The sequence below is a fragment of the Grus americana genome, chromosome 16, assembly GCF_028858705.1.
Source record: "Grus americana isolate bGruAme1 chromosome 16, bGruAme1.mat, whole genome shotgun sequence".
NCBI lineage: Eukaryota > Metazoa > Chordata > Aves > Gruiformes > Gruidae > Grus > Grus americana.
The window spans coordinates 6,751,093-6,866,832 of NC_072867.1; the positions used below are offsets into that span (position 1 = coordinate 6,751,093).

At 41.7% G+C, this 115,740-nt stretch overlaps 4 protein-coding genes and 1 long non-coding RNA gene across 11 annotated transcripts; 3 read left to right on the top strand and 2 right to left on the bottom strand.

The window, feature by feature from the left end:
• The first annotated feature begins 6,018 nt into the window (after window positions 1–6,018).
• On the top strand, window positions 6,019–23,498 carry SMPD4 (sphingomyelin phosphodiesterase 4). Of its 2 annotated transcripts, XM_054844407.1 has the most exons (19): window positions 6,019–6,179; window positions 6,488–6,574; window positions 7,039–7,181; window positions 7,332–7,407; window positions 8,262–8,370; window positions 8,978–9,030; window positions 9,601–9,752; window positions 10,531–10,663; window positions 11,323–11,394; window positions 14,820–14,909; window positions 17,432–17,577; window positions 18,038–18,128; window positions 19,167–19,267; window positions 19,564–19,727; window positions 20,431–20,636; window positions 21,229–21,462; window positions 22,176–22,307; window positions 22,472–22,600; window positions 23,033–23,498. In XM_054844407.1, exons 1-19 carry the CDS (start codon window positions 6,141–6,143, stop codon window positions 23,357–23,359), a joined length of 2,484 nt encoding a protein of 827 aa, XP_054700382.1. In that variant the 5' UTR covers window positions 6,019–6,140; the 3' UTR covers window positions 23,360–23,498. The 2 variants fall into 2 exon arrangements, with proteins under 2 accessions (XP_054700382.1, XP_054700383.1); XM_054844408.1 differs by lacking the exon at window positions 14,820–14,909.
• Window positions 23,499–28,757: 5,259 nt separating this feature from the next.
• On the bottom strand, window positions 28,758–61,695 carry MED15 (mediator complex subunit 15). 5 transcript variants are annotated; one of them, XM_054844410.1, is made up of 18 exons: window positions 61,554–61,695; window positions 54,976–55,063; window positions 53,747–53,798; window positions 53,247–53,276; window positions 51,785–52,000; window positions 50,953–51,215; window positions 46,984–47,367; window positions 45,713–45,802; window positions 40,650–40,769; window positions 34,625–34,767; window positions 34,175–34,302; window positions 33,157–33,291; window positions 32,692–32,755; window positions 32,457–32,523; window positions 31,846–32,006; window positions 31,474–31,640; window positions 30,495–30,593; window positions 28,758–30,333 (listed from the first exon to the last, which is right to left on the bottom strand). In XM_054844410.1, exons 1-18 carry the CDS (start codon window positions 61,619–61,621, stop codon window positions 30,200–30,202), a joined length of 2,409 nt encoding a protein of 802 aa, XP_054700385.1. In that variant the 5' UTR covers window positions 61,622–61,695; the 3' UTR covers window positions 28,758–30,199. The 5 variants fall into 5 exon arrangements, with proteins under 5 accessions (XP_054700385.1, XP_054700384.1, XP_054700386.1 ...); XM_054844409.1 differs by having other exon boundaries at window positions 28,758–30,336; XM_054844411.1 differs by lacking the exon at window positions 61,554–61,695 and adding an exon at window positions 60,516–60,565 and having other exon boundaries at window positions 28,758–30,336.
• A 165-nt stretch (window positions 61,696–61,860) lies between these two features.
• On the top strand, window positions 61,861–80,601 carry KLHL22 (kelch like family member 22). 2 transcript variants are annotated; one of them, XM_054844414.1, is made up of 7 exons: window positions 61,861–62,121; window positions 72,186–72,455; window positions 73,364–73,529; window positions 74,704–75,422; window positions 76,540–76,732; window positions 78,170–78,403; window positions 79,449–80,601. In XM_054844414.1, exons 2-7 carry the CDS (start codon window positions 72,229–72,231, stop codon window positions 79,824–79,826), a joined length of 1,917 nt encoding a protein of 638 aa, XP_054700389.1. In that variant the 5' UTR covers window positions 61,861–62,121; window positions 72,186–72,228; the 3' UTR covers window positions 79,827–80,601. The 2 variants fall into 2 exon arrangements, with proteins under 2 accessions (XP_054700389.1, XP_054700390.1); XM_054844415.1 differs by having other exon boundaries at window positions 62,005–62,121; window positions 72,203–72,455.
• Window positions 73,736–86,290, bottom strand: LOC129213769 (uncharacterized). Its single transcript, XR_008579527.1, has 3 exons — window positions 85,681–86,290; window positions 78,842–78,901; window positions 73,736–75,514 (listed from the first exon to the last, which is right to left on the bottom strand). It is a non-coding gene; the product is annotated as an uncharacterized LOC129213769 (long non-coding RNA).
• Window positions 86,291–86,388: 98 nt separating this feature from the next.
• Window positions 86,389–104,621, top strand: CRKL (CRK like proto-oncogene, adaptor protein). The gene is made up of 3 exons (XM_054844596.1): window positions 86,389–87,255; window positions 90,789–91,248; window positions 99,792–104,621. Exons 1-3 carry the CDS (start codon window positions 86,942–86,944, stop codon window positions 99,924–99,926), a joined length of 909 nt encoding a protein of 302 aa, XP_054700571.1. The 5' UTR covers window positions 86,389–86,941; the 3' UTR covers window positions 99,927–104,621.
• Window positions 104,622–115,740: the final 11,119 nt, after the last annotated feature.

Sequence of the window (115,740 nt, forward strand, 5' to 3'; positions counted from 1 at the left end):
AATTGCACAAGTGCAATAGTCTCGTATTTCTTAAGGATTCACTTTTATAATCCAAAGAGGAATCTATAGAAAGTCCTATCCTTTGAGAATCTGTAGTTTTCTGTACAATCCTACTACTAGATATACATTTATTTACTCTGAGAGAGAAGTTTAATATTTAAAAATTTTGTCCTGGCTAAATAAATTAAATGTACAATAGTCCGCTCAAAGAGCCATACACTAAAAGTAGGCAGACGTGCAGAAACATTGCCCTGCAATGGTTAAATGTATCCTGAGAGCCTGCTGACCTTTCATTCAGAAGACAAGCAGTTACATACGTGGGTTAATGTTTTCTCAGACTACAAAGGAAGTCTCATCTTCATCCATGTGAAACTTTGACTTACAGCCTTAGCAGGTCTGTGCATGTTAGGGACAGTATCATGTTGATGTCTGAATGAGCTGAACAGCTTTGGAAAGAGAAATTGCTTCAGCTGGACCAGAAACATTATCGCAGCTCTGAAAATTCCCCTTTTCTCCTCCCCTATATGACTCCAGGCTCTGTTCCAGCTGAATTCTCATTAACTGGTAGTCTAGTTTTGCTCCCATCACTGCTGAACATACTATATGTTTTCAAGTCATTTCATCCATCCCTGACATATCAACACCCAAACAATTCTCCAGCCAAAAGAACACATTTGACAGAGTTTCTCACTGTTATCACGCTCTAACGTGTCCTTACAGGAAGAGATTAAATTAATCTTGCACAAGCAACAAGGTCTGTCTAATTTATCAGAAACCTATGCTGTTTCTTTAGATTAGATTATTTCTAAATTATCTTTTTCTCTCTGATTCATTGATTAACATAATCAGGTTAAAGTTACAGTAACTTGTTCTGAGCTTGGACTTGTTTGCTGCATCCAAGTCAGACTTCAAGAGAGGCTAGAGTGCCCAAAAGCTTGTCTTGTTTCTCCCTCTGATACATCGGCTTTACAAAAGATGGCACCTTTCACTTCAAACACTGCTTCATTTTGAAGTGGGTAACCACTTACTAAAGCATTAACGTAACACTCCTTCTGTACCCAAACTTCCCACTGAAGTCTGTAAAATGCAGTGGAGGGCCCATACGATTTAATTTGAAGGTTTTTTAGTACTGCTTTCAGAAAAGAAGGCTGTGTGAGCTCCAGAGACAGTATTGCAAGCACAAGAACCACACAAGTCTGGTTTCTGACATACCCCAAACATTTAACCTGAGCATCAGTAACGGTGCAAGCTGCCATCAGAGGATTTAGAGAGTCTCTTGTCCTAGTGAATTTTCTGGTACTGAGTATTGTATTAGCTCACTCTACTATGGACAAATTGCTTGTGCTGTACTGAGTCATTCATCTTTATGGCAATTGTATGAACTTAATTACCTCTGTAGAGTTTGTTTGAAGCTGTAATGCTGTAGTGATTACACCAAGGTGACAAAATGCTGGCTTACCTTTGAAGCTACCTAGGAGAAGTGTTAGTATGGCTGAAGTTAGTCACTTCATCTGAGTACTTCTTTGCCTAACCGAAACCTCTCGCACAGTGAATGATAAAAACATAGAGCAAGCACCAAAGCAGATTACTGAATGGAATTCATACTTTTAGAAAACAGCTCAACCTCCAACAATCTCAGGAATATTCCTCTCAGGAAAAACATACCCCCAAAACAAAAAAGCCCTTCTTGTTGCCGTGGCTTAGACAGCTATAATTTGGGAGAAAGGGAAAAAGGAAACCTAGGTAAGTGGCATATCAGCAGGTGACATAACTTTGCTGGGCCTCTGTCTTGCCATCTGCAAAATGAGAAAAAATACATATACACACTTAAAAATGCTGTAGATGAGTGATAATGAACCTATACCATTGATTTCGGTAGGCTCCAGACCAGACCGATAAATATGAATAGACTGTCATTCCACAGTTCTCAGCAGTTCCCTTAATTCTTAAAATAATTCGATAAATCTCTCCCACGCAGCTATTTTATTAACTTGCACAAGTGTCACTGAGCCACCCCTACCAAGCACCTCCATTTTCTGTTTCCACTTATTCACATGATCGTTTATTTCTTCTTGTTTTCTTTCTCCAAATCTACCACCCACTGAAAATACATCAGGTCTACTGTTTCCTTAACTTCTGGCAATCATACCCATAACTTTTATAGCTAAATAAACACATTGCAGAAGCTTTGCCATGAAGTCCCAATAGCTTTTTCTGGAGCTAAAATAGCTCTTTATCCCCACCTGGAGGAGGGACCGACCCTTCACTCACAGCCAGAGACAGTCTCCATCTGCAAATGCAGTTAAAACATGGGCAGCATCCCACCCAGGACATGCATACGTGTATGCGTCACAGCAAATATAGCTCCAACACTTCTATTCAATCACACTTTTGTACGTGTCAAAGAACTCCTCTGTCATCTATTACCAGATTGCTACATTCAAAATGCTGGACATTTGTTTAAAAAGAAAAATAAAAATATACATAATATAAACAAAGGAAAGGAATAAGCAAATTAATGCCTGGCAGAATTTCAAATGGGGCTGTCTGAAAAGCTGTTAATTTGTCTTTTCAGCAGTCAGGAACTGGATTGCTCTACTGCCACTGGAGCTGCTGCCTTCTCTCTTCTTACCGCCAAGATCAAAAAGCAGCTTTGAGATCCAGTTTGGGAAAAGCAGACTGGAGTGGAAACACATGCCAATACCAAGAAATAATGTACCATTTTTAATTCTGATCCTGTAAACATTTATGTAAATATTGAATCATTTTACACTGGTAAATAATCCTGTTAAACTGGATGACACATTGCAGGGTCAGACTGATGTTACAAAAGGAATTCCTCTGTTGTTCTCTTGAACACAATTTTTTTATGCTTTGTTTCAATGTTAAGGAGAGCAGTGGAGTATGAGGCCGTATCATTTTGTTTGACTTCCTACATAACCTAAACAAGAGGATGAGGGAGAATGTGGGTCCCCTCCGGAATGAAACAGGCAACCTGATTACCCAGGATATGGAGAAGGCTGAGGTACTCAACGACTTCTTTGCCTCAGTCTTCACTGGCAAGTGCTTGAGCCACACTGCCCAGGCCACAGAAGGCAGGGACTGGGAGAATGCAGAACCACCCACTGTAGGAGAAGATCAGGTTTGAGAATACCTAAGGAACCTGAAGGTGCACAAATTCACGGGACCTGATGAGATGCATCCACGGGTCTTGAGGGAACTGGTGGATGAAGCGGCCAGGCCACTCTCCATCATATTTGAGAAGTCCTGGCAGTCCGGCGAAGTTCCCACTGACTCGAAAAGGAGAAACATAACCCCCATTTTTAAGAAGGGAAAAAAGGAAGACCCAGGGAACTACAGGCCGGTCAGTCTCACCTCCGTGCCTGGCAAGATTATGGAGCAGACCCTCCTGCAGACTATGCTCAGGCACATGGAAAACAAGGAGGTGATTGGTGACAGCCAACACGGCTTCACTAGGGGCAAATTGTGCCTAACCAATTTGGTGGCCTTCTATGATGGGGTTACAGCATCAGTGGACAAGGGAAGAGCGACAGACTTCATCTACCTGGACTTGTGCAAAGCATTTCATACTGTCCCGCACGACATCCTTGCCTCTAAATGGGAGAGACATGGATTCGATGGATGGACCACTCGGTGGATAAGGAATTGGCTGGATGGTTGCACTCAAAGAGCTGTGGTCAACGGCTCAATGTCCAAGTGGAGAACGGTGATGAGTGGTGTTCCTCAGGGGTCGGTACTGGGACCGGCACTGTTCAACATCTTTGTTGGCGACATGGACAGTGGGATCAAGTGCACCCTCAGCAAGTTTGCCGATAACACCAAGCTGTGTGGTGTGGTCAATACGCTGGAGGGAAGGGATGCTGTCCAGAGGGACCTTGACAGGCTGGAGAGGTGGGCCCGTGTGAACCGCATGAAGTTCAACAAGGCCAAGTGCAAGGTCCTGCACGTGGGTCGGCGCAATCCCAAGCACAAATACAGGCTGGGCAGGGAATGGATTGAAAGCAGCCCTGAGGAGAAGGACTTGAGGGTTATTGATTGATGAGAAGCTCAACATGAGCCGGCAGTGTGCGCTTGCAGCCCAGAAAGCCAACCGTGTCCTGGGCTGCATCAAAAGAGGTGTGACCAGCAGGTCGAGGGAGGTGATCCTGCCCCTCTACTCGGCTCTTGTGAGACCCCACCTGGAGTACTGCGTCCAGCTCTGGGGGCCCCAGTACAAGACAAACATGGAGCTGCTGGAGCGAGTCCAGAGGAGGCCACAAAGTTGATCAGAGGGATGGAGCACCTCTCCTATGAGGACAGGCTGAGAGAGTTGGGATAGTTCAGCCTGGAGAAAAGATGGCTCTGGGGAGATCTAATTGCAGCCTTCCTATACCTGAAGGGGCCTACAGGAAAGCTGGTGAGGGACTGTTTATCAGGGAGTGCAGTGACAGGACAAGGGGTAATGGGTTTAAGCTGAAGGAGGGTCGATTTAGATTAGATGTTAGAAAGACATTCTTTACTGTTAGAGTGGTGAGGTACTGGCACAGGTTGCCCAGAGAAGCTGTGGATGCCCCATCCCTGGAAGTGTTCAAGGCCAGGCTGGATGAGGCTTTGGGCAACGTGGTCTAGTGGAGGGTGTCCCTGCCCATGGCAGGGGGTTGGAACTAGATGATCTTTAAGGTTGCTTCCAACCCAAACCATTCTATGATTCTATGATTTCACTCAACTGTTCCTGCACCTCCTTGCATAAAACAATCAAAATTACCAAGAAAATCTACGTTTTATCTACATGGATCTTCTCTGACCAAACCTGTAAATCTTGTAGCAAACAAAACCAAACTTCCCAGAGCAGGAATGTTTGCTGCAACTGTCTTTACTGGTGTTAATTATATAGCTGTCTTTCGTATTTTAAAAAATTAATTATTCTTTTCTAGACCTCTGACTGGAATTCCATCTCTGAATACTGGCACAACATGAGCATTCCTCTGGTTTTATGGACTTTCCCCAGATTTCCCAATTTTTAAAAAAATGAGCACTAGATAGTTTTTCTGCCTGCCTTTTTTTTTTTTTTTTGCACACAAATTACTCGGGCTTTGCAATTAAATGTATCATCTTGCTTCCTTCTAAATATGAATCATAAGCATGTACCAAACACTCTTCTGCATTATTAGCAATTGTAATTTTATATCGTCTACTACTGGGATATTACCATGACAAGGACTTCTTTCAGCTCTGTATGCACTGAGAAGTGATTAGCCTTACCTCTACAACCACGTATTTTTCCTGGTGACTTCAGTTTCCCTTATGAATTCTCTTAACTTGAAACGTGTAACTGCTGTTTCCTATAGCTCAACTGATGTACGCAGCTCTCATTTCTAACAGTCTCGTGTCATAGCTGCCTCATCTTCTGACATAGTTTTCTGGCCATTTAATACACTTCTATTTCAAAACTCCTACTTTTCCCCCACAGTATTGAGATGTTCTTCTAATAGACCATTTTTTAATTCATCCATAGTTTGGACGAAAACCGTCCTTCTGACCAGTGAGGAAGTATGAGTTATCAATGAGGTCTGTCTTTGTCCACACTGCTTTTACTTTGCTCACAAGATGCTCTCCCCAAACACCGACATCTGAGCACATGATGGCTTCAGCTTCGCTGCCACCAAAGCCCAAGCTGCTGGGGCCTTGTCTGACCGCGCGGTCCCTTTTGCCTTACGATACCGTTCGTTTTTAACAGCTCTCCAGATATGGCCGCAAAGGGAACCTCCAGAGCAGCCCGCGGCCCCGCACCTGGATTCTCGGGAGGGGGCTGAAGGCCAGTCAGGCCCCGGCCACCCCGCAGGTCGGGCAGGGCCCTCTCTCGGCGCGGCCATTTTTTGGGGGGGGTGTTACCCGCTCCAGGCCCATCACCATGGCAACAGCGGCACGCTCCCCTCAGCGAGGCGCGGTGGCCACAGGAGGTGTCGTCAGCGCGGTGCGCCGGGCGAGCGTGCTGACGCAGGCAATCTGCGCCGGCGCGGAGCGCGGGAGGCGGCGGCGGCCGGGAAGGAGCCGGCCAGTGGGGTCCTGCCGGGAAGCGTTAACGGCCGTTCCCGCTCCTCTTCCTGCAGCGCGGCCCGCCGGTCGGGGGGAGAGGCGGCATGGCCGGCCCGCATCTGCAGCAGCCCAGCTTCCTGCTGGTGGGTGGGCAGCGGCGGCGGCCACCGGGAGGTGCCGCACCGAGCCCGGGGGGCCGCGCCGTGCCGAGCGGGGCGGGCGGGGAGCGGCGCGGGTCGTCCCGTTTCGGTTGGACTTGCGGTTTGTGGTTAACTCTCAGCTTTGTTCTGTAGCTGTGAAGTTGTAGGGTCGGTCAGTGTACCTTCAGCCGTATCGATAGAAATGCTGTACCGGAGGACCGGCGCGATTAGGCGATTCTTACGTCGTGGTCGTGATAAGTATTGTCCTTTCTGGCAACGGTGAGCTGATTTTCCCTTGTGATTTGTAACAGGCCACTTTGAAGGCAGATTGTGTGAACAAACCGTTTGTTCAGAGGTGCCATGACCTGGAGACGGTCATTGAGGAGCTCCCCGCCAAGGTGAGCTGTCGCTGCCTTTTCAGAAACTCATCTTTCAGTGGCGTTTGCTTTTTTTTTTTCCATATTACTATTTGCTTTGTTGCTGTTTCTCTTATCAAAAGTTAAGAACCTCCTACAGTCATTAGAAGATTGTTTCAGTTGACTGCATTTATAGCTTCCAGCCTCAATTTACGAGGAAACCCAGTTTTTAAAACGTGACAAATAATTGCATGCAATGCTGATTGGTATCCTTGCAACTTTAGTGGGATCAGAAATCAGGACAGATTTCCTGCAATTGCCATATTATAATACATTCTTTTGAATGGAAGCTCTGCCCAGACAGCAATAATCTGGAAACAGTCATAACTAGTCCTGTGCTGTTAATAGCTGGCAGACAATGTCTTTGTGTGTTCTAGTACCTGCAATAAAGATTGTTGAAATGAGGAGTTGTATGTGTTAACTGTTTGTGTCTGCTTTCCCTAAAGGAACTACATGGCATCTTCCCGTGGCTGGTGGAGAGCATTTTTGGTAGCCTGGATGGCATCATTGTAGGCTGGAATCTTCGTTGTTTGCAAGGAAGAACAAATCCTACTGAATATTCTGTGGCTTTGGATTTCCTGGATCCCAGGTAAGCTCATTCATTTCAGCACAGGTTAAAAAATGTACAGGGAACAAAGTACCAGCGTTTGACCTTTTTCCATTGCACAAACGTACATTCACAAAAGTGAGACAGGAGAATGTACTTACCATGGATTTTCGTTCTGATGCTTGTTTGCAGTGGCCCAATGATGAAGCTGGTTTACAAACTCCAAGCAGAAGAGTACAGATATGACTTCCCAGTCTCATATCTTCCAGTGAGTAACTGCAAAATTTATAAGAAGAGAAGGTAGTTGTTGCAGCTATTGGAACTTTGCAACACTTCATATGTACAGATCAATATTGGCCAAGGTATATTCTCAGTGCTCCAGGTTTAGAGCATACTTGTTTCTTTAAATGGTTGCTAGAGGAGAAGAGTTCCCAGCCATAAACTTTGTAGGCGATGGTGGTTGTTATAACTAGGTATTTGTGCTGTTCAGCCAAGAAAGCTGCATTGTAATTCTTATCCTGTTCCCAGAGAAAGTCATCTGCTTTATCTTGGTTACCACTAGTTGCAGGATTGAAAATAGTTTTCCAAGCTTGTCCCAGAGCAGTGCCTTCCCTGGCAGTGCTTTGTGCTGATGTGTTTGAAGACTAACTGCTATCCTGGGTATGAAGTATGACATTTGAAACAAAAATGTTTATCTGCAGAGTTGTTTCACTATGTTTCTTTCATTGCTGCCAGCTACCTAGAAATTGATTCAGATAGTTCTACAGTCTTTAACAGAAGGAAACATTATTTAAATATCTAGTAATTGTTGATTCACAGCTCAGTTTCCCTAACAAAACCATCAGGCAAACACCAGTCTACTGCTGCTCCCACTCCAACTGGAAAAGTCTTGATGAAGGCTCTTTTTTCTTACACTGAATACTCCTTTTCAGTGAGAAAGTTGGCAGTTACCTCAAGAGCATGCATTTGCAAAAGGAACTACTGCAATGCAGTAAAATCCCACTGAGCTGAATGTAGATGTGATCCCAGAATTCTGGAATGCAGCAGAACTTCACTATCTGAAAGCATACTCCGCAAGTATACTGAGTAGCCAGGTTAATATTTCATTACTCTGTCTTTCAGGGCCCTGTGAAGGCTTCAATACACGAGCAAGTCCTACCAGAATGCTCTTTATACCACAACAAAGTCCAGTTTCCTTCATCTGGTGGTTTAGGTTTGAATTTGGCTCTTAGTATCCTTTTAACAGTTAGATATTTAATTCTTTTTAAATATCTAAAACTGAGAGATTACGAGCATTTCTATTGTATATTTATTACATGTCTATGGTAAATCATGGTTGTGCTAAAGAGTTTGGGCTGATTAGAAATGTTTAGATTCCAATGAAAAATAAATTTGTCCTCTTATAAACCCTTGTGGGGGGATTTTTGGCCTTATTCAAGTCAACAACAAAATTCCCAATGATTTCAGTAGAGCCTGTATTTCACAATTTTTGTTTTCGTAACTACTCATAGTTTATGTAATGTGACAGAAAAAGGGCATATTAACTTTGCAGCTAGTGTACTTGTTGGAAGCAGTCCAGCTGCAGCTGCACTGGCTTCAGTTTGAGATCGTCAAATGTGCTAAGAAGAGTGATGCAAACACACCTTGCCACATAGAGAAAACCTGAATTACCAATGTTTGAGTTAAGTGGGAAGCAAGAAAGCAAAGCTGAATTTGCTGCTAAGCTCTAGCAAGTTAATTTAGCACTGACAGAATAAAAACGTCTAGTCAGCGTTAACGTCCAGATATTCAACAGATCTACCTGGTTTTTATTATCTGATCCTTGACTCTTCTTCCAGATCCATTTGAATATTACATGTTTTACTTTGCAATTAGTTTGATTACACAGAAGGTAAGTACCTTTTGCAATTTTCCCCTTAAAATAGTATTAGCCTTTCTTCACAAATGCTTTCAGAGCCTCCTGAGATGCTGTCCAGCTAAATTAACAGCAGTGTTATCTGTACTTTTGCAATTTCTTAATGCTTTGGTTCAGTTGATGGTGTAAGACTGGATAATAAACAAAATACTCTCCTTAGTTATATCAGTAATCACTCTGTCCAACAAGATGCCACCATGGAGCAGGCAATGGATTCCAAATGGGTTTCCTCCCCCTCTCTCCAATAACACCGCTTATACAGTCATAACCATGCCTTTGTACTAGGGTTATTTGGCTCCTTTTCCTGTTGTTACCTGCGCTATATAAGACTGCATTCTCCTCCTATTTGGTTACGTTCAGTACTACAGCAACAGTCCTCTTACCGGTAGTTAATTTACCTTTGCTCTAAAGCATCTTTGTTGTCAATTCACCCTTCGTAACCACTGGGCTTATGCTAAATGGGTCTGGCTGTGTAGCAGACACTCCCTAGCAGTGGCTTAAAGTAACGGTCTGTAACTCCAGGTATATCCTGTGTGTCTGTTCCAGAACTCACCTGCCACCCATCATGTCAGCCCTTCCAACAGTGCTTATTTCATCTTGGTGGACACGTACCTGAAGTGTTTCCTACCCACAGAGGGAAGTGTCCTTCCTCCACCTTCTTCAAACCCTGGGGGAGCCATCCCTTCCCCGACTCCCAGGTAATGACCACAGTGCCAGAGGCATGTTGTTATTGTTACTAGAGCAGAAAAGGCATGTACAAGCAACAAAAATGCATCAGTTCAGTGACTCCAGTTGTGTTTTGTGCCCTGCAACTGGAGTAGGCCAGATCTGACTGTACTTGACAGTAGCTTTTACTATCTTCAGATACATACGGTGTGTGGTAAAGCTGGCACTGGTGATAACTGCTGTTACAAGTAAATGTGTGTCTCTCATTAGTGTTGCTATAAAACCAGACAACCTGGCAGTTGTAGGTGTGTGAAAGTCCATATTTTCAAAATTGGTTTGGCTACTCAAATTTATAAAATGCTATCAATATTAGCAATTTAGTACAAATATAAAAATAAATAGCCATTATATTTTATATAACCGCATTTTAAATACATTTCAAATATCAATTTCCATGGTCTGTTGAGCCTTAGCATATACCTAGGAAAATATAGATCAGGTAAATTATGAATATAGGAGGCAGAGTGAAAGAAAGCAAACTGAATAGGAGAAAGTAAAAAACCCGTATGTTGTTGAACATAGCATCAGGTCCGTGTAAAGCTGGTTCAGTGCAATATGAATAGTGATGTCGTGTTTTTTTATAATTAAGTGACTAGTAAGCATAACACATAGCAGAGGTTTGAAATGTGTAATCAACTATGCAGTTTTACTTCTGTTTTCCAGTTTATAAACAGGTGATTAAAAACAATGATATATTTCCCTGTACTGAGGCTTACTGACTTCAGTATTTTCTTCCGTTCGTCTTTAAAGGTCTCCAGCGGTGCCTTTCACTTCCTATGGCATGCATCACACCAGCCTGCTGAAACGGCACATTGCCCATCAGCCTTCTGTGAATGCCGACCCAGCTTCCCAGGAGATCTGGAGATCAGAAACACTGCTTCAGGTAACTTGGATTTAAGGAAGGGAAAAAACCCCACAAACCCACAACATTTCTTGCTGCTAACTGAGGAGTCTCTTCTTTTTAAATCAAAGGCAGTTGTGCCATTTTGCTTTAGTTTGGTTTTGGAGTTGAGCAGGGCAGCTGTTGTTTTCTGTTAGTGAAACAAAGAAGCACTGTGAAACAATTCAGTTGTAACTTAGAAAGGCACTTAATATCTTTTTTTTTTTTTTGACTGAATATCTAGAACTGATCTCAAGTGTTTGAGTATTTTTTCCAGAAAACTTTCTAAACCTCATTTTCCTTTTTATTTTTTTTATAATCTTACATCAGTTCTATGCCCTAAGCAAAGGTTGAGCATAGAGAAGTTGCTTCTGTTCACCATCAAGGGAAGGAAAAGGATAATCTGGACTTAACAGTTGTTCTGAAACAAGTTCCTACTGTGTTGCTGAACTGAATTATTGATGCTTAGCCAGTGCTAACAGTAGGGCAACTCAGTCATTTGCATTGACACAACGAAAACCTGAATCATTGCTGAATAGGTGCCTGTCTATTTACAAGTACAACTTAGCTTTTAAATTATGGCCTTCCCTTATATCTAACTTGTGACTGACAAGTCCTGGATTATTTCTTTTTCCCTAGCTGAGAAAATATTTGTTTTGCAGATCTTTGTTGAAATGTGGCTTCATCATTATTCACTGGAAATGTATCAGAAAATGCAGTCCCCTCATGTCAAGGTAATAGTTTGTACTTCATTCATGAGCATCATCTGATGGTTGACCTCTTGTCTTGGGGTAAATCTCCTATTCTGTGGAGAATTTTTTTGGTATATTGGTGCAAAGGAAAGAAATAACACATCAGAGTATCTACGTGAGTGTGTCAAAATTGCTAATCCAGTTATGAAGAATGTTGTGAATAAGTGTGTCATCCAGATTTGCCTTCATTGCACAAGCTGTGTTGTTCTTGTTTTGGTTTTTTGTAAAAGATGAGTTTGTGGGATGGTCACAACAATCTGAACACCAGTAATCACAGTACTAATGATGGGGAAGATGCCACTGTAAAACCCTAGTGTTAAATCCCACTGGGGCAATATGGCTGCTAAAAATTATCTAAATTGATTTCCAGCAGTGATAGCAACTGTTACTGAAATACCAATTAATAATTTCTAAGATTAGTAACCATTTTAAAATAAATCCAGATTTAAAAAGGAAATCTTACTAAACTGTCCTTCAGTTTTAAGTGAATAAATCATTTTTGTTGTTTCATATTCCAAAATATGCTTTTCACCATAATGGTGTCAGAAGCAGCTCTGTAGCGACAGAGTTCAGAATATCTTACAAGCTCTTGCTCAGATAATACATTGTTTTAAGCAGTTTGTGGTGGCCTGTTAAGTAACAAACTACTGCATGTAAAAACTAAGTAAGTGTTGGGGAAGCTAAGATCAAAGGCACTATGAATGTAAAGGGAATTTGAAGGAGAAAAATGTTGATCCTCTGAATTCCCTCTGGGTCACAGTGGGACTTTTGTAGGAGGGGAGAGCAATATAAAAGCTACTCAGGATTTATTCCTGCGTGAAAGAGCAATATGAGAGTTGATTGAGAAATTCTGATCCTTCACAGGCTATACAATGACATATTTATATTTTGCTAAGGAAGAACACTGGAGGGCTGGAGTGCAATGGGTTTTGTCTTTTATTCTGAAAGTCAAAATGCAAACTCACTAATGTTGCAAAGTCTCCACTTGGGACTCCCAGCAGCATGGCTGTGCACCTGTGATGGAAAGGCTTTGCTTGAAGTACCTTTGGTCTGTCTGTCTGTCCAGTCTCTGTGCATCAAGCGCTGTGCTTAGGCCAAAAATAATGAGTGCTTTAAACTTCTCTCCTCTGTTCACCCTCTGTATTTCAGATGCTTTCTTCTAACACTAGGGAGCAGCAGTTATAGACAGTGACTATCAATGGTATGGTGGAATAGAACCTAGGTAGAGCTTAAAGTTCTCTGAAATCATCACTTCAGGATCTGCCACAAGGTGTGTTGAGCCACAACTTGAGGTCATAACTCCCTGATAGTATTTTAGTTTCATCTTTGATGGGAAGTAATTGTGAGCATGTAAAAAAGGAAGTCTTCAGCTGGGGGTTAGAACACCTGAACAGGGGACTGGAAATCCCCGTGACATCCATAAACGGACAAAGGCTCCTTCCTGCAGGACTGAGGAAAGGTGCCAGATTAGACAGGACTTTTCATAAGCCTGTGATGCTCAAACTCAGCTTTGTAGGCTGGTCTCAGGGTGGACTGAAAGAGAATAGTCTGCTTCATAGTTCCTCAAATGAGGAAGTAGAATATGCAGAAATACAAGTTTTGTTTTAACATAAAGGTTAAAGGGCTTGACTGGAAACCCAAGATCACCCTAAACCTTATTCTTAAAATTATTAATAATTATGCAGGTTCACTTGATTCCTTTTAGCTTTCTGTGTGTTTGGAAGGAAGGATAGTTAGTGACCATTCATCCCTGGATTTTAGCTCTGTTTGACCATTAGTGACTTGAAATGGTTACATACCTGTACAGGAAGGTGGGATGAGGTTCCACAGAATGTACTCTTTCTTTGTCCAGCAGCCAGACTTGTTTGCTTTAATGGGCCGAGCCAGATCCCAGATATGTAACTTTCCTGTGAAGTCCCTCAAGGAATGTCAGGTTTTCCCTTTAATCTTGCTAATGTCACCACAGACTTTTCTTTACAAGTAGAAGGCAGTGCAATGGGAATGAATAATAAATAATTTCTTTTGAGAAGATGTACTACTTTTCTACTTTACTGCTTTGAATTCTTTCTGGGTCTGGTATGAGCGTGAGGTTGACACTATTTGCTATGCTGAGTTTCACTCTTCTCCCCATCAATTCAACTATTTTCCCATTCTTTTACGTTGTCTATTTGCTTTTTCTTTCTCAGATGATCCAGAGCCCAAGTGTGCAACATCGCTTTTCCTATTCCCTTCTGCTGTAATCACAATGAACCCTTAAAAAGAAATTGATAAAGCTTTATGTAATGCTTCCTGACCTTCCACTGCCAGGTGTCACAGACCCCAGCACTGCATGCGGAACACGCATTAGACTACAGGTTCTTACTGATTCCTGTGGCAGGGGAGTTGATTGTGAAGCAGATGATATGTTTGAGCTGCTGGGGAGCTTGCAGTAACAATCCTACCCCTCTAAGAGTGTAAAACCAAAAGATAACCAAACTGGCACTAGAGGAGGTGGGGTAGGGGCTGTTCAAAGACAGCAGAGGTGTGATCTGGAGAGTTAGTTTAGACGCCTGACAGTAGTCATTGGGATCTGTGTGGTGTACATTTTTTGGTTTATGTTTTTTCATTAATTTCATACATGTGTGTCACTGTCACTACAGTATCCTCTTCACCATCACATTGTCAAAAAATACTCTGCCTTACTCATCCAAGAAGGGAGCTGGCTGAGGCTTGCAGAGATTTCAGTGTTAAGACAAGATGCCTTTTGCATCAGCATATAACACTGTATGTTAAGTAGGTCTTTTGCTTTTTTATACATATGATGTTTCCCTAAAAGTAATTTCCTTTTTGAGGAAATTCACAAGACCCACAGCCTTCCCAAATGGGCTTTAAGTAGAAAGAGAAGACAAGATTTCTCTGAACTGGAAATTTACTGGACAGACTCATGGTGATGGTAAAAAGCCAAATGGTTTTTTTTTTCCTGTTCCTTGGGAAGAAGAAAGCTTTTACTCCATTATTTAATCAAACACCGTAACAGCATGTAAATCCTTGCCGCTGCAGTTCAGTTAACTTCTGAAATGGGGAGTTTATTTGGCAAAAGCTCCATATCCCCTACCAGTACTTGCTGTGAGGGTAGCAAAGAGAACAGCCGCAGCTACTTACAGCTATACTTTTTTGACACCTGCTCCCAGGTGTACTTCCAAGTTGATAAAGGGTATGAAATACTGTGGAATCAATCTACTGAACATCAGAAAGAAGAGGATACTGTGGCTGCAGTTGTTATTGTGATATGTTGTCCCTGACTGTATTTGTGATGTTCATTTTTCCCCCCCACCCTTCTTCCTTGGGCTCATTCTCACTTTTTTTTTCTCTTGCTCTCTTCTCTCCTTTTTTCCCTCTCCCCTTCCTTTTTGTTTCTGTTGTCTCAGCTGGAGGTTCTCCACTACCGACTCAGTATCTCCAGTAAACACCACGGTAGTCCTGCCCAATCCAGCTACCAGGCCCTCCACGCATACCAAGTATTATCATCTTTTCATTTTGTTTCCTTTTTAAAAATCTTGTTCCATCATATAATCTGCAGAGTGTATCGGTGCTAGCTGTACAGCAACTTTTTCTGCTAAGGTCTGGTTTTACAACTTGATTGAGATTTCATAAATTTTCAGTGAAAACAGATACTGAGGGCTATTAGCAAAAGTCATGGAAAAAACAGTTTAAAAACTAGCATATTATGAGAACTAATTGGGAACTCCAGTTTTAGAGATGCATTCGTGTAGTGCATTGTAGAAAGAGGCTTATCAGCTATGCTGACATTTTTGACACCAAAACTGGCCTCACTGATGGCAGGATTCTGTCCCTCACACACCAGTCATTTAAGCAAACCTTGCATGGCAGAGAAGATCAGAATTTGCGTGGCTGTCACCTAAAATTAAGGTAGGTAACATCTAGGAGGTTTTAGCCAGTGAAATGTCAGTGGATAGTACTAAATTTGTAGTGGCAATGTGAACTTGACTGTCCAGTTTTATAAAAGCACATGAGCAGTACATTTGCAGATTGTTCAGGAAATGTGCATGCAAAACCATTCCTGCTGGAACAGATTGCTGATTCCTCTTTCCCTACTTCAGCCCTTTATTCATTGGGTCTTCATTTTGGGAAAGGGGAGGGCTGAGCATATGTACTATAAAGCTCTTAGTATCCTATAAAGCTCTTTAGCACCACATGGAATTGTCCTGCTGTTTAATCCTTTATTAAAAAATAAAGTGCTATGATATCTTAAGGTACTACTTAGAAGGGAAAACAGGAACTACGACTTGTCTTTAAATCTTTACTATTATGTTTATCTAATTACTGTGTTAAAAGAATGGCATACATCCATCCTGTAGCTGAGCTTTGACAACAAAAACACTTGTGAGGAAAAGTACTTTTTAAACCAGTAATGTTCATAATGGTGCTGATCCAGGCTAAGAGGAAATTATAAGAATTGCTAAGTGGAAAAACTGCTAGCATCACCTGAAACGATGTATTAAAATAGTGGTAGTGGTGGGTCTCTAAGTTCAAAAGGTACCTTCAAGGAGAGCCTTCTATTTTTTTTAAATTAGACCCTTTCAAGGCCTTTAGCAGAATACTCAAGCTCTCTAATTGTTTTTGGAGATCCTGATCTAAACTCCTGGGACCAAGTAACCTCTCAGAGTTCTATTCTCTTACAACTTTAAACTCTCCTCAGGACTGTAGAAAACATGCTGACTTAGTGGGAGCTGTCAATAACACAACCTTCATTAGAACTGGTAACAGGTTATCCTCTCTCTTCTAAGAGTCTCAGATCTTTCTGTACTACTTGACTATATCTATCATCAAGCCTTGAATCTTTTCCTGGAGGCAACTTTACAGTGTATTAAAAAATCTTAAGAGACTGTAAAAACAGCTTTGGCTCAGGCATTGCAGAGACAGGACATGCAAAGTCACACACAGACCACCCCCCCTTCCCGTTCCCAGCACTGGACATACTGTTGAATGGATTTAAGAAGTGAAAATTTTGGAATAAAAATGCCTGCCAGTCCCTTAGAGTCATATTCAGCATCTTACCTCCGCAAGGCTGCATTTGGCATCCTGGAAACATCTTGCAGCTATAGTCTAATACACTCTTCCAGTGTCTTTGATTATACTTGCAACTGTAACTTTTGTTTCATGTACATTCTTCTCAACTTTTGAGGAACATGAGAGCTGTGAAACTTAGAGTACAAATGGTATCTTAAAATCTGCTTTCAGTAGTGGCTTGAGATTAGTTGACTACTCTTAAAGTAGATTACAGTAGCAAAGGAATTATTACATTGTCCCCAGATTCTGCAGCAGACCTGCTCTGGTGCTGGGCACCCAGGAGAACAACCTCTTTTTTTACCTCATTCATCTCCCCGCTATATCTTATGCTCACTTGTTTATTAGTAACATCACTGTGGCTCACCATTGTTCCTTGTGCTATGCCCACCCAGGCTACTTCTACCCATAATGATGTGAGAAGCAACAGGATCATGCAGGACTTGAAGCGGTTCTTATTCTTACCATAACTCTTTTCTAGAATTATTCTTTCTTATAAGGCAGATGAGTACCAGCATAGGAAGGAGAACTCAGTAAAGCCAGTCAAGAGCATAAACAAAGGATCTGTTGTGCTGTCTACAGCAGTGAAGTTATAACCATAATGAAAGGCTGAATATTCTTTTTTCAGAAAGGAGTAAGTTGAAATCTACAAGTTATTCTGTTCTTTAACGCTAGCCTGAAATTCAGTGCATTGAAGTACTGTAGATACTTTCTTACAATCACATTATCAAAAATATGCTACTGCTTCTTAATGAACTGGTAACAGAAGATTGATGCAGCTTGTCCTGGGGAGCAAGTCTGTCTAAAATCAGGTGGCAGTAAACTAGAGTGAAGAACCTAAAAGGAAGAGAGTATTTCAATTTCTGATCTGAGAATATAGTTTTCCTGAATTACCTCCTGGACATTTAGCATATGATACTCATTATCTTCCTGTCTTTTGCTTTGAATCTAGGAGTCATTTAAGCCCACTGAAGAGCATGTGCTAGTGGTCAGACTGCTTGTGAAACATCTGCATGCTTTCAGCAACAGCCTGAAACCAGAGCCTCTCTCCCCTTCAGCCCACTCCCACACAGCCAGCCCACTAGAGGAGTTTAAAAGGTAGGTAGGTACCTGAGCAGCCTGTCTCTGAAACACACAGAGCTTCTCCCTGAAAAGTTCTGCTCTCACCGAGAGGTTGAATTAGGTTGTTTTGATGGCTAAATACAGAAGTATGTTATTAAAAGTGCGTGAGAGCTAATGGATTATGTTTCTCTCATCCACTGGGGGGGGGCAGCTTCAGGAGAGGGGATGTCTGGCTATTCCACTGGTCTGTAGCTTGGCACAAGTCAGAAAAAAGAAAATGCTACTAGAGGATTCTGGCTAAAGTTGGTGAAAGAAATTATATTTATGCATTTGAGTTGAAGTTCAATAGCCAGAAGTAGATTCAGTTAAGAAATAACAAGTTTGGGTCAGTCCTTCCTGTATTTGCATTTGTGGAAGTGTGTTGGGTTCTTGGGTGTTTTGGTTTTAAAATTTGCTGCTGGTTTATACACGTGACTGTCTTTGAATCTGTTTGCAGGGTTGTAATTCCTCGGTTTGTCCAGGAGAAACTTTATATCTTTCTGCAACACTGTTTTGGCCACTGGCCTCTGGATGCCTCTTTCAGAGCAGTACGTAAACTGCTTGTTTTTCTACGTTTGTACTCAACACAGCTAGTAATTAGTTATTGCTGTTTAGCAGCTATTTCTTAGTCTTCGAAATTTTTTTTCCTAGAGCAGTGAAAGGTCTTTAAATCTTTTTTTTTTTCTAGAGCAGTGAAGTTCTTTATATAACATGTACATTTAGTGTTAGAGAAAGAATGCCAATTAGACATAAGAAAGAAGTTGAATAGATCTTGATGAGAATTACTACAGGTTGTTGGCCGATTCTTTTGATGGTGAAAATGGCTGTTGATTGAAACAAAGTAGCAGTTACTCTTAAAGCAGATACATTCTTATAGGTCCTAATTTCTTAATATCTAATGCAGTAGGTCATAAAAGTAATACAATAATAATTTGCAATAGATACCACAAATATTACTTCCTGCAAGCAGGGAAAGAAGTATATCAGACCATGACTCAAGGTAATCAATGTTGGAGTTTAAAAGTGCAGAATGTAACAGGGCTAGGTCTTGCTCACTAGACCTATAGTTAGCTGTATTGCAGTAGTTGAGGTACACATGTAAGGCAAAATGTCAGAAGAAGTGTTTACAGAGGCCATGGGAAACCTATTCTTGGCTTAGTGCAATCAGGACTCCACTGGGTTTCTTCAGGGTGATGGGTACGTCTATGCAGAAGACAAGAGCTGAAACTATATTAATGTAGCATCTTGTTTACTTCAATAGTGTTCACTGAATCTCTATCAGAGCTGTTAAATGCACCTTAAATGTAGCCACCAATTAAGTTTTCTTTTTTTGCAGTAGCTCTTTGAGTGCTATCTCATTTGGGTATTAGAGAAAATCCAGATTGGTCTTAATGAACATGCACTTAGTTTTTTCAGGTCTTTTTCAAAGATGCTCAGATTAATAGAGCTGTATTCCTAAAAAACATTTAGGTGTCATTAAGATAATATTAACTATGTTTAAAAGAAAACAAAAAAAAACCCCTCTTTCTGTCTTCCTTTCCAAAAAGTACTGATACTCACGTGGTTTTATGTGTGATTTTGCTTAGGTTCTTGAGATGTGGTTAAGTTACTTGCAGCCTTGGAGGTATGCTCCAGAAAAGCCACCACAAAGTGCAGAGCCCTTGCCTCGAAGCGTGTCAGAGAAATGGTAAGGAGGAAAGCAGCTGTGAGTAATCTGAACCAAACCCCAAGTTTATGCAGATCCCAAGTAAAGCAGTAGGATTTCAAGAACCATCCACCAACCTGAATTAGCTTCGTGTACAATATTAGAGATGATTTCTTAGAACCCAAGCTTTTGTTTTGAGAGGAATATTCTTTTGTCTCAGCACAAATAGACCATCTTTCCAGAGACAGTATAAAACTCCTTAATGACTCATTTGGCAGATGACAAAATAACAATTCTTTAAATAGCTGTACTCATATATCCTGCACTCACTTTGACAGGGCTGCCTTCATTCAAGAAAACCTACTCATGTATACTAAGCTGTTTGTAGGATTTCTGAACAGAGCTCTTCGAACAGACTTGGTCAGTCCAAAAAATGCTCTCATGGTGTTCCGAGTAGCCAAGGTCTTTGCTCAGCCCAATCTAGCTGAAATGATCCTGAAAGGTAAATGGGTATTTTGTCATCTTATGCTGTCCTGTCTCAATCTTTCTTCACAATGGCTTCATCTTACCTCAGAAGCACTGAGGTGAATAGACTTATTCTCCCATTTTGCATGCTGTTTTGCCATTTGAAAGTCTGTGTGTCTTCTCTAATGTTTGTTATATTGGTTTAATATGTCTATAATTCTTTTCTAACCACCATCATTTAGATTTGATTCCAGAATTTTTCTTTAAAGAACACAATATTAAGCATTTACAGTAAAGTCACTTTTTCTTATACTTGTCTTGATTATTTACCTCAGGATTAAAACTTCTTATATTTCTAAATGTATCTATACTCAGCAAAATAGCTATTCAGCTAGTCATGTAAGCACTTCAGGATAATTAGGATACAGTAAATTTGGGAGAGGCAGGATTTGACAAGTATCAGTGTCTGAAGTGTCATGATTCTCCACTGCCTTTGTTCAAAAAAAGTTACAGGCTTAACATGCTGTCTGTATGGTCTGCATTTAAATGCACTCTGACATTTTCTGTTGTGGGCGGAGAGAATTAAATGAAAAAGGTAATTAAGGCCTCTCTCTCCCTAGAACTACCTGCATATCTAAAAGCAAGTTATCCAGCAGCCTTAAGATGCTTTATAACTAGACCTTCCCCAGGCAAAACCAGGAGTGTTATGTACCCATCTTCACTACTTTCTCAAATTCTAGGAGAACAGTTATTCCTGGAGCCAGAACTTGTTATTCCCCATCGTCAACACCGACTCTTTATGACCCCCACACTTGGTGGAAGCTTCTTCTCATCGTGGCCTTCAACTATTACAGATGCCTCATTTAAGGTGAAGAGTCATGTTTACAGCCTGGAAGGACAGGACTTCCAGTATAAACAGATGTTTGGCACCGAAGTCAGGAATTTGGTAAGCAACAAGTTTCTTCTCACCTGTCTTTCTGCTTTGACAGGTGTTTTCTCAGTGCTGAGCATCCATATTATGAGAAGAGTGGAAAACTTCACACCCTGCAATACTGTATAATTGAGTTTGCTGATGGTGACTTTTGGAACCTGAGGGGTCTCAGTCCAACACAGTTGTAAAAATCTGCTGGCTTTTTGCTAAATAAGAAGTTAATGTAACGGCTTGCTGCCTTAGAGTAGTATATACTATAATATAGAGTAGTATATATTGTGAGTATTTCCTCTTAAACACGGTTACTGTGAACTTCTGATTCAGTGTATGGATTAGTACCTATCAGCAAGTCAGACAAAAATAGCAGGAGGGGAAAAACAGCTGAAAAACCTAAGCACTCCAGTTTCTTAAATGCTTCAACAGCAAAGAACTACCTTTGCCCTATTGGAAATGCAATTAACAGCCTTAGCACGAGTCTGTATGAGCCGAGAGTGAGTTTGCTGGGTTTGCTCTCACTGCCAGTTATCAAGGCACAGTTTTATCCATGTATTGATGCTTAGTGGTCCTTTATGTTTGTCCCACACTATTTATTTTTTTTTTGTTTTAGGTGTTAAAACTGGCTCAGTTAATTTGTCAGGCACAGCAGACAGCAAAATCCATATCAGACCATTCTGCAGAGACACTGGCTAGCCAGTCCTTCTTTTCATGGTTTAGATTTACACCATCTGAGATGAATGGTTCCTACACAGGCAATGACCTTGACGAAACTGGGCAAGACAGCATCAAAAAAACAGATGAATATTTAGAGAAGGCACTGGAATACTTGTGCCAAATCTTTAAGGTACGTAACATCTTTCTAAGAACTTTCCCTGTGTGGCAGTGTGAAGAAGAGTCAGGATTCCTCAAATGTACTTCTATCACTCTTGTACTCTGTGGGGTCACAAAGCCATCCAGAGACCCTGATAGCAAATTTTGTTGTAAACGTCTTTTAGGCTTGACTTCACCTGACCACTTCAAAACCACTTTCAATATAGATAGAACTAGATGCTTTTAATTTCTAAATATTAAGCTGACTTTGTTTCAAGTGACCACTCTTTTGTACTGCAATTTATACCAAACCTGTCTCTTGTGCCTGTTCTCATGTTTACAACCAGGCAAGACATGGCTTAAACTTTAAAAATAGTCCCGTATCTTCTAAATGTAAAGAACTATAAAAATACAAGATATAACTGCAGCTATAGATGAATGGATGAACTAGAATTAGAATTTTATGTCAGCCACCCTCTCTTATACAGAATTGACCTAGGAGAAGACAGCTATTTGACAGCTCTCAAGGAGTAAGAGACATATAAAACAGAACACCTCTCTTGGATTTGAAGAGCACAGTCAAGAAATCTGGAGACTTTTATCTCCTTTTAATGTCTAACCAAGTTCTTGGTATCTGTGCTGGCTGTCAAAGGCTTCCACTACTAAGGAGTTTGTGAAGGGAGAAAGAAATGAAATAGAAGGGGGTAGATCAAACACATGCTTCAGAACTCTGTTATTCCTGAATAGCTGAATGAAGCCCAGCTGACCCAGGTGATGATGAAGTGTGGGACAGCTCCAGATGAGAATGGAAAAAAACAGCTTCCAGACTGCATTGAAAGTGAGGATGGCCTCATTCTTACACCCCTTGGCCGGTACCAGGTGAGAGACAAAAGATTCCATGTAGCTACCCTAGATTGTTCTTGAAAAAACAGGTTGTCCTTCTAGATCCACAGAAATGCAATTTATCTGGGGCTAAGAGGTGCCTGTGTAAAGGTGTTTCAGATGGAAGCTACAACATAAGGGATTTATTTTCCTGTTCCTAGATCATAAATGGCTTACGTAGATTTGAGGTGCAGTATCAAGGAGATACTGAGCTGCAGCCCATCCGAAGCTACGAAAACGCCACGCTTGTCCGCCTTCTATTTCGTTTATCCTCAGCACTTAACGAAAGGGTAAGTACAGCATTGCCTCCTTCTGTATTTTCCATTGCAAATTCCTGTTCTTCACCGCACCTGCACATATGACACTTGGTTTGTTCTTGCTGTCTCCTTTAGTATTTCCTAATAGTTATCAGGCCTGCTTCTCTACCTGTAGTTGTGCTTTTCCTACACAAACCATTAATAAATAACATTTTAAATGTATTCTTTGTTCATCAAGTATAAAGAGAATATCATTCAGAATGAATGTTTCTAAAACATGGAAATCGAATCCTTTTCTTCCTTATACGTGTGACAGATAAAAGGCAAGCCTGCACTAAAGCAATTCTGCTATTTAAAGTGCTTTTTTTCCCTCTGTTTCCTATAATCCTCATCCTATAAGTGAAGAAAATTGTAAAATAAGGAGGTTGCAGTAGAATACTAATGTTTACATTTTTCTTACCTCAGTTTGCTGATCAGATGGATGTGCTTTGCTCCAGGGAAGATTTTGTTGGCAGACTTTGTCGCTATCATCTTACCAACCCCCACCTCGTACAGAAAATCAGGTATAGTCCCATGGCGAAGGACAGAACAAACCAGAACTGGGGACCAAGAATCAGTCTGAGGTTTCTGGCTAGCTACAGGACTCTCATTTCTTTGCTGATGATCTACTTCATTGCATCCTGGTTTCACGTTGGGCCAGTGGGCTGCACATTTATTATCCTGATTGGATATTTTCTTTATGCCGTAATAATGACTTTTTTCTCTGAAGGATGGAAACCACATGAACACTAATTTCCTTCTCTCAGCTTACACTTGTAAAAATAAATGTTTTAAGGAAGAGCCTGGGATTCAATTACTAAAATGTTTGAATTATCACATCAGATCTTCCTAAAGTATATTTTTAATATTAAAGTTAAGTGAGTTTTATAAACAATGGTGTGGTCTTCTGGAGTAGAGACGATCAATGTAAATTTTATTTTCATAAAAGCATTCCTATAGAATCTCGAGAATGACTTTTTTTTGAGGGCGGGGGGAAACAAGCCATCAGCATTTGTAATACCAAAATGAACCATGCCATATGTAGAAATATTTTTGATTCAGCAATAACTGCATTGAAGCCTCCTCCACTGGTCTAAAGCAAGAATTAGCTGTAGGACTTACATGCAGAGCAGTTACAAAGGCAACAGAAATAGCAGCGCTCCAAATTTATAGGAGGTTGCACTGACAGAAAAAACAGAAGATGGGACAAGGCAGCAGGAGTGGCATCTCATAGCCCAGCACTAGGCTTAAAACTCCACTTCCCTGCCTGAGGCCTCCCTGACCCAGGCAGGTTTATGCCTTCTACCTCCATAAACCACTTCTCCATGTGTCTGCACCTCTTCTGGAGTCACTGTGCTCAGTGGGTATTAGCACTTCCTTGTAAAAACAGAAGTTAACTGCTTTGCTTCCCCTAGCAACTTCCATGATACTACTATATAAAAGGTCAGCATCTCCATGTTAGATACCTTCATGGTATATCCCCAGCTTATCATCACACTATTTAACCCCCATGATGACACAGGAGTCAAACATATGACTAAAAAGAGAGTTCCTCAGTAAAAGGTATGTCAGCTTTCTGGAGGGAACACATTCAGCAGTTGAAAAAAAATCCATCCCTCAAAAACCTCTCTAATCAAGGGTGGGGATCTCAGTCAAGTGTCTTATTAACAAAATGCCACAACCTAGGGTACTAAACAATAAAAAGCAGGGTTTCACAGTCTATTTTGGGATTCCAAAACATCCTTTTTTCCCTGGGACTAAGGGACTCCATTTCCCCACCAGCCTGTTTCTGCCCTCAGTATGGCAAACAGGACACACAGCTGCATGTACAGTTCTGTCCCTGCGTTCACTCTCACCCCTTCCTGCAATTCCCATTCTCCGAGCTACTTTTTTTTTTTAATTAACACCAAATGTTCTTTGGTGCAATATACCAAGAGAGGCCACAAAGAGGAATCCAGATCAGATCAGCTTCCAAAGGCAACTCAGTCAGGAAAGTTACTACCATTTCTATTAGTTTATCATGCACATTTTACTAATCATACCGACATCAAATTGAACCATTTTGTGCTCACCAGAAGTATGCCATGGTAGTGCACGTGGGAGAGAGAACTAACCAAAGTGAAACAAGGCTCAGTAAGAAAACACCTATAAGTTAAATGTAAACAAACAGCCAAAACTATGCTGTAGGAACCAAAGCATTCGGTATCATGAAAGTAAGGCTGCATTAACCAGTTTTTGCTAACAAATCCACCACTTTGCCTGAGCCTTAGAGCTGCAAAGAGTTGCAATCTCACTATGTTCCACACAAGTGTAAGAGAAGATATTTCCTACTTACTAGTCGTTGTCCTGGTGTGATGCTGTAGATAATTCTGCTGCAAGATTGATTTCACCAATTTAATACTTGAAGGCCTTGGCTTTGCAGACGTTTCCTTAAACTGCCACTCCAGACTACTTCCGTAGTCAGCTTTGCAGTCATAAGACTCAGGTCATCGTTTCCTTTCTCTTTTTTCTGCAGGTAACAAAATTTCTACCTCATCTTCTGCAATGCTCAGTTCAAATTACTGTTCAGCATGTAAGACTGCTAAAAAAGGCACAACTTACCTTTGGGGTAGCAGAAATGGGTCATCAGACACCACATTTTACCATTTTGTTCTGGGCCTTATTACCATTTCTGTTAGTTTTATCATGTACATTTTACTAATCATACTGACATCAAAGAAGTGAACCATTTAGAAACACATACAAAGCTAAATTTGGACTGCTACTAATTCATGGAGCCTACAAAACCCGTATTGTTTATGGTGAAGAGTAAGTTTTCCAGGAAAACAGCAGAAAGGTAAGTTCTCTCTCTCCCTCAGTGCATCTGAAATGATGTTTGAAAGACATCCACAAGAACAAAAACACTCCAGGAGACTACTAACCAGTCACATCAGGTAAGGAAATGCCTCTAGAAATCTTACATTCTTAAACCAACTTAGTATAGCTTATGTAGTACTCTGAAAATCTTCCTTTTTAAAAGATATTTTTAATTAGTTTTTCTCCCAATAAGTTCGCAGGATGTTAAGTGGAAGCCAGAGATACAAGTTCTGTAGGTAAAGGCCATCTGGAACTTCTGAATCTGGAAAACACCTCTGTAAAGAATGGTGTTTGGGGGTGGGGGGGCAGGACCACGACACAATGCAAAAACTATGGCCTGAGTATCCTGTCAGTCCCACTTACCAGCAAGCAACAGTATTACTGCCACCTCAGGTTTCAAGGATTTTTATATCTTAATTTTATGTATATTATATACCTATGCACACACAGAGCAACTTGTAAACACAAACCATTCTTTCGTGTTTTAAGACTGCTCCTCATATTTTTTAATAGCCCTAAACGAATGAAGGATAGACATTTCGCTTCAGATAAAGATTAACATACATAGGTATCACTTGTCCTGTTACATAATTTAAATTTTAAGGGTACTGCAGTTAGAAAACAATGCATTGAGGAATAAAAGTCTAAAAGATTCATCAGGTTCAAGTTGGAGGTCAGTCCCCTCAACTGGAAAGCAGAAAGTTGCTTATTTTAGTATATTCTTTAGTATGACACAGCCCCTATCCAAGCACTGATACAACAATCTGCAAGATACGTAATCGCTGCCTAAACAGACATGACAGTAAATAACAGAGAACAAAAGAAAATGGCCAAGAACAATTAGATAGGGCCCTTCACTCTTACTAGCACTCTCCTCCAGCCAGAATGAACTTGCTCGTCTTTACACAACCAGTTTTAGCAATAGATCTGCAGTTCTCTTAAAGACGCAGTTAGAGTAAGGAACATGTTCTACCATTTCTTTAAGGGGATTGATCCAAAGATTAAATCACTCTGTGAAGACACTGGCCATTTAAAGTTTGACTGACTTTCTGAAATCTGTCTTCAGAATACTCAAATGATAGGAACAGCACTGTTCCCTGTAGCCCCTCTCAAATATTTGGTGCTTTAAGGTGCTGTCCATGTGAGATGCTATTCCCAAAAAGCTCAGGTGAGAAACAGAGAAAGGAGACAGGGTAATACAAACCTCTCTAGAAAGTAGCACTTATCAGAATGGAATCAAAGAATTCTTTTAATTTAGTCCACTGATACACAAATCAGTTACATTAGCTCATATTGTAATAGCTGTATGGGCTCTCTAGTTCATTTCATACATTTGGCCTGTAAAAAGTGATCTACAAGTGAATATCCCCTTTCCTTTGCGCAGAATGAACCAGATCAGAGCAATTTTAACACTACATTCTAGTGGGAGTCAGTAGTTTTGGAAGATGGAGAAAAATATACTTTCCTAAATTTAAGCATCATCATATCCTGTAAGATAACTGTAGTACATGAATAGTAAAGCATATTTTCAGCAGCGTACTGAGAAATGGATGAGTCCAGAAACCAAAGGCATGGTGCTTGAAAACAGGAAGATGTATTCATTAGTACAGTAATTCCCAAAAAGGGTGCCTGCAAGAGCAGATTCCCCATGTTCTGCCCTGAGGCATGCAGTGTTGAGAGCCTGGCAAGAGCGGGCAGCCCTGGGGAGCTCAAAGGCAGGACGCCTTGTGCCAGGTTTGGCAGCCACCAATGTGCCTGCTGCCTGGCCACGCTAGGCAATGTCAGGGTAGCTCATGTAGCAAAAATAAAAAGCTAGACTTTAACACAGAAAAGGTATGCCTCAGATAAGGTTTGAAAAACAGAAGAACAGCCAGTCTCACACTATCATCATTCCATGAAGAAAAACAGTAAGTCATTCAAAATACCAAAACTTTGGGGAAAAAAAATTCTCACTGAAGTTTAGTCTCATCGGCCAGACAGGACAGCCCATCACACAATCACCAAGCTCACCAGCAGGGCAGTAATCCTAACCCAATATCTTTCCTAATGGAAAAAGAAAGTTTCAGGGAATCACAGTATCACTGATTTGCTGCATTCTCTCTGCAGTCTGATTGCCACAGCAGTGCCCCTTATAAATTATAAGGCAGTTTTGCCACCACTGAAACACACGCTAGTGAATAGCTTTGTTGAGAGAGAGAACTCAGGCTATTCAAAGAAGCCATCTTCATTGAACTGCGCTTAATGCAACACTCTTACTCTTCATTCTCATTTCCTTATTACTGCTTCAAACATTTACACTGAAGTTTCATGATAGATTCTTCAGCTGCTATTGTCACCTCATTTTAAATACAAGCTGATTATGAATTAACTTTGTATGCCATGTGTTCAAGAAAGGAAAGGATCAGACATGCATATTTCTGATTTCATAACAGGATTTGTGCATTTCCGAGACACAAAGCCCTGAATTTTTCAGAACAGAGGCATTTTCTGAATTCAATTTCAATGCCTCAACAGCTGATAAAGTACCCAAACATTAATACTAATTTACTCCTACTTTGGTGCATCTTTCCAAGGACTTGGGAATAAACTTGTATTATTCTAGCAGTACCTATAAGCAGCTTATGAATTTGCCCATCAACAGAAAAGGCAGGCAGCTATTAATCTGACGTTGTGGTTCATGACCCACTTCCAGTTTACACAATTTATTTCCCAACTGAGAAGTTGCTGTATGTCAGGATGCTCACCCCACCCTCTTAGTGTAACATCTCGTTGCATCTTGTTTGAAGGAAAACGGAAAGGTACTGCAGTGACAGCTCTGAAAACTGCACTAGGAAAAGTATTGTAAACTTGAGGGACATGCATGTTTTGCATCTATTTCCAGATATGCGTTAACCAAATTGTTAAGAAATAAATGCTAGAAATGTCTCAGTGTTAGATCCTGGCAATATCTTTAAGTGCCCCTGTTTATATCCTAATTTCTTGGGTTATGACTTAATTATCTCAAACTGTACTGATGCCACAGGTTCTTTTGCCCTAAGGAAAGAGTCTGCCATGTAACAGTATCGGTGAAAAAAACTACATCTTCTGTTTGTAGATACCATTACTAATCTCTTGACAAGGTCTTCCAATTCACTCGGAGGACAGTAAAGATAATGTTGCATGGGATGAAGAACCATTTATGATTTCCTCCCCTAACCCTCAAAGCATACGAGTTTTCACTTACCACAGAACAAAGTAACCATCATCCAATGGACACAAAAGAACTGGTTTTAGGGATCAACATGGGAAGAGCAGATAATGTTAGCATCCAACACAGGAATAATAATAAATTTATTACAATAGAAACAAACAGATAATGCATTAGTTCATGTACAAAATACTGATAGCATTCTGCTGCCTCAGTCAGTGCTTACTAAGTACCCACATTTAAAAACATCCTAAAACTGATGACACCACACAGATTTATGAAGGTCATAGCAATTTCTTGACACTACTGTAAGAGAGCCCAGCTACTCTTTAAGGTTTGCTGCACAATACAAGGAGATGGAGCGGGATATAATGGGAAAATTTGAAATTCTTATGCACCAGGAAATTAAGAGTGAGCAATTTATAAGCATGGGGAAAATAAAACAATCACACTATGCATGAAATTAGAGTTACTCGTGGCAAATATTTTCATTAGAAGTGCCCAACAATAAAGCAGCTGATGACTGACTTGAGTGCCCATCATTGTTCAAGGCACAAAATATTAGTTGTCAGTTCTACTCCTGAGCTATGTTGGTTTTTTCCTTCTCTTTTTAAACAAACTGATGTAGCATAGAAGCATTTTCACTGAACTGCATCAAGTCCCAAAGGAAGCCAGACGCCTCAGAGAGTCTCTTAGTAAAAAAAGAAATGTAGCTACAAGCCTGCTGGATTGATTTGTGTTACTAGGGCTTTATACTGTTGGGGTTTCCCCCCACACACACACCTTTACGTATACATTTACTGAGTTTATATAGGAAGTCAGTGTGCACATTAATATCTCATCTTTCTCATCACCTCACACTTTTGGAGTGAGAAACATGTGGTCCATGCTAACCAGAAACCATTTATACGAAGTAGTGTTTAAAATAAGCTAGAAAATAACTTTTTTCGCTCTATTTGGTTCCCCACCCCCAAGTATAATTATCCAGATTTATCTCAGATATTTGAGGGATGCCTTAAAAAGCTATAATTTATCCCATCTCTGGGCAAAGCTAACAGGCAAAAAGATTCCTGCAACCACTGAGAAGTTTGCAAGTGCATTCTAGTTGCATTCTAATTTATTTGTGGGGCAGTATCAGGTCACAAAACATTCAGTGTGAAAGGAATACTGACACTGAGCAAACTTTGAAGCAAATTAGGACATTCTCTCCCTACTCCCTCTTATACCAGACTCCCTGATGGAAGTCCACAAATAATTTCTTCTCTAAGAAGACAATAAAAACTCATTCTAATACAGTCTCAAGAACCATATATACACATTTTGTATATTTGAAAATGCTGGCAAAAGTCCACAGAGGGAGAAGATAAAAAGCATGAAAGCTAAGTCTAACATCAGGTTCTCTACTGAACCTGACACCTAGAAACAAAACAACATAAGGCTTCTTTCTTCTGAAGTACCCTCCCCAAAATGCCTGTGATTTTCCAGCAACATGTGGAAGAGGCCAGCTGTCGAGACCTTCTTTCTTGCTTCACAATTTAGAAAGTGAGATGTTATGCAGCAGAGAGGCAGGCCTGACGAATACTTTGTGCCCAAGTGTTTAAGAGTGCCGTGACTGAATGCTTGTCTGGAAGTTGCAATAGTTTTGAAGTCATGTACCGATACACCGACTGCAAAAAGGGATTGGCTGCTGGAAAAAAAAAGGTAACAGAAACAGAGTCATAATAAAAATAAATAACATTTAAATAGTAATAATAATAATTTAAAAAGAGTAATATTAGGTGTTCACATTTCCCCGCTATTACCACATACACACGCCCAACAAATGTCATGCTAGCATCCTCATACCATACTGTCTAGGGTTTTTTATCCACAGAGGGCTCTGATCCGGATAGTCTGCTGGAACGCTGAGCTGTAGTGGTGGGACATTCGGAAGATTCTTGTCATCTAGAATGCAAACACACTTCCCATCAGAACAAAGCATTCCTTGCTGGACGAAGAGGTGTTTTGTGCACAATCCAGCTTGGTTTCTAGCCTCTAAACCCTAAGAAGAAATGAGGCTATACATCTCCATTTTTATTGGAAGGCAATCTTATTGCTCACTTTAATGACACTCTTCAATTCTTGGAAGAAAAGCCAGGCAAACATAGCTCCATCTCTTACACATTTCTGCACCATGCCAATCTCACCATTTCATCACTGAGACACCTCATTTTTGAAAATTAAGTGCTTTATGTACTAATATTCAGGACAAAACCAAATCAGATTTCTCAAATGAAGGGGAGGAGGAAAGAATCTATTTTCCCCATTGGAATCCAAGAGCAAAACAAGATAATAGACTATAACACTTCATGATTATTAAGCTGAGACGAAAAAAATATGCAGTATGAATTTCTTTTGTGAACATACACCATTGTCAGTGATCATTACTACAAACAGAAATAGACCCTCCCAAAAATTAACTCATCTTTCTAGCTCTGTCCTAGTTGTTGGAGGCAGAACAATTCTCTCATATCAGAAGAGGTCAGATCAGGAATCGAGATTGTTGCTAGCAACAAGTAATTTTCTAGACGCTAAATGAAATTACCACTTGCAACTTCAGTGCAAAGAACAGATCAGTTGGTGTGAATGAAACCTCCAGGTGTACCCTGACGCAGACTGTGTAGAATGTCATGATTAAGCAGTGCTATGAATCTGGTAAGTACAGACTTCATGCAGAAGTCACTGGTTGGCAAGATTCAAGACTGTTAGCAAAAAACTCTTCAAATTTCTACAGTTAAGCTCAGCAATTCTTTCTGAATTCAGCCTTTCATTTCTTCTTACTTACCTAGCTTGCATATGAGATGAACTGTGCCATTATTACTGCAGTGAGAAGGGTCCAGGTTCACCAGGAATTTAGGATTTAATCTTGCGACTTCCCCTTGTAACACATTTGGTATGGTCTGTCTTTCATCCTCTTCATATTTCCGTTTTCGAGGGGAAGCAACTGGAGCCCTATATAAAATAGGGTCCACAAAAGGACTAGGTGAAAATGTTATGCCAACACCGCGTTTGTCAAATATTTTACAGGTGTAAAAAGGAAACATAGAACTCACACCCATCCATAAACCCCTCTGTTGTTTTAATAGTTCCTACTTATAAAATATTTTTTCCTTCAATAATGAGCATTTAAGACAGACAGCAGGTCACTGATACATACGTGATCGGTGGTCCGTGAATTGCAGTCATAGCTGGCATAAATGTACGGTAAAGGGAATGGTTGAAGACCGGTGAACGGATGTTGGCCAGAACAGCGTCCAGAAGAGGCTGACACAAGTACTGCTGTTTGGTGGGGGGCACTGGGGGAGGCGGTGGAGTAGGCTAAAACACAATCATCATCTTTTAATCATCACCAGAAATCTCTACTACTGATTCTGCAAAATTTTATAGCAGTAAAATTCCAATGCATGAAATGCAAAGGATTCTCAAAACTGCATACAGTAAGTAACATTAAGAGAAAAAAGAGCCATCTGTAGCTTTCATTTAGGAAGTCAGTCCTGAAATCAGCTGCAAAAGTTCACAGAATTACTCAAGTCTCTGCACTAAGCACAAGAAATTGAAAAAGTTCATGCAAAAGATACATATATTATCTTTTACATGAAGTAAATGCTTGCCCATTTTTTTTCCTGCTTTCTTATTTTGTCCAACCTTACTTGAAGTCTTAACAGCATGAGCAACAAGAAATGCAAAAAACTACCTTGTCAAACCGTAAGACCTTTTGGAATTAATTATGGAATTGCTTATCTCTTGCTAGCGCAAAGCGTTACATACCACAGCCATATCATTTTTCAGCTTCTCCAGAGCAATTTCGCATTTCTGCAGTGTCTTCAGAGGGCACCTGCAGAAAGGGACGCATTTCATCACCACAAAATGGTCACCTCAGCTGAAGTGTTTCTACTATCTCTGCCCCACAGGCAGCTTCAATGCCAACATGGTTGGATGCTAAACAATACATTTGTAGAAGAGCTAGGAAACCTGATGGCCAGCCAAAAGAAAAAAGAATTACCGTTTTGAAGGGTCAGTCAGGATATCTAAGAGACTCTTCATTTTACTCAGGTCCTTCTTCCTATCTGAAATAATACCAGAGACACAAACACTGACTACAAGAATAGCTCCCATATATGCAGACAGAAATACAGTATACAGTTAAAAGTGAAAACAGGAGCCAACATTGCAGAAAATTAGATGAGAGATCTTTGATCCTCTCTACCATATATATATCCATTGTGTAAGCTCTATGTGTCTCAAAAACATCTCAAGTAAAGGAAAACTGATGGGAATTTAAGGATGAGTATTTTACCTACTCTTCACAGTAAAATCTTTACAGTCTCATAGGCACAAAAAGAGCAACTCTCACTGTCATTTTTTAATCCCTGGAATAGAAACCATCACAAAAGGCAAGGTACTGCTTCTTTCATCAGAAGAGATAGTTGACAGAGAGAAATGCATGACTAAATATAGGCAACCTCACCTTCATTTTTATCTATTTTATTGATCATCCTCCGGAGTGGCTCAATGTATTTTGACAGCTGTTTGAGTTTCTCCAGATACTGCTGCTCCTCTGACTGGCTAGAACTGGCTGGACTCATGACAGAATTTGGATTTCCTGGCAAGAAGTAAAGACTGCATGTCACAGAGATGATAAATGATACTGCAGAACAGCATTCTCACATTCCAAAATCTAGATCTGAAATGTGGCACTCTTGAAGTATAGCTCATGTCAAACATCCAAATCCACAACTGGATGCCATTTTAAGTGCTTGTCCAACCCTCTAATCTTTGTGTAGAAATAACGGGTTCTGTGGACAGAACAGCAATTCCAATTTAATACAATTTTTTTCTGAAAAGGTCCAAAGTTTCATATAACCATTTTCTAGGTCCTCATTTGGCCTTCACTCTGGTGCATTAAACACCAAATCAACACACTGAATTTGCTGCAGTTTTCCTTAAGTTGGTGCTTTCCAAACTGCAGAGCACACAACACTGGTATGAGAAGGAGCCAGTACATTACTTTCATTCACTGTATCAGAAACTGCTTATTACATCTGGGAGAGAAGAGCTGAAGTGTCAGAGTACACCTGGGAAGGTGTTTTGGAGCAAAGCAGCCTGCTGCCTCTGAATAAGTAGTTATGTCCTTTACAATTGCATGCTGTTGCTCAGGGGTCCTTCCTGCACGGAACCACGGAATCATTATGCCTCTATAAACTTGCTCCATTAAGTATAGTTCTTTTTTCAAAAGATTGGGAAAGTTAGAAAAACCCATTGCATAGTTCAGTGATGAGACGTTTCAATTGATTTTGATTTGAGACATCCGTGTTGTAGTGTTATGCAGTGCATGTGACATGTTCACTACTTGCAGTGCTGCCTGCTTTGTAGAGCTCTTGAAAGTTTACATCATGCCAAACAGTTCACAGGTTTCCTGGGAACTATTACAGTTACCAAAACATACCCCAACTCACGGTCTGCAGTACAGTTCTCAGATCATTTACCTGGAGTGTTTAAAGGACCTGGGGATGGGACACTAAAGTTCTGAGGCGTTCGTGCAGCTGCTGGGCTCTGGGATGGCTGTGGAGATGGACTGGGGAGAAAGCTGCTGGGTGATGGAGCTGGGCCAGAGCTGAAAAACAAAGATAAAATCAAACCTGCCAGAATCCGACAAGAAAGCACAATCAGCCTGTGAGCAGATACGCTTTCAGTAAGCATCGCTATGGCACTCTGTAGCTCTGCCAGTAGACTCAGTGAGGATTTCTACACAGCTTCTTTATTTAAAAATGGGGGTTTTCAGAGTGTATTTGGCACAATCCCACCTGTACTCTCACTGAAGTTCATGTTAAAATTCATTCACTTCAATGGAAGCAGAGTAAGATATATTGAATCCTTCTGAAAACCTCACCCTCATGGCACTGACAAAGGTCCTTGAAAGTTGCAGTCTAGCTCACCTGACATTTGAATTTGGCTGAGAAGTTGGCTGGCCTGGCTGAGGAGATGGCTGCGGCTGTGGTGGTGGAGGCATTGATTGGGGTGTTTGAGCTTGTTGGACAGGAGATGGGGATGACATCATGGTAATGTTGTTCTGGCTGACCTGAGAGGTGGAAAAAGATAAGATCAATAACAACAAAAGGGAGTACGGGATGGGAACCTAACTAAAAGGCTTTACCTATGGAGAGAAGCGTATCCTCAGGCCTACAAGAAATGAAAGTGTTAGTCTCCTGTTCTCCCCCATAGTGACAGTCCCACCTGTATCACTCTTGAGGCTCCCAGGGCAGTACTTCATATCAACTTTACTAAAAAAAAAACCATTAAAACTGCACGTAATTTGACTAACAGTATAATAACTGTTTTCATTTCTCAAACCATCATGTTGCAATAAAAATATCACAAGTGCCACCTGAGAAACCCATACTTTATTAGAACTAAAGCAGGGCAGGAAGAAAAGACAGTTCTAACTTGAGAATTAACAGCCATAAAAAACCCTCCTTATTTTGACATTTTAATTACAGTCTTCAAAGCTCTGTCAGATTTGATTGTAGCTTTCCACTTGGTTTTCTTTAGGAGGAAGGAAGAGAAAAAAAAAAAAAAAAAGAGTAAGCCAAACCACCACCATCTTGTTTAAATATTCAGCTTTGTCAATCTGGGGGGAGATAGAAACACTCCAAACTGAATGGCTGGGTGGGAAAAAAAAAAAAAAAAAAGTAGCTTTCTGACCTTTGGAGAATGATGAGGTGTGCCTGAAGGACAAAAAGACGAATAAGAGCATTTCTGGAACAGCACCAAACTCTGGGTCACAACTAAGTTTACTCTGTAAAGTGCCAGAGTATGCTCAAATTAGAGCAACTTCTCACATTTGTTCTAATGGACATTTTAACCCTTGACCACTTAAAACCAAACAGAAAGCCTGTATCATGGCCAGAAACATGGTATAGTATTGCAGGCATTAAGTGATCATGTTTAAGGCACACGCAGAATTCTTATGACCTGAGGCTATAAGTACATACAAAGATAAATTGACTTAGCCTGCAGAGGCCACATATTGTGACTCTGTAACCCAGTTGCCCATTCTGTCAGTCATTGATTAACACCTTTATGAATTAACAACTCTGTTTCCCTGACTCTAAACCATTTTTAAGCAAAGGCCCCAGTCAATCCGCAAGTCCCACACACTTCATGGACACTGCAATTTGGTGTTGTCCTTCACTCGCTCGTTAAATATCCATCTAAATCATCCAACTGTTTCCAGAGGACATGATGTTTACCACGTTAAAAAGTAAGTATTGCATGATCTACTTTCACATGTATGCACTGCATAGGACAGGAAATGCTTTGCTTGGAATATTGCATTACAGCTATACAAGAGGTCACACTCCACTACAAAAAAATAAAAATTAAAAAAACGCCGTGAATAAACAATCCCCAGCTAGGTGCAAACTTGAAGATACTAGTTTATCGTCCATTAAGGCATAGTTTAAAAACAAATGCAGCCTGATATACTATGAATTTTTTTTTAGCTTTTCAATAACTGCATTACATTCGCAACCTCTCTTACAAAGATAATATCTAGAACAAGTGAGGCTGAAATTATGTTTTAAATCAGCTATTATATCTTCCTTTCCTTGACAATCAACACATACTGAGACTGTGCTTGCTGTTTTCCACAGGAGGTGGATTCTTTAACAGCATGTGTCTCCTCAACAGTTGGAAAAGCATTTCTGAGATTGAAAAGCATAGTCTGCCTCCCACAGAAACAAAGCATCTCACCACTGTTTGGAAGGACGCTAGGATGAACACTGCAAAAAAGCACACCCTGATATATTTTTTTTACAATTCCATTTAACATTCTATTAAACAGCAAGTGATTTAGAACTTACCCATACAGATGCTGCACCCATTTTTCATCAAGTCAAACTAAGACCACTTTTAAATGGTTCATCGTTTCCTGAAAATCAGGCCCCTTTTAAGTGTCTCTCTTGGTTATATAAAATTACTTCTGAAAACTAAAATCCTTGTATTTTGGGAAGGAAGGAGAAAGATTTCATTAAAGTTTTTTGCGAGATTTAAGCTTCTGTATCTACTTCAACACCAAGATCCCTTCACATTAATTTACAAATGTTGCAAAAAAGCAAAGAAAAGAACATGCAGCATTTACTGTGCACATAAGCATAGAATGAATTAGTTCTGCTAACTTTTTTTGCATTACTCCTTCTCATTTAAGTATGTGCATAGGCAAACAGCTTTCCTCCTTACTACAGGTTTGCTCTCTGCCAGCTTCATTGCAGAGTACCAAAGGCTAATGCCTAATATTAAAGAAAATGGGAACATTTTCAAAAACGTGCACTCAGAAGTATGCAATTACTGCCTTACTTTTCTTTGAAAGCAGTTAATTTGCTACATAATAATTTCAGATGTCTTTCTACAGAACAGATCTAAAGATGCTTTCAGCTTTAGATTTCTATATTGTTTGCAGGATATGAATTAAGATTACAACAATTTAATGAAACTTCAACTTCTAGGGAATGCTCTGACTCCCACTAAAAAGAAGGCTTTGAAAACCAAAAAACCAAAAATACCCAATAAACCCAAAAGACAAAAAAACCCCAACCCTTCCTCTGGAGCTTTAACTCCATTAAACTCATTTAGCTCCTCATTTAACTCCAGCATTAAGCCATGGTTACTGATCATCTGTATACCCTTCATCTTCAACATATATAAGGAAATGCAACAACATATTTTTCACTGCAGGATGAGATTTTCTGCATCTACAGCATATTCATGGACAGTTATTACAGCCCACTGAACATGAATTTCCTCTGCAACTCTACAGTGACCTGATGATGACACCAAGCCCTAATTTTCTGAAGTCTTGCCCAAAAGATATTTAGGCTTGCATGACAAAAGTTCACATGTAATATCCACTAAATCAAAGCTATTCTTAGTCTTTAGAGGACACCATGCTGGAAGATAAACTTAGCCATAAGGCCTACCTCCAGTTTGCTGAGTTTCAGGCAAGGAACAGCACTCAGTAGATAAGGCTAGTGAGAGTTTTTCAGAACCTCTCAGTAGCAAGAGTGTATAATACGTAGAAGCTAACAGCAAGGAAAAGGAGACTGCAACAAGGAAGCGATGGGTAATAGTGAGGAACAGTAGAAACACCTTTAGTTTAAAGGAAAACTCTAGAAAGCATTTACATTACTGTACTTACAGTTTCAATGTTAAGCCAGTAAGCACAACCTTGCCTGTTCTGTTACAAACTGGGTTTAAAGTTCACCATTATGCAGCTTTACCTGACAAAATGGGAACTGCGGAGTTTCAAGTAAGTTCAGATACAGGTTTCCATATTCCCAGTCAGGCCAGTATCCCTTGCTTTATTTTAGTATTAACTCAGTTTTACTTTTTCCCCCTCCCCCTATATTTTCAGTTTGCTGAAGATTTCTGTGCCAACAACAAATTGGAAGTTCATACTATTGCAGACTGCAATAACTTTGTAGACAGAACTTGAAGGTTTTGACACTAGAAATACAGAGGAATGATTGGTATTAGCACATTAGTTACGTAATTGCTAAAGCAAAAGCTTTAGATTAATCTTTTAAAATTTCAAAACCAGCAGGTTTCGTAAGCCAATCCAAACATGGTATATGAAATTTCCATTAACTGTTCAAAAAGTGCCACTAACATTGATTGTAGTTCATGTTTGGTAACTATTTGGGCACAAACTAACTTCAGCTAAGAAAAAAAAAGTTCTAATTCTCTGGCAGTTCAAAGACCAGGAGATTGTTGAATACAATGCCCTATCAGTAAATACATTCTTTTGATTGAAAAGACCATAATAGCAAAAAAACTTCAACCAAACAAAAAAACTCACTGCAGAATGAAGTGAGCCTTGTGATAAAAAAGGACAGATGGACATTTGTGTCATATAAGGTAAAAATAAATAGCCACACACCACATCTGGTCCTTTTGTTGAAAGGGATTCTTCAGTGCAATACCAAGATTCTTTTCTAAAGAGAAAAGATATGCTGAACTACCTATCACCAAGTCTAAAATACTTTTGATACTATAGTCAAGGAGATGACAGACTCTTAAATGAGTAATTAATAACCAGATATATACTACAGCCCTTTACTCCTATTGTGAACAGCTGCAAGGGCTCTGATGACAACATTCCTAATTTCTAATCCACCTAGAACCTGAACAAAATGTTTTGGCTGACAGCACAAGAGATTCATGCTGATCCAGAGCTGTCAAGGATATGGTATGTCAGATTGGCTTTAAAAACATGCTTCCCGCCACCATTAAACTATGACTCACTCATCCTACCACCTGCTTAGGAGCCATTTTCACTCCAATCATTGTTCATAAAGAAGTTTCTTCTTCTGCCTTCTCTAGTTGTTTGGTCTTCTATATAATTTTCACAATCCTTGGCATGCTACTGAGAGCACTCCTTGATGACCAATTCACTTGGTGTCAGAAATCAAAGCTCCTCAAAAACCACAGACATGACAGCAGTACAAGATCAGCCTATGGCACTGAATGCTTAAACTAGAGGTCTTTTATTATGACTCAAATATTAAATATAAGCCAACCTAATACTTAAATATCTATTGGAAGGCCTCACCATCAAACCAAACATTGCGAATACTTCATACGGGAGATGATTGTCTCAGTATATATAAACTGTTACAGCAAATAAAGCTCAAAGTAAATTCTCCTTCGATTCAACAGTTATGCCTGGGTTTTACTTCAGTTAACATCAGACCATCCATCTTAAACCAGAAACAACAACAGACGTGTTTGCCTAGGTCTGCAGAATCTTTCTAGTCACTGTATCTACCTTAGCAAATTCCTGAGAAGAAAAGGCTGTGCCTACTAAACTTGATGCAGCAGCACTAGGAAGCAGAGTTTCAGACATTCCACAGCCCCAGGACAAGCTTGCAAAGGAAACAAAAATGCAAAGATTGAAGAAACTTTCATTAAAACTATGAACAAAATGCAGTGATATTAAGAACTAAAACTGCACCTGGTATTAAATTTGAAAATTAGCATCTAGAAGAACAAGACGTGAGGTTCACAAGTAACAGGTAGAAAGATGCAGATGAATGCTATTCCACCATCACAATATAAGTATTTAAACCAACATCAATCACATAAGGCTCAGCAAACTTCGGCAAATCAGAGCAGTGCCTTGCTTTGTGACTTACTGGTAAGAACTCAGTTCTATTTCCTTCTAGTTCTCCCCATTCCTGCTCCCCTAAAATGACACATTTTGGTTGCAAAAGATGACTACAAGGTTTTTAGCAGATCCCAACCTGCACCAGGAAGATGCAGTACTCTGATCTCACGCATCTTCCAGCAACAGCTGGATAGGTGCTGCCAGCCTGCCTACACAGGTTCTTCTCTGATGTAGGTACAAGTGGAATCCTTCTGGCAGTTCCTCCTACACAACCGTGAAAGAAGAGAACAGCTCCATTTTTCTTCATCCCTGATACCATGCCAAGAAGCTACTCAAATTGAAACGAGCCAAGTTTACTATTAAAGAAAGAAGGACCTGTACAGAGCATGAAAACATGATAAATAAGGTCCTACACACAACTCAGCCAGCACACTGCAGCACTGGCTTGCAACACTCTCATAAATACACACTCGTGGAGCGTGGACAAAAGACTAAACAGAAACCACAAAGTTCTAATTTGAGACTTGAATCAATTACAAACATGGAAACATTTTAAAATTAAATATCTATGCTGCTTTAAAAACGCTTTATTTGATATCCCAAGCTCTCAGAAAATCTATTATTTAAAATGAAAAAGGATTCATAAAAAACCTAAACAGCCCAATACCCTGAGTAACACCAGCAAGTTAGTAGTTTGACGAAAAAGTGAACTTCCCCTTGCTTGAAAGAAAGTGCTATACAATCACTTATCGAATGCTTTGCACAATTCCTGACACAATGTGCTTTGACTCAGTAAATACCTGTGGCATTTGCTGTCCGCCCAAAGGAATGGAGCTTGGCGGCGTAGCAGACACAGCGGTGGTAGGCGGGAACCGTGGTCTTATTTGCATCCCACCTCGGGCCATAGGTGCGGTGATCATCTTTGAGGACAGAGGGACAACAGACAAAAGTAATCGCAAAACAAGAAATGCAGTGCACTGGCAGGATGAGAAGCACATGCAACTTCCAGGAATTAGGGGGAGGGGGAGCATGAAGGGAAGGTTAGTGAGCTTTTCTCTAAAGGTTAACCTAACATGCTACCTTATAGATCAAACTCTTTTTTTATCCCCTTTCTATCCATTTTTAGAAAGCATCTAATGAATTCTAGGTATCTTGAGGGAGCTGATATGTAGATTCAGGTCAAGGGGTGACTATGCTATCATTTGCATGAAGGGCTTTTCCTAAATTTTGGCTGACATCTGAAATTTCTGGAATTCTTGGAAATAAGTACTATAACATTGTTGTGAAGAATGCTCCATATAAGAAGCTGAATAATGCCATAGGTTTCTGATGTGCTATCCCCCATTGTGGACTCAAAGGATTTAGCAGTATTTGCATACGCCAACCTTCATCATAAAAGAATTTGGCAGACAGGCCAACAGCAACTGTCAGTAGGAATGCTCCACTGTAAGCAAAATTTCAGACCAACCTAAACTGTGACAGTATAACAATGCCAAAGACAAGAAAAAGGACTTCTGTGTTTGAAAAAGCTAATTCCTTCCTTTTATAACCCACAGTCTGGTTAAATATATCCTTGTAATTTCCATCATTTTGACGAATACCCATTCGTCTATTACTAAGCTGTGCTAAAATATTCTGAGTCCACAATCTGCCTCAAGCTTATTCATGTGCTATTTGATGCTCCAGATGTATAGACTGAGCACACCCTAAAGTACAATCATTTAGGACAAATGATGAAGGTTAGCATTACAATTTTTATTTTAAAATAGTCTTAGTACTATGCTACTCTACAGTGTCTAGAAGTGCCTTTCAGAACTATCAGCTTCCATGAGCCACACAGATTTAATCAGATATATCTGTATAGCCCTCTTACTCAAAATTTGGTATTACACCATGTATGCTGAGAGTTTACAGCAAGCACAGCATATTTTTGAGGTAGTATTTGGGTAACTTTGGCAGATTCACTTATCAATAAAGAGCTTCTGGTTGGTACTTCAAAGATCTACAGTAAAGTTCTCTGGACTACTTTTTTTACCAGCATACGTATTACCAAGGAACCTATACAGGCCCTAACAAAGCTACGAGTTAATGAAGTCTCCTTTCAGTAAATGGTTTGGGGCATTCTTGCTTAGTGTTCTATGTAAATGGACTGAAGCAGCCAGCAACATGTCTCTAGAAAGTCAGAGAATGCATGTGCTTACAATTGTTAAAAATAAATAAAATTAAATACAACATAGCAAGACTGAAAAAGGAAAGCAATAACTCATAAAGAAAATAGTGTCAAATTCAGCACAACTGTTAGTTCACAACATCAGAGCAATGCAGTCCCTTTCCATCCAGGCAAAGAGGGATGGTCAGAGACAGGATTTCAAAAGAGAAACAAATGAGAGCGCTTCAGACATCATGCACATGTACACACACAGCATGCAACAGCCACCACAAGCAAACACAACAACCCAGCACTGGCACAAAGCACAGGTGGATGCTACAAAGTGCAGTGAAGAGCTACAGTATCAACATGAGAGCTGGTGAAGCAACACAACCCTAACAAAACAAAAACAAAACAAAAAAACCAAACAAAAAAGGGAAATTGCTAGAAAAAAACCAGAACAAAACATATCCTTCCAGGCACAATCACCCCATCTTAGACCCTCGTGAATGCACATGGATCTTTGGAGCGTGTGAAATCCCAGGGATGTTCTGGTGACCCACATGTCCATCTTGGTCCTGTTTCTCATGCCAAACCACCAAAGTGTGAAGATTTAGATTATGCTTCTAATTTCCTTGACCTTGAAGGAAGTATTCACAGTTTAAGTGTCTGGCAAACCACTAAACACCGGCATGACAAACTCCAATTCAAAGGCTTTCAGCTGTTTGTTGTATTGTGGCTGGTCAAACATTTATGCACATGTACACAATTTTGGGTTTGATTTTTTGTATTTTTTGTATTTTTTTTTGAAATGTGTGCTTTGGAAGGCAAGTGTTATATATAAAACAACACCAATTCCACTCTCTTAACAAAAGTAACATATTTTTCCCATTCTCCATCTGATTTACATTTATGAAAATTGTGACCCTTTGACAAAGGAGTCAGGAAAGGGGGTTCCAAAGACTGCATCTGTTTTATGCAAAGCGAGATATCCATGAAGGAGTTGTTCTTGTCAGTCTAAAACCAGAAGACACCGGAAGTGTTCAAGTACTTTTGAAAAAGATTTAAGCTGAAGGCAAATCCTCCTCCACAAGTGAAATTGGTTTATCTCAATTTACAGAACTGAGAATTTTACCCCATAAAAATAGACAACAAGCAGAGGAAGACAGTCTCCCTCCACTGTAAGATATAAACCCCATTATTTGATAAAAATGAGGTGGAATATAACAATTAGAATCCCAAACCTGTAATTTCCTTTCATCTAAAATCCAAAGATTCAGAATTCCGTAAATATGCAGCTTCTGGTGAACATATGTAAGTACCGCGCCACTGTCACTCCACTAAAGGCAGCTCTGATTTTCAAAGAGCAACAGCCAATCTGCATTCTAAGCACCCGAAGGACTTGCACCAGAGCAGTGATTTAAGCTTTATTAATACTTAACTCCAGTTGATTACAGATTTTCTCTTGGTGCTGCAAGCACTTGTGCAGCACGCTGTGGTCACTAGGACACTACTTTGTTTATTTATCAGTTTCACCTCTGAGTTACACGCTCACAAGGACTAGACACCCTAGCAGGGTAACACTGACCTGCATGGTATCTTTACGACTTCAGAGAAGAACTTCAACACTCAGATGGACCCATGTTTAAACCTGGGATTGCTTTTACTTTTATGTAGGAAGGATGAACAGAAACTTTACAGAAAAGGAAAACTGTAACCATATCAACCAAAAATCCCAGTTTGAAAGCCCCTAGAAACTAAGTTTAAATGTAACAAGCAAAGATTAGGATAGGGTTTGTTTATAACAAAAGCTTCCCTGAACCAAATGAAGAAATCAAGGCAGATTTATTAAAAATGCTGGTGCTAGTGAAAAATGTACTAAATACAAAGCAAAAAACACTCAAAAAACTTCCTATAAATTAAAGAAAATCCATATACCCTCTCAAGACCAAAGCTGCATTGTAATATTGTGCACAGTCACAATCTTAAAACTGAATATTATATACAGAAAATATTTACACAAGCACAATAAACCTGTTTAATTATTGGACTTCACATTAAGTGAGTTTTAGTAGAGTCATATTGCAATGACATGCACATAAATGGAGTAAATCTTGTATGTGGGGTATTCTAAACTCCATCTGTGATAGATAATGAGCAATCCCTGAATTTACTACACGTCAGAATAAAGCTGCAATATAAAACCCATTGTCAACCATCTTATCACCCAAAACTTTTCAAATGCACCATGCTGTTAAGCCATTGGCATATGAATTCACTAAACAGGGCAAGAATTAAGTTGACTCTACATAAGCACAATCCCTCTGCTTAGGAGTTGAAAAGAGCACCATTAAGTTAGTAAAATGAAAAAAAGTCAGAGTCTCCTTCCAGTCAGCCTAAGCCCCTGCAGCTCCCACCTGGAAATTATTTAAGAAGCAAACAGAAGTTTTATTTCACATTTCAACTGTAGAAAGAGAATTCTGCATTGCTGCCAGTACTGTACCAACTGTACTTACCACTGCTCAGCTTTTACATCCTGTGTTACGTTGACACAAGCAAAAAGATCAATACAGAAACAGACCTTAGCCACCAACAAGGATGTGGGCCACGAGAGTTATGGTACAAGACAGTACTCCTGATACAAGTCTAGGAGATGTATGTTGAAGAACCAATTGTTATCACAGTCCATGTAAAAAGCTTCCAAATGTCTTATCAAATCTATAATATTACTTGTGTGCTGAAGGGAAAATGGTGCCTGCAGACATGGAATGTCTGAGTATACGAGAAGAACTCTGCCATTAATCCTAGTCAACCTCATTTCATCTGTCTGCCTCAGTCCCTTCATCTACAAAGTGGTGATAGTTGTACTTACCCATGTTTGTAAAATGCCTCAATATGAAACACTACAGAGGTAAGCCACGAAAGACTATTTCATAATCTTGTGGAAAATGGGATGAGAGGTTCAGCTCAAGCCATTCCCAATTTTTTTTTCCCCATGTCTCCTTCATACCAGACACACATCAAGGAACAATCACTTGGGCTACAAGTGTATTGCAGGATAAGAAAACTGTGTTAGACAATAAGCTTTCACCCAGCACTTTTTTTTTAATGTAACTCTGCACTTGTGACACATGCCATTTTTTCTTCACAATTCACATCCAAAACAAGAGCAATCTATATCTACTGCCCATTTCACTCAGAAAAAGAATGAAAGATGAAAGGAATGAAAGGGGAGTGCAGAAAGATTTCATCGTCTATACTATTTTTTATGGTCGATACATAGAAATGGAAGGTAAATCACATGTGAGTAAAGATAGCAGGCAAAGATTCACAGAACAGAAATCAGTTTACACAACAAAGCAAGTCACCTAAGAAAGTTTAACGAAAGAAGAGGTGATACACTTCAGGTACCAACAGTCAGACTTGTAGCGTGACCACAGTAGGCCATCTTATTGATGTGCATTCCTGTGTCAGTACAGGCAACAATCTTACCTACTCGGGACAGAAAGCATGCATAGAGAGGTTGTCAACAAAATCCTGCCTCTGACTCCAGGCAAAGGAGAAACAGCATAAAAGCCCATATCCTCTTCATAAAGGGGATGACTGATGTCAGACCCCTCATCAGAAAGCCACCAGAAACCCATCTCCATGCTCATCTCTAGCATGCACTTGCTACAGGCCTACAACTAGTGATACTGGCTCCTGGGCCCTTACCTGCCCTGAAGCTCCCATCTGAGCAGCTTGGGCCTGAGCTGCTTGCACTGCTGCTGCTGCCTGCTGCTGCTGGACCAGCTGAGCTCTTACCTTGAGTATGAGAAGAAAGAACGAAGTAAACATACGTACCTGATGAGGGGATGACACTTCTGTTTCAACTGAATTGACTGCACTCAAAAAGGGTGTGGAGACAAGATCAGCCTCACATACATACTCTTTCTAAAGACTTTGAGCTTTCTTTATGAAAAGAAGTTCCCATGTTCCTAACATTTGGAACAGTCTTGCTACAGACCATGCACCTAAGATTCTATTTCTTCTTGCAACTTCTTCCCTGTACTATCAGATCTTGCTATGACAATATTGGATATTTGAACTTTCTAGCAGACATAGTTAACCACATACATGTTGATTTCCCTCAAGCACACTGTATTAAGCACTTACTAATGACCAACAGTTCAAATGTTTATACATTCATTATGACTGTCAATGTGATGACAACTAACTACTCCTAGCTTAGCTGGTAGGAGCACAAAGTGGATATATCAACTCGTCCATGTGGGATCAGTAATTTCTTGAGTGTGGCTGACACTCCACTGCTCCCCAGCAAGGCCCAAAGAAAAGCAGGTCTTGGGATTATGTCTGAGCTTCTGCTCAACAGCACATATGGAGCCTAGAAACAACTGAATGTAATGCAACAGTTCAGAAAGCTGCACCATTAACAGGATGACCCAGTAAGAGGTTCAACAGAGTAAAACTACTGTCTTGTCCACATTCTCTTCAAGGCAGGAACTACCGGTATCTTAAACTTTGACCAAAACCTCTAAACATGGCAGCAGAAGCAAAGCCAGCACGCTAGAAAGCCAACACTGGCTCCAGTCACACGAAATAGGCATTTCAAAGCACTTGCTCATGTTCTAGAGCAGCAAACATCATGGAGGTGATTTTTCTTTAACCAGACTTTGTTTCTGGGTTGTTGGGTTTTTTTTAACTTATCCATTCAAGAGTAAGACAAGAAATTATTTTTAAATATTAGCTTCATAAACGGTTTTCATAAATTTCCAGAAGTCCTACTCTTAGACACAAAACCATTCTCTACTGGCAAGCCCAGACATAAACCTTTAAAAACTCTGTACTCATAACATGCTAACTACAGATTTCTTAATAAGCTATGTTTTTTTCCTACTTCATTATTAGCAAAAGTCAAAGAATTTTTTTTTTGTTTCTCTAGAGGATCATAACGAACCAACAATCAGCTGGTCACTAGCCCTTACCTGCATTGCTTTTAATTGCTGGGGCGTAAGAGTAACAGGCATAACCTGACTAGGAATTTGTCCTGAGATCGCCTGTGGCTGAGATACCATGGGCTGGGGTTGAGGCTGGGATTGTGGTGGAAGCTGAGACTGTTGTGCCTGAGCAACCTGTTGTTGTTGTTGCTGCTGCTGCTGTTGCTGCTGCTGTTGCTGCTGCATCTGTTGCATCTGCTGTTGCATTACTTGTTGAGGTGGCTGCTGCTGTATCTGTTGTTGTGGTATTTGTTGCTGCTGTTGCTGCTGCTGCTGTTGCTGCTGCTGCTGTGCCTGCATAGCCTGTGCTGCCTGCAGCTGCTGCATTTGGGCAATTCGCTGTAGTTGCTGCTGCTGCTGTTGCTGCTGCATCTGAAAAGCAGGAAAAGCCAGGATGCTGAAGCTTCCAGCAATGCGATAGCAGCCTTATTTTTATAGCGTAAACCAAGAGCAAACAGAATCTTAATACATCAGGCTGAGCTTTTAAGCCCAAAAGGAGAGCCCAACCTTTTTATCCACTCACTCATCATACATCTCAACTCTATGTAGTTGTCATGATTTAACCCCAGCTGGTAACTATACTCCTCAATACATTCCAATTAATCACCATCACTTTTCCTGTCTTCTGATATGTATACAAAAATATCATTCCTTTAGTCTATGAGCCACCCCTCTAAAATGTCTGTGGAGTTCATTCAGTCCATGACTTTTGTGCTCCTTCTACTGTAACAGTCTCTCAGGGCAGGGCAGATGGTGCATGATGTTGGATTGTTGCATGCTGTGCCCAGAGCTTGTAGCTGATGTATCTGGCACAGTCCATGCAAGTTGAAGATGTCAATCTCGAGGAAGTTGCTGGGTGCCCATTGCTGGAGCCAGTTCTGGTTTCATCACCTCTGCATCTTGCTCAGTTTCATCAAAGTTCATTCTTCATTAATCTGGGTGATTCTTACTGTACCTCATTAATCTGGGTGATGCTTACTGTAATACCGTTGTTACGGCATATAGCAATCATAGCACTGATGACATCTAATATTATGTAGCAATTAGCATACGATTTAAATCATTGGCTATTCTCACCCAAAATCAAATTCCTTTGAGGTACATATTGGAATTCCCCATCCTTCCGCATCACCCACCAAGTGCACCCAGCTCCTTGAGCAAAAGCAATCCCACAGATGGGTTTGCCTTTGCCTGAGGCAGGAGTAACCCAGACTTGTTTTCCCTAACATAATCTTCATGAACGCTAAAGGAATTTTATCCCCTTCTACAGTATGTAAAAGTTTTGATTGGGCAGGGCCAGCTCGACTAGTAGAGCGGCTAGTGTTGACTAACCAGATGGCCTTTGCTAAATGTGTATCCCAATGTTTGAGGGTCCCACCACCCATTGCTCTCCATGTAGTCTTTAACAGTCCATTGTATTGTTCGATTTTCCCAGAGTCTGGTGCATGATAGGAGATGTGATACACTCACTCAACGCCATGCTCTTTGGCCCAGGTTGTTTTGGAAATGAGTCCCATTGTCTGACTCAATTCTTTCGGGGGTGCCGTATCACCACAGAACTTGTTTTTCAAAGCCCAGAATAGTGTTCTGAGTGGTTGCATGGGGCATGGGATGTGTTTCCAGCCATCTGGTGGTTGCTTCCACCATTGTAAGTACATCACGCTTGCCTTGACAGGTTTGTGGGAGTGTGATATAAACAATCTGCCAGGCCTCCCCATATTTATATTTTAGCCATCGTCCTCCATACCACAGAGGCTCCACTCCAATTCATATTGAAGTTCAAGCATGTCCAGCATGGCAGCAGTGGTGTGACTTCATTCGGGCCACGACTGTCTACTATCAGCCTCCACTCAGGCACTGGATACCTCTCTCCATGGTGGTCCACTTGCATGGGTGACATATAACATCTTTGAAGGGATACCTTTCCCTCATGCCTGATGAGTCACCTCCAGAGGCTGAGGGCTTGCGTCCCTTTTCCAATCACCTTGTCAATGACCCCTTCCCTGGACAGGAATCCCAGCTGCTTGGCTTCCCTGTCCTCTAATTCCAAGCTACTAGCCCCACTATCCCAGCATCAGAGCAGCCAGGTGACAAGTTGCTTGCCTAATCAACAACTGAAATCTTTTCACATATCTCGCAGCTCACTCAGGGACATGGATGGGGTAGTTATGTCCGGTTCTGTCCCTTCCTCCTGTTCTTGTGATGGCCCTGTTTCATCATCCTTCACCAAACAAGTTGACCTTCATGCCCATTTCTTCTGATACCAGTATGGATTGGTTTTTTGGTTCAGCTGCGATAAGCATCGCAGAGGTTGGGAGTAGCCACAGTGCTTGTCGCAGGGGTTGATCTCTGGGTGATATTCTTAAATAATTGCTTAACCTTAACCAAAACCTGGTTACCTATTGTAATTAGCCTGGAGGAGAAGGGGAGGATAAAGAAAGGTGTCTCCCCTGCATATTGGCTCTCTGAGGAGAAAAAGTAAAACGTGTAATTACTAATAGTTTCCGACAGATGGCTCCCCAAGTGCAGAGATGAAACCGCCACTGCCGCTCCACTCTGTGTGCCGCCTGCCACTGCTGAGTACAGATACCAGATTGGTCTGATGATCAATGATTTTATCATACCATAAGCCAGTGGTACGCAGTGCAGCAGAGTGATAACCTTAATCCAATGCACAGAGGTGGTAACGCACACATAAACACTGATAAGCAGTATATACGGCAAGTAAGGTGTTACATAACACAACTCTGAGAACAAATAAAACAACATTGTGACCAGCAATGATTAAATTAATATAATGAATGCTTATAACAAATTTGTTTTAACATGCTCTGGGCAGATCTATTGTTATCTCAACCCTCTGTGCCACACATCGGGCACCAAAAAGGACCGTCATGGTTTAACCCTAGCTGGTAACTGAGCACCGCACAGCCTCTTGCTCATCCCTCCCTCCCCAGTGGGATGAGGAGGAGAATGGAAAAAACCTCATAGGTTGAGATAAAGACAGTTTAATAGGATAACGAAGAAAATAATAGTAACTATAAAACAAGTGATGCACAAATGCAACTGCTCACCACCTGCAGGAAAAAAAAATAAATCCAATGCCCAGTCTGTTTCTGAGCAATCCCACCTCCCAGCTTGCTTTCCCAGTTTATATACTGAGCATGACATTCTACAGTCAAGAATATCCCTTTGGCCAGTCTGGGTCAGCCGTCCTGGCTGTGCTCTCCCAGTCCTTGACTTAGTGTAGACACTACAACTACCTAGCAACAACTAAAAACATCAGTGTGTTAACATCATTCTCATACTAAATCCAAAAGATAGCGCTATACCAGCTACTAGAAAGAAAATTAACTCTATCCCAGTTGAAACCAAAACAATGGTATACATCCCATGGTTTCAATAGTGCAAGCTTGTCTCACTACTAAAACAGTTTTCAAAAACCATCAACTTCTCCTGTACAAATGGGCTCAGAAGCAATTCTTCAGACGTGCCAGCCTGCATCAGCACCACTGTTTACCAGAAACTGCACAAGAGCATGACAGTTGAAGTTTCTGCTTTTGTGCCCAAGGATGATACACCTATATATGATGTGCTCAGCACATGTTTTTTAAAGTGGCAACATGTAATTCACACAATGACAAAACAGCCACTATTTCTAGAGTAATAGAAGTGCTTTTAGTTCTTTCCCACATCCCTGACTATCCTGATGTTTATAAAGAGAAAGAGACAAAAGTTTTAATTCTCTATTGCTATGACAGAGGAAAGCCTTTCCTCTGGGATGTAATACATTGTTGCCAATTAACTTGCAAGTCTAAAGTGAAGTCCTACCCCAAAGTGGAAACATGTTAATAACAGGCAGAAATGATATTATTCGGAACTTCCATGCAAGCTAAGCCTCACTTGACAAGTAACTGAACACAGATCACCTCAATTGCCATTGTAGTTTGTCATCACCTGCTGTTGGTTTTGCTGCTGCTGCATCTGCAGTTTCAGCATGTGTTGTTGCTGCTGCTGGACGGCTTGCAACTGCTGTTGCTGCTGCTGCTGCTGCTGGGCTGCTGCAGCTGCTGCTGCCTGCTGCTGCTGCACCTGAAACTGTTGTTGCATGGCTGACTGCTGGGCCTGGAATTGCTGCTGCTGCAAAGCCACCTGCTGCTGCTGGAATTGCTGCTGCTGCTGCTGTTGCTGCTGAGCTATCTGCTGAAGCTGAAGTTGGGCTAAAAAGAAGGTAGACCGTACTTAAAACATGAGACCAAAACAGTGTGAGAGAAAAGTTACCCAGTATAACTCATAATAATTGAGGAGAATCCCTAAAGTACATTAATGTTCTTCCTTAGCAGCATATACTTTTGCTTCCTTAAATAGATGAGGCACATTAACAGAATTAATGACACTTCCCACTACCAACCTCTCATTCTCACTGCCTATATAGAGTCTACAATCTAGGTAAAGAATGTAAAAACATGCAGGAGGAAATATGCACAGAGGTCACCAGCAGGAAGCACTGTACCCATAGAAAACTTAGGTAAGCTCTACAAAAACAAAGTTCTGAAGTTGACATCTTGTAGGACAAAAGAAGCATTTGCTCATACCACAGCTAGACTGTTCCTCACTATATTCAGACATCCCATTAGGTAGCAGTATTTGAAATCTATTCTTCCTGCAGTTTACTTGGCTGAATTAGCCAGAAGTATGAAATCTCTTCAGCACCCTTTCCTGGTGGAGAAGTTACGTACTGAAAGGCTGATGTAACAATTTTAGTGGTTGAAGCAAACAGAACACTTACTTTGCTGAGTAGCTGTAGAGACACCTGGCATACCATGAGGAGCCATTCCTGAGGTTCCAGGAGGCTGCTGCTGCCCTGGGAGACTCATCTGTTGTCCCATTGGGCCAAGGCCACTCATCCCACTCATTGGTGCTCCTTGAGCTCGAGAAGCCATGCCCATTCCAGGTGCTCCTGCTGGGGGACCCCCAGTTAGATTCTGCAGGGCATTCATTGGATCTACAAAGAAAACAGTTACCAATACACAGCCAGTCATGCACTTGCCCCCCCCACCCCTTCCCAAATCCTCTGTTCTCCATCATTCACTTTCTGATCTGTCCGCTTCAGACCATGACTAGATCCAATACCCTGAGAATCTAACATTCGCTGCTCTGCCTGTGAGACCACAAGAGGCTTCTGACATGTTCTTACCTCTCTGTAAATAGAGTGGAAATTATTTAAAGTGCTTCAGATTTGCAAAGTTCCAAATAGATTCTAAACACATTAGAGAAAAAGGAACTTATTAGCCACCTCTGAATTTATATACAAGTCAAAACGAGCTGCCAACAAAACTCCATGAGGATATCCAGCTTGTAACCTCAAAAACCAAGAAGAGAGTCTCACTGTGGATACAATTAGCCTCTTCTTCCTGAGGTCAACACAGAGAAGCAGTGCTCAGACCAGAAGAAGTACTTTGCTATACAGTTCCCCCTGTAAAATCACATTTATTATGCAGTGGATAAATTCTGTGCCTTTCAAGATAATTGTCATAATCTGAATCCTGGGCACACAGAAAAGTGAAGTCAAAGAGGGAATGGCAATTCAAGAGGGCAAAACACCACATGGGGTGCAGAAGCAATATGCAACAGGTACAGAAGGCAACACCCCCCTCTTTCTTAAGAATATTTATAAAATAATTTCCAATGTCTAGGCTGGACATTAATCACCTGCAGACGCTGCATATTTAGCCTACAGGGGGATAAAAATAGACGATCACACTATGTCCCTAACATACACTGCTGTAAGAACTTGCATAGAGGCAGAATATATGATCAGATCTAATCTCACTCAAATGGCAGAGTGTGTACACCCCACAAACACACTTGCCTCTGATGCAACGCCCTGAGGTAACAGGTAGAAGCCTGGACTGCTCAGCAGGAGATTATTTTCAATCACTCTTGATCTTTCAAGAATTTAGGTTGTGAGGTAAAAAAAGTTCAAACAGGGAAACTAACAAGTCTCCTGTGTGACATCCAAATCACTGTCCAAGCCTGTGACCCTCATCACTGAGCAACTCAAAGACTATCATGTCACCTTTCCTCTCCTCCAGCAGCATTTAATGTTCCAGTGAGGGAATCCATAGCCTTCTTATTCTTAGTACACCACAGTCTTGATTTCTAAGCTGTTCTATTTAGAAATGGGGGGTAGGGAGAAGGGAAGAAAAAAAGAAAAGGGTGGGGGAAAGAAAAAAAAAAGCAGCTCTTACCACTAACTGAGGCTTGAGATTTCTTATTGTCTGCAAAGAAAGAACAATTAATCACCTTGTTAATCTTGTCACAGATAAATTTGACCCCTTCAGATATACCCTCTACAAGAAATATCTTCATATAATTGTAAAAAATTAAAAAATCGTTGTCTGCTGTAGTTCTAACAAAATACATTAACCTAAGCCAATTTAGTAACCAGAATGCTACATAAACAATGGAAAGAAAGCAAAAATACAGGAAAAAGTTAGGAAGGCAGAAAAAGTAGTAAATTTAAATCATTTCTCAAAGACTTTTCAATTATAGATGGATGTGTAAAAGAAACAGTATTTAGAAATTAAGCACATATATTACAGGAAAATTTTAAAGCAACTTGTGAAGAGTCACATGCAGAACCACACACACAAACCCTAAGATTTATTTTTTTTGGAATGATGTGATGAGCAATCCTCTTACTGAGAAAGAAAAAAACCACAACAAACAAAACCAAACAATTACTTACGAATATCTCGAAAATGGATAATAAGTCTGGCCACAAGAGAAAGATATTCCTCCTAAACGTGAAAAATGAGTATTTTAGCATAGGAAATAAAAACAGAGCAACCATGACTTTGTTTTTTCAGTATTCTTCCTCAACATAACAGATTTTACTTTACAACGTCTGTGGGCTTTTCAGAGCAGTTCACTTGAAAGGAACAGTCTGTTCAATAACTAAGTGTGAATATTTTTACTAATAGCTTATTGTCGTTGATGGTACAAGAAGGCCAAGAAATCACAAAATCCACTGGCAATAACCTCTATGACAGTTAAACTAATAGCATCACAATACATAAACATAATTATTAACCAATACATCCATTTTCTTATCCACTCTAATTCCTTTTCCTTAAGGACTGAACCTGCTTACTTGGTACACTGACTTACTTTATTCTTTGAACTATGTCACAAGAACTTTTTTTAAGCTGTTAGTATTGTTTAACAACTTTAAAGTTGTTAACTTTTAATTGATAGAAGTGTCAGCAGTGAAAGACAAATATTCTTTGCAGCTTTTTACTAGTGTGCTTCATGACGTGCAAGAGAAACTGCACAGGGCTGAGATAGCCTTCCTGCCCATGAAACTACCAACTCACCATCAGCAGGCATAAAATTGTGACATTAGAATTAGAAAATTTTCACCTAGACAAGTTCTCTCTCAAACATGGCTTGTTTAGAGGCAGCAACAGTATCCAATTTCTCATAACACTGCTCCAGGAAAGAAGTCTGCATTTTGGTAGAGTCTAGAATTGTAGACGATAACCAGACTTTCACAGTGACCACAGCACTTCCCTTGGTCTTACTCTTGACACAGCCTTTTCACTGGTATCTTAATCTGTCCCAACCACCAAACTGGTTGTACGGAATGGTGCTACACTGTAGATAAAGGAAATTCTATGCAATTCACTACACACAAGTCTTTGGATAAGAATTAAGTGCGGTCCCATATATGCATTAAATGCTGCAGCATCAGCAAAGCTGTCTTGGACAAAAATCCAGTTTGATGCGCATATTGGATGCAAAACACCCCACTTCCCCTCAGTGTAAAACCAGCACATATAAATCAAAAATTTTGCATAACTACATACTCTAAGCAGAGACAGTTAACTAAGCACATTGGGTTTGCTATTTCTGCAGGTTGTTCCAAACTTCTTTTGACACATCAGTAACTTCTGGAAAAAAAGAGAGATGCTTTACCCTTGTTTTGGCCTTCATAAACACATGACTTTCCATATCTTTGCTGGATTTATTATGGGCAACACCAGCCTTCCTCATAGCGTCATCACTGAAAAAAAGAGGAAAAAAAGAAAGGCTGAGCATTAATTGAGGGCATCAGAAAATATTTTCTATAGTCAGGAAGGTCTGTAAAACAGCTTTTTATCCCTCTCATTTCTACGTTAAAAAAACCCACACCACCACATACATTACTTAAAATTGCCACCCTTTAGTATTTCTTCAAATAATGAAGAAAAAAGCTAACTAATTTCTAAAAGGCAACACAAATATTCTTCACAGAAATTCAAGAACAACTGCTAAGCAAGTCATTATTTTACCACCTGATGTATTATTTCAACAAAATACCATGACCTGTTCATTTGAGGAAAGCTGAATGACAGGATTAATGTAATGCATGGTTGGGAAACAATGGGCTTGAGCCTGCCTAGCATCAGGCATTTCCAAAAGAATCCACTACACATAAGGTGGAGGAATAAAAAAAAAATAATAAAAAAGATTGCCTAAAGGCATAGGGGTTTGACCAATGAGTGATAATAACGAGTGGGAGCATTGATCAGAGGCGGAGAAGAGCAGAGGTGCAGTGATGTGCAGGGCAGAGAGGGGACAATCAACACGAAAGCAGCAGGTGAAGCAGTAAGATGAAAAGAAGGCCCCACTGATGGAAATTTGAGGGGAAGAAAAAGAACAGGTTTGGTAATAAAAAGCTTTCAATTCCCTTACTGTTCTTTCCTATTTATCAGCCAGAATCACAGGGACTTGCTGTCCTTTCTCCATCATTCCTCTAGTAAACTGGATCTAGAGCTGCCCTCTGGATGGGATATTGAACAGGCAAGATGAAAACCAAAAACAAAACCTACCACCAAACCCACCTCACAAAAAACACACGTTGTTAAGGCCACAGGTGGAAAAAAAAGGGACATTCTCAGTACATCAAAAAGTAGCAAGCAATTCAACTGTGAAACATGCAATGAGATAAAGACATCCTAAAATGAGGAGTTCATTCAGATGAACAGCCCTATTCAAACCCTCCAGGCATTCTCATTCTTGGAAACAATTCACTTCACTGCAAAACCTGTTCTGTTTTAAAGCAGCCTAGCAGCTACAGTCTAAATTCCACAAACAAGTTAGCAGGAAATACTTTCACCTTGTAATTAACAACTTAGTAACTTATTTCTCAGCAACTGCATGACCAACTACCCTACACTAAATGCGTTACTGAAAGTTTCAGCCAGTCTGAATAGGGACTACTGTTTTCTTCCCCTTAAATTTCTACCACCTCACATGCAGCAGGAATGGTGCCTGCATGAGCAGTAAGGTGGTTCAGCTTCCTGAATTAACTCAATAACACAGTCATGGAAGTGAGAAGAGCAGATGCTATAGCCTTAAAATGCAGGAGCTTAGGCTGCCACAACTCACACCCTTACCTTGCACACTAGTAGCATGCATCTAACCTGCTGTAGCCTGCAAACTAGAAGACAGTAGAACATAGCTACCTGCTGTATGGGTCTCTCATGGTAACTCGTTCATGTGGTCTGGCAGACACTAAAAAATTCTGTTTATACATGAAGGTTACTTAAACTGAAGTGGAATCCTACCATAAAGCAGAATAACTATTCCTCCACATGCAAACAAGCATTAAAGTGAGCTGGTCATAAAGAAGCTCTGCTGCAGAGGAAGAGGCAATATCTTTATTGACACCTTTTTTAATGCTTCCCTTTCAGAAAAGCTGCCTTGAAATCCACACTACTCTCTGAATCCTCCTTAACTTCTGAGTCCCATAGTACAATGACAACACCTCTCATTTTGAGAGTACCAAGAACTGAGCAGGCAGAAAGACAAGAAACAGATTATGCAGAGGCAAGTAAAGGAAGTAATATGTAGGGAGTACTAAGTGGCTGTGATACAGACAGTGATCAATGTGGTATCAGGAATTGGAAAAAATCCACAGCAAAGACGTTATCTACTTTTATATGTACCTACAATTTCCTTTTGATGTTACAGAACATGAAAGACATTTTATAATGACTACATCTGCATTGCCAATAATGCCACTCCAACCGCTCCATGTCCTATCTGTTAGCATTCCAATAAAGGTTTGGACTAGGAGGAAGAGAAAAAACACACAACTTGCTCTTTGTTCGCATACTCAACCGCAATCAACATAAAAATATGTATGCTAAAAGACTGGGAACATCATAAAAGTCATAGTTGGCATAGAGTTAAGGATGCCAAATAATGTATCATACCCTTGCAGAACACCAAACAAACTCTGAAAACTAAATGGTACCAGACAATTCAACCTTCATCTTCCTCATAAGCACTTACTAAATGCATCATAAGATGCACACTAAAACTCTGCCTTTTTTCATTTCATGCAGAACACTCAAAGTTGCGGTTTCACAAGATGAGGCATTCAACGCCTACACCAGCTTCAGGAATTCCCCCTCCATTTCCAAGAAGCTTGTTTCCAGCCCAACAATGTGCAACCTCTTACTCAGGCCAGCTGCTCTCATTGAAGAATCTTGCAAAACACGTTCTCCTTCAAAATTATACCAGCTCCCCTATCCAGCTCACACCATGACTGCATGAATCAGTTGTTCCAATGAAACAAGAGGGCAATGAGTTCCAGGGCCGACACCACATTAAGCCATGTAACATCACCAGATGCTGCTTCATGAAATAGACTATTTGATCACTGTAGCATTTAGTTCAACAAACCTTTCTTGCTTAAAACAACAGGAGAAAAAGAAGAACAAAAAAAAAAAGCACGCTGGTAAGCCGTTAGCCATATCTATCCACATTACAAGGTTTAAAAACTTCCAAGTAAACACCAACAAATACATTAAACTTTCATCGTGTGATCTTGTGCCCATGATGCTGCCTGCACAACATTTTGGTTAGTTACAGATCCAACATAACACATTTCATCAATAGCAGCCCTCACTGCAGGAATACCCACATAACAACACAGACCAGCAGAAGACCCAAACCAAGAACCACTCATATTACTCAGTTTGCTGGACAGAACACATAAAGGCCTGAAGGGCCTCAGTCCCCAGAACACTGCCTTCAGCAACACAGGGGAAAGCAAAGGACAATCCAGTCTCCCTAACGCCTTGCTCTAGCATTACCTTTCTTTCCAATTCTGCAGTGATGAAAAAAATCCTTCCCACTACACACAGAATCACCTCTTCATAGCTTCACAAGCATATCTTCCAAAAGTGACTCAGTAAGAAGCTGCCCCTTCCAAGTTATGCCAGTACAACTGTCTGTGCAGCTGTGGCATCAGCAGTACTGAAGAACAATCAGGGTTAAAAAGAATTACTTTTCCTGAGTTATTGTTAACTTTAAGAAATTTCTCTATCAGGTTCAATGCATGGCAACCCAAACACTTGCAATGAAGATGTATTGCAGAGGCAGTAGCTTCTTCAGTTCACAGTTGTGTCAAATAACCATTTATAAAATGCATCCCTCACTTTCTACAGTCCCAGAAAGGGAGAAACATCTGCCACCTTGCCTTTTTTGCCTGAATTCTCATCCAACAACTTAGGCTGAAATATAAAATTCAGGCTGCTTCATGAACTGTTTTTGTGAAGTGTTTCATAGAGAGCAGCAATGCAGATGATCTTCCTTTTCTTTTTTCCCCCTCTGTCACTCAAAAAAACTTTAGCTGATCCACTAATCTCCTGCCTGCTTGTTCCTTAGTCTCCACCTCTAGCTCCTTTCACATGCTCTCCACATTCTCATCCTTATTTCTGTTCACATATGTTCTTTCTTCTCATCTAGCTGCATCTTAAGTGAGAGCATACGCATCAAAACTTCAAGCAAAATACTGAACACAAAACTAATGGACCATCACACAACTTAAGTTACATCCCTTTTCTACGCTCAATGCTATTGCCTTCCAACATAGCCTAGAAGTAGCTCAGGGCAGGAATTGTACATAACTGCGCACTGAGTTTACCACCACAGAACCCAGTTCAGATTTGTCCTTCAGGCAATATCAACATTTAAAAACATATTAAGGAAAGGCCTTTAGAAAGGAGCCTCCCAAGGCACCAGTATGTGCCTGCTCCCTGTAAGGGCCAGAATTAAGGGGTGCCCTACAAGCACAAGTATATATTCACACGCCTACATCATCACTGCCTCCTGGAACAATCTGGGAGAAGCCAAAGCTGATCCCTAGTCTCAGTCCTCTGAGCTCAGGCTTTCCTGGATCTAGCAACAGTATGAAAGTCCTGCTTGGGCCTGCAGTCGTACAAGAACCTAATACTGAAGGGGCTTCTTAGGTTACCAAATGCAGTATTCTCTCAAATGATAACCAAATCATACACATTAACCACGGACACATTGACTAAGATACCTATTTCATACAGCGTCTCTGAAATATTCATCCACGTGTCACTTTAAAAAAAAAAACACCACACAACCAAAAAAACCCCAAAACATAACCCAACAAACCCACCCAAACCAAATTCAGTGTTGTAAAGGAAACCCAAGTGAGAAATAGCAACAAATTAAGACTTCTGTATCCAGAAGCCATAAGAACTCAAAATGAGTTATGTGACTGGTTCCATACATTTAAGTTAACTTTTAAGACCAAGTATTACTATTCGTCTTGACAAATAAATATCACTTGTTATTTGCAGGACGAACTGGAAGATATACATACATACAAGACAGTGTATTTTCCTAACTGTTAGGAACAACCTTCCCACAAATTAAGAAAACTTTCAGATGATTCACCAGATATTTATTTTAATTATTTCTCTCTTCCAACTCCTACATAAGCCTCACTAATGGCAAAATTGAAAGCTTATGGAAAGAAATTGCAACTGCATACAGAGCTCGAGTCTTTTTAGCGAGTATTATTGCTTCTATTTCCCATTCAACAAACCTATCTATTATAAACTCTACTTCTGGCTAGCTTCACTTTATTTCAAGTACCAACATGAATTCAAGCCGAGTTGTTTTCGTATATCTACCACATATTAATCACTTAAAAAAACCACCAAATCCAAAACAAACCAACACTGCAGTCGCTGTATGCTTACCCCAGTAATAAGTTTGGTTTTGCTTTTTAAACAAGACAGTGAATGCAAACTTACGATGTATACTATAAAACTGGATTGGATGGAGCAAAAAGAAGAAATACCACTTACACAATTTTTTTTTTAAAAAAAGACTGTGTCAATACATCTATAACAAAAAGCACATAGATCATGTACATACATCTGCACACTTAGATAAAAGATAATAAACGGAGGGCATTTTTTTCTACTTTTTCACAACAAGAATTAAAAGTTTAATATTACTGTCATCTCTTCATATGGCATTAACCTTAAAGATTTTACTGATCAGTGGCAGTCATTTTTTTTTTATCTCTTGCTGTATGCTTCCATTGTAACATTTATCAGCGTTGTCTACTGCTCAGAGAAAAAACAGTTAGTTTGCAGGGTGAACACAAAAGCTTTATTGCATTAAAGTTTGAATCTGCTTACTCATATTTATTTCCTCAAAGTTACACAGGATTGGAGGGCACTTTTGTTTGCTTGTTTTGATGAAGGAGTAGAAGAGGTGGAGAAGAAAAAGCAAGGGATTAATCTAAAATGTTTAATGGCTTCACAGAAAGTTTAAGAAGTAAAACATCAGTTCTGAGCACCAAGAAAGTTTGCATGGCTTTGACAGACACACATTATCGTATTTCTTTAATGAATACCATAACATTTTAATTCTGAAACAGCCCACAGCTAGGCAGTCAGACCACATGCAGACAAACAGCATACTGTTTACATATCATTAAAAAAAAGACAATCTGTTTCTAAATGTTGATTCTCATAAGCAACAAGTCAAGATCAATCTTTTCAAGTATACATAAATAAGGATTTAAACTTTACTTAAGCATCGAACAGTGCTTTCACTTCTGTAATAACCACCTTTCATAGGGTAGAAGAGCTTTCCATTAAATAGAAAAAGCATGCAGAGCAGCAGTTATTCAACTAAAGTGACTGCTTCACAAAGGACAATTGAAAATGCAACAAGGTGAACTTTTTTTTTTTAATAGCCTTTTAAGCATCAAATAGATACCAAATAACAGAAGTTTTCATAGAACAGAATACATCAAACTTGGCAACGCTATGGATACTGCCAAAGTCGAAGCCCTAAAGCAGATGCTGTCAAGCGAGACAGGAAACTGGTATTCCTGGGGAAGAGGAAAGCAAAAGAGGATCGGAGAAATGAAATCAAAGCACAGGCCCGGCTGCCCCCTCGCACAGGCTCTGAGCAAACCCTGGTAACGAGGCCCCCTCACAGGGGGGCGGCAAAAAGGCCCGCGGGAGAGGAAACACAGGGGACCACGGACGAACCCAGGCAGCAAGGGGAAGACCGAGAAGGGCTCACAGAGAGGTAGAGACGGGTGGGACACAGCCACCCGGACGCGGGCGGCCCCGGGGGCAGCGGGAGCCGCTGAAGCACCTCTGGGGCAGAGGCCGAGGCCCGCCTGCGGCCTACTCAGCGCCGAGGCCGCGGCCCGCACTCACATCTGGCTGACGAGCTTCTGCCGGAAGTTGGTGCTGCGCCAGTCGGTCTCAGGCCCGGTCACGTCCATCCCTGCCGCCACCGCGAGCGCCGCTGCCGCCCGTTGCTACCACCCCTCCGCCGCGCTCCCCGCCGTCGCTCCGCCACACGCCACCACGGAAGTGCCGCGCACCCACTTCCGGCGCGCTGAAGGCTTGAAGGAAATGAAGTCCCGGCACGAGCCCGGCCAACTCTCGCGAGAGCTGCCGGCTCAACGCGGGGCGCACTGGGAAATGTAGTCCCGCCGCAGGCACAACCTGCGGGCGGACTCGGGCACCGAGGGCGTGCGGCTGCCCGCAGCCCCAGGTCCCGCTGCGGGGGTGACAGGCCCAGCGCACGACCGGGCACACCCGCGCCTAGGGACACCGCAACGCAGACGGGGCCCGGGTGCCCAGGTGACGCTGGGGGTCTCTCGCCCCCGCCGCCCGCCCCGGTTCCGGCCGCGGCCGCCCCTCCCTCGCCGGGCGGGCGCGTCACGCGCGGTCGCCGTGGTTTCCGGGTCGCACATGAAGGCGGAAGCCGCCGCTCTCGGTAGGTGGCTGGGGCGGCGGTGGAGGGGGGAGAGGGAGCGCACGCCCCCGACTGGGCCGTCCGGTGCTCCTGGGGAGGCGGCGCCCCCCAGCCGGCCCTGGCGGCGGCCTTACCGGTTCCCTGGGGGGCCGAGCGAGCCCCGGGGCCGCATGCGGGAGCCTGTCCCGGCTCGGCTCCCCGGGAGGAGGCCCGAGCGGGTGAGGTGGTGTCCCGCTCCCCCTGCTCGCCGTAGGGATGTCCGGGGCGGGGGCACGGGCGAGAGGCTGCCAGGTGCGACGGCCAGAGCAGACCTGGGGGGCAGGGCGGCAGGTACCGGAGCGGGGTCTGCCGGCCCCACTGCCCGCTGCGCGGCCGCCCTAGTGCCAGCGAGGCCAAGGCACCCCCTTACCAAGGCCTTGCCGCCCACATGAAGCTGCCGAGGCCGCTCCAGCCAGACCACGGCTGAAGCCAAGGCCCTGCCGCCTGTATGAAGGCCCTGAGGATGCCCGGGGGGGGGGGGGTGTCGAGGCCAAGACCCGCGTCCCTACGCAAAGCTGCCTGGGCTCCAAGCTTCCAAGCTGCCCGCATGGGAGGTGGGATGGGTAAGGGGGGGATGTTGGGTCTCCGGACCCACAAAGGGGTTTTCAACTGGGGAAGAGAAACTAACACCATAAATGTGCTTGAACCGGCTCTCACCTCTTCATCACAGGGTTAGCCTGGAGTCAGGCTGTCTCTTTTAATGATGTGCAACTCCAGGAAGCCTTCCCCTGTAGAGAAATCCGCTCGTTCTGTGTTCCTGATCTGGAAATGTATAAGTTATGGGGCAGGGGGGATGGACCCCAAGGATCCCTGCAGGAATTAAATTAATGTGGTGAATAATATGAATGCATTCATGTTCACTACAGAAATCAGAGCTGAAACATGCTGGAAGAGCCCTTTGCTCTCTTCCAGGTCACTTAATTGTTGTATTTGGCACAAAATTAATTACTTTATAATTTTTTTTCTCCTTGTATTTTAGACTATTAAAAATTCATGATGTGGTTTAAACAGTTCAACAAAGCAGGTTCATGTCTTGCCAACCAGCTGAGTCTCTCAAGTTTCATAGAACATATACCATTGTCTAATTTATAAACTGTCAATTTTGGTGTAGTTATTACTTAGCTTGATACTGTAGAAGCTTCATTAAAAAAAAGTGTTGTTCTTATTATGGAGAATACTTTAGGATTTCTTGGGATAATTAAAACAATTCTGTCAAAAGAACATAATCCTCATAGATTTACCATATCTATCTGGATGTAGAACTGAACACTACCTCCTGATTCTGGAAAAAGCTGGAGCCTTAACGGTAGGCCACTTATTTTTAGGGTAAGCACGTACCCCCTGCCTGAGTATAATTGGTTAACACTCCTTCCTTCAAAAACACAAGCAGCCACTCCATCCAAACCAGAATGAAACTATTGAAAGACTCATGAAAAGCAAATTTTGTTTCAAGATTAGGAACAAGAGAAAAAAAAAAGGTAGTAAGAGATAATCAAACTCTTAAAAGATGATGAAGCCATAAGAAAAAGCATTTTAGCACTGTATTGAATTTTTGCTTTCCTTATTACAGTTTCTTGATAGGATTTGGGGCATAGGCCACCTCCCAAAAATGCACCACACAAAACTTTACAATTCTATGAATTTGGGTAAGGCAAAATATTCAAGTTCAAAAGCTCATACTTTTTAGGTTATGCTACTGTTCATGGGGAAAAAAAATCTTTTTAAAGATTTATGTATTTAAAATAGATACATTTCATGGGAGTTTTGCCATACACATATTAAATGAGAGGTTTTATTTTCAATATGTCTTAGAAATAACTTGTAATAGGATTGAGAAAAAAACAAACCACAGGTGTTTGCTTCTGAAAGGAATGAATGCCAGCATTTGTGAGATGGCATAGTTTGCAAAAGCCATTTCCCAAACCATGCCGTTTGATTTCCACCCACGCTTCAAGTATACTACTAATGCTAGAAACTGAAAATGGCTCAGAAATTCAGCCCAGAGTGATATGCTTGCATATTTCCATTAGTAACGTAAAGATAGATGGCATGTGTAGACCTAGCAAAAGCATCTCAGCATTTGATGAGTGTTCAAAACTAATGTTGAGATATTACATACTACCAGACGTCTTCCTTTCTTGCTTTTTGTGGGGACCTCAGTCAAAAGGAGTTGTTTGGGTTGTTTCCTGTACTTGTAGAATGTTCCTCAAGTGAAGTGGTATGTCAAGAAGTTTGGGGTGGATTTTTTTGTTGTTTTTTGCACAGTTGTGAATGCATAGAGGGATAATTCTGAAAGAAGCACTGCTGAGCAAAGCTTCTGGTTTTCCTTCACCCCTCTTCTCTTCCCTTTTTCTGCAAGAAGCATGAAACAAGCTTAAGTTTCGTCTACACACGATGGTGTACTCAATTGTCTTCTATGTAGAAAACAGTCTTACAAGTGCCCATTACAAATTATGATATAGTTGGTGAATTATTCCAGTATTTTCACTCCAGTTAGAATGAACAATAGTTTTGCTTTTCAATTTACATTGTTGCATCACATCTTTTTTCTGAACTATTTTGGCGGGCACCCAGCTGAGTCCCCATTCTGCATGCTCCCTGACTAGTTGATCTATTTGTTTGTGTGCCCTCTGCCCTGTTAAAATTCTGATACATAGCCAGATTCTGCCTATTTGCATTTGCAGCCCCTGAGAGTCAGCATAACTAGCATTTTGCTCTAGTGTTGTATCTTGTCTTGTCAGGCTTTCAGCTGAAGCCTGGCTTAGATCCTAATTTATTTTACTCCCTAGGGAGAGATGAAGGTGTGGGAAGCCTCAGGGCACAGATTTTAAACTTCCTTCAATGCACTAAGTTTTTTATGTGTCTAATCTATATGGATCACAATCAGCACGCCATACTGGTTGCTCTATATTAGAAAAAAAGCTATGAAGAAGATGGCCTGCTCAAAAGAGGACACAGCTACAAATGAGAGGCATCAGCAAGCTTTAAGAATGGACCAAGAGGAACCACATAAATTTCAACAGAAAAAGTAAAGTCATGCACCTGGCTCAGAGTAACTCCATATATCAGAGCAGGTTGGAGACAAGCCTGGCTAGAAGTCAGCTTTGCTAGAAGACAGCCTGATGAGCAGCAAGTTGAACACGATTCCTCTGATAGGGCCCAGCTTCATACTGGGTTGTGTTAGCAAGAGCATGGCCAGTAGGTAAGGGGAAATTATTATTTCCCACTCTATTCAACACTTACAAGCCCACAAAGCCCAGATACCACGCCCAGCTTTGGGCTCCATGCTGCAAGAAAAACCTGTGAGTTCAGTGGAGGACCACCATACAGGGCAGGAACACGTACAAGGAGATACAAGCGCGTGCAAGGCAAGAAGGCTGGGTTTGTTCAATACAGAAAAGAAAAGGCTACGGGGAGAGCCAGTTGCCTTTTTTTAAGCTATCTAATGGGTACAGAAAAATGTGGAGCCAAACTCTTCTTTGTGGTGCACAGTGCCAAGGATGAGAGGCAAGTGTCACAAATTGCAGGAAAAGAAATTCAGACAGGATAAAGAAGAAAATAAATTTGATGGTTAAGCACTCGGTTTTCTGATTATTGACAAAGATGGAGATTCTGCACTTTACTAGACAAAGCTCTTAGCATCCTGACCTGATTTTGAAGTTTTCCCTGATTCAAGCAGGAGATTGGACTAGAGACCTCCCAAGCTTATTTCCAGCCTAAATTATTCCACAATTCTAAGAAAGCATGGGACCCCCACCAAGCTGGAACCACCTGTCCATATGGCAGTAGGCTAAACAGATTTGGATACCTGACACTGGCAAGCTCTAGTTTATTTTGGGCACAGCTGATGCACAAGAAAATATCTGCATAAAACACCTCTTTGTAAAGAAGTAACTGACAGCCACGAGCTCTTCAATACAAAAATGTCTGAGTTTCCATAGAAACTAACTTGGATAATCCTTCCTGTATCCAGCCATTTCTCTACAGTAAAGAATCAAGGCTGTCAGCACAATCATACAGAAAAACCCCGAACCCACCCCCACACACTAGTAAGCATCACTGTATGACACACACGCTAGTTGTAGAAGGGGTGAATACTTGTCTAGGTGTGTACCATACCATGCAATACCAGTAACAGACTTCAGCACTGTAAATTATCACTATGTTTACAGCACAGGATGAGTGCACAGCATATCTCACCAGAGAATAAAGGCTGAGTGTAGCTATAATGGCAGCAGGATGCATCCAGGACACGTGCCCTGAGCCAGCTCCCAGGTACGACACAGATATATTCTTAGGGAAGCAGGACTCTGTTCTCAGTATTGGGAAGTATATGCTGTAAGCCGTATGAATTCCCACTCCCCACAATGTTCTTTACTGGAGCAGCACACAAACACCTTGGTGTAAGAATTGCTCAGCCCTTAAAAATTCAGGTAGGACAGACATTGCGTTCTTTTCTACCACATCTATTTTACCATGCCTTTAACTTTTCCTTTCCCCATTCTAGTTCAGCTACTCCATTCCTATACCCTGTGTTCTTCAAAGGATAAGGACTTTCAGTGAGCACAAGAGCAAGCCAGCACACCAATCTCTCACCATTTTGCCATTTGAATGATCAAGCCACAATCCAATTCCACAATTTCTCCTGTCTCAGTGCCAACCTCCTCAGTCTTAAACCACGTACCTTTGCTGTGAAAGCAAGTATTCTGTCACTGATCAGAGAAGGGATTTGGTTAAAGATCCAAACCACAGTTCTTTTCATGTACAGATAGGCAGTTATTTCAGTTCAATAATCAGAAGCCTCACTAAGACTTGTACTTTTTCATACAAGTAATCTGCAGAAGCATGTGGTAGTGGAATTTGAATACCAGACAATCACACAGAGCTATCAGCAAGCCACTGAGACGCCGTAGCTTCCACTGTGTCCATAGCTTATTACATAAGACCACTAGTGATACAGTGAACTTTGAATATAGTACAGTAAATAGAAGGACATACTAGATTTCCTTCATGTTCCCTCCATGTCTACCATTGCAAGGCATGGCCACTTTCTCCTGATTCCTAAATGGAATCCAGGCACAGAATATAGAAAATTTCTGTCTATTGAAAAAGAGCAGTCATGTCTTTCTGGGTACCTCTGAGGGTTTTGCCATTTATGGGGGATTTTTTGTTTGGTTTGGTTTTTTAACTCTTTGATTTGAAGTGATCAAACAGTGCATGTCTTCCTACATTAGCATTGCCTATAGAAGCGCACGTACAATTACTGACCTCATATGCCTCCTTCCTGTTTATGTATTGGGCACTCAATTGTAATAACCTGAAATTAATCACTATATTAACCGATGTCCTCTAAAAGACAAATGCAAACCATCATAACTGCAGTTTCAAATACCTTGTGCAGCCAGCTAAGAAAATCTCTAGTCTGATTTTCTCTGCAGTTGGAACAAGCGCTTGCCTTCCCTTGTTTCTGGAGACAGCATCCCACACCACATGAGACAATACTTTTTATCTTTGCTACTGTTAAAGCAGCACAGTGAACGGAAAGAGTTCCTCATCTCTTCTACCTTAGGGTCAGTCCTGCAATACTCAGCCACTGAATTCCACTGTTAACAGCTGACCAGCACTGAGAAAATTGCACAAGAGAAGAAAAAAAAAAAAAAGTGTATTCCTCAGATTTGTAGGAACTTGGCTCAGTCACAGAGGTAGTTTCTCAATAACAGCAGTAAGAGAACAGAGAGGCCTCCAGAACAGCCTACAAGCAAGAAGCTGACAGTAGAGAGGCTCAGGATAGAGGGGACTTGGCTGTATGGTTCAAGGGACTCTGCATTTACATTACTAGCAAGGGCCTGCCTACAGCTCCTTCACTTACAAAGACAGATAGACCAGCCTATGAAAATGGTGTCGCAAGCCCTAAAAGCCAGCAAAGTTCCTGAGTGATCAGGAAGGAAAAACAGTAAATAGAAGGTTTTCTGCAGCATGCAAAAGCCTGAACAAACCTGTTCTGTCTCTCCATTCAGAACCATACTGCTTGTGCTACATTTAGCTTTTTTTTATATAAGCAAAATACAGGTTTGAGGAGATGGGGTTAAATTATTTTCCGCTCAAAACATACAGAGGTTATTCAATAAATTTCCTTGCCATTTTTAACACTGATGGACACTTAAAAAACATGACAATTCCTAGATACCTCAGCAGTGACCCCCCACACCAAGTGGTACACCACACAAAATAGCACACTTCCACTGTTTGGGCTACCAGATTTTTAGGCAGTAACCAAGGCACAAAGCACATAGATCACAGTTAGACCACACAGTCTGAGAAGCAAGGTGCTGTGCTAACACCAATATCACTCCCCAGCAAAGTTGTAGTCAGCATTTAGAATACTCAGAGAAATACACAAAACTATCAGCTCACCAAGCACAGCACATTTAATTCAGAAAACTCAAGTGCCAAAACTACCCCACTTTTTTTTCAAAGAAGCCCACAACACAACCCTACTAACCTTGCTTCAACAACCACTCTTTTATAACTTCTTACCCACCCAGCCCCAGCTGCTCCTTGTACAGCTATTGCAAAGCTGAACACACTCGCTAAGCAGCTAAATGAATCTTGCTGGCCATCCCCCACAAGCACTTTAATGGTCCTCTACCTTTTTTTGTCTTAAAGGTCTTTTCTGCCGGCTCCTTAAGACTACCTAGGTAGGAGTTAAGAGGCTTTCCTTGGCTTTTGGCTCAAAGAAGAGGACTTAACCACCTATGTCAGTCAGACATCATAGACTAGTACCATAAATGCTCACCTTTAATGTTATAAGTTGGCAACAATTTGTGAAAATCATTGCAGCAAGAATTTTTCTAGAGTAGTCTGTTACCACTGGTTAAAACTATGACAATAGGCACGCATACTTATGTATAAGTCTTGAAGCCCAGTTTAGGAGAGTAGGGAGGTACACGTGGCAGGGTATAGGTTCTCTGAGTAGCCACAAGGTAATTAAGAAACTTCATGTATCCATGTACAAAAAGAGCATATGAGTGCTGGCAAGTTTTAGACCAAATACGTAGCACCTGCTCAGTAGTATTCTACACTTTTTCCATAGCAGCATTGGTATTCAACCTGCACACCCAAAATTGGCTAGCAGCAAGTAACTGCGGATGGCAAAATACTCACAGGTAGCTATAGAGTGCTGAATTTCCGTATCATAGTAGCTCTGTGCTCCAGACACACAGGGCAGCTCCTGTGTCGATGTACATGCATGAGTGATCACCCTGAGGACAGTCCAGCCCACAAGTGACAGCCAAGATACAATCCAGGGGCAGAAGTTGAGAACAAGAAGTAGGGACTGCCAAAATTCAGAAAATAGAGCATAGCAAAATACCCATAGGCTCAGCTGTTGCCTAGTCAAGAATCAGCTGTGGAGGACGGTTCCACTGCACTCCCAGCATCTATGACCACACTGGGCTTAGGCTTACCACAGGTCTGCTAGAAGGGCTGGTTTGTTCAGCTGTTGCTAACAGTTGTGGGGTAATTCAAGTCTGTATCTAGTAGAATTAGCAGTGAGATAAACTCCCTGCAGATCTCCAAGACAGCCCCATTTATTGCTGAAAGCTCTGCAAATCCTAATGTTCATACAGGCTTCAGAATCCCTGAATTATTTCTAATTTTTTTTTTAAATTTGCTCTTTCATACTACTGTTTGATCTTCCCGGTTCCAGTTGCCATATTTGTAAGATAGGATCCCTTCCGGGGCTTTACTTGCTGAAAGTTTCACCCCCTTTCTGTTCCTTTTTAAGATTATTTGGATACAGAATGTATTCTGAATAGTTACTGTCTATAGTTATATTAATTAAATGTAGATTTAAATAAAGGCTTGGCATGATTTTCGCACTCTACCCTGCACGTATCTCTCTCTCTCTCTCTCTCCGGAAGCCACTTCTCCTACAATACATTTCTTTGCTAACACTTATTACATGGGTTCAATGGCCTGTGTAGTTTATCTCACTTCTTTCTCCCTAGCCTCTCTTCCACCAATGGCTATACTACGTGACATGCTATGAGATTGTATCAAAGGTCATGCTGTTTCCTCTGCCCTACAAAAGTATTTGAATTCAGTAAAAGAGTTCATTTGTTATATTTACTTCTGCTTTTTGATGCAATTATTTTACTCTCATAGAGACTTCTTTTGATATAGCTCTGTAAATAGCTGAAAAGATGCAGCCTTTTCTTGAGCATTAACCACATTAACTCTGGAGTGTTAACCACATTAAACCACATTAGCAATTAATGTGGTTTATCTGAATCTGTTCCTCATTTGGACCATATCTCACCCTACTTTGTTTTTGCTGCATTTACTCCCTTCTAGTAAAATGGGAAATTTCTGATCAACATCTAGTAACACTCCTTTACTTGCCTTTCTTACTATATTATCTCCCGTGCCTCAATCCATCACTTTTAGTATTCCCCAGGAGCAAATCAAATGATACAGTAATGTTTTGTCTGCTTCAAAAGCAGTCATCTTATTTCTAGGAAAAGCATCTACCTATCATGAAAAATAATCCATTACTCATCTCTTCAGCTGATGATGGATAGTTTCCCCCATATAATCGACCCGAATATGCTTTCTAGAAGGCTGTCTCATCAGAGCTTTTCTTCTGAGCTGGTTGTCTTGGTTTTGCTGGCAAAGAGCAGACAACTATTAATATGCTTTTTTCAGTTTTGTTTTTTTCCATCCCATTTACCATGCAGTACCACCTAGCTTCCTTTTGTTTTGGTCAGTGTAGGGTAACTTCCCTCAGACAGAACAATAAACATTTTCAGATTTCTTGGTGTCATCCAGATGGCTCCTTCCTCACTGACCATACACAGAATACCTTGCAGTACTTTGAGAGATTTCCAATGCTGCATTCACTGTCTATGGCTGGCACAATTAAACAATGGGTCCATTTCTTCATTGTTTGTTTGGATTTGCTGGGTTTGTTCTGCTTTTGCTTCTCTGACTGCTGATAACCCCTTGTGACTATCCCTTGTGCCACTAAGCTATTTCCCAGGCCGCTGGAGAAGTTATTATAACTGTGCCTTAAGCAGCCATATCAGCTAAGTTACTTCCTTTTGCTAATGTGGGTTTTTTTAATGTGCTCTGACAACTGGATAGCGTCTGTGAGCTCTAACTGCTACAACTTCTGACATTCTTCAAAGACAATGGAAAGGGTAAATTACAGGATGGTAGAAGAGGACTCATGAGATTTTGAGAGATTAACCATAGATGTGAAACACAATCACTTCCAGCTAGCTTTCTACAGGTGTTTCCCCATGTTCCACAGGGGACCTTCCTACAGTGGCAGTGGCAGCCCAAGAAAAAGGTACAGGATAGCCCTTTCCAGTGCCTGCACTGGAGGAGGAAATACCCTCTCTCTGCAGGGAATCATGGTGAAGTGGAAAGCAGTTGTGCATGCTAGCTTGAAGTTGTCACAATAAAGAAACGCACTTTGAAGCCTACAGTTTCATATAGTATTTTACAGAATGACAGTTGGAAATGTGCTCAGTTAAGGAAAATGAAAAAAGCAAAGACAGGGAGAGGGGAGAGCTTTCCGATTCTGGGGTAAAATATCAAGGGAAAGAGCAAAGGCACAGTTTATATTGCAGCAAAGTTATCTGAGGATATTAGGCAACTTGGAATTTGGCAAAAATTATGTCAGTTTTGTTCTTTGTTATAAATTATGCAGAAATGCAAAGGAAACAAGGGGTTCTAGTAATGGGTTGGGAAGTGAAACTTGCTAAGAAAAACAAATATCCCCACATGCTACCTACTCTGACTCATGGACTGAAAACCCAAGAGTCAGAATACCTATTTGAAAAACCACGTTCTGCCAGTTTGGTGTGCTGATATACACCTACCTATTTCCAGCATCATCATTCAGAATAATTTCTTCAGGGTAGAACTGTCTCTCCATTGACTGAAGAGTTGGTTTGATTTATTTACTGTGACAGGTGGAGGTCAGAGGGCCATTCATAAAGCAAAAGGCACAAACCTTTGCTGATTCTGTTGTCTCACAGATTTCATTCTGCTACAGCTGGTGGCTGAGCATTTCTGCCTGGGATGGCGGAGGATCAGGAGCTGACTCAGCCACACAAAGCTCAACTCGAGCCCTCCCTTCAGCAGCGCACCAGCAACACATACCGCAGTGCAGAGCACTCTCAGGCCTTGCTCAGTGGCTTGGTATCTCTCCGAGACAGCAGCATCCTCTTCGATGTAGTTCTGGTAGTGGAAGAGAAACCTATCGAGGCTCATCGCATACTTCTAGCTGCATCCTGTGACTATTTCAGGTACGCTTCAGTATGGCAGTAACATGCATGTGTCTGAATGTTACTCAAGCCTGCAACGTCCAAATCTTCTGTCTTGGCACACTGCTTCTGGATGTAATATTAGACCCATAAGATGGAGCTGAATGTGTTTCAAAATACAAAGTATGGCTTCATTCATCTCTCTGTTATTTCTCTACAGAAATAAAGCTCTTGTTCCTGCACACTGAGCTTACCTCCACTAAATTCTCTGCCTGTGGTACTTGGAGGTATATAAAGGGGAGAGACTATCTTAACAGATGTCTTCTGCATAAATGCACTCTGGGTGTTTTTTAACATATCCTTAGCATTCTAAGACTTTGCCCATTGTGGTGATCATTTCATAATACACAAAAAGTCACCGGGAATGGGTCACTCCTCTGTTAAATGCATGTAGTGTGACTCGCTGTCCATTAAATCAGGCACTCCCCTGGTCAATTTGACTAGCAGTTTCTTGAACTGACTTTGTTTTCATCGAGCAAACAAACAATTCCCAAGGCAATCCAGACAAACTTCTAACTGGAGGAAGAACTGCTCTAGCTTAGAAAAAATTCCTACAGTCCCAAGTTCCTCTGTTTTTCCTCTTCTCCCACACCCAGAGTATCTGCCTCTGCCCACTGACTATCTATATATACTGGGTCTGTATTTAAGTCCTTCAGCTGTGAATCGTACCTTTCAGATGGCCCCTACTGTTTTCCTGCAGAATGAAGAGGTCCTAAAGGCCCGTACTCTTTGTATCATTGGCTTAGAGAAGAGGCAATCCCATAAAAGTGTCTGGCTAGGTTTTTATCTTTCTGAATATCTTTTATGTTCCTAGGACAACATAAGATAAGCAGACTAAAAATAGCTTCAATGCAAATCTGCCATAGCATGTACCATTCTCTTTTTTACAGAGGAATGTTTGCAGGAGGACTGAGAGAGATGGAACAAGAAGAAGTTCATATTCATGGCATCTCCTACAATGCAATGTGTAAAATCTTGAACTTCATTTACACTTCTGAGCTGGAACTCAGTGTGAACAGTGTACAGGAAACATTAGCTGCAGCCTGTCAGCTTCAGGTGAGGTACTGGGAGATGTGACAAAACAAGAAGCAAGAAACAAAAGCAACAATGAAAAAACCAGAAAACATGGATACCTGGTTAGATGGAGGGTTAGGGGATGAATAAGAGCATGGGTCTGATGAGAAGAATTTCTTTGGCATGCTCTGTCCAATGGAACTAACTATGGAAGGATAGGAACAATGAATGAGTATTTGCACATCTCATTTGTGCCAATGGTTTTATTACTTATAAACATCTACCATTTCATCTGGTATAGCACTCACTTCCACTGATCTGTTTATGAAAGCTTCCCTAGAATAGAATACCTCTGGCCTATGGTAAAGGACAGGGATTGCTGCTCAGAAATTGCTGTGCTGCTCAAGATCTTCCCCAGGCTGAGTCCACAGGCGCATAACCTCCCCTGACCCCGTCACTACAGGAAATCCTACCACTATGGTTTCTGCACTAAGTGCAGAGTTTGTGTGCCTTTAAGACAAGCTTTTTTCCTCTAATTTCCCCTGCAGCTAACTGCTGCACAAGGCTTTGGTACTAAATCTTAAACTTTCTGAGTGCTTGCTTTGTTGGTTTCTACACACTTAACACCACTTGGTTAGCAGAGGGGCTTTTGCACAGCAGTTAGTTTTTTGCCAGTAGTCCCTCCTGCCAGATACAACTTCAAATTGTATTCAGAAGACAACACTAAATATTAATTTCCTTTCAAATGACTTCCTGTGCATATGAGTGATGCAGACATATTTGTCACAGATAGTGTCTTTGATATAGTATGTCTGTTCTCTGAAAGAACAATTACGGAGTGGCATGTCCTCCATGCCTTCTGTTTTCATGCCTGCCTCCCAGGCAGGCTGCAGCTTGGTGCCATGCTAACAAACCAGGCAGCCTGACTGTCCAGTGTCCCATGTGTCTTAGAAGACACATTGCTGCTGCACCTGAAGCCAAACTCATGGGCTTGCAGTACAGTGTGGCTAGAAGATCTATATTATATTCATCTACATACCCACGTTGAGTTCTTTTTCTCTGGAGAAAGGGGAGTTGGACACAGGTGAACATGGTGATCGGACTGAGGAGAGCAGTTGTCTTGTGGACAACTTACAGTCATCCCAGGATTCTGTCACTGGCTCTTGAGTGTGAGGCAAGTGGTGTCTGAAATGAAAAATCTTCCTCTCTCTTGCAGATTCCAGAAGTCATTAAGTTCTGTTGTGATTTTCTCATGTCCTGGGTAGATGAAGAGAACATCCTCGATGTATACAGACTAGCTGACCATTATGACTTGAGACATTTGAGTGATCAGCTGGACTCCTACATCTTGAAGAACTTTGCAGCTTTCTCAAGGACACAAGTGTACCGACAGCTACCCTTGCAGAAGGTTTACTCCCTTCTCAGCAGTAACCGTTTGGAAGTTAACTATGAGTTTGAAGTTTATGATGGGGCACTTTTTTATCATTATTCTCCAGAGCAACTGGAGACAGATCAGGTCTCCCTGATGGAGCCCCTTAAGCTACTTGAGACAGTTCGTTTTCCTCTGATGGAACCCCAAATCCTGCAAAGGCTTCATGACAAATTAAGTCCATGTCCTTTAAAAGATACAGTCGCAGATGCATTAATGTACCACAAGAATGAATGTCTTCAGCCAATGCTTCAGAGCTCCCAGACACAGCTGAGATCAGAGTTCCAGTGTGTAGTGGGATTTGGAGGGATGCATTCTACTCCATCCATTGTCCTCAGTGATCAAGCCAAGTATCTGAACCCCTTGTTGGGAGAGTGGAGGCACTTTACAGCTGCACTAGCGCCCAGAATGTCCAACCAAGGGATTGCTGTTCTTAATAATTTTGTATATTTAATTGGCGGAGACAACAATGTAAGTGGTTTTCGAGCAGAGTCAAGGTGTTGGAGGTAAGATAAAAATAATCCTGCTATTATTTTTATTACCACCCTGTTGCCCATCTCTGAGTCAGTTAGCAGTCTGTACGCTTGCAGGGGCCTCACTGAAAGAAAACACAAGAAATAAAGAAATGAGCCTCATAGTAACAGGAAGCTTCCAGCAGTGCTTATGGGACAAAGCTAAACCTGCTAGGGTAGAAACAGCTACTCATTCAAGAGTATTACATGTGCTACTTTCTGCCTTGTTGGGGGGGGGAAGTATTAAAGTTGTGGGAAGCAATAATGAACTAGGATTCCCTAAATCCTAGACTGTCTAGATACCTTGAACTAGGATTTTGTAGAAGTCCTTTTTGTGTAGTTTTGGTCCCAACACAAAGGGATTTAGCTACCAAAAAGGACTTTAAATAAAATGCTGTTACTGGTTGATTATTGAGAATTTGTAAGCACAATAGCAGCATTCTTGGGTCCTCTTAAGTGCTTCTGTGCCAGAGAAAAGAGCAGGAGGAAGATCAGCTTTAGATCTTAATGCCCACTACATTGCGAAGCCAGATATAAACCCTTCTGTCTTTATAATGGGGTCATTTTTACTAGTTTTAGATGACTTGCCCTTATTTTATGCATGCATAGTTTCACTTCACAACCAGTTTTCTCCGTAACTAAAATTTCCAGATCAGATAGATATTTTGATCTGAAAATCAATCATGAAGTTCACTTTGAGCAGCAGATATTTGGGGAAAAGAGTCAAACAACACACCACATATTTATGCCCTTCTTGGCCTCCTGAAGATCCAGATTCAGTCTTTGTGCTATTTTTAGACTGTTCTACCTTCTAGAATGGCTTTGTGCAAACAGAGATTTTGATATATAACCTGACAGCAGTGTATAAGATAATGGAAAACCTAGGCTTTTATAGCATGATTATATCAGCTAAAATACATCTTCTAAAAATAGCATAAAACAACTTTGCTAATAATAAAATGCTGACAAGGGCAAATTTCACTCCACTTACAGCTGAGCTCAATTTCAGCCAAAGACAGTACAGTAACCCACATCTGTGGCACTGTCTGGTATTCCAGCAATGATTCTGTGGCTGTATGAATAACTTCCTTTGATCTTGTTCTTTTACAAGGTATGACCCACGACACAACAAATGGTTCCAGATCCAGTCCCTACAGCAGGAGCATGCTGACCTCAGTGTTTGTGTTGTGGACAACTATATATATGCTGTCGCAGGCCGAGATTACCATGAAGACCTGAGGGAAGTGGAGAGGTATGACCCTAAAAGCAACACTTGGGAATATGTGACACCTCTGAAGAAGGAGGTAAGGAGTGCGTTAGCCATACACTCTACTGCAGTTCCCCAATTCCTGATTTAATCTTTTTAGATGCTTTTCTCATGTGTAGCTTTAAATTTGCTGATATTCAGATGGGAAACAGTAGCCGCTGTATATGGGATAAATGAATATCAAGAAAGGAGAATAATAATGTATGTATATTACATTTTGAGGTTAAATGCTTATTTTTCCTGTTCTCTTCTTGTTTTCCCCTCCACCTTTATTGCGTTAATCCTTAAAACCATTTAAAATTGAACACATAACCTCTGGGAACAGGAAGTTCCCATTCCTCCTAGGCACGCAAACTATGAGCCACAGTAGTACGAGCTTCTCACTTACAGTCCTGACAACATGCTTTACTTCTGATCAGAAAAGATAATGCCCTAGTAAGAAGGTACATCAGTTTCTATAGATTACTTTGTTCCTGGACACAGAACTGAGATTGGGTAACAAGTTCTGGTGACAATAGCTTATGTGATGCAGAATCACATCTCGGTCAGCTAATGGAAATGGTCTTACGACCATTACTCATTTGAAATACGTGAATATCTATCTTTTGTCATCAGTACCATTTATCCTTCTAGAACAGCAGTTGCCAAACTAGCAGTTGTGACCTCGTGACCCCAGGAACCAGGAAATGGTGTAATGACATGGGAACTGGGGTTATGAGTGGAAAAGTTTGTTCTAATACTGCTAAAAAAGGCAAGAATTTCCATTTGCAGGTTAAGTGTTGCAAAGGAGGAAGATAAATACAAACATCTGCTTGATGAATCTTGGTTAGGGAAGAAAACTAAAATCCTGAGTAATCTTTCAAGAAACTATGCTGATTTCTGCTACACCTTTTAAAAGCTTTGGGTCAAGTGACCAGCACAAAATAACATTTGTGATTTCATAATGCCTCGCAATTGAGAATCTCAGGACACCTTAAAAATACAAATATTACTGCCATTTGAAAAAGGGATGCAGAGGCAGAAGAGGATAAACAGCTTGCATGACGTCACAAATAATAAATGTGTGTCAATGCTGAGAATATGAAAAGCCTTAAGATCCAATTGCGTGCTACCAAGTAGGATATCTTGCATTACTGATAACACTGCTTGTATAAGAAAAATCTCCAACAGAAAGGCTTCCAGGTAGACGAGGGAGAAATGTAATAGTACGAATCATCTTCTAATCAAGGAACAATAAAGAATGAGAACCCTCTGCAGTTCTGGAAGTTTTAGAAATTCTAGTGTATTTCATTCAGAAATTTACACTTATACATAATCACCTAGAAAGGAATTGTCTATAAAAAAATCCTTCCAGATGTTTATATCTGCCTAACTCATGAAGAATGTCACTCCCTTAATGTCTTCCATACTTTGAAACTGGGAGAAATACATAAATCCAGACCGCAACCTCTTGCTTTCCCATGTGGTGATACAGGTATATGCACATGCTGGAGCAGCACTCGATGGGAAGATGTATATTACTTGTGGGAGGAGAGGAGAAGACTATTTGAAGGAGCTACAATGTTATGACCCAAAGACTGACCGCTGGGACGTTTTAGCAGATGGTCCGGTGAGACGTGCTTGGCATGGGATGGCTGCACTGCTAGGAAAGCTCTATGTAATTGGAGGAAGCAACAATGATTCTGGCTACAGAAGGGATGTTCACCAGGTGACAGCATGTCATACCTGTGTCTTTCTTGGAAGAGTCTATTTCTTGGATGCTTGCAGTCTGATGTAATGTCTTTCTCCTAAGTATGCAAATAAAACTCTGCCCAGCAACAACTAATGCACCGGCTCTCCACCACTCAATTGCCAAACTTACAATGATTTATTTACTGCTGTCTGTCTTGAACGGATTGTCTAACCCACAAAGCATTAAAGCTCTAGCACTTGGAATTCTTATCAATTTTAAAAACATCTTTGATGGATAACATTCATTGGCATACACATACCCAATAAGCAGCACATCAACTCACTTCACATTGTCTTCTCACATGCATTTTTTCTAAAAGTCAAGGACTTTTGAATTACCAATGTGTAATTGCAGGACAGAGTTGTTAAGGATATGTTGGATGGCAATTGTATAATGCAATTAAATGTACAGTACCTGATGATAAGTGATGACTGGAGAGAATTCTCTTGAGTCTTATTCCAGCTTCTAGAACTGCTAGAGACATGAAAAGAAGACACAAAAAGTAACTGCTCTTATAAAGGCAATGAAGATGGCAAAATTAATCTAGCTGAAAAGTGTTTCTGAATAATAAAAAGGTGCTTACAAATAAAAGCAGTTAGCCAAGTAGTTACCCAATGAAATCTAAAACTTCCCAACATATGGCGCAGAGTCAGCTTAGCATATTTGTCATATTTGTATGTTCCAGCACATTTTTTCCTAATGCAAATAGATGCATTATGTCTGAGCTTGTATTTGCATGTGTCCCCATCTCTTTCACTCACTTTTGTATATATTTTTTGAATGACATACAGCTGTTACTCCAGCAGCAGGGTCAGAAGTTGTGATTCAAAGCTATATGGCAACTATGCACAGTTTTCTGCTAAGTACTGTACTTCTACTACATAGTGATATGCTCTCTCCATTATCAACACCCTGTCAAAAGACTGAAGATATTGCATGGCTTCCTAGTTTGCCATATGGCCAGGCTCTGTCACTAAGATACGAGTTTGATTTTGGCTAATCTCTTTCTTTTTTTTTACAGGTTGCCTGCTATAAGCCAAGCACGGATCAGTGGACAAATGTATGTCCACTTCCTGCAGGACACGGAGAGCCAGGTATTGCGGTCTTAGACAACAGGATCTATGTCTTGGGAGGTAGATCCCACAACAGAGGAATCCGCATGGACTATGTCCACATTTATGATGCAGAAAGAGACTGTTGGGAGGAAGGACCTCAGCTGGAAGATGATATTTCTGGGATGGCTGCCTGTGTCCTCACTTTGCCCAGGGCTATTTTAATGGAAACAGAGACATGGTTCTCAGAATGGCATGCAGACCGCGTGAAGTATCACCTTGACTTTCCATCAGAAGTTATGAGCGTATCAGACTGGGAGGAATTTGACAATTCAAGTGAAGATTAGAAAATGTAAATATTTATTTTTTTGCCAGTGGATGAGGATATTAAGGCTTGAAGAAAATAATTAGAGATTTTATATGTCTTTCTTATATACATAAATCAGTATTTAAAGGTTTGAAAAGGAAGCGTTCTGCACAAAATGCCATTCACAGTCAGTATCTGCCCATCTGCAAGTGTTCTGCACAAAATGCCACTTACAGTCAGTATCTGCCCACCTGCCAGAAAGCAGCATTTTTAAAGTAACCACAGCACTGCCATTTTCCCCCAGTTAAAGTATAGAGGTTCTTGTGCTTTGAAGACTTTTCTCAACCTTCAGCAAGGACAGAAAAAAAGGCACAGAAGGCTCAGCTTGACTAGCTTCTTTCCTTCCAGCTTTTAGCTTGAAACAGCTTTTTTAGATTTTTTTTTTCCTTTTCTTTTTGGTAATAAAACTTCCTAGCCAGCTTAACACAGGAAGGTAACACCTAGAGTCTCCCTCCTGTGCCAGGTGTCAGACAGCTTGACTGGTTTTTCAGCAAGATTGAACATACAGGAACAGTAGCAAGAAAGTCTGAACCTTCATCTCATCTGGGCATGCAGCCATCTTTGTAACTGGGTTAGAGTCTGCGAACTGACACCCACTCCTGAACTTCTATACTGCGAGTTCTGTCAACACAGTGGAAAGAAGATTTCTAGAAAAAACTCTGTACAGAGTATGGCAATCTCATCGTTCAACTGTCAGACACATTTGTTCACGAGCATAAATTAATAAATCCTTGTCAGAACTTTTTTCTTTTTAACTACTGCCTCAGTTTTATTAACTGTGATGTAGAGTCTGAAAGTTAGTGAGCTTAATTAGATTATATAGTACTACATTAGTATCAGTGAAATTACAGCGGCTTGGGAGATGGGCAATTTTTTCATTCTTTTATTATATGCTTTAGAAAAGGATAAAGAGAGCAGAGATTGGTTTGCCATGGCATAAGAAAAAAAAGTAATAAGGAGATAACTAGAGGTATTGAAGATTACACTGGTCCAAGACCCTGCAGTAGCTGAATTAATGCCAGGAACATAATACAGCATTACTACAGCTCAGAAAGATAAGGCATAGTAAATCCTTGCTTCATGACGCCTTAAAATAATTGGCTTCTGACTACCGTCTTGCTTATCATTAGTTTAGAAGCTAATTTAAAGTCTGAACCAGTGTGATACCTGCATAGCATGGAAACCTTCCTCTTGGAGGGGCGGGAAGTCATCAGTGCCACCAGAAAATCATGACCAACTACCAAAAGCTTTTCATTCTTGTAGCAATAATGGGGATGCAGGAGAAGGGCAAAACCAGAGTGACAATCAAAATGATACGCTACTAGTCAAGTATCGTCACATCATGACAAATACTCCACATTGACATCCTATTTTAGAGACATGGAAGAAGTTCCTGGATATTACCATTACTTAGGGCTATTTTGTTTATGGAAATAAAGATCATTTCAAAATGGACCTAGATAACTCTACATTAGTAGACTGGGCTTCTGGAAAAGATTCAAGAGTATTTGCACACTTCTTTTAATAAGGTTAACAGCTTTTTATTGGTAAGAGGAGCATTTGTTGGATTTTTTTTCTCCAGCACTGTCAGTTTTCACCTCAGTCTCTGACTCCTTGCAAATTGGCAAATAAAACAAAAGACCTGGTAGCTGCAGGAAACCCTGATTATGAGCTTCTTCAGAAAATCCTTTTTTGATAATGAACTCTGAACTGCACATGGAGTCTGGAAATACAGACTTTATTACACTGCGATATTGGAGAATGACGAATATTCCTATTTTGTCTACAGAGTTACATTTAATGTGTAGAAGTTAAATGTAGCCCTCAGATGTAAGGACAGATGTCTCTGACCTGGACATCACTAGAACCACTCCTTCCTGAGTGGTGCAGTGGCAATTTGTTTTGTCTGCAAACAACGAGCGATTCAAGACTTGTGGTGGTCCAGGTCATATTCTGGACCCAGCTGTTCTAACAAAACTCAGACATCTAACTCAACTCTAATGCTTGCAGTCCATTTTCCATTTTAACTAGCACTTCTCAACAGACCAGTGGTACCCTGTGTTATACAAGTGAAAATGTTATTTAGCCTCTTTCACGATAAAAAAAAAATAATCATTCTTTGTCTGGCTTCTTTTCCTGTGTATACCACTAGAGGGTATTACTTACTATTAAAAATAACCAAGCTGATAGCTGAATTCTTAGATTACATAGGAGAAAATAAGACATTCATGAGTAATTATTAAGCTAAAGAAACATCTTGAGAAAACTCATGTTTGGGGTTTTTTCCAGCTTCACCCTATCACTCCTTCTGTGTTTGAATACTGATTTTTAGATAGTCAGGTGATCCATTTTTCCATTTATCAATATATCCAATTTTGTGATTGCATTATTTATTAAGTGTTGCAGTTGGATGCTCTGCAAAGCAAAACAATATAATGCTTCGAGTGCAGTTACAAGGAAATTACTTTTCCTTAAAGCACATCATCTACCTTAGAGAGAAGTGCTGCATCATTTTTTCTATTTTATTTAGTTACTGGTATAGTATCCCTAAGTTACATGAACTAAACCTAAGGGCAGATATTATGTATTTTAATTTGATAAAAATGAAACTTCTGTTGCTTTCACTCCCAAAATTTCTTTTCATCTGAGCGTAATGTGACTGTTTAAAGTTATGGTATGCACTATCTTACTGGCATGTATTTTGTTTAGGCAAAACCCCAGAGTTTAGCTTAGCTCAAACTATCCTAATCATTGAGCAATAGCTTATTTTAGTCCAACATGTACCTTTTCAAACTAACACACAGGCTAATCAATAATAAAATTGCTTTGCTTTAAAATCAGCAATTTTATCTAACTTGGCAAATGCAAAGAGCTTTGTTGTTCTTGTTACAGTTTATATAGGTACAGTTACCTATATAAAGAAATTGCAGGAGAGATTACAGATTGATATGCAGAGCTATAATTATTATTGATCAGTTTTCCTGTCAAGAATGATGCTTCAGAAACTTAGCCTTCAAGACCCCACTTAAACTTTGTGGTATCTCAAGCAAAACATGTACTCATAGGGATTTTAGGCTGATTCCATTTTTTTTTATTTATAAATTCTCTGATCTCCTAAATATGCCAGTCTCATATCTTATAGTAAAAATCATTCATTTTTTACAGCGAGTCCTCAGAGACAGTATAGCACAAGACATTGTGGACAGAAGGACGATGAAGTAAGAAAGCTTTACGTTATTTCTGGCCCAGAAGAGAACAGCCCAACAACTTCCAGAACTGAGTGATCAAAATACCAACTCTTAAACTGCTGATACATTAGGAAGTCCAGAAGAATAGTAACTAGGTTTCTTGATGATCTATTTTCCTATTTCCTGCCAGCACAGAGGTAAAGCTCTATAGGCATATTTGCTAGATTTGTAATTAGCAGACTTGTATCCTGAAGTATTTCAGGCTTCCACATTTGGAGAAGTGATTGTGATTGCTTCAGTTTTCGTTTCATAACTGCTTTCACTACTGTATTTCTTCTCCAGCTGTTTACCTCCAAACCCAACATATCCTTTGCCATTTCCTCAGGGTTTAAATTAGGGTCGTTAATTTTGCATTGGAAGCATACCCGGCATTTGATTTGAAACAAGTAAGGATTCTCATTGTATACCCTTGACAGAAATTTACTTCTCCTTACTTAGAGACCAGCCACATGTACAATTTATTTGGCATTCGGCCCAACTGATGGGGTCAGAAGCTTCTGGCAAAAGGAAGAAGGAGCAGCTGGGCACAGGGAAAGAGGGACAGGACCTTCTCAAGGGAATATTCTGCCAAGTGAGTTTTTATTTCGTCAGCAGCTGATGCACTGTAAGAGCTCCCCACCTCCTCAGTTGCGCTACAACTATTTGGCCATGCTATGAGGGTGGAAGCTGCCAACAGGTAAGACAAAGAGCATAAATTCATTTATATGTAATAAAAAGGTAAAGTGGTTCCATACATTCATCCATTCTTCCTAAACCAAATGCAGTTGTAGGGATGTAATACACCTGAGATGATTGTCTGTAGTCTAGGATGGTGAAGCCCAGTCTTCTAACATTCATGATCTTGAACAAGTCACCTTTTTCTCATATGTAGGTAGAACGTGGGATCTTTTACCTAGAAGATGTGGCCTAGTTCAACCACAGTTATTGAAGCTGAGGGGGGAATTACTTGAAGGATGCACACAGCCTGCATGAATAGTTCAGAACAGCTAACTGTGGCAGTTCCTTCCAATCTGAAAACCTTTCTGTGCCTATGAATCCTCTCTGGATGGGAAGGTGGGTGTGCTGGTTCTCCAGCATCAGTCCAGCCCCATGCAGTACTGCACAAAAACTGCTTTTTAATTAAATACTATTTATTCCTAACATGTTTGAACTCTTTTGAGATTTTAGTAGTATCCATATTAAATGGAGGCAAAAATCACTATGTATTTGACCTACTACATTTGATTTTTGTTATAACAAAAATTATAATTCAATAAAATGCAGCAGTAGGAATTTTTATTTCCTTTTTATATACTATGTGTTACTAATTCTGCTGCTAACTTGTGGCTTTTGTAATTATTTTTTAAACATTATTTAGCATGTTATTCCAAGTCCAAGTATTATCTTTTAATCAATATTTTGGCCATGGCCAAACAGAAAACAATCCAAACCTGTTCAAAAATAGAAGAAAACATAATAACCTTCATAATGTAATGGAGCCTATCTACTTGTGTTTAAAACTGACTCTCATTGGCAGATACAAGCACTTAAACCAGTAAGAATGGATCAAAGTTACAGCTACTAAGTAAGGTTCCTTAGCTGTGGACAAAATATTTTTGCATAGATGTGAATTTTCAGATGGTATTATTCATCTCTGGGTTTTTTCATCTCACTGTTTTACTAGTATTGCTGTACATAACTAAAGAGCTATTGTTTTCCACCAAGGAGATGGCTGTATTTCAGTGGCTGCTAAAGTGATACCTGCACATGTATTCAGGGCCTACTTTAAGATCCTTTTGTGTTAGTGAGGTTCCTGGATGATTTTGTCTAAAACCTAAGAATGACACTGGATGAGTCTTCCATTTTAGATGATCTGAACTCTGCTAAATGTCTAGAGAGACACAGCCCATATATTACAATCCAAACACCTTAATTGGCACTAGTTGCCAATGTAGGAAGAACAAAGAGAAAAAAATATGACCATGTTGTGACTAAGCTTCTGGAAAAGGCAGAGCATGAAAGAAAGATGGCAAAGCTGGAATAAGACTGCACAACAGTCCAGTTAGGCACTTCAAGACAGTAATCTTAAATCTATTTCTCCATTTTAAATGTTTGGGTTTTTTTTTTTTTGCTTTCAAGTGCTGCTTCATTTCACATTGCCACCCCCAAAGCAAGTAAAAAAAAGCAAAATCAAAAGCACAAATTAAACAAAGTCATGAGGCTGAGCTAATATCACACTATTTGCAAAGGTTTCTAGCACGCCTGGGGAATTAGTGCAGTTATTTTGTCGCGCCTTTGCCTATTGCGGCTGGACCTCCCAAACGTGAGTCAGACTGTGCAAAGCCCCACATTGCTTGTCTGAGGTCACCGCCTGCCAGCCTCCCTCTAAAATTCAAACGGCTCATGCTGCACCACTTGCCGAGAGCTTGCCCAGCCCCTGCCGTGAGGCCTGCTGAGTCCTTTCCGGGGTTTCCTTCCTCTTCAGCAGCTGCAACACCATCTTCCCTCCCGTCTGTGCCCCCAGACAGACAGGGCTTTGACCCCGTTATCTGGGAACAAGCTATAAAGAGACAGGAATCTGTCTCTTAAGACCACGTAGGAAGTTACCTTGAGATCAGAGGAGATTATCACAGTGGTCCATTTGTTCCTTAAAAAATAACTAATAAAAACAACAAAACCTCAGGGAAGGTGCTGTCTCCAAAATGCCTGCAGTCAGTCCTGGCTACAGGGCATCCCACTGAGCTAGGAAGCGTGGAGAGGTGAGAGAGGCCCAAGGCACCATGGCAAAGCGGGGGAAAGCCGGGGCTGCGCCACACCAAGGAGGGAGGATGATCTGTGAGGGATGGGGAGAAGATGGAGGAGGTGCATTGGCAGGTCCCGGTCAGTCATCTTCAGCCCAAGGACCGAGCAGATTTTTTTCGGGGCGACCTGTGATAAAGCATGCCTGCAGCACGTCGGGGAAGCTGTGCGTAGGGAAGACGGCCCTGCTCTCTGAGGGGCTGCAGAAGCCTCCACGCAGCCTAACTCAACACACCAGCAGGGCCGTCCACGTTCGTTCACCCCCAACTGGGGATGCCCCGGTGCGCCAGCTGAGCTGGGGACGGTTTGAACGACCCTAGCCCGGAGGGCCCTACCTCCCTCCCCTCTGGACGCGAGGATGTGGCACCGAGACACGGAACCCCTCCACCTCCCTCAGCGCGGCCGCCCAGTCCGTGAGATAGGCACAGCCCCAGAATCCTCGCGGCCGCCCCTCCCCCCGCAGCGTTCCCCCCTCCCGCCAGCAGCGCGAGCCGCAGTGCGCCTGCGCGGGGCGGTGTCTCCGAAGAACTCCTGCAGCCGGGCGCCGCCGCCATTTTCGTGAGAGGGGAGGGAACCGATAGGAGAAAGCGGGAGCCCGGCGCCTCTGCCTCCCTCGCCCCTCCCCCCTCCCCCCCACCTCGGTCTGGCTCCGGCGCTGAGGCACCGTAGCGGGCTACCGCCTTTCCTTGTCAGCCGTCGCTGCTCTTCGCCACCCGCCCAGCCGGGCCCGCCGCAGGCCTGAGAGAGAGGGGCGGGAAGGATGCCCTGCACACCCCGCCGCTGAGGGAGACTCGGGGGCCCTGACCGCCGCGTCTGGCCAGCCCCACCCCAGCCGCTCCTCGGTCCTTCGCCTCCAGAGGCACGGAGCTTCCTTCTCCCTTATCCCCCTTTCCCTGGGCTTCCTATCTTCTGGGGTGGGCACTACCCGCTTCCTCCTAGCCCCCAGCCCGCTCCGCCTCCCAGGCCTACTTGCCCGGGCCTTCCCTTCTCCGGGTCTCTTCCTCCGCCTGGGCCTTCGGGCTCTTCACATTCCTTCCCCACCTCCCTTCCCCTTCCCCCGCCCGGAGCCATGTCCTCCGCCGCTCGTTTCGATTCGTCGGACCGCTCCAGCTGGTACGTGGGCCCGGTGTCTCGGGCGGAGGCGCAGACGCGGTTGCAAGGGCAGCGGCATGGCATGTTCCTTGTGCGGGACTCGTCCACCTGCCCGGGGGACTACGTGCTCTCGGTGTCCGAGAACTCCCGGGTTTCTCACTACATCATTAACTCCTTGCCCAACCGCCGCTTTAAGATCGGTGACCAGGAGTTTGAGCACCTGCCCGCCCTGCTGGAGTTCTACAAGATCCACTACCTGGACACCACCACCCTCATCGAGCCTGCGCCCAGGTGAGTGCCACCCTCCTTTCGCCCCACCCACTGCCATCTTTGCTCGAGGTGGCGCAAGGAGGGAGGGGTGTCCTAGGCCGGCCTAGTAGCTCCCGGATCTTACATTATATGTAGGGCCATGCTGCATATACTAAGGGACCATTTGTTTATGGCCCTCATTTAAAGCTATTTCTAACAGTGGTTGTTCTTAGCACTCTGGATCTCGGTGACCATTATGGGTTGCTCTTTCAGTCAAGTCATCCATATAATGCACGGGGCCTGTCCTTACGGTGTATGTAGGCATACATAAAGGTACTGTGTACATCTCTACCACTGGCTATAATTGCCTTGCAAGAGGGTGTGGTCATGCTTTGTGTCAACCTTTGCTTCTGGTATTGCACTTCTGTTCCTAGGGTTTGCAAATCGTCTCCTCAGTAACTGAAATACAGCCTCTCAGCTTGAGTTGCTGTCTGCCCCTGCATCCACACTGATTACAATACAACAGGCCTTTATGTGATTAGACTGCTTCACCCTGTTAAGTCAGCTCTAATACATTCTAGGACAGCATTTCCCAAACTTCTAGAGTGGCATTTCCACCCCCAAAAAATGTAAAACATTTATTTCTCACAGCTGTTTATGGCACTGTTCATCTATATATGCATACTGCATGCAGTACACAGAGAAATGCTATTCTGGGAGGATGGGAAAATGTGACTTGGCTATGAGCTCATTCTTTGTCCTGTTCCCAACGTGGGATATACCTGCAACTTGCATCAGTAAACTGCTTATCAAGAACTCTAGAACACATTCCTTATTTTTAATTAATAAAGTCTTTCCCAGTATCTTATTTCAAAGCTTTTGGGCTTCCTGGATAGAATGAAATGAAATAAAAGCTAGAGAAGTAGTGACACATTAAAAAAAGAAATTCAGAACGGTTCACTTCTAAATTCTGCAGCTTAAAATCTTACTATGTTTTGTAGCAAGTTCTTAGGGGGGAGGAATAACTTTGAGGTTTATAGTCACAATTTAACCTTGGCATAGGCCAGTTCTTAAAGTCCATCAGTAGCTTGTCAAACGTTGACAATAGCTTGTCAAGTCAAAAAACTCCAATGGTCAAAAAAAGTCTGCTGTAAAGCTGTCAGATGATGGGAGAGATGTGACAGCACTAACTTCAAGAACTTTTAAAGTTGCTGAGAAGTGTTCTGGGTGGTGATTGTGCTGTGGCTAGAGACTGGTAGGTGAAAAAAATTATAAATAACTTTTCACCATTGCAGGAAGGAGCTGCCCAGTGTAATGTGCATGCTTAAACTTGTGGTCAGTTGGGAGAAAAAAGTCTACACTTAAGCATTCTTTATGCTTATCGTGGTTCTCCTTAACCTGGATATTGTTGTGCCTTTCTGGATGTAAAAACTTGTCCTTAATCATTTATGGCAATGACTGACTTCGCTTTCTCAAAACACTTGAAAACTTCACTGATTCCACTTGCTCAGTTGGTATTTTTAAGGGGTCTTGTGTGAAACCTTTTATGAACATTTTAGTCCCACCTTATTTTCAAGGTTTTGATTGCATATTGTTCTCTCAGCATAGAGAGGCAGACGGGACCTAGCCTACTGTGAACTGACAAGCTTTTTTATGAAGCACGAAATGCGATCGACTGGGTGGTTTTCCTTAGCATGGTTTTTGTTCTAAACTCTTTTAGAAAAATCAATGACATGGTTGATGGTTTGAAATTTTGTTTGAAGGAGACTTCCTGCTGCAGGAGGGAGAATGAGAGGTAGCATTTCCGGATTTATTCTTTTAAATTTATTTTTAGCTAATGGCCTAGATTTAGAATAGGGGTGGACAGGTATGTGCTTCAGAACTGTTATTGCTAATTCTTATTTCTCTGGCATGTTCAGGGAAACATTACGTTCAGGTGCTTGTGCTTTTGAAGGTTGTTGATTCTTTTAATTAAATGAAGTACAGTGTGAAGAGGTGGTTTTTGTGGTAGGATTAAGTAGTTTGTTGTATATAGCCATGCAACAATTTTAGCTCTCTGAGATGACGTTTTAAACTTGTAAACCAGTTGAAAACTGACTGTTTTAAGCTTTCTATTTCTTTTGTGTCAATAGTGAGACCTGACCATCATTGCAGATGTTCCTGAGCTCTTGTTTATGCAGAGTGATTGCTCTCTAAAGGGTTCCCTCTCTCCCCTGGCTTTGACTGCAGCAGGGTGTCTTGAAGAAGCATGTATCTTTCTGTTTAGGGCTCCTGGCATATCTTGCAAAAATCATAAGATTTGACTTCCATCTTATTTTGCAAGTAGCAAAAGAGAATTGAAGTAGACTAATGACATGCATTTGTGCTAGTGTAGCTTAGATAACATAGGTAGGCCATAGCAGATACTTATTAAGATTTCTGACAGCTGCTTTGAATAAAATGTATAAAATTTATGATGAAAATAGATTGCAGTGAAAATAGTCTCATTTGATGAACAATCTTACAATTATCACAGACAATGAAATGACTGTATTGGACAGATGATGGGTATAGTAATAAACAATGATGTGAATAAATTAAAGGTAATATTATGGCTAATAAGGCAATGGAATATTTCTAGATGGTTAGCTTTTTCATTTCTTACACCATTCTTACCAGTGGATGCAAGTATTTCATATTGTCTTTTATGATGATGTCACTTTTAGGTTATTAGGTATTTAAATATGCAGTAAAGATAAGTACTGTGAAAACAATAATTATTCTGTTATATTATAACAGCCCTTTGCAAGTTGAAGTTGTAAAAATAAGATTAGGGAGCTTAATTCCATATTACTTTCCAGAAAAGAGGGGAAAAGTGTTATCTCCTAAAACCACGGGATCAGCCTATCTCTTTTCTTAAAGAAAGGAGTTTTCAGTATAAATGTGACAAGCTGTCCCCAAAATTCTGCATGTAAGTAGTAGGATTTGGTTAGAAAGATGCTGTACTACCAATCAGAAAGACAACATTGGACTTCAACTAGCTTTCAGTTAGAAAACTGTGTTTATCATACCCTCCACTTACTTTTGTTCCCTTTTTCCACTATCGTCCCTCAAGTCTAGCATTTAGAGTTACTAAATTCTTTAGAAGTGGATGCTGAAGTTAAAAATATAGATGTGATGAACTGAAGAGGACTTAGCTCTCCAAGACCCCTTCCACCCCAAGTCACTCAATTTTACTTTGTTTTTATGTATCATGCCTCTCATAACTTAAGCTATAGAATTAGTTTTATTCTACCCTAAGATCCTCACAACAATCCAAAACAGGTGGATGAAAATTTCACATTATTTCTCCCAATTTTCTGCATCCATGATAGATTCTTACTGGGTTTCTGGGGAAGCTAATTTAAGTAATTACTCAAGAGTATGAGTTACTCATGAAATGCCTCACAGTGCTACCAAGCCAATACTTTTGTTACAAAGCTGAATAAGTAATTCTCCTCTAATTGGTGTTCCTACTGTAAGGCTGGTACTTAGCTTTGTTACTGAAAATACAAAACAACACCTATCACTTATACCAATTTTTTTTTTTAATTCAGGTATCCAAGTCCACCGATGGGATCTGGATCTGCCCCTGCTATGTCCACTGCAGAAGAAAATGTGGAGTATGTTCGGACTCTCTATGACTTTCCTGGCAATGATGCTGAGGATCTTCCATTTAAAAAGGGCGAGATACTAGTAATTGTAGAGAAGCCAGAAGAACAGTGGTGGAGTGCCAGAAACAAGGATGGTCGGATTGGGATGATTCCTGTTCCTTATGTAGAAAAGCTAGTCAGATCTCACGGGAAGCATGGAAACAGAAATTCCAACAGTTACGGTATTCCAGAACCTGCCCATGCTTATGCTCAGCCTCAAACCGCAAGCCCCCTTCCCTCGGTATCCAGTACACCTGGAGCAGTGATCAATCCTCTGCCATCAACACAGAATGGACCAGTCTATGCCAAAGCTATCCAAAAGAGAGTACCCTGTGCTTATGACAAGACTGCGCTGGCATTAGAGGTAAGTTTTTCCTCCTAGCTCTTATGTTTTGTAAAATAAGAAACTAAAAATTGTTAGTGGCAAAGTTGGTGTGGATGACTTCATATGGAATCTGCTTATCTGTGTCAAAGGACTGGGAAGAAGTTAGGTTATGTTCTGAAGAAAGATCTACAAAAATTGCTTCATCTATACCACTTCCTTTGAAAAAAAAAGTGACCAAGTTACTTCAGGACCTGTATTTACCCTCTCTTCTTGCCTGTTCAACAGTGCAAATACATTACAAGGGTAGTGGAGTGTATACATCCTGTTGTGGAAGTGCGTGCTAGGGAGAGAATGGCTTTGCTTCTCCACCTAATCTTGGGGAAGGAAAGAGATGTTTCATTAATAGTTGCAGTATTCCAGGTTGAGAACTGGCAGTAGTATCCTTCAGAGAAAGATAAGGATTGCTGATAAACACAATCTTTCTGATCCTCAGCTGTAGTATGAGATGTGCTTGAGTATCTGGTGCTGAGAGCTCAAATCTGTGCAGAAATGTATCAGAATTTGTCTAGTCCCTTTTACTTTGGTTTTCAAAAGTGGAATTTGAGAAACTGTAACACCTAAATTGGGGGTGAGGGGGTTAGATGAAAGGCTGTAGCATAGTCTCTAAACTTGCGTTGAACCTTTAATAAGTTCCTGTGCTTGCCAAAGCATTTTTTATTTTATTTTTATTAGCGATGTCTTTAAGACTTTAGAGCTTTATTCTTTAAATGGTAAAGAATTCATGTTACAATTCTAGTTTAACTGGCATAGGTGATGAATTGGAAGAAGTTTTTAAAGCTATATCCAGAACACTGAGACTGTTACTTTTATATTTAGATTATACTGAAGGCTTGTTAACCTGTAGTTCAAAAATGTCTCACCTGAAAAAGTGCTAGCCTCAAAGATGAAATTGGAGTATGCTACAGTACTTCAAGGAGCAAATGCAAGGAAACAAGCAAAGGAAGCAACAGCATTTTAGCAAGTAAAATAGTAGTGGGTTTAAAAATACTTTTGAACTTCTCTGGTTGCTTTTGCTCAATTACATGGCAAGTTTTAGCTGTTACCTATAGTTGATACATTTGACTGAAATTTGAAAGGTTATATTTGTGACTTCCAGTTAATAATATTAATTGCCCTAAGTGTTTTTCCTTCTGTATGTGTAAAACCTCTACAGGTGATTACACTTATGGGGTTAAAAGTTAAATATGTATCACTGGATTTTCCTTGAGTCTTATGAAATCTAGCAGCTTGTTATTTGTGAACAGTGTGAAAATTATCTTAGAGCAAAGTGTAAATTTACTGCCAACTACCCTGTACAGAAGATTCCTGCCAAAACTACTCACGCTTCTGAAAACAAAGCAAGGCAAGGGATTGATTATGTTATCAATGTGTCATGGAATGACTTCAGGGAACTTGCTTTGCTGCAGGGTAGCAGAACCACTTTGAAGGATGGCCCTCACAGATAGATTTTTCTGACTTGCTCTTTAGTGACCTAGTTAATCCTGTCATTCTAGCTACTCTAGTATACCAGTAGAATTAATTCTCTGGCCAACATGTAGGTTTGAATTGATGTGGACCTTTAAATTGCTGAAGTTTTGTTTGAGAGATTCTTCTCTTCCACTGAATTCTAATCACTTAATGCCTCATGTCTTTCTGTCTTCCACCACTGGCATATTTTTGTCTTCCTATGTAGTCTGTTTTCTTTGCAAGTGCACCTTAGCCACACTGTGGCTTCTCAAGGCTTCAGAAGTAGAATTCTGGGAACTGATCTACATTTTCATTAAAATCTGATTACAGCTTCTCCATATCTATCCATGTATAGGAAACTTTAGCAACCTCATTGTAGTGTTAGTTTTTTGTCACATGTACTACTCTTAGAGGAGAAAAAAAAATCCAACTTCTTTTCATGATCTTCATTCACATTGCCTGACACCTGCTGGGACCTTACGATATATTTATTCCCAACCTTGTCAGAGCTCTACATGTCACTAAATAATCTGGACCATTTGAAGCTTCTGTTTTGTAAGAGCACTAAAAGTAGCTAGTGGTAGAGAAAGAACAGGTTATGGGAATGTTTTGGGGAAGAAAGTTAATGGTGTTCTTTCAGAATAATAGTATTTGACAATACTCTACCTTAGTATAGGTGTACTCTAATTGCAATTCAGCTTGTACAAGTAGAACACCTTGTTAGTATAATTATACAGTGCCTGATTGTGTAATCTCATTTAAACTGATAAAACAATATGAGAGCAAAATATCTGTTTGCTGGCTCTAGTTTTGTGTGGTCAGCACACAGTACTTAAAAGGAAGAGAATACCATCTGGAGTAAATAAAGCTATTGCGTAGTAATCTGCTTGACTTCCTTTTAAGTGGAGGGATGTCATTCTCCCGGGTTCAGCTTGAAAATGGGACAAGCTTTCTGCTTGCAAGTCCAGATTCTTATTGCACACTATTGCTTATATAAGCTGTCAGAAGTTTTCTTCAAGAAAAGATAAAGATTCATAGCCTGTTACAGAGAAGTTTATTTTGTAAGGAAGGTATAATTTTTTTTTAATTTCTCACATGAAAAATGTAACTTGTAAAACAAGTGAATATTCTGAAAATCCGAAGCAAGATCTGTTTGGCTGGATAATGATGGAGTGTTTAACTTTTCAGTAGTATTTAAAGTGTGACAGTTTAAGGGCAACTACAATGTTGTTCCTATAAGGATACTAGTTAATATGGCATTTATTACAGTTTGGACCTTGATGGGTTAAAATTATTTAGCATTCATATTGGAATCATTGAAGTGATGTATCATTTAAACATCTAAATGTTGATTTGGTCCTACTGCATTATATGCTTTGCTTTAATTCTCTAAAATAAAAAATTAAATAGTAATGTGTTTATAGGCTGAAATAAAAGTTTTAAGTATAGCAGCTATCTCAAAGTGTACAGTTGGTATACATGTAACTTGAGGCATCTCCTGCACCACTGAGCAATTAGTAAAGCCTACAATAAATTATATGTATTTCTAAGATTTACATACACTGTTGTCAGTTGAGTTAGTTACCTTGGAAGTTCAGATTTAATGTTTTTAATGAAATGATAGAATTCTGCAGTTTCTCACTATAACTAGCTATACTACTAATACATGTTGTATTTTCAAGGATTCTGCATAAAAAAGCCCCCAAACAAACAAACCACACAAGAAAAACCCAAACAAACAAAAAAAACCCCAAACCCCACAAAAAACAACCAACAACCACCCAGATCTGTTTCTTTACTTGTGTGCTTTTAGCCAAGAAGCAATTTCCTTCCTTTCAGTTGCTCTAGAGGAAGGAATATGAAGGACAGGGATACAGTGTCCTGTATTTATTGGGACTAGAACTCTACATTGCAGGGTTATATACTGCTGTTCTTCAATCCTGCTTTTCTTTGGGAAAACTGTGGGGGCAGTCCTGTGTTCAGAGGTTATACAGGATAGCACTTTAAGAAGGCAATAAATTTTATAAGAGCAGAGATTCTTTGGCATTGTTACTATGATACAGAGCAGTGAAATCTACCATAAAGTTTCTCAGCATTATATAACCTGTAGTTCTATAGCCAGCCTGTTAACAATAACATGCTAAGGAACCCTTGTTTTAAACTGGCATGCTCTAACCATGATGTGTATGCAGTGACCAGTAGACTAAGACCTGGTATGTTTTACCTTAAAGAAGCTTATCTCTTGGTAGCTGGATCCAAAGTAGTTGATTGATTGCTAACTTCTATGCAACAAAGTTCTTTATGTCCAGCATAGTCAGTAGATAAACTAATGATGGATAATTTCCTTAAAATTTAGTGAACTGTTTTCAAGGTTGATTCAGGACATGAACAACAAATTCCAAGTTCACTTATAAAATGGAATTAAATGGCACGAGGAGCCACAAAATGGGAGACCAGCAGCAGCCACTAGACTTATGTCTGCTGTGTGTTTAAAAAATGGTTCTTAAATATATTGCAAACACTGTAGTAAGTGTCAGAGGCCATTGTGAAAGCAGTAGTGGTCCTAGCATTCATATCCAGACTTAATGTGACAGTGTTATAGGATCTGAAGATTTTTTTTAAACACAAGCTTCACTATATTTTTATAGCAAAGTTTTTATACTAATGATGGCTTTTTCTAGACCTGTGCCAAGATTATAGTATTAAGTAGTTTATCTGTTCATAATATATCAAACATATACATGTGTGTTTGCTAGTACAGAATTAATCTGTCACTGAAATGGTTTGGTGAAATAAATATCCATTTACCATAATTATATAACTGACTTAAAATATTTCTTTTGAGTTTGTTACAATTAGGTTATAGTTAACTTTTTTCCTCTTCAAAGGAAAGTTGAGACAAGTAGGCCAAAATGTGCTAGTAGTAGAACTTTCTTAATTAGGAAATTAGGCTACTTCTTTCACTAGACAACAGGCATTGTGCTTTTCTTGAGCCAAGGAAATTTCATATTGCCGTGTTAAACATTAAAATGCATCTAACCCACAAGGTGTAGATTTTAAGCAAAATATTGAGCCTGTACTTCTGAAGTGTAAAGTGTTAATCGGGAGCTTTAGTTCTGATAACTAAAGCGACATTGGCAGCAGGATTCCTGTGTCTATGCTAACATGCACCAACTTTTCAGTATGCTACCTTTGAAAATACAACTGACAATTATTTCAGACATTTTATGTGCAATCTTAATCTTTATAACTTCATTTTCCAGTCAGTTATTGATGGTTCCCATCATGATAGTGCTGAGTGCCTCACAGTTTAATATACATTCACCCTCAGAACTGCAGAGTTTGTTTTCAGATGAAACTGAAAGCAACATGGATAACCTAGACAAGATCCTGTGCTACAGTGAGATTCAGCGTGGCTCGAGAATGATGGTCTATGGGAGTTTTGAGCTCTCCAAATGCTGTACAATCATGACAGCTGGCTTGATCGGATTGAGACAGGCTACCATCATTTAAGGAAAAGCAGCACTTTATCTGTGGTGCTGCAACCCCAACTGTGGCAATTGTCCTAGTGATACTTGAAATGCAAAATTCTATTGTTTTACTCTGTTCCTAGATGAGGCTAGATTAATTGCATCTAGGAATTCAACATGTCTATGCTGCCCTTTGACCTGCTTTCATGTCTCAAAAATGATTGGTCTTTCCTCTGAAATACTTGATTCTCTGGTTTGGGCATCCACTATTGTTCTTCTGGCACATAACATCAGAAGTGAAAGATATTTATGCTGTGCTTTCAGCCTGTTGGTTTCTTGAATCTTCCAATATGTAAAGCACCTGCTACTTCAGTTTCACGTTGTCCTGTTTGCAGCGCGACTGCACTCTGCCTCTTTTGTGTAGCTCAGCTTTATACCTTTTTGGGACAATAGGATATCAAGTAATTTCTTAGTGTTAAGCCCTGTTTATTCTTCTACAGAACAAGCAACTGATCTGAACAGTTGTCTTGATTTTGGTAGTAATGCTAGTGTCACCAAAGAAGGTGAGTTGTGACACTAATTAGAATAATGACTGAGGTTCAATGCCCTGTAAATTCCAGAGAGCAGTATGTTTTCTATAGCTGTTGACCCAGTGGGCTAAAATGAAGATTTAGAGTTTTAATGCATTTTTATCTCTTTAAACTTATATTACAGAACTCTATCAGCCATAGAACTATTAACATACAGTTGTTGGAATACTTGTAAAACACGTTGAATTGGTTGACTGCATGACTAAAATGGCATGCAGGAAACCTTTTGCAGTGTATGAATCAGCTTCAAATGGAAGACAGGTATGGAAGAGTCTAGAGTGAATGAAGTAACCTTTCTGACTGGCATGTTCCACAGCTTGTATTTCCCCAGGGCTTTGAATTCATGCTGTAACAGGGACATAACGAAAGGATGCTATCTAAAATACGTTTTGATTTTTATCGTTTGGGTGGAACCGAATGGCTGCATTTCAGAAGTATTACTCATTTCAGCAGTTGATACTTCCATCCAGTGATGCTGGCATGCTTTACAAGTGAATTAACTTATCTGAGAAATGCTGAGACTAAGGAAGCATTATCCTAATTTATAGATAAAGGCCATGAGCTGTCCAGAGTCATACAGGAAGTTTGTGGTAGAGATGAGAATAGAACCAGGTCTCCTGACTCTGTCCTGTGCCTAATCATAAGACAGTCCTTCTGACTGGCTTAAAACCTCCTCTGAAAAAAATAGTGTGTTAAATAATTTTAGTGGGAGATCACACCTCAGCTGACCATATTACAGATGCTTTAAAAGGCATTTATCAAATACTGCTTTTAGTTAGTATTTTGGTAAAAAAATACCTAAAGGGACTACTTGACCAGATTCTTGTAGACATTGCCAAAATGAAGGTCTTTAACATAAGATCCATGAATTACTCTATCATGACATCAAGGTTCCTCTCCAAAAATTTTGTTTCAACATGCTGTTTCATTTAATCTTCTCGGGGGAACTGCATTTTTTTAAAATAATATAGAATAAGAGCATATTTAGAAGCTTTCATTAAAAAACACTCAAAAAATAAAGTTATTGCAAATCAATTGACTATTCTGGTGGTTTCTGGTGTATGGGAGTATTTTTGAGTAGCTTTTGTCAGCTAGCACTCTAATGGCAGATACTGATTTGTAGCAATTGTGCCCACCCAGCAGTCTAAAAAAACATTTTACATTGAAAAACAGTCAAATTAATGCTATATGTACGTGCTAACTACCATGGGCAGTGTATAACTACTTAATAGTATATGCTGGCTTCATGTTTGAGTTTAAGAACGGTAAAGATGTCCATTTAAGAAAGTAACACGGTCTCAATTCTATCCCAAGAACTTATAAGGGTTCAGAGGGTTTTCTCCTCTTAAAAGCACAAGATTACAATTATTCCAACTGTGACAGTCTTGAATTTGGGAGGTGGGGGAGCAGATGGGACACAAACAACCCTACAAATAGTGGAGGAAAAGTAGGGGGGAGCAACACATTTTGCTTAAATGCCTAATTTCATTCTAGTATGCGACATAAAGCTTAAATCTTTAAAAATTTCAGAATTTGAGAAAGTTTATTTTAAGACATACAACAGTGAGTGATTGCCAATGAATTTATTATAGTATCCTAAACTTCACTTTAAGAGTTCTTGCTTCTGAGTGATCTTCAAAAAATATCTATTTGAGTAATGGTAACTGGTTTAAACAGGCTTCAGATCATCTAGTGGCATGCATACTAAACTCAAGGTGTCTTTCTTTAACAGAAAATATAGACGTCTTACCTGAAAAGCTTTAATCTAAGGTTCTTGGCCAAGGTCCTTAAACTATCTGCATCAGTTCTAAATTTTAATACTATTTAGATAATGTAGATAAATTGTTATACATACTGTATCAGGACTAAAATCTACTTTTTCCTTAAATAAGGACATCAAAGCAAGTTACCTTTGGATTTCACAGAAGTAGCTTGGTAAGCTGAGACTCAACTACAAAGAACTTGGACCTAGTTTAGGGAAGAAGCTGGTCATAGGCTGGTTCTACTTTTTGTGAAATTGGTTATTAGCTGCTAATGTTGCTTTTCTAATATTTACTATAGTTACCACATAGAGTAAATGAAGTAAACAGGAAGGGAGGTGCAACAAACCACATGTTCAGCTATTCTGAAGCATTTAAGGGGAGAAATTACTATTTAGTTAGTTTTAAATGCTGCTTGTCACATTGGATATTTTGCTTTGTGAATTGTCCTAATCCAAATTAAATGCAAGCATTGAACAATGCTAAGAGTGTAACTTATCATTTGGGCTGATGTTTCTTGATCATAGTTTAGCTGTTCTCATCTTTCACTGCCAAATAGGAAGAGACACAGTTATGGTAGGAAAGGCTTGACATGTCATCATTCCTGTTTCAAATTCTTGGCAGAAAGCAGAGGTGAAAACAACAAATAAAGCTAGAATCTGTACATCTGATACTTTAAAAAAAGAAAGTAAGTTTAAGATTGCTTTTGCTTTCTTCAGACGCTTGCAATTATTTTAGAAAGTACAGAGCTTCTTAGACTGTGATAATCAGAACTAGAACTTCAAGTAATGGTTTTTTTGCCCTAGGAATCTCTCTTTGAAAAAACTACATTTCCTTTGAAATAAACCAGCTGATGCTAAAACCACTATGAGTACTATGCTTTTTTGAATGGATGTTGCGTGTCATTACTGATGGTGGCTTTAGTGATGTTGATTTATATCTAAGCTAAATATATTGTTACATGAAGGTGTAAGCTTTCTTATAGGAATAGGTGTGTTTGAGCAATTTGTCTGAATATGTAAATATACATTTAGTTAATGTCTGCACTTTTTCAGACTCTCGTCATGTTTAGCAGCAAAACGTTGGTATTTTAGTCAAGTAAAAGTAACTTTTCAGTTGAACCATATGCCAAGAAGAGGGTGGGGTGGCTTTTTTCCCCTATGATGGGGTTGTATGTGTTGTGCCTCTTAATTTGATTTTTATTTGTATCAGAGGTGAGACTCCTATGTGTGATAACTTTTTTTTTTATTATGCAGGTTGGAGATATTGTGAAGGTTACAAGGATGAATATAAACGGTCAGTGGGAAGGAGAAGTCAACGGTCGAAAAGGGCTCTTCCCATTCACGCATGTCAAAATATTTGACCCTCAAAATCCAGATGAGAATGAATGATTCCCTCTGCCCAATTTACACTGCTGCTTCATTTTCCTGGCTATCATTAGTATTGTTTGAGGTGGGATGATGACTTAATGGCACATTGCTAGCATTGCCCATTTTCCAGCTTGCTGCAGTTTGATGGTTCTTTTAATATACATTTGGAATACATACAATTGAAGTCACTGCCTGACCTTCATACCATAGTTGTGTCATCCAGAATTTAGTTTCACTTTTAAACCTCTATTGGGCCTTAAGCTGGAGAAGACTGAACCCATATATAGCAGAGAAGTATGAGAAGAAAACCTTTCCTGTTGAGACTTCCATGGACTTTTTCTGGCTTGCTCAGTAGGAAGAGCCCTAATCTTAGATCAAACATGCAACTTGTGCATTACTGTCCAACAAAAAGCAACAACAAAAATGCAATTTTAGGACTGAAGAAGACTTAGTTTTAAGAGAACCTGTCCTAAGGTAGTACATTTTAAATGATGGTCTCTTTAAAGGACAATAATTGAAGCTTATGTATTCTAAGCAGTTGTATTAGAAGCTGCTCTTTTCTGTTAACTCTTAAGCTTGTTGTTGACCTTCCTGAAACTGTGTGTGTTAAATGCAAATAACCATTGATTGAACTGCATTGAAGCTGAGGCATTTATTTATAAGGAAACTTAGGAGGGGTTGATACTTGTAACCTGGTTTTGACATACGTAATGCATTTCTGTTGATTTTTTGCAAGCACTAACTGTAGAAAGTGAGCGTTAAAGGGAAACACTTAGGCCTGGTCTACATACTTTCAGCATGCAGAAGAGCTGTGTAGTTTTACTAGTATGGAAGCGCTTGTCACCAAGCTGTTACTGGTAGACTGACTGATCAGAGTGCATAGTGTGGAGACGTAGGAAAGGAATGGGACAGAAGAACTTGGTAAATACTGATAAAATCCTCTTATTTAAACATACACCTCTTATACCCATTTCTCTGCAGGCTCCCTTATCGCTCCAAAGTTTCCTAGCTATGCCAGCCCCAGCTTATTAAAAGCTCCTTTTCAAACACAGTACCTTTTTTCTAGGGTGTCTCCATGTTGCTGTGCTTCTTTTCCAGAGCTGCTTTCATCTTCTTTTTTTTTTCTCCTTCTTTTTCCTTGCTTGCATCCTAAGTCCTCTGCATGCTACCATCTCTTTTTTTTTTTTTTTTTAACCCTTCCAAATGAGTTGACTCTGGTTTATATATGCCCCAATCCCTCGCCCTCCCAGCATCCTCTAGAAAATGGTTAATTGGGGTCAGCTGCCTGCATTTCCCCATGTGAGAAATTAATGCTCAGGCTGGAGGAGGCCACAAAGGTGTCTGTTATCAGTATAGCTTCTTCCCTTTTTCTGTACATAAGCTATACTGCTGTAATTGTACTTACAGTAGGGAACTATATGGCTGCAGCTAAGTAAGTACAATTCATGCAATGCAGGTTAAGTCCTTAGCCTGTGTACAGGATATGAAAGCTTAGGTACAGTGGTATCTTGTGCCGCCACCTTTAAAATGTGTTTTGTAGGTGACCTGGAATGTTCTTTTAAAAATAATGGAACACTGAATACAACTACAAAGCCTCCCTTTTCAGACAGACGGGTTAAAGAAAAATGTCTGTTGCAGAAGCTGACAGGAAAACAGCAACCCCCATCTTTCAACTTTTGAAGGCTCTCAACTGTAGCAAAATGAGAAACTTCAGACACCCGCAGAATCTCACCAATTCTTATAAATGTCAAATTATATAAAAGTTGTCTTAAGTTCCAGCATGTTTTCTTGTTGATTTGTATTGCTTGATTCTAATAAAAGCACGTTGTTCTTAGCTCATGTGAAAGTGCCATGCGATCCTTCATTGGAAGGCACTGAAGAAATACAAAAATGGCATTTGCAACAAGACGGTCAAAGTGCCAGGGTTTTTAAAGAAGTCTCTCTGTTCATCTATTAGCTATTTTCTGTTGTATTGATCAAGTGGCTGACAGTCTAGAAGTTCTTGTAGAGCATTTTACTACCAAATTAACTGTGAAGTAGAGTAGCATTGACTGAAGTGTTTGGTGCTGTAAGAGTAATTCTTGACAACAGGCATTGACATTTTGTCTTGCAAAGAAAAGCTATGCAGCTCTCTTAACTAAAGAAGGTCATGCTTCTTCTGTGCCCCAACTATGCCCCTAAGTTTACTACATAGATTGTACTACTGAAAGTCATCTTTTGAATACAGAAACTGCACTAAACTCAGTCTGCTGCAGAGAAATCTTATTTCAGACCTGACCTAGTTACAGGCAGCTCTTCAGAAGACTGATTGTAGAATTCTTCCTTTGCATGGTAAATAAATACTGTGAGATTCAAGATCTTGAATACAGCCTTTAACCTTGATTTTTTTTTCCACTGAAATAAATGTCCTGACTCATTCCCCTCATTTAATAAGGTATACACTTTGAACACAAGCATTGTTTTAGGTTTATGTTCTGATACTGCAGAAAAGCAAAATATTTTGCCTTCAAAACTATGCAAAATTTGTGGATAGTGGCATCTGATGCAAAGACAAGAATTCTTAAATTTCTGTGAGCCTGGTTTATATAGGCCATGGAGGAACAGTGTTTCTCTGAGTAGCAGCGTTGTGGTTCAGGTATGTTAAATGTGGTTTAAATGTAGCATACTGACCAGCCTAAGTCGAGTGTAACATTGCTTCAAAATGTGTCTTTGCTATTTTACTATAAGACGACAAGTATTTTCATATAAAGATTGCATTTGATCAGTTTGGGTTTCTCTCTGAAGGACTCTGGATTCTCAATCGCTTGTTGCTTGCTTACACAGGTGTTGTCTGTTGCTTTATGAAGCCTCTTAAATTTGAGTGATAACCTATCAGTGTAAATGTTCCTTGAGCATGTAAGGTATACTTACTATGAAGCATGAGAGGCTCCAAGTGATGGCTTCAATCTATGCACCATTAAAGTCATTCTTGCTTTTGAACTAGGAGCTGGTTTAATTACCTGGTGCCACAATAGTTAACTATCATGAAAGGCTCACTGTTCGACTTCCTCCTGTTGTGTACATGTGTATATAGATACTGAAGCTTCTGACCAGTCTGAAGGTTTAAATGAAAAACTGTTTTAATCAGTGTCCATCACTGGATAAGCGCTAATTTAATTCATGATTGTTTACAAATTGGGAAAGAATAAACAAAAGGGAATATCCTGTTTGGGTTGGGGCTCTGAAGAGCCTGAGCATTATTTTTGTAAAGGGAAAAACAGTGTTCTTTGTGCCATTTCATGTGCCTGCAAAGTAGTTTTTTATATTGTATTAACATCCTGGGAACGAGTGGGCTGCCTTTGTTTTCTAGTCAAGTTTTCAAGCATTTTCCTCAATACCTGCATTTGGAAATGAGACCTGCCTAAAAGACTGCCTGCCTTCTGGGACCAGTGAAAGCATTCTTGTATAGCTGTCATTTTCTGTTTACCTGTGTTAAATGGAACTGTGTTTTGGGACAAGGATACAATTATTGCAGTGGGAAAGGTGGCCTTGTATTTGAGACAGTCTTCACTGTGTAAACTTTAAAACACAATATGTAATTTAAAGACCATGATCTTCAGGCAATAATATTAAAGTGTAAGCTTTTAAAGTTTATTTTGGGGATCATAGCTTGTTTTATTTTTTGTGCTATGAGATTAACAGTATTAAATGAATTATATTCTTAGAATATATGGAGTGTCTTTTCTTAAGATTAGTGCCTTTTTAATTTCTTACTCCACTTAATTCATAGAACTGGTCCCAAGATCAAGCCACTGGTTTGTGTTTGGGTTTTTTTTTTTCCCCCCAGGGTCCTGTTTGTACAGTCTAAATAAAACTTGCCTCAACTTACAGTATTATTTGTTGTCTCTAGTCTTAAAACCTTGACAATATTAGCAGAGTATTTAAGTCCTTACTCTGTCATTATGATGCCCTGTTTTGTGGTGAATGGAGTGCCAACCCAAGTTTTCCAGAATGAAGCAGGAGAAAACGCCGTTGCCAGGCTGAATGATACTCTCCTATTCCATCCTCCTGCCTCTTCTCAGACTATGCTGCTGTGCTTTGGAGGGTCACCTGAAAAAGATGCAGCTCTGGTTACACAGATAATCACTGTCTCCTCCACCCTCACACCCGCCACTTCAGTGCTGCTCCTCTCACTGTATTTAACGCTGTGCTCTTGCCTTTTAAGGGTCACTGTAGAAACCATGAGCTTCTTTTACTGTGATACCCTGGACTCTGCTTGTAAGAGTGACTGGTTCATATGTACGGTTTTGATTTAGCTTGGTTTTGTTTGAGTATATAAGGTGTAATCTTTGCAGGTACTGGAAAGGAATGGCTGGCATTCCAGCCACTGGTGAAAGGCGTCAGCATAATACATCATCAATATCTGCCTTTGCAAGTCACAAACGAGGTTGCCTTTTTACAGTCGATCCAGATCAAGAATACCACTAACCAGAACTTAAGGGTGTTTTTAATATTTGGGATCATTCAGTTAAATTGTTAACAATGTGTTGAAAATTGAGATGATCTTATGTAGGAGAAAAACTTGAGAGGAACATCAGACACTCAACTGCTGCAACAAAGAAGTCTGAAACGCTCGCGTTTTTCTCTGGACTTGCTGTAGGTCTGTTCAAAGTCTAGTGTTTGTCTTCTCTGGAGTACAGATTGCCGTGCTGTGTTAATAAACATTCATAGCCAACTGTGCATAGTGTCTTATCATCAAATACTCATCTCTGGCAAGTTACATTTCAGAGAAAAACAGTAGTATTTCAAATACTCAAGCAAGAACAGGTAAGGTGCATGCAGTAGGCTCGATAACCCTTGTTTCAAAAGCTGGAAGTGCTTGCCTACCCCTTGCTGCAGCTGCTTCTCATGACATCTTCAGTAGCTCTTGCTTTACTGTTTACATAGCAAAACCAAGCATCCCTTGCTCTGCCAGCTGTCTGCTTCCTACAAACTGCGTTACTACCATGGGTGTCTGTGGTGAGGTGTGCAACGCAAGTGGATGTAGGTGCTGCGCACCCTTTCCAGCACAAGGGCAGGCCACCAGCAGCGACTGCACAGGACAGCAGCCTGGGCTGGGTTTTGTTCTGGTAACAACCAGGCTTCTCTGCCACTACAGCAGCCACAGGCACTTCATTAGGCAGTGAGAGACAAAGTGCTTTCAGGGGCTGGGGAAGTTCAGATAATTTGTGTTCTGTACTGGAAAATCTATTTGTGCCTCAAAATGCTTTAGGTGTCACCAAGTATAAACCTGCACCACCGGGTATTGCTGTGAGGCCACAACAAGCCACATTCCCTTACTTCATTCCATGTTTCAGAATAACTCCTTCCTACCACTTGATCTAGGAGTGGGTTGCTTTACTGCAGCACATTTCTGATACCAGAAGGGACAAATTTCATAGTCCCGGGGGGCTGCAAAGGACTGTGGTTTGTCTCTGCACTTTAAAATGCAGGCTCTGCCTGCCTGCCCCGCTGCAAATCCCCAGCAGTGCGTGCCTTCCTCCACCTGTAATGGATTTGGTCCTCCCCCTGTGTCTGGCTTCCTACTCCTGATATCGACCTCCCAAGTCTCCCCTCGCTGCAGTCAGGACTTGGGTTTTGCACCAGGAGTAGGTACCCAGCACAGCAGCTACCTTAAGTTTACTCAGCAAAAATCAAAGGTAATGACAAACAAGCAGTAACTCAGGCTGGGTTTACTTCTGACTTACCTGCATACAGGCTTTCACTGATTTAAATTTGAACTAGTTTAGGTAGGTCAGTCCAACAACAGGCACCATCAGCCTTAATTTTTAGGTGCAGATGAGCTGGGTTTACCAGTTTGTCACCCTCATTTAATGAAAGGTTTTATTTCTAAACCAGTGCAATAACAAACACCCCTTTAGATTCAACCAGATGTGTGCCTGCTGGAGCCTACACCAGTAGAAAATGTGCCCAAATACACTCAAATAAAACGCTGCCACAGCAATTGAACACATTTCCTTGTAATTTTTTACATGATTTACAATAGTGGGGATTGTGCACATAGGAAAGCTCTTCAGGTCTGTATTCACCAGCAGGGACAGCTCACCTTGGAGCAGCTGTAGTGGTTTCTGTCCTTTGCTGTCCCATCTACCTTTTTTTAGAGGGCAGATCAGCTGCTGCCAGAGCAGCTGTTGAGCCGCAAGTCACAGCTCTGTGATAGGTAAAGCAGTTCCAATTTCAGGTTACCCTAATACCCCGAGCTGCACACTGCAGCGGTCACTGTGCAAACAGCTGAGCCCTCCTGCAGCCGGACTGCAAGTCCATGAGGGACAGGCAGGCAGCAGGGGCAAGAAACTACCACAGCTGTCCCACAGTGAGCCTCCTGCTCCGAAATTTGAGCCCTAGGAGCTTGCCTGCAGCCAAAATTGCACCAATTATTGTAACTCATTAACGCAGACTGCTGTGTGCCCACCCCTGAGTCAGATTCACTGCTCCAGCTGGACTCCCCTCCACAGGAACAGCCTGCGAACGCAGTGCCCACCCTGTGACTCAGACCCATCTCCGCTTCGTGGGGACTCCCCCTCCACACCAGCACAACCTCTGGGAGCTAAAAGCTGAGCTCCCGCCCCTGCTCAGGGCTGGGATGCTGCTCACCGGGGAACCCAGCAGCCCCTCCTGTGCTAGGCACAGCCTCACCTGCAGAAGATGCCGTCCTCACTGCTGCTGAGGCAGGCAGGGGGAGCGAGAGACAATGGGGAATTAACGCAGCACTCTCCTCGGATAACCTTCCCAGCACCTGCTCGCTTCATTCCAGGCATTTTGTAACTAGAACCCTCCCTGCATGAGTTGTTAGTCTAACCCGCCGCTGGCGCACCAGACAATCGGGATCAGAGCTAAATCTGGGGTATCCGCAGGGAACCGGCTCCTGCTTTGTACGTCCTGGCTGGTCCAACAAGGGCAGCTGAAAGTCAGCGCTGAAAAATCCTTTACTTGTAATCTTGCATTTAGTCTACAAATTAAGCACTAAAGCACAAGAGAAAGCGTGAATCCTGGGGACTGTTAACGCCCCTCCACTGCACTATGTTTCCCAATCTGTGCTATCTAATGAATCCTCTCCAGGCCCTGGGGCAAGAGCAGCTCTCCCTTGCATGTCAGAGGGCAGGGCGGGCAGAAGGACAGCGCTGGACTGCTGCTTTGCCTTCCCTCGGCTGCCCCTACACCCGAGATTTGACTGATTTGGGGGAGCGGTGAGTCAGAGGAGAGAATGCTATTTGGAAAAGACAGAAGGGACGGACATAAGTGAACAACAGGAGCTGGTTTGAAACTCTTGGCACTCGACTCCTGTTCAGCCCACCACCGCTTGGCAGCCAAGCTGGGCAGCGAGACCCCAGGGATGCTCCTGACAGAAGAAGTGACAAACCCAGCCAGGTCTTTGAGCGCACTGTCACTATCCTTGTCATTAAAAACATGACAATCAAATGCCCATTCTTCATTACTGTGAAGTACCCTGGGTAATTTACAGAGTTACTGGCCCCTGTGTGTTTCCGGACTCTAATCTCAGGCTTTTTTAATGTATTTTATGTTACTTTACTAATTTGATCTGGATTATGAGGTAGTTCAGGGGACTCTCACTGGGACTTCTACATGCAGAATCCATTTCTGTAATCTTGGACTGCCTCCTTTTTGCCCTCATCTTGTGACCAGAGATATCATCAATCCACTGACCTTGAAGAGAAACAGCTTTTCTCTTTCCAGGTATCGCAGCTGGTGATCTGGCTCCGAGTCTGCAGCGACGACGATACACACACAGTGCCAGGCTGGCTTCCTGCTGAGCATCGAGCCTAATGCTCTGCATGGCATAAAGGAAGTGTAACTCATCAGACTAGGTCATCTTTGTGCTGGAAAGAGATCGAATGCCTCCCACTGCCCCCAACTACCTGGAATATCTATGGCTACTCAGTTCTTCGGAGAACTAGATCTAAAATTAACAAAGGTAATTTCTCTGCAAGAAATAGCACCTTGGCCTGGACATGGGACACATTGCAGGGAGTCTGAAACGGAAAGGCTAAAATTGGCCCCGTTCTGGGGTTCTGCTGAACAGGCAAATGCAGGTCTGGACCAACACACACAGGACATCAGCACTATAGGAAACCTCTGGCCGAAATCATCCCAAACTGCAGGACATACCCCAGTAGCAACAAAAAGGTTACTACTACCAGTGCTCAATAGCAGCTCTTGCCTGTAGTGGGGCCGAGTGACCCACCTACGCTGTCACTAGTGACCAGGGGTAGGCAATGGGATGGAAACAGCTCTCACCGGTGGAACAAGGTGCTGGGTTTCTAGTAAGGGTTTGTGCTGTATGGAAATGGTAGCCCACAGACCTCTGCTCAGTGTCTGTGGTATCAATGCTGGCCTAAATTTAAATAGACAAAAATAAAGATATGTTGGAGAGCAGCCTAGGAACGGAAAGCGTGCACAGTCCTTGACAGGGCAGTAAGGATGTAGGACTTTCATCCGTCAAGCGTGCAGGGCTCTTGCCTCCCTCACTGCAGTGCCCTGATTTCAGCTGCACATTGCGGTCCCGCAGCCCAGCAGCAGCGTGGCATTGAAACAGCTATGAAAAATGGAGGAGTGGAGGGAGGAGACGATGTACCTGGAGAAGGACAGGCTGCTTTAACACCCCTTCCTGCTGCCAAATGCTCTGTGAGCTCTGTAGTCATCACCCAAAATAGAGCCCTAGCCTGTGCCTCCTCCAAGAGACAGTCCCTGCTGGAAACATGTCAGGGCATTGCTGGGGCAGTAATTTACAGCACAGGGAGCCACCAACACCGCACCCCACTGTACCTGGCTCCCTTCCCTTCCCCCCACCATTCGAGCTGCCTGTTGATGCTTGCCATAGCCTGGGAACCTGACACAGGGCTCAACTGAGTGAGCAACGTAGGCAGGTTTTGGGCAGAAAGGTCCTGCATTAACCTTGGCTTGCAAGTCAGAAAGCCACCACACACAGCTGTCACCTAATGCCAGAGACACCTCAGCACAAGGCGTCCCTGCCAGTCGAGCCCCAGCCTGGCAAAGGCTGAGCAGCTCTGAGGCAGCCTGGTCTCTCCAGGACCAGCCACGCTGCCCCAGGAGCCCTCTTGCACTTCCCAATGGAAAGACACATCCTCCCCGCAGAGAGCAGCTTGCCCTGAGTAACCACCTCCTTCACTTGTTTTGCTGCCAGGGTCCCTCCCAAAACGTGAACTGCTTCAGCCCCAGCTTGCCCTAGGCTCAGTCTCCGTCAGCACCTGAACAAGACCAGTCACGCAAAATCCCTGCTCGACGCACCACGACAGTGCGGGAGCTTCACCCCTTGTGCACTGCAATCACAAAGCAGCAACTTGACTGGTTTCTTGGGTTTTCCCACATTCTCCATTGCCTTGGGACGCCCTCACTGGGGCTTCCAGGCCTCAAAACCTTCGCGGCAGACCCCGTTTGGGCTGCTCCAGCTTGTCCCTTGGCAGGTCACACGCAGTCACTGGGTGGCACTGTGCCCCTGCCTGTGCAGCCGCCCAGCTCCATCCTCCTCCTCTGCTCGGGGTGTCTGGGAAGAACACACATACACACACCCCCCCCGCTGAGGCTGAAGGCTCTCCTCACCAAAGCACACCCACGCATGGCAGCCAGCCCTGCTCAGCCTCGGCGGAAGCAGACAGATGCCCAGGGACCCTGGGAGCCCACAGGGAGGTGACCCCCCGTGCCCAAACACGGCTCCGCTGCCTCCCTGCCAGGCTCTTTCCCCACTACAGTTACATTTTCATTACCATGGTAAAAGGAGATCAACTGCATCTTTACAATATCCCCCTCCATAAAACTAATAGGCCAGGCAATTGGGACAGCCCTGTGAAGTACTTTATAGTCTGGACTCGAGGAGTTCGTGCTGCAGCTCACAGGCAGTCCCAACCCCAAATCCCAGGAATCACACACAGTGTTATTTCTCCCCACCATCCCCCCTTTCAGGCTGGGAGCAGCACAAGGATGAGCGTGGTGCCCTGCTGCCTGCCTGCCTTCACTTGCTGCCTGCCTGCCTTCACTTGTCTCCCACCACCTGGAGCCCCACTTGGCTCCAGCAGCACAAGACCCCTGGGAGAATCCATAGGGATCAGCGTTTCTTCTTTCCAGGGCATCCTGACACAGCTCTGCCCTGATTCCAAGAGCTTTTACACCATCAAGGTGAGCCATGGGCCAAGATGCTGGACTGGCTCTGGGCCAGGGCAGAGGCCACAGAGGTTTTTTGTAAACACTTCGCTTCATTTGCAATTGAAAGCCGGAGGCCAGGCTCACCCTTGGGAGGAGCAGACAGCCCTTCTTGACATGATGATGGCAAAACCCACTCAGCTCTGTAAAAGTCCCTTCCCTCCACATTGACAGCCCCGTGTTTGTTTGGGAAGCTGGAGGTGACACATTTGGTGTAACCCAGAGCCCCGTTTTGGAGGGCACCTGGTGGGGTTTGAGGGATTGGGTTTGCTTTGCACATTGCTGGAACCCGACAGATCTCTGTGGCGCACTCCAAATGTACGTCAGCCTGAAACCTACACCAGGGAGCCCAGTCCTGGCTCCAGCAGTGGCTGGGTGGATGACCTTGGGGAAAGCAACAACCGAATGGAGCAGTGGCTGCCTACCTTCCCTCTTCCTGATGCATAAAAGCAGCCCAAGAAAAGTTTCCTTTAATTGCTCCCTCTACATTAGACCTTCTAGGGAAAATTAGCACAAATGCAACACCAGTGGCACCAAGGGAACGGACCCTGAACGGGATTAATTAGTTTGTTGAAATTCTTTTCTCTTTAGTTGCCACCTATAACTCCAGGTCCTGACAAACAGTTGGGAAAAAGGATGTCTTTGCTCAAAATCAAAGCTCTTTAGAGCTTTTTAGAGGTAAGAGGTAAAGATGCTCCAAGGAGTATACTGTTGTGAAATAAAGCAGAGGAGACTACCATTGTCTCTACCATTAGGGTAGAAGACAAATGGGACATGGGAAAGCAAAAAGTTTCCAGGTCTCCATAAAAGTCAGAAGGGAGACGAAGAGGCCATTTCTCCTTTCTGTGGTTTACTGTCTTTAATCTCTCTTTGCCTTAGTGTCCCCACCTACCCCGCGGGACAGAGTCGCGTTTAGACGTGCTGAAAAGCTTAACTAGCATTTGCAAAAATGAGTCAAGATCCCCAGATACTGACTGCCAGAGACGTGCAAAGCATTACTGCTCGTCCCTTCGGAGGATGATCTGCTCCTCAGCGCCGGAACTGCTGACAGACAGGCTCTCTGCTCCCCAGACAAGCCAGGCAGGTAACACACGCATACTAGGCAGAGGGAGCAACATCAAAATCCCCACAGCCCCTTACAGACAGTTTCCTCCTTAGATTAATTTAATATTAGACATGTTCACTCCAGAGAGGTTTGTAAAACAACTGCCAGTCTCACCATAGCTGTCCTGAGCGCTGCAACGCTGGCAACCTGCAGCAAAGCTTGGTCTATGTCCATGGCAAGACGTGGCCCTGCCAGCACTTCTGCTATCTCCACCACCATTCAAGCGTTGTAAGAGGATGGGAGGGTTAAAACCAACGCTGCAGCTGAGTGACTGCCACGGGCAGCACTTTGGGACTAAAATTTCTTCAAGTACCTGGTTTTAAAGTTGGGACTAACTTCATTTGGACTCCAGATCAGAGCTCTGCACTGCCCCGTGGAGGACAAGAGGAAGGACAGCTCCAGCTCCATAACCAAGTCTCCTCCTTTAATCCAGGGACAAGATTTCTTTGCTAGGCACATGATGAGCTGCCCTCCCTACCTTCTCTACTGTCTGCTGACATTTGTATTTCAAACTAATTGCCAGTACATCATCTGATCCTGCCCAGTTGTCTAAAAAACCCAACATCCTGCGTACCGCTGGGACCTCTTTGTCAGAGGCTGTGAACTCATCTCTATCCAGCACCAGGATGGATTGAACAAACTGAAGCAGAATTTTATTGCTGAAGCATAAAACATGGGAATAAACAAGCACCGAAGTGCTACTGATCATTAAAACCAGATGGGAGCCCATTTACTGCCTCCAACAGTGAGGTGCCACCGCTGCTCCACTGAGGCCCCATTGAAATAGGAAACCCAGCAGCACCATCTGGGAGGTGCTGGGCGGCAGCTACAGGCAGCTCCTGCAGTTCAGTCCTGGATTTATCTGTACTGTCCTCTCACCACCGCCCCAGGGGGATAACCAAGGAGCGACAGAGCTTTCAGTCCTGGCTCCAGAAGTACACTCACCCCTGTAAGGTTGTGCCTACACGAAAATGTCCCAGTGGGGGAAAGCAGCCAGTCCAGGGGAGGTGGGATGGGGAGAATCACAGGCCAAATTGTCCACACGCAGAGCAGGGGCTTGGCTGCATTTCAACAGTATTTGTTCAGATGCAAGTTAGAAAATCATCAACAGGTTCTGGTCACCTCTGTGTGGTTCGGCTCCTGGATTGTGGATTGTCCAGGTCTTACCTTATTTCCTTACTGACCAGTGCTTTCTGGCACAAGAAGCTAAGTACCACGGTGGCAAGAAGCCAGGGGCCGCTTCCCCTCCTTCCTAATCAATGCACCCACCACAGATAAATGCACAGCAAGAGCATTCCCAAAGTCTGGAGCACTGGAAACTGGCCTTCAGAAATAGCTCAATCCTGAGCACCCCAAGCTGCAAGCTGAGCTTAACCCCCCGCCTAGACTGAAGCTTTGCAACCTTTGTCTTCAAGTCCCACCATCCCGTGTCAGGAAGCCCGAAACCGGAGCGCTGCATGGGGCCAGGGCAGGGGGCGGATTCCCCAGGCTGCGTCCTATGAGCCAGGAGGAGATGCAAATGGAGCAGGAGACTGCTGGAGAAGCAGAGACAGACAGATGCTTTTACACTTCAAAGGAAAGAGGGCCCTGTGAGGCTTTCAGGAATACGCAGAGATCGATAGACTCCTTTTAAACACCAAGCACATTTGCTCAAGTGTGAGGCAATTAGTCCCTGAAGATGGAGGCAGGACAGGGCCATTAACAGACATACGGGCAGGATGAAGCAAGGGATGAGAAACATGCGGCATGGCTCCGCGTGAGATTGCCAGCCCAGCCTGATGATTTGAAAACTGTGCGGTCCTGGCCTAGCTTTCTCATCCATGATTTTCAAAATGCCCTTGTGTCCCCAGGGGCTCTACAAGGAGCCCAGTAGTGTCATTCAGCCTATGTCAGTGCAACGTTCAGTGTATCCCTTTGGTAACCAGGGCGGTTTTGATCACATCCCCTCCACTGCTCAATCGTTCACTGCTTTTATCCCTGGAGAATGATGACCGGGGATGCCCTGAAGGACGGGGAGGGCTGACTTACGCTTAGTGGCTCTGCAGCAGTTCTCATTTCCTCCTCACCTGAATGCTGCTGGGTAGTGCCTGAGCTGCTCTAGACAGCTCTGTCCCCACAGAGCCCCCTCTAGGTGGTAAAACAGAGCCAAAACCAGATTGTGGGCAAGCAGAGGGCTGGCTGCTCAGCATGAACGGAGCCAGCACAGGGACAGACCCTGCAGTGTGACAGAAATCAGGCCTGACTCATCCCTTCTACTCTGCACCAAGCATCTCCTCGCAGATCTACCCTTAACGCACCATCTCCCAGCAAGGATGCTACGCAGAGATCCCTGGTGCTTTGCGACCCCACAGATGGGAGCTGGAGGAGTGACAGTGCCAGCATGCAGGACATCTCTCCTGGGAACAGCTGCGATGTTTTATGTGTACAGTCTTTTTTTACAATGAGAGGCAGAGATACCAAAACTGAGCAATGTTTTATGCCTGGCTGCGTAAGTGATGGTGTGCCTGTCCTGTATCACCAGCTACCCACTCCAACTCTCCTTTATGGAGGCACCAAATTTTCTTTCTTCAGTAAAAATAGGAGAGAAAGAAATAAAAATCTCAGCATGTCCCCAAAGAACTGTAGGAGATGGAAATTAAATCCATCCATTACACTCACCAAGCAGGGCGCTGTCTGGGCAGGAACACTGTAGTCGTACACCTGCACATTCAAAGAAAAAAAAAAAAAAAAGAGTATTACAGAAGTGTCAGAGGCAATCCAGTACCCTACAGCAAACTACTTCATGCCATAAAACAAACTCACATGACTTGGAAAAACAAAAAAGGAACAATGCTAAATCAAGCTGAGCAGCTACGCTGTTCATCATGGCTGCAGCACCTCTCCTCATCCTGCACTGAAGGACTGCTTCACCCTCAGTTAACATTTTGTCTAATGTTGCTGCTCAGGCCCAGGTCTCAAGAATGCTTCAGCATTTGTTCTGGGCAGCGCACACCGTATGCTGTGGGGAGCAAGGGCTGTGGAGGAGAAACACTTTCCCGACTTGCTTCACTTTGTACTGTGAGCCCACAAGCAGCTGCATTACCTCTCCCTGGATTTCTCCTGCTCAGATTTGTTGTAACATCTAGAAGTCACATTTAAACCTCACTACCTCTCTGCAAAGCACAACAGTGAAACCAGCTTACCTGGAGCCACTGGGAGCCAGGCCAGCAGCATGCCTGCTTCTCACAGCCAGGGGAACGGAGAGCCGAGCCCTAGAGAAACAGGCAGAAACAGGCACCCCACAGAGCTGCAACAAACCCGCAGCAGAGTCATGCCTCTGAGCATGGCAGAAGCCTCAGCCTCTGGGTGAGCTTTGGGCAGGCATCACTCAGGGCAGAGGGGGAAAAGTGCGACAGATCACCTCGTCCCCACGCTTTGGGGAAAACCCTTCATCCTCCCTTCTCCAGCTGACCCTGGACAGTTTTACCTCCCCCCCCCCCCCATCTCTTTGCTCTTGGCCATTTACAGAGTTAATTGAGGCTGAGGGCAGGGAAGCAGGTAAGTGAAGACACCTGCATCCCGCACATTTGGCCACTGATGAGCAGGGAGAGGGGGGCTGGCAACTGCCTGCAGCTCCTGGGCAGGAGGTATTTGGCTTTGTGCCGGTCCAGCCCCACACGGCGGGTGACAGCTGCTGTTTGTTGTTGTCAGCCAAATGCTGCATCCCCCCTGCTAAGAGACTTCGTATAGGATCCCAACCTGGGGCTCAGGAATTAAGTGGCTTTTAAGCTCTGCAATAAAAACCCATTTGACTTGAAGAATGTTATTATTCCTGGAAGGGGGTTTGCACTGCTCGCTTGGATTTGCTTAAGGTGACTCAGTACGTACACTGACCAAGGAAATGCACTGCAGGAGTCTCCTAGGAGGCTCATCATCAATGACCAAATGACAGACACCCCCATGCTGGGCAGTCAGGTCAACCCAAAAGGAAGCAACGAGTCTGGCTCAGCCCGGCTATCCAGCTAGAAGACGGTTCAAGTGCCCCGGTCCACCTGGGCACAGAAACGCTGCTCCCCAGTATGTCCCTGCATGTCTGCAGGCAAGGAGCCTCCCTGGGCCCCCATTGAGCCTCCGCAGGGAGATGCAGACCCTGCCCCGCACCACACACACGAGGACACCAGGCACCGCACTCCCTCCAGGCTTGGCTGGGCCAAGGAGGCCAATCTGCTGGCACCAGACAGCGAGTTTGGTTTTCATCAGCTGAACACATCTCTCTCACTCCAGCACCTGGAAATCAGATAAGCTCTTACTGAAACCAGCTGGTAGCTTCTTCTGCAGAGCCAGAGTGTGACCCAGCGCGGACAAGCGCAGAGGCCGCATCCTGGGCCAGGCGAGAGGGGACCCTGCACCCCTAGGAGGACTCGCCGTATCTTTTGAGAGGTGCAGGGAGAGGTGGGCACTTTGCTGTGCTGCAGGAAAGCAGCGTCACAGGTGCCTCTCCTGAGCCTGCGGCTGCTCACCAGGATGCGGCTGTCT

What these genes read in the sequence shown, in the direction of transcription:
- SMPD4 (XM_054844407.1), top strand. Translation starts at nt 6,141, where the DNA reads ATGGCCGGCCCGCATCTGCAGCAGCCCAGCTTCCTGCTG. An exon ending in TCCCAGTCTCATATCTTCCA is followed by an intron (nt 7,408 to 8,261) that starts GTGAGTAACTGC and finishes TCTGTCTTTCAG; the next exon opens with GGCCCTGTGAAGGCTTCAAT. An exon ending in CCTCAGCACTTAACGAAAGG is followed by an intron (nt 22,601 to 23,032) that starts GTAAGTACAGCA and finishes TTCTTACCTCAG; the next exon opens with TTTGCTGATCAGATGGATGT.
- CRKL (XM_054844596.1), top strand. Translation starts at nt 86,942, where the DNA reads ATGTCCTCCGCCGCTCGTTTCGATTCGTCGGACCGCTCCAGCTGGTAC. An exon ending in CTCATCGAGCCTGCGCCCAG is followed by an intron (nt 87,256 to 90,788) that starts GTGAGTGCCACC and finishes TTTTTAATTCAG; the next exon opens with GTATCCAAGTCCACCGATGG. An exon ending in AGACTGCGCTGGCATTAGAG is followed by an intron (nt 91,249 to 99,791) that starts GTAAGTTTTTCC and finishes TTTATTATGCAG; the next exon opens with GTTGGAGATATTGTGAAGGT.
- KLHL22 (XM_054844414.1), top strand. Translation starts at nt 72,229, where the DNA reads ATGGCGGAGGATCAGGAGCTGACTCAGCCACACAAAGCTCAACTCGAG. An exon ending in GCATCCTGTGACTATTTCAG is followed by an intron (nt 72,456 to 73,363) that starts GTACGCTTCAGT and finishes TCTTTTTTACAG; the next exon opens with AGGAATGTTTGCAGGAGGAC. An exon ending in TGACACCTCTGAAGAAGGAG is followed by an intron (nt 76,733 to 78,169) that starts GTAAGGAGTGCG and finishes GTGGTGATACAG; the next exon opens with GTATATGCACATGCTGGAGC.
- MED15 (XM_054844409.1), bottom strand. Translation starts at nt 61,621, where the DNA reads ATGGACGTGACCGGGCCTGAGACCGACTGGCGCAGCACCAACTTCCGG. An exon ending in ATCTCAAGCCTCAGTTAGTG is followed by an intron (nt 52,001 to 53,246) that starts GTAAGAGCTGCT and finishes TTTTCTTTGTAG; the next exon opens with ATCCAATGAATGCCCTGCAG. An exon ending in CTCTACAGCTACTCAGCAAA is followed by an intron (nt 51,216 to 51,784) that starts GTAAGTGTTCTG and finishes CCTTCTTTTTAG; the next exon opens with CCCAACTTCAGCTTCAGCAG.